The 137,899-nt window shown below is 28.9% G+C and overlaps 2 protein-coding genes across 6 annotated transcripts; one reads left to right on the top strand and one right to left on the bottom strand.

Moving 5' to 3' along the window:
* Positions 1-8,776: 8,776 nt before the first annotated feature.
* LOC129968285 (ATP-dependent DNA helicase pif1-like) lies at positions 8,777-9,457 on the bottom strand. The gene has a single exon (XM_056082141.1). It carries the CDS (start codon positions 9,455-9,457, stop codon positions 8,777-8,779), a length of 681 nt encoding a protein of 226 aa, XP_055938116.1.
* A 41,062-nt stretch (positions 9,458-50,519) lies between these two features.
* Positions 50,520-103,957, top strand: LOC129968958 (uncharacterized). Of its 5 annotated transcripts, none has more exons than XM_056083331.1 (2): positions 50,520-50,825; positions 102,860-103,957. In XM_056083331.1, exon 2 carries the CDS (start codon positions 102,861-102,863, stop codon positions 103,764-103,766), a length of 906 nt encoding a protein of 301 aa, XP_055939306.1. In that variant the 5' UTR covers positions 50,520-50,825; position 102,860; the 3' UTR covers positions 103,767-103,957. The 5 variants fall into 5 exon arrangements, with proteins under 5 accessions (XP_055939306.1, XP_055939305.1, XP_055939308.1 ...); XM_056083330.1 differs by lacking the exon at positions 50,520-50,825 and adding an exon at positions 84,460-84,574; XM_056083333.1 differs by lacking the exon at positions 50,520-50,825 and adding an exon at positions 89,085-89,233.
* Positions 103,958-137,899: the final 33,942 nt, after the last annotated feature.

Below are 137,899 nucleotides of genomic sequence, written 5' to 3'. Positions count from 1 at the left end.
TGAGCGATAACATCTTTTTAGTCGCTTATTACCTGAAAGAGTGCCTTTGTATTGAAATATCTCATTATATGGTTATAATGGCGTGGAAACTGAATGCAGTTCCTGCACGGTTTTTGAACAGGAAGATATACAAGTAAAAGGAAGGATGAAGTAAGAAGAAATCTGAAAAAGTATGCCAATTTATTAGAATAAGGAAAGAATAAAAAACATTAATCAATATAAATTATTTTTTGTAATACATAGTTTGGAACAAAAGTATAAAAAGAATCGTAAATGAATCGGTGTTTCCAAGTTGAACATACTTTATTTCGAAACTTTATTTCCAATTTCAGTTAGGCCCATTTCTTCTTTTTTATGTTAACTTCTCTATAAAACAGTGGGAAATATAATTATAAGAATTAAAATTCTATTAAAAGGCATGCTATTATTAGAACTCGAATCGCTTTTCGCGATTAGTTGCTTCGCTAGGATTAGTGGTAACTAAAACTTTCGATTAAATATTTTATATAACTTGCTCTTAATGATCTCCTCAATAAAATATTTTAAGTTCATATTTTCTTAGAGATGTTGCTCATATCATTTTAGAAGCCTTATGACATTCTATTCATTGCTCTAATTGTGGAGTGTCATATATCAGATTTTTTTCATACAAATTTGAGTTTTAATTTGAAATGGCTACGATTTCGCATCAACTAATGCAAATAATTATTTTTGCTGAAACTAAATATATTAAATAAAGATATAATAATATAGAGAAAAATCCTTCAGTATTGTTGAGTGCACTGCAAAATATATTTCCCAATTTTCATAATATCTCATAAGAATATTCAATAAAAAGTTCTCTGATTCAACAATAACAAAAAAAAGCTCATCACGTTAAAATAGGAATGCAATTTTCAAACTATAAGAAACAACATATTTTTATACATTCCATTATATTGTATTATATGAATATGTTAATTTTTGTTTAAAAACGACACATTAAAAAATAATTCAGAGAAGCCTTAATTCGAAAATAAAACTTGAATTGTAAATAGCACCATTTTAAAAATGCACGCATAGCTTGAAAAGAGACAGAATTTTAAAAAAAAATCAGTTTACATTGAAATTTTAACAAAAAATTTTCAATTTTACAATTTTTTCAATTTAACAGTTTTCTTATACAAAATTCAGTAAGAGTCCTAGTATAAACTATTTTCATAGGATGAATGAATGAATGGCTGAATTATTTTTTTTAATATTATGCACTTTTTTTCGCGGTGAAATATACTTAAATTTTTCCTTATTTCTTTGTTAAATTTATCTTTAAATTTTTTTTATTAAAATTTTTTATTTATATTTATGAAAAGCAGTAAATTTCAAAATATTTTATTTTTATTACATCTCATATTAATGATTTCCATTAATTTCTTATTGCGTTTTATTCATTAATTTTTTAAAAAATATGTCTGAAATGACTAAGTCTAGATTTATGTATTTCTTAAAGAATATTCTCTTACAATGATTCCACATCACAGACAACAAGAGCAAAATGAATATTCTTTCGTAAGCAACCAGAACTCTTTCTTTTTTTAGAAAAGCAAAATGATGTCTATTATGCGACAAAATCCATTTCCCCATATTATATGCATGCAATGCAACATTCAACTACGATGCCCCCACCCTTTGGAATCAATAGCTTTCGGAAATAGCATTTTTTTTAGAACTTCCCCGTTTTGCTTTACATAACAGATACACAAATACCCATTTTACCAATGGGACAACACATGCACAAAAAGATCATCATCTAACTTTTGCATATTGAACGAAAAAGGCGAGGGTACTGACTTTTTGTTCGCTTCGCCAATGGTTTTGTCGTTCAATCTGTCTAACAAAGTGTGTTATATCATTCGGTCACTGCGGAGGATATCCCACGATAACGGTGCCTTTGGATCACTTGACCCATGCAGTTGATCCATTCTTCTGAAAGCAGATCAAATCGACTAACAAGGCTGGATGAAGAAAATGCATTGTTCAAAGGAACCACGCCTAAGTGATATCTAAAATAATGCATCCTCCTTTTTTATTTAATCTTACCCTAATGGACCCATTTGTTTTTATCATTAGATAGAAGTTTCTATCATTAGATAGAAACTTCCCAATTTAGTCAGCCGTTTAGGAATTGTGTAATGAAATGAATGAAATAACCTTGATTTATGGATTCTAAATTTAGTTTTTTGAAATGTTTTCAATACTTGAGAGAGCTTATGGCGTATGCGTAATTTTTATTTGTTCTTACTCTAATGGACCCGTTTGTTTCTATTATTAGATAGAAACCTCGCAATGTAGTCAGATGTTTAGGGATTGTTATATAAAAGAAATAACCTTGATTTATGGACTCAAAATTTAATTTTTTGAAAAGTTTTCAATGCTTGTGAGGGCTTATGGAGTATGTATAATTTTGTCGCATTACCTGTAAATAATTTTGATGGAAAAAAATAACTTTTAACCTCTAAATCAGTTTATTTCAAAATAAAATCAATAAACATCTACTGATTATTGGAGAAATTGAAAAGTAATAGGTGAATATATGAAATGAAATAGAGGAATTTGTAGCTTCTCAAGTATTTAGATGATGAATCAAATTTCTAAACAGTTGAGCTATAATTGTGTTACTTATTATAGCTCAACTGTCTGTTAAGAAAGCTCAAATCATGATTTTTATTTAACCTTTTTACCATAATTTACGCCGGCGTCTTCCCCGTGATCTGGGCGTCTTGGGTTCGAGTCCCGGTTCGGACATAGTTGTTCTTCATCTGTTCTATCTGTGAGATGTGTGAATGTGCCCTCCCTTGTAAAAAGGGGTTGTGGGGTTGTGTAAGCGAACTTGATGCGTCAGTAGCTAAGACGTACTCTTGATCCTAGTTAGCGCTATTAAAAAACAAGAGACGCTCCCTTGGCATAAAATCGCTGAATTCGTCAGCGAGATTGTCCATGGCAAGTGCCATTATAAACAACAACAACCATAATTTGCACCCATGATTCAGATAATCTACTTTGTTTGATGCCAAGTTCTTTGTTATCTATAAACTATAATAGGGAATGCGTCATCAAATTTGATAATAAATGAAATCTAGTTAGAGAATAAATGTCATGTGGCCACCAAATTGTTAACCAAATGTTTCACTGAATATTATTATTGCTCAAGAATTTTCAAGAAGAAAAATTTTAAGGTAACAAAATTTCATTCGATGTAATAAATTCAATTGCGATTAGTTACTTAGGGAAAACCTACATAGAAGTAGACTGAAAAATTGTAATTATACGATAAAAAAAAATTAGAGTATACTAAAGGTTTGGTTGCTTAGCAACGATATAAAATCCGTCAAAGAATTAATTTTCCTTTTTCTTCATTGTCTTTATCATTGCTTATAATAAAAATTAATGTGAATATATATATATATATATATATATATATATATATGTGTGTGTGTGTGTGTGTGTGTGTGTGTGTGTGTGTGTGTGTGTGTGTGTGTGTGTGTATGTGTGTGTGTGCGTTGACGCTTTACAGGCTAGATCGTTTGACCTAAAGCTACCAAACTTCGCCTATTTATATTTTGGAACGAAGAAGCGTGTACATCGGAACGATTTTTTAAAAATTTTAATTAAAAATGAAAATTTTATTCAGAATAATTTCCAATATTATTACATTGCAAAAATGATTCTTACTTCAATTTTAAAATTCAAAAAAATGATCTTTCCAATGATACTAATTTTTTAACACATCAATTAAATTTCTATTTATAATCAGCTTTTTAAAAGAATTTTTCGGCTTTTTTAAGAATTTTTCTAACCGTTTATTTTATACAAAATAAAAAATAGAATTTAATATGTTTGGGAAAAATTAGTTCTTGTCAAAATGTTGCCATCACGTTGACAAGAGCTGAAATTAAAAGTTAACTCTTACTGCAAATTAAATATTGAAAAGTGTAATTTTGAGTACGTGTCTTTAAGAAATAAAATAATCATGAAACGATATATTCTAGAAAGATAAGTGCAAAAAAAAAAAAGATTTTTATAAACATATAAAATATCTATATTTTTAATTCAATAATTATATAGCACTTAAAGCAAGCATAGTTCACATATTTCTGAACAGTTAATTAATGCATGTAAATCTAATAAAAATGGTCTAAGTAAAATAAAGAATATTATTTAATGCAATTTGAGACAATAAATATTCTGATAAATACGAATTTTATATTTTTATACGGACTCTCAATCATATGAGTCATATTTAATAAAATATTCTTAAGGTTCAAAAATTTTAAATAAAAAATGTTCGGATAGAATAACTCTGTCAGCCTTTCATCCCTTAAGTGAGTCAATAAACTGAGGACCAAGCTTGTTTGGGAACTAAACACTGGGGGCTGCCCACCTAACCGGGACATATGTCTTACACCCCAGGGCCTCGGTCAAGAAAGCAGATATGAGTATTGTAGGCCTTTGCCCACATGGGTTGTCGTGCTACTTAGTTTAGTTTAGAATCAATCTATTATCCTAAAGATGAGTAAGCTGTAAAAATTTGAATATTATTATCTCTAAAAATCTCCCGTTTTTAGACCACTCCATTAATCGTTTCAAAGAAGATAAGCCAATCAGAGTTCGGAGTGTTCCCGTAAAATTATGAAACCTAATCTGATTAACCTGAAATTATGAAATTGCTGATTGTAGTAAAATAATAACTCGGTCATATTTAGTCGCAGAAGATAGAAACATGTCTCCATTAGAAAGGTTCGTGTACGCAATAAACATAGCTTAAAAACGATTATTAAAATAACGCGGCTTTAATGTCGACCAATTTGGTAGATTTATGGACATGAAGTTATATCTAAATTATTTATATCTGAAAACAAATATAGCCAATATTTCTGTCAAACCAGCTGATCGCCTGATGTGCTTGGTTTTAATAAACGGCAAGCCACAGGCTAAGTTCTTTTAAAGTATGTGAATCCTACTGTTTGCATAAATATAAGTTTTATGATTAAACGTCCGATACGATAATTTTTCAATATTCTGAAACCCGGTGGTTAGGAAAGAAGATTAAACGATATTTATTCTTAGTATGAATTTAAAATTGCAGTTTTATTTACTTATAATCTAGATATAGAAATAAAGCGAATATTTAAAATTTTATTTTAAAATTATTCTTAAGCTTAAACTTTTGATTACCACCGTAAGAGCAAAAAAACTAAAGTCTAAAAATAAAATCTATTACGTGATACTTAGTACAGTGGTATAGAAATAAAGAGCGACTGGATCTGAAGTCCTTTAACAGATAAAATATTGTAAGCACAATTTCATGATTTTTTTTAATCTTTTTCTCAAACCAATACTATTACATTTCTGAGAAATCCACCTGTTAAACATCATGTATACCCAGCAGATGACGTCTTTCTTCTTTGTCGGATTGGGAGACAATGCACGAAATTGGCTGTAACGAATTGGCAATAATTTGGAAAGATGTCAATACATAGCTATCAGAGATGCGGAACTGCCAAGACGTGTATAGAGGGGGAGTGAAGTGAACTTTCTTTGTCACTCCTTGATGCAATGATGAGGCCTTGGGAAAACAGATATGACCTTTTACTCAGCCTTTTATGATCTATTTTTAGCACATAATTTTATTTGATTCTATATTTATTGGCGAGAAGTGCCAGAAGAAAGAGAAATTTCTCCTAAAGATAAGAATTCTGTAATTTTTATTCTCAATTCAGTTTTAATGGTAGAATTTTTTCCATGTATGTCTCGGAATGTATTGAACTTTCTTTTATATTTAGATTTTTTTTAAAATATTAATATGTACAAATTTAAACAAGTATTTTGTATGAAATATATATTTGAGACAGTATGACCAAATCTGATTCTTGTGCAATACAGCAAATCTGTCAAACTGAGTACCTTTTTAAAATAGAATTTCATTTATACTGACTGATAATTAAGTGTAGATAAAAATTTTGGTACTTTATTTTAAAGTACTACCAAAATTGTATTATAATTTTCACTGCATAATTGTATATTTGTTAATTATCAGTACAATTTTTGTCTGTCACGGGATTGATGTGATTGAATTGAATGATTGTATAATAGCTACACTTGGGAACGATGACTTTGTGGCAAAGATTCGACTTCAGATTGGTGGAACATCAGTTTGAATTATAGCTCCACCACATACTTTCCATATATACAAGCTTAGTATAAATTTTATCCTTTTGGAGTCAATTATTGAAGAAGTTTAGAAGGAAATGTGGGTTAAAATTCAGCAAATCGATCAAACTGGGCACCTTTCTATAATATAATTTCATTGATACCAACTGACATTAAATGCAGATAAAAATTTTAAAAATTTATTTTAAAGTACTACGAAATTTTTATTTTAATTTTAGCTACATAATTTTATATTTGTTATTTTTTCAGTACAATTTCTGTCTGTACAAGATTGAATAGAATGATTTTATAATAGCTAAACAATGGGGACTTAGAGGCTGGGATAGCCTGGTTGGTAGGGCGTTGGATTCGCGTCCCTTGGGTTGTGAGTTCGAGCTCCGCCGGCCGCTGACTCTCTGTGTGTGGTGGCTGGCGCACGTATAAATCTTTCGTGGTCACAAAGTCCTCCATGTCGAGAGTAACGCCACTGGTTCAGGGGTGATTGTTCTCTGATTCGGATCTAAATTACGATCTGTGAATGAAATGCATGAATGAAGTCCGCCCCTAGCTGGCGCTACTTAAAAACGAGAGACGCACCCTTGTCTTAAAATCACTGAACTTCTAAAGTCAGTGGGCATGTCTATGACAAGTGCTATTAGAAACAACAACTTGGTGACTTAGTGGCAAAGATTCGGTTTCAGAATGAGGGACCATGAGTTAGAATAGAGCTTGAGTTTCAGAATGATGGACCACCACCACATGCTTTCCATATACACGAGCTTAGTACAAGTTTAATTATTTGGGTGTCAATTATTGAGAAAATTTAGAAGGATATGTGGATTGGTGTAACGATATTCCTAATCAAAATCTATAATCACAAGGGTCGCTTTCCGAAGTCTCTTTATTTACTTAAACTATCATCAAAATTCTCAGTGCATTATGCTTTGATATGTTTTTGTGATCAATTAATGACGTGTATTATTGCAGGGAAGTCAAGACCAATAACTGCATTCCTGATATCATACTCATTTCCGTTAAATGAAAGCAATATCTTAATGCTGTTTGTGAGGAAACACAAAAAGAAGAAGAAAAAAAAATCATCTTTGTGTGACTGGGTGGTATTATGATGAAGATAGATTATATCAAAGTTGACGTCAAGCTCGGATTAAAATTCCTTCTAGACCACACACAATCGTGCCTATAAAGTAATAAAGCTAGAATCAAATTTATCTCCATGGTAAACACAATTATTTCAATCCGTTCCTTTGTTGCATTGGTAGAATCTGAAGATGAAAAATATTTTCGACGAATGCGATCTCTTTTTCTACGCAGTTGAAAATTTCTTTTGTACAAACATATTCAGAGAAAACAAATTATAGCATTAAGGTCTTTTAAAAGACGGAAATAACGGAATGAATCTATGTCTTTTTTTTCCATTCCAAAGCAGAACAACAAAAGAAAAAATATTTTGCTCAGCGTTAGAGTAAAAATACATTTATTGAATGATTGGAATGGAATTATATTTAAATTTTTGAACATTAATGCTAAGAAGTGTCCCTATTATTTTGTATGCAAATAATTTTCTCTAACTATATATAAAAAGGATTATTATGTTACTTATATCATTTATTCGTCACAAATAAATGAGAAACATTTCCTTTCTTTATAGTCGATCTAGATTATAACAAATAGTGAAGATAACTCCCAATTAATATTCATAGGGTAATCACATTGAAATTATACCTGCCCTGCTTAAGCATCCGGATTAAACAATGACCGTTGTTGCAGCGGCAAGGAACTAAATTTGAGTTTTAATAAACACCACTGTCCACAAAACAGCGTTGACCGTAGAAGGTACGTTCCGTCATGGAAGTGAGGTAACTTTACCCTCAACCTGAATGTAAGATTGAGTAATTTACATTTGTACTTTGTTTTCTGATAATATCTTTAATCTAGTTTTTAACGTTTTTTAGTCTCAATATTCATATATTCAAGCACTGGCAAAACCCGGGAAGCGGGAACCAATAATTATTCCATAAGATTCTAATTCCCTTGGAATGCTTTCTAGTAAGAATAATAATTAAGTAAATTATTATTATGGGTAAATATATACTGGTAACAAAAATATGATGGAAACAATATCACCTATTTGAAAATTATATGCTTAATTCGCACAGAGCATCAAGCGACTCTTAGTACAATTTTTTTCCAGTTATTCCTGGCTAAATCAAGTTTGCATTTTGTTCTATGATAATTTTCTAGCTATTTTATTATGTTTATTAGTTCTAATATTCATATGTTTATTGAAAGACTGATGGAATTAGTCAAATTTGATACAAATGTTGTTTTTTGTATAAAGGTTACATATATACATCTATAAAGCTTGTAATGTTTCTTAAGTTGTCAAGTTCACAGATAAAATACCAGCATATTGACGTTAACCGTAAACTAAAGATTGCCTAAACAATTAGTTAATTAAATAAAAGGAGCCAAACCCCATACAAAGCCCATGCGACCCCATATTGGCACTTTATTTTTTTAATTGTAAAAGTTACATTTCTATCTAATATTTTTTTTAATTATGTAAACACTAGCTTTTACCCGAGACTTCGTTCGCGTGGGAATTATGTAAATTTTGATGTGTATGTATGACGGTCTGATCAACACTTGGCAGTGTCTGTCTAAAATCGGATGTGAGCAAAACGGCAAAGCCGCCCATCACTGCTTGACTGCCGTGGATGTCCTGTAGGCTGCGGTTTAACGCTTTTAATGCATGCTTGTGCGACATTGTGCACTTGTCCCATACTATAAACTTGAACTGCTGTAAAAGGACTCCCCGGTCGTTGTTTTTGGTGATGTTGCATGTTGGGGTATGTTCGCTTGGAAGATTAAGCTGAAATTTGAAAACGGAATGTTCAATATGGCCACTGTTAAGAAAAGTTGCAGCAATGCCCGAGGAAGATACAGCCAGAGCTATATTGTGGTCCTTGCGGAGTTGGGCTAGCAGGAGATTCAGCCCAAACTTCTTACCCGTACCCTCTGGTGCGTCAAGAAAGAATAATCGCTCCTCTCCACTATTTACTCGGTTCAGAATCGTTTCGTAGATTTGACGCTGCTCGGAAAGTAATCGTGGTATCATTTCATTCACCTGCGCTTTCAAAACAGCGGTGTCATAATTTAGCTCCTTCACCACTTCGCTCGATAATTCCCCTCTTCGCTGTGGTGGGGGTAGGCCGAAATCAGTGAGACATTTTCCAGATATAGAAATCATTTTATCCTCAATCAATACCAAAGTTTCGTAAATGATTAGGTTATTGTGAATGCCATCCAGCTTATGCACGATATCTTTTGATAAAGCATCCTTGTATTTATCCCACAGCTGGAAGGGGTTTGAAGTCCACAAGTGCTCATTAAAATTGCAAACAGGTCTTCTAGCTACTTTCATAGTCCGAGCTTTATTACTCCTCTTCGAGAGATTAGATTTGCGTTTTCTGGGCATTTCGAAAAACTATCAAATAATAACAAATAAAAAAAAATTAAAACTAACCTAAAAACCGATGCTCTTAAAACTACATGCGAAAAATATATAATTAACATAAACACAATTTAGTTACAAAAACACACAACTAATCTAAAAGCAATTGATTTACATTGTAACTTGAAATAAAACAAAACAGCGAGTCCGTATTTCTTTAAAATCAAGTCAAGTCTATTTTAGTTATCGATCGAGATTGAGATAGCTACAACAGTATAATACACATAATTTTTTTAACTTTTAATTAAAATGAAAACACAGTTGTCAACAATCAGAACACACTGCACATGCATGACTTTTCAACGCCAGTTGGGGTAACGCAAATGCGTGAATTTTCTACGCCAGTTGGGATAACGCAATGCAGATTAGAAATTTTTAATTTCCTTTAATCTGTTTTATTTTAATTTAATTTTATTTCAGAATGAATCCGAAAGACCGATTAATTAACAATGTTTAATTTTAAATGCATCAAACACCAAGGAAATAAACAGAATCCTTTGAAATAATCGGTCGAAAATATAGTAAGCCTAACCTCATTAGTGTGGGGGAAAAAAACTGAAGCCTTACTCATTTTTGGCGGGAAAGTTAGTTTTTAATTAGTAAAAAATTAATCACTCAATTAACCAGAATAATTAGTAGCCTATGTCCTATTCCAGACTATAATCTATCTCTTCTAAATTTCATCCAATTCCGTTCAACCGTTCTGGTGTGATTGACTAACAAACATCCATCCAAACTTTCACATTTATAATAGTAGTATAGATTGCGTTTTATTCGCTTTGTGATTAATAGATAGCGAGTCGCCTAACCCATGACATTTGAGGTTTGCTTTGCCAGTATTGCTTGAAATATTTAATGAAAATTATTGGTGCGTCGTGGCAAGTTTTTATATTGCTCTTGATGGTGATATGGTGACAAAAAAGGAAAAGGAAAACTTTAATTATCATCAAGTTAATAGCAATTGAATTCAAAACATTATTATTTGTTAATTCTACTTTTAGACACATCATTAGTGGCAACACTAATGAGCAGTCTTCCGGTTTGTGTTACTGTTTTCGAATAACGGAAATTGTTTGTCTCTCTGGTCTAGTAATCATCTGAACAAGTAAACAATACACATGCTAACCTTGCATTATTTTTTTAATAGTAATGAGGCGTCCAGCGATATCAGAGAAGAAAAAATGCGAAGAATGACCGAGCGAGAATCTGATTTTTGGAAAGGAAAGATGCTTACAAAGCTGTTAAGTTGGTGGCAAAATGTGGAAAATTGATTCAATATTTAGATATTGGAAATATAAGTGAATGATGTTCTCATAGAGGGGCTTTAAGTTTGGAATTGAAAGTAGGCCAATCGGGAAAAACTATGTTCTCATCATGGAAAGATTAAGCTTCTATCACTGAATGAATGTCCGGTGCAGATTAAAAACTTGCTAACTGGAATTGACCAACTCCGTGTACAGTATCGGGCAACATCGGGTTGGCGGGCTTAAGCAAGCAGGGGGCAAAGCCGCCTATTCATTAATATTTGAATTGTAGAAAAAATAGATTGCATTCTTAAACGCATTGTAATTTTGTAATTGGACAAGTATTGGAAAAGGCTTAAGGTGAAATGATAAGAATAATTTAAAAATTTTGAAAATGCGTAAATGTATACTTTCAGTTAAAAAAACATAAAGAAGAAATTTGAATCATGTTAACAGTTTATATGCTTTTCTAAAGGGAAAAATCCATAGAATTTTCCTAGTTCAGCAGCGTTTTGGAGAGTATTGAAAAATAAAGATTCAAACGACTCGTTTAATTAAGGGAGAAGTGAATGCATAATCAGCCTTTTCTACGAAGGGGCCTGGGTTGAAGAAACCATTTGGGGCCCTAAATTTTTTTGCAAAGTAAAAAAAAAAAAAAAAAAAAAAAAAAAAAATGCAAACACGAACACATATTACTATTGTTTGTTTGTTCATCGTATGATTTATTTTGCTATTAATTACTTCAGGAAAATTACAATTTTTTTTCGATGCTTAGTATAGCTAGTGCATTATGCGACCTAACAATATTAAACATTTTATAGTATGAATTATCAAAGTAATATATGCAATTTAACCTAGTAAGTGAGGTAAATGACCGTACTTTATATTTACAATATGCTGCACACTTGCATTAAACTATAATTTTTCTTTATACTTCGTATATTTCAAAACCCATTGGCGATTGTTACAGTTAAATTTCTTCCTTGCTTATTTCCACTCCGATAGTACCGTTTAGAGCATTATGTTGTTGCTCCTTATGGCACTTGCCACGGACAAGCCCGCTGTTACGAAGACAGCGATTTAAGCCGGAATGAGAGCATCTCTTGTTTTTATAGTAGCGCCAACTAGGGCCAAGAATCAGATAGATCTATCGGGGGTTGTGCAAGAGTACAACTTAGCTACTCACGCATCACTCATTCGCTTGCACAACCCCTTTTTACAGGAGTGCACATTCACACATCTCACAGATAGAACAACGGAAGAACAACCATGCCCAAACCGGGACTTGAATCCGGGACGCCCAGATCACGAAGAAGAAGACGCGCTACCCCTATACCAGGACGCCGGCTCAGAACATTATTTTATTTCTTGATCATATTGGACCGCCGCACTCCCCAGATGGCCAGACCTAAGTGAATGTTTGAGTATTTTTAATGGGATTAATTATTAGATATTAGTGGGAAAGAATTAATTTTAAAGGCATTTTTAAAAGTCTTCTATCTCTTCCCCGAATTCACCAACCATTCATTTTTTCAACAGACAGAAAAATACTATTCACTCCCCCTTCACACTTTTTTCGAACTCTGAAAACTCTAATGAGTGGATCTTAATCAAAATCTTATGAAGCCAAATTTTTCGATCATTACAATACTTTTTATTTGTATGTTAATACGAAAGTATAAATAATATTACTATTAATTTTTATTTAGAGATTCTGAAATTTTTCCGAAACCTTTTATGAACCAAAAATCGAATAGTAGTTTTATAACATTTCAAATTAAAGTTTATTTATAGTTTTTCAAACGACTTCCAGAAAAAGCAACAACGGAATCAATAAAAATATAAAAACATCGGATCCGCTTTTTGTCGTTTCCGTGTATCTAGCAAGAAAGTGTCCTGGAAGCCACCATGAAGCGAAAACAATGACTTTGGACCACGATTTGATTACTTGCATTACTTTCCTATTGTGTTCAGACGTCGGGAACTCTTAAATAAAGGCAGGGTTATTGACATTGTGAGAGAATGCTACCTGTTCTCGTTGCGGAAGCCCTTTTTTTTAATAAAAAGAATAGATTTTTCGTTGGAGAAAATAACGCCTACTTTGCATTTGAGATCAGCCCAGATAAAGGGGTGGAGAGTTGTTTTTAAAACTCACAATTGTGCTCGAAAGAATTCTTTTCTATCTTCGGCATCTGCCAAATGTATACTTTCAGCATCTACCTATTGATTTAAAAGTAATTGATTGCTGAAGTTCATGTATTGGAGTCATAGTTTCTTCTTTCTTCCCATGGGATCATTATTTTCTATTGTATAAATATTATTAAAAGTTTTGGGATTGAAAATTAATGCACTATGTTGATAAAACGCATCAGTTTGTTTTCTTTTTTTTTTTTAATCTTCTAATACTATTTGTTCATAAAACCACAGGGAGTGGTCTCCGTAAAACTTGCTCGCACACGCTCTAATAAAGGTATTATACCAGAGAACGTCTTGCTGACAATGGCATACAATAGGTACGAAACATTAATCTTACAAGTGAATTTAGTACTTTTACTGAATCTATCGTGTCAACCTTGGCGAGTTATTTGGCGATAAATCTCTGTCATGCAGTTAATAGCATCCGAAAATCTCGAAAATCGTATATGTGTTTTTTCCCAATCGATTAAAACAAAAACGTTTTAAAAAGTTACACGTGTAGTCACAAAATCATATTACAAATACGATATATTTAAGTCATTGAAACTTTGAATTATCACTTTTACATACATCTAAAACTACAGATTGACATACAATCAATCCCTTTGATTTGGCTCAAAATTTGATAATTGTCTAGACTACAGATGTTAACTCTATGTATTGAATTTTGTCTATCTAGCTCTCTTCGTTTTATAGTTATTGTGTTAAATTATATTCGAACAGCCAAACAGACAGACTTCTGAGCGGATTTTGCTCAAAATTTGATAGAATCTGCTAATTTGGTACAAATATCGTATTCAAATTTCATCCGTCTAGCTGAAAGCGTTTTTGAATTGTCTTTGTCACAATCAGAAAGATTGACAGACATTTTCTAAAATGTGTTTTTCGAACTCATAAAGTGGAGATTCGTCAAAATATCGAGTTCGAATTTTTTTTACTATTACTATACTTTCTCTATACTTCTTATACGAGACAGTAAAAAAGCACACGTCAATTAGAAATGCTGAACATGTGAAAATTTTAATGCTCAATTACATATTTCTCGTTCTTTTTCTAAAAGAAGGGTCGAAAATAATCTTTAAAATTACAAAATTTTCATATAGGGAAGAGTGGGGGTGTAATTTTCCCGGACCAATTTTCAATATTTATTAAATGCAATAATTAATAGGGATGTGAGAGCAGTTATTTTTTATATCTAACGTGTTTACCTTTTTTTAATGCAATTAATTTTCTAAAAAGTTCATTTGCCCGGTTTTACATTGTAGCACATGCCACTTTCGGCTGAAATTTTATGAGTTATGAAAGCAATACTTCTTAGCAACTCCGTAAACATAAATGTAAGTATTAATCCATCTGAACATGCAACACACTGCACATGAAGCCCATTAGTGTGTTTTTCTTTTGTTTATAACGTGATGAATGATTGTTCATGCGTTTTGGATTCATTTTTGTCTAACAAATCAAAACAAAATTTGACATAGATTTAAAATTTTAATAAAAAGATAAAATTCCTTTAAAATTAAAATAAATTTCTTTAAAAATATGACTTAATTCTGCAAATTTGATACAAAATCCAGGTACGAAATTTTTGTCTTGCAACTCAAAGCTTTATTAAGCTATCATATTCACAACTAACATAATTACAAAAAAGTATTTTTTTTTGGTTCAAGGGGATCTGAAATGTGGAGATTCGTTAAAACTTCCAAAGTGAATTTTTTTTTAATTATAATATATATATATACAGGTGGTTATCAAAATCATTGAAACACTTGTGATTAAAGTGACATTTAAGAATGCAATTAGTAAGTATTAAAACATAATCTTAGCCACCAGTTTTTTTTATATGAAAAGTATGTATTCAGGTAGTATGAGCTAGCTTTAATGAAAGGAATAAAATATTATACAAACAAGTTTTAAGACCTAGTCTCACTTATGCTACTCAGATTTGGGGGCTCGCTGCTAAAACCAACCGAAAGTTTCAAGATTTACAAAATAAAATACTCTGTATCGTTACCAATGCTCTTTGGTTTATTCGGAATGATATTTTACCCAGAATTCTTAACCACTTTGGCTGCGTAATTCTTTGAAATCACAATTTAGATGCGATGTTTGTAAATAAGTTAAAATATTTTTTAAAGAAAGTGAACTGATACTATATGTTACACGATAATAATGTGGGGAAAGGCAACGACTAGCATTAATATGAAAATATATTTATTATAATTAAAGGACAAAACATTACTATACTAAGATAAAACATATAAAGATACATGAGCGTGAGCTGTACATCTTACAAATTTACTACCCAACTCTCGTCTGCCAATTATGGCGGGAAAGCATCACATGATTAATGTCGTGACGAACATGGCCAACATGGCGCCATACAGGATACGGGATCTGTCAGCGGTTCCCACAATAATATAATATAATAAAAATCTATAATCGTAAAAATAAACAATCTAAACTGCAAAAAAAAAACACGGGATGCAATAGAAAATAGACTGATTGCCAACCTGCGGAAATCGCAGCTGGAGGGTTAAAACTCCAAATTTCGATAATTTCATCAAAGAACTTTCAAGAAAATTTGTCAGTCAACTCAAACCTCATGAAAATCACGCAATAAAGAAACAAATTAACTATGCCCACTGCAATGGAAAATACGCCTTTCCTTACTTTACTGCTAAACAGACTTTATCACTTAGTATCACTTATTATCACTTAGTATCACTTATTCATCACTTATCACTTAAGCCTCCAGCTTCTTGCGAAATTTAATTTGCATCTAATGAATTGCTTCAGTTTTCACCTTAAGCGCTTTTAAGCAATCTTTCCTCTATTCAACCGACACACCAATGTTACATTACTTTTTGTTTTCCTTTATTACTTATTACCTCAAACTGAGTAGAAATGACTAGGCACTAAGGCTCCCCATGCATCTAATTCAAGAAGCTTTAATAAAGTTATATACATCTTGGATTTTTTTTTTTTTTTTTTTTTTTTTTTTTGTAAAAAGCCTAGATTTTAGACTTCACAGACTTTCAAAGAGGTTACATTGTAAGAGACCCACCAGCGGCTCAACTCTGACCGAAACATCCCAGTTCTTGGGATATGGTGTCTAAAGTCATGAAGGCATACATACAACGGCAAGCAAGCTCGACAGAGCAAAATAGTGAAAAGAAATAGAAGGTGAGTGAAAAAGATCGACGTTTATTGAAGTGGATTACAGTATCTAAACAGAAAACACAGCAGCCAAAGTGACAGCAGAGCTTAATCAGTATCTGAATTCGCTGTCAATAATTCTAATTAAGAGGTATCTTCATAAGCAGAACATTTACGGTAGAGCAGCAATTGTCAAACCACTTTTCACCAATGTTATTGCCATCATTTTCAATAGTGTCATAAACATAAGACCTGGTGGTAAGTAGAAGACAGTTATACTTTTTCCACAACAAGATGGGTACACGTTTGGTGGACACTTGTACAAACGTTCGATCTTGATTGTCTCCTTCCAAATGTCAGAAATGGATATGCTATAGAAATCCATGGTTGTTCATGAACAGCACGGTACTGGTTTTCTGCTGGCTTATTCGTGAATCTAAGAAAGATGATTGCTAGAGAGACGAAGATTTAGCTGATCTGGGCCCTCCTAAGATATAAATTTCTTGTAGGCGATGAAATTTTCCAGGACAATTATGCTCCTATACATGCAGTGGGATTTATTAAATCGAGATTTGATGAACACAAGATGAAGTGGAAAATATTCCAAAATTGATTCAAACAAAACTTGATTTTAATTTGTATAAGTTCAAGGGCTCGTCTTTTATAATTAATTGAAATTAAAAAATCAAATAACTTTGAAAAAAAGCTCAACAGCTCAGGGCTCTTTGATGATTTCCAATTTAACGATACAGCCCTAACCACCTGTTACAGTTTTTTCAACTTTACAAGAGAAGAAAGAAAAAGAGAAGAAAAATCGATTTTTTTAAAAAGAATCTGGTAAGGATTTTTTCACATCTGCCGTGTGCAAAGGAACGTACATCTGCTTACATGTGGGAAAAAAATCGTCATATTCATTATTGGAGGCGAAAGATTCAACTTCCTTTTTTGAAATTTCCAAAACTGGGACAGGTGTTTTTTAAACAATGATATCAGACGATTTTTTTAAATATCATTTTTAAATACATGCATTCTGGCATTAAAGAAATATAACAGAAGCGTATTCTGTCAAAATCTGCGCAGCCTACAGTTTAAAAAGCAATGAATTAAAAAAGAGAAAAAAGTATTAGAAATTCCCATGACGCATCTGTTTATCAGAAAAAAAGTGAGCCATTTTCTTTAAAATGAAAAGACCTTCAGTAAAGTCTGAGATAACACACATGGAATCACTACAATATGTAGGGTTTTTTTCCGTTCCTTTTTTTCTTTAAATTTCGGCAACAATACATCTCGTTGATTGTAGAGAAGGCATCAATTGTCTCATATTACGGTCATGACCGATGTCCTAGCTGCGAATTAAGTAACGATGAGAAAAAAAGATTAAGTCATGGAGCCATATATTTTCGTCACATTTTTTTAAAACTATGGTGTAAGCAAGAAAATGGGATCGTATGTCTTCATTAATGCTTTTTAAATGCCTGGAATCTATCTTGTAAGAAGCATAATCGCGTACATAAACAGTCTGAAAGTAGGACAAAAAAGAACAGGAAAATGTTTTTTTTTCCTCTTAATTTATTTCAGCTGAAGAACATGAGTTCAAAGGCCTTGGTGTCAACATGTTCGTAAATTGAATTAATATCTTCATTTTAAGAAATTTAATAAAAGTATTTTAAAAACACACTTCCGTTATCAAATTTTGTTTCCTAAAATTACAAAGATTAAAAGTCATTACTTTATAATTTTATTATAATTATTATAGGGTTCTGAAAGCATCCCCCCATAAATAGAGTACCAAGGGACGATACTGACATAGAATAAAGTTTTAATTATTTTTTCAGTCAATTGATAATTAATTTCTGAAAATATTTAAATATTGTCTTGTCGTCGGGAGTTCCGCAAGTGTACCAAATTTCATAATTACAGCATATTAGATAATTGAATAAAAATATATTATAAAATTCTAACTTCATGGATGTAAATAAAAGTGTGCAAAAAAAAAATAGAAAAAAGAAAGAAAGATAGAAAAAGAAAAAGACCCAGTCTATTATTTAAATGAGGCTGGAAAACGTGATTAATCATACTTTCAAATTAAAATAGGTGCCTCATGGAGTCGATTCATGTGACGTAATATTCACATGGCACATTTAAAAACTTATACTGGCGTTTTTTTTTTGTTTTTTTTTTTGTTATATAATACTCTGCTGTCCTATAATACAACAAATAGTCAATGAAGATGAGTTATGAATTTTAACACTATATATTTTCTATTTGGTAGGTATTACGATAGCAGAATTTGATACCATCATAAAATGGAAAGGAGTAGCCACTAAAAATTTTAATTTATATTGTCATTTACAGAAAGAGATAAATATAGAGAAAAGGACAGAGAATCCACGCAACATGCTATCAACATCGAAAGCAAAAACGAAAAGAGAACATAGAAATACATTCTAGTTTTTATGGCATTTGAAATGGCATTTTCCCCAAAAAAGGAATCGATTCGGTACTTTTTATGAGAGGTTGAATTTTCATGTAATACGACAGATCAACTTTAGATAACGCTAATTAGATCCGTAAAAATGTATGAAAAATCAACAGCCGCAGTGCTATTCAAATAGTTACTTTTACGTACCTTTACCATTTAAAAACAAATTAGATGTTTATAATATTTTACTGGTGGTATTTACTGTTATGTTTTAAAAGATAACATAATTATTTAGATTTTCATCACTATTTACAATCATTGTAAAAGTCTACCTATATTGTTTGAATACAAATATGTATTAAATGTGTTGCAAGTTTAAAGTATATATGCAACCCAATGCCCTTGGAGCAGTGTCAGTGAAGTGCTAAATGTGAAGCAAAAATGTTAAGTTAAAGCAAAAGTATTTCCATGTTAGGATTAAATAGCAAGAAAAGGAATTAATTTTTAAAAATCTTTATCACACACATGCTCACAATTCAGATGGTAAAAAGATTCGCCAAATTTTGTCTTTCAGATGGTTGCGTTTTTCGAGTTTTCAATTTCAATGCATACGGTCAAATGGATGGACAGATTTCCCTCAGACGAACTGCGTCCATAATTTCATACATGTGCAAAGACAACTTATCAAATTTCATTCGAGTAAGCTATTGCGGTTTTGAATGATAATGTTAGCAGAGATGTGTATCAATAGACAAACATAATTCGAAAAATGCGTTTATCTGACTCAGAGACTCTGTAGCTTGGAAATTCACGAAATTCCCTGACGGAATTTTTCAACGATTACAATACTTTCTTTTCATTCATTTCATATGCAATAAAATAAAAAACGTTTAACTTTTTTCCCTTACTGTTGGAATTGTGTTGGCTAGAGAGATTTTTTTGCCGATTTACTTTATTTCCTATTTAAATCACTAAATGATAATAAAGTGAACTTCATAGAATTTCTATTGACAGTAATAGTTTACTTGATGCGTTGAACTGTTTCATAAAATTCGTCATTTAGTAAAAAATATATATATTCAGTATTTGAGAAAAAAAATACAAAACGATATAAAATTTAAAATATTCAACAAGTTATTGTTTGTTTTCAATAGGTTTTATATTCTTGAATATTTTATAAAGTTATTTGTGTTTTTATTTCCAATGTAATTTAATTTTTAGTTAGTATAATCGATGTAAAAAAATCAATCGTATTAGAAAATTTAATGATCTACATTTATTTGAAAATAGTAAAAAGCACAAAAATTTCCGAGATATTTGTAAAGAATTTCAAACAAATGTTGTTTGTTGTTGTTGCTGCTGCTGCATGTTTTCTGTATATATACATTGTAAAAATCAATATTTGGAAAGCATATAATTTATATATTATTTATTATAAAAAACCTTACGAAATTTCAGAATTTCATGAAATAAGTTCATAGAAGTAACGAAAAAAAAAGCACAAACGTTTGCAGAATCTTAAAACTGAAATGTCTGATTGATGAGTGCATATAGAAAGAATACAGAAAAATACATAATTATCATATCATTGTCACACCAAAAATAAAGCTGATAAGATATAAAAAATATTTTTCAATTGAAACTGAGCAGCAAAATATTATAAAGCAAAGAATGTATTAATTTTTAAGAGGTGTGGGCGATTCTTTTAAAACATTCGATTGAAAAATTCGAAATTAAAAAATTTATTCTTCGACTTGACAAACGTATATATAGCTTTATACAAGTATTAAAAATGATAAATCTACAAATAAAAACAAAGTGAATATTATTCATAAACTATTTACATATCATTTGTGCGAATCAAAGTTATCGTCCGCTGTTAATTTTTATCTTTGGAGTGGAGCTATAAGTTTACGGCTACATCAGCCAAGAATTAAATGTGAATCTTGAATAATAAGAATAGCAGCTTAACTAGATTTTCCTGTAGACAAGTATACAGGTAATTTACTACCAAAAATTAGAAAATTTTTGATACTTATAGAATACAAGATACATAAACACATTTACTTTAATTTTTTGACAAATAGAAAACATTCGAAGCCTTCTAGATTGGAGATTAATTTTTTAATATTTTATTATAAGGAAGACAAAAAAATAATAATTTTCATTTTCTAATATGCTATTTTATAATTTTCTTTTTTCGTTATGTGACAAAAAAAAAATCTTAACGATACAAATATTAATCAAAGATAGCTGTAAATACATCCTACCTTGCATTAAATTTAGTGATTTACTTTCGACTTATGCAATTGGCACCTTACTGTTATTCGAAATTTAACACGTGAGAGTAATCCAATTATTAGCTCATGTCCAGAAAAAGTTGAAACAGCTAAAAAAATATTCAAGTTTTTGTTGCGTGAATTATGATGAAATAGCTTTCATTAAACCGTGAAAAGCATATTTGTCTACAGTTTCTCTGATACACATAGCGACACGCAAATGATAATATTTTTTCAATGAAAAACTCATCCGTGCGTCAGATGCGACTAAATTGGAAAAATTCTAAATAACAAAATAAAAATGATAATAAAATATAATAAACATTTTATTTATATACATAGAAATAAGAAAAATCAAGGAAATGATTTTGTTGAGACATGCATCTACGATCACACTATTCATTAAGTGATACTTAACCATCATTGGAGAACTTTACGCTTCACCGTATAACATTGGCAGACATAATCAAATTTTAGCTATGATTAACATGGCATCTTTGGCGATTTTGTGTTGATGATTAATCGCAGGTTGCAATAAGCATGACATCATTGGCGATTTTTTTTGGAAATAGGGACGAATAATTCCTGGCATGCAGTTTTGCACAAATACCAAAAAATGGGGGCCAGGTGCAGATTTTGATTTATGTTAGGCTTCGGTAAACAATAGTAAGCATATTGAAAACAATAGTAGAAATATTATCCATCATTATCAGAGAATAGCTGAATTTAAATCGGATAATGTGCCCTTTGTATGAAAAGCTGAAACCTATTATTTTCTGCCAATTGAGAAGTTACAGGATTTTGGCTTTTCATCTTTTAGAAAAGTGGCAGCTTAATGGGAGAAAACTGTTGGGAAGGTCTGTTAACAGCTGCTGTTTTCAACCGGATATCGGTGCCATTAAGTAAGATTAGGGAAACTTAGGCAGAATCAATCGACTGAGAATAGAACGCATTAGTCTCTTCCGTCCGATTCAGCACGTGTTGTGATATTTTTTTGTTCAAAATATTCACAGAAATGTTTAGTTTACAACTCATGAAAGATATTTGTTGTATTACTGAAATAATCAAAGGATGCTAAAAATTTGCCTTTAAAATATAATTAAATATCAATAAAATGTTAGTTGTTGCTTTTTTCATTTAAAACGAAATTTTAGATTTAATAACCATAAACGAGCAATTCTTGTCTATATATAAAATTATTTATTTCGTGTATCTCGGAAACGACTCTAACGATTTGGATGAAATTTTATATGCGGTTTTGCTTTTTAAGTTTATCTATACTGAAAAAACGCGTTTTTATACACACGCGTATGATTTTAAGTTTCCTGAAAAAACGCGATTTTATACACACGAAAAAACATTTTTCATAACTAACTATTCGAATCTTTTCCATCTGCTCTCATGCTGACAATTTCATATAGCGCCTTTTCGTAAATTTTTATGGTCCTTGCATTGTTGCCCTAGGATGTTAACCTACTGATAAATAAAAAATTTGTACGATGACGCTGATGGGAGTGAGATGAAGTAAGATTGAAAAATATTCACATGAAATCAGTATACGATTTATATCTATATATTTTCTAAAAAAACACAATTTTATAAAAAAAAAAAAAAAAAAAAAAAAAAAAAAAAAAACATTGAGCGTAATTTGTCTTCTCAGATATTTAACAATAATAATATGCTTAATAAATTGCTTAAATTATTAATTTGATGTGAAATGATAAATTAATGTTTGTTTGTTGTATTAACATCTCATTTCGAAGTCTTGGAAGATGTCTTGAGGATGAGAAGTCTTTGAGGATGACAAGATTTTGATCTGTCGTCAGATGAAGAAAAACCTACGACAGTATTTCACTCCCTAAAAATCTATATACCACCAATGTAAGAAATTTTGATTAAATACCAAGCTCGAATTTATAATTTATCTTGAATAGAATAGAATCTAAAAACTGTGATCCTAAAAATCCATTCTGGGCCGCGGTGACCTGGTGGTAAGGTCTCGGCTTGTGAGCCGTAGGATTTCAGGTTCGAGACCCGATTACACCGAAGAACCGTTGTGTAAGGGGGTCTGTTGCACGCTAAATCCGTCATGACAAACGTCCTCTCGCTGGTGTGGTGTGGCGTGGAGAGGGGGGTGCCAGCTCAGGTGTCGTCCTCGTCATCTGACAGTGGTTCAAAATTACGAGGTCCGTCCCAAAATAGCCCTAGTGTTGCTTTATAACAGGACGTTAATATAACTAAACTAAACCTCATAATCCAAACAAAAGGCTTTGCCATGAGTCTACTGTTATCTTCCACAAATTAAGCTGTCTAGTTCTTTTGGGTTTATGTAAGAGTTCGAATGCCTAATTTTTTTACATTGTAAATAACGTCTCTTTTTTTTTAACATTATTTTCAAAAATTAGTATGCTTTTTATATAATTTAAAACTTATAGACTTTTTTTTTTATTATGAAATAAAAATAAGTACTTGTAGGCAGAAATGAAATATGAAAATACCATTCTTAAATAGTTCAACGATGATGTGATGTTATTATGTATCAACGACGTTTTTTAAGCATATTTTCGTTCCGTTAAGTAGAACATGAATTCGTTTTCATTATCAAGTGTCAGAAATAGACATTTTGCGGCCAAATGAGTTGCTCGGATGAAATCCTAACGAAGAAAGGTATTTAGAGCATAAAAGTGCAAAAATCACTCTTGCGCATCCAGTTACTCAATTGCGTTAAAGAATCTTAAATGAAACATAATTTTTTTTTTTCTGTTTTCGAATTGTTTTCAGCTAAATGAATTGGATTCATTGAATGATTGTGTCGTAATCGCTACTTCGCTTGCATTAATGGTCTGAAGTAAACAATTAGTTTTGAGAAATGGCATTTCTTTGCGAAATAAGTTAAGGAAATCAACAACAACAACAAAAAAAAAGTTTCTTTCAAACCTTGAAAATTGAGAAAGGTTTTTCGAATTGCCATAGTTAAATTCTGGATTGTAAAATTTGAATATGATTCTATAAATGGTGAAAAAGAAATGTAATTTTATTCAAGATTTTTTTTTTTTCAGATTTTATCCTACCGGGATGCACCTCAGATACGGGAATGAGAAGCTTCCGATATGATAGTCGATTTTTGTGACCCTAGTGCATACAAAAATAATGTAGGGTTTGCTGTCCCCTACCTATGACGGGTCGTACCTCCTACGGAAGAGATTGTATCGTAGCCGGTGATGGTCCTTAGAAAACCATAATTCTCGCCTATGTTGTTGAGGTGTTCTGATTATTCAATTCTTTCCATGTGTCTTCGTGTGGGTAGAAGCAACCTCTTTTGATTGATTATTTAAGATTTAAACTATCAAGAAATTTTCTATTACAAAATCAAGAAGTTTTTACCAAAGGTATATAATTAATGATCATTTTTTATGATGAGAGTATTTAGACTGTTGGTTTGAACAGGTGCATTAAAAAAGTAAATAATTCAAACACATGATACAAAAAATATTGAACCATATTTATTAAATATTTTATGTTTTGTATTTAAAATGAAGTTACCTCTCTCTGGTATTTCTACCGGCATGGTTCTAACAAAAATTAAACATAAATGCTATCTATATACAAAATCCAATGATTTTCCTATTATTGAAGAAGATAATATAAATATTAGAGATTTCAAAACCAAAAGATTTATATGTAAATCGCCTTCTTATGAAACAAAGCGTATGAATAAATTCGATGAATATAGAAAAATTATATGACAGCAAAAGTTATGAAAGAATTTAACATGCATAGTTTTTAAATAGAGAAGCGTATTTATGATATAACATATGTATTTGTGAGTTAGTTTTTAATAAACAAAAAATTAAAATCAAAGTTAAACCAATTATTTTATGGAAACTTTAAACAGCTCCTGAGTCTCTTCTGTAAAATTTTATATAGAATTCTTGGCTCCAGTAAAATTTACAGAGCTAAAAAAAAAAAAGAAGCCTAAACATATTTTACACAATTTTTAAAAATTAACGAGAAATGACATTTCTTCAAATATTTTTTAAAGTAAGTTATCAAGAAATTTGGTCCCTAGCCTGAAAATAATCAAAGATAATTTTTAAATTTTTATTTAGATGAATTAATGATACATAATATATTAGGATTATTGTATTAGCTTCTTTTGGAGACCAATTTGTTCGTCGAGATTAACAGAAATTAAAAACTTAAATAAAAATTCAATTCAAAACTTTTAAAAAATAATTTTTATTTATTATAGTTTTAATATAATTTCAAAATTTTATTAAAACTATATCTTTTACTAAAACCTATTCATCTCGGTAAATACGGTGAATCTTCAACAATGGTAAAAAAGGCCAAGATAAAATATTACTAGAAACAATGAAAATGATTTGCGTTTCACTTCAACAATTAAATATATTATTGTAAAATATGATTAAAGCATTTTTGAAAAGTAATTAAAAATAGAAAAACAATAATGTGACAATATTAATATCATCTAAAAGAAATTTTTTTGAATTTTAAGATATAAATATCATTTTTAGCCATTAACATAAAACTCTAATCAAGATTTCTAAAATTAGTCCCAGATTGATATTTTCAACCTCCGAAGTTAATCCGTGCTGTAGATTCGGTAGATTCGGTAGATATAGGTGTAATGGTCTTCTGTCCTGCAGTCAACATACACATACATTCTCTTTTATTATTAAAAGAGATTTAAATTACTAAAATTATAGAAACGCAGAAGAAATTAATAATACGTTTGCATTTAATTAAGAAAATCCAGAAATGAAAATATTTTAAGAAATATAAAATATTCTTCTCATCTAAGTCTTGAATCTAGTATTAAAAGATTAGAGATGCTCCTGAAAATCTGAAAAATATGATTGAACAAAATTATCGAGTAAGGCTTTCACTGCTTATGGCAAAGTGATATTTAACCATTAATAACATCTATTAATGACAAATTGGTGTTTAACACAATCTATTTAATGATGACAAAGTGGTGCTTAACACAATCTATGGATTGATGGCAAAGTGGTTTTTAACATAAACTATTGATGACAAAGTAGTTTATGACATTTATTGATGGCAAACTGGTATTTAAACATGAATGACAAATTGGACTAATGATAACCATTATACAGAAATTAATTGGTACATAATGGCATATAAAATCTCATATATTTTTCTTATGAGTTCTATCTACCGATAAAATACAGCCTTGCTAACAGTTAAATCTGTAAAATCCAAATGGCTATTTCAAAGCTCTTAAGTATTCAAAAATATTCCGACTTTAAATGAACCACTTGAACTAGATTGAAATTTATTGCAATGAAGGAAGAATGAATTGGAAGTTTTCATAATAACCATTATTACACCCACTGGCAAATGAAAATTGAACCTTCATCAATTATGGATGTCATCTATTTAAATAAACAACCATCTATCTTGGAGACTTTTCATCTGCTATTAATGAGATTCTAGAATTGATTTTGGCATCTCAATTCGACTGAATCTTGAAGTTTCAAGTATTCATTGTGCTATGTGAGGAAGCGCGCGCGCGCACACACACACACACACATTATCAGTTTTTCTATAAAAATATGTTTTAAAAGGTAGTATTCAGTGTATAACAACTGGAAGTTGCAATAACAATTGCCTTTTAGGTACTTGATACTTTGCCAGTTTAGCACCAAAGTTTTCGAAACAATGAAAAAATAACACTTTCTTAATAGCATCAAAGATACATTGTTGATTACTAATTGTAGGCCAATTTAGCCGGCGTCCTGTCTTAGGGGTAGCGCGTCTTCCCCGTGATCTGGGCGTACCCGGATCGGGTTCGGGTCCGGGTTTGGGCATGTTTGTTCTTCCATTGTTCTATCTGTGAGGTGTGTGAATGTGCCCTCCTGTAAAAAGGAGTTGTGCAAGCGAGAGAGTGAGCAAGGTAGTACTCTTGGCCCTAGTTGGCGCTACTATAAAAACAAGAGACGCTCCTCTTCCGGCTTAAAATCGCTGTTTTCGTAACAGCAGGCTTATCCGTGTCAAGTGCCATAAGAAACAACAAACAGCAAGCCAATTTAACTCGTTGTGATAAAAGAAAACCAATAACATATTTTAACATGATATTTCACCACCATTTATAATGATCTATCAATTAGGAATCCTTTCAAATACGTCTGTTATTTTCTGCCGTTAAATTTTTCTTTGACATAAATTTTTCTTTTCTTGAGACATAATTTTGGACCGAGGTTTAATCGTGATATTATAACCAATTCAGTATGGTAATTTGTACTGAAAGATGGCATTTACATTCTCATGCAATGTACCTCTCATAAAAAATACAGTACTTTCATTAAAATCTACTTGTCATGCAAGAAATGAATTTTAATAGTTCACAATATCTGTAATATATATGCATATTAATTTTGGAAGGTTTTCATTGTTGCTTTTCTTTGTAATGTAGTATGCTTTAAATACAAATAGATATTAAAAAATAACATGATTTGAAAAAAATTCTTTCAGTGTAATATACATTAATGAGTTTTAATTGTTACTGGTAAGAAAAAAAATTCATTTACATAAAGATCGAAATATTTTAGTGTTTTGAAAACATTAAAGGGCATGTAGAATTTGTTTGAACATGATTTCTATTTTCAGCAAACAATTTGTTTTTCTTGAATTATCATAATTACTATTATTTAACAAAGAGAATTGCATTTAAAAGAGAATTTCGGTATTCTTCTATCAGTGTTTACATATATGAAAGTTCTCAGTAATTCTGAAAATATTTCAAAATCAGTCATGAAATCTGTAAAATGAAGATATTGCAAGGCGGTATTTTAATCCATTATCAAATATTCCACGCCATGTATATGTAACACAGGTGATCAAATAAACGAGTCAGCTTCCGTTCTTTAGCTGTTGAAAGTCATATAAAACCAAGTTGCCTGAGAAAGGGATAAAAAAAGTAATGATTTGTCAGATCTGAATTTACCATTTTATGAATTAGATGAGGAATGATTAACTAGTTAATTTCAACTTATTAAGAAGGAGGAAAATTATGTTTGCTGATTTCACATTTTTCACTATTTATCATGAACTTTCTTGGAGAGAAATATACTGTCTACATTTTATTACATTCTAAATATATGTAATAAAAAATTTGATATATGCGAAAAAGAGGTGTTCTCATTAATTCACAGTTTTCTTTTTTTTCTTCGTGACTAAGCAAAAATTTTGAGTTTTTTTTTTAGCAACTATAAAAAGTTCTTTGTCAACTCATAAGCAGTACCAGAATTACAACCTCAAAAAAAGCAAGGCAGGAAACAAGAAAATGAGGGCATTATGAAAGCACCAAGAGCTTATAAGCCTTTAAAAGGGAATTTTCATGAAATCCAGTTGAACAAATATTGTTTTAGTCGTGTGATTTCTGTATGATATTCCAGCTTAACATTGGACAAATGAAGTTACAGAAATCAGACCCAGAGAAGTATGGTAATACTAGAGTCCCATATAATTCGGGGATGGAAACTAAAATGAAGCTCAAATTCGTGCGATTAGGAAAAAAAATTAAAAAGTGAATGAAATGTGCACACACACGCACACGCATATATATTTTAAAAAATTAAAATGAATTACAGAATGTATTAATTAAATGATTTAAAGAATGTAGTGGATTTAATCTTCAACAGTTTATAACTTTGGTTAAATAAACGTTTATATAATAGTTAGTCCTTGTTGACAGGAAAGAATCAAAATATTTTAATCTCGAAAGCAATGGGAAAACAAGGGGTAAAATATAAAGATAAAATGCTGAAAAAATATGTTTCATACTTATAGAAAAATGACAACCATTCAGAGATTTTTATTTTCTGGTTACCATTTTTTTTCCGTAATTTAAAGTGGAAGTATATCAACTTTGGCATATACATAGATGACTTAAAAAAAAAGTGAAGAATCAGTTTACTTTTATTCAATGAACTAAAAATTCTAATGAAATTAAAAAGTAATTTTTGATAAAAAAAAACATATTTTCATAACATTTAACATAATTTTCAGAAGTTAAAATTTTTAAGTAAATTAAAAAGATATTGTAAGGAAGGTGAAAAATTAATTTAATAAAATTAAATTTTTCAAAAAATTAATAAGTGATTTTTAATGAAAGACGAGTAAAAATAATATAAAAAAGATATTTTGAAACAATATTTATTGTTAAGTGACCTATTTTGGATGGAAACTTATAAGAAAATATAACAGTTTGTATTTGCTAGGTTATTTTTTCTCTCATCTTTTTTTCCCTGCAGTTCACCACCAATGGTGAGAAAACATTTATTTTGTGCAACATCTAATTTAGTTAAAGGAAAACTTCACAACGTAGAAAAAAAATGAAAGCCATTAAAAAAAACACCTGTCCTGTGTGTGTGTGTTAATGCTTTCATTATTTTTAACGCCCCAGCAGATTCTGAGGGGAAAAGAACTTTATAGTCTGAATATTTATCTAGGTTATAGGCCACGCAGGTTACGTTCTGTTACCAATCCATTTTTTTTTTCTGTCGATGAGTTCATAGAACATTTTACTTGACTTCGATTGAACCAGTTTTATTCCCTAACGGGCTTAAGTTTCATGGATATTTTTTATGCCCCAAGAACCATAAAGCTGACTCCACTGATTCCACCAAAGAAAAAGTTAAAATCATATAATGTAAATTAATATAATGGTAAGAAATGTGAACCAGGAAAAATATCCCCGAAACTGTCTCGCATACTTTCTAATAAATGTACTTGTTTATAATTAACTACATGTCATTGACGAACAATAGATACGAAAATGATCTTCAAAAAGCAGTATGAGATCTTTGAAGATTTTTTCTTTTTTTGCGATCAATTGTTGAGATGCGGTACAAAAGTACTTGCCTACCACCAACACCAAAATGAAATCAAATATGTATTTAAGAGACGATTTTTATTATTGGATTAAAATCAAAATTTGATAAAAAAAATTATAAATGTATTCACAAATTTCATATATTTTAATCGTCGCGTTTATATGCTTGTGAAAAAAGACTGACAGAAGCTCAACACCTTGTCGGAGTTGATTTCAAATCTTATACGGATCCCTATATTACATGTTAAATCTATGTACTGAATTTTATCAATCTCTCTCTATATGCTAATTTCGTATCGTGTTAATTTACATTCGGATAGGCGGGCAGAAAACCCTCCGAATGGATTTCATTCAAAATTTGATAGAAATTTAGAGTAGAGACTGTATAAAAAATGCCATCTAGCTATGGTTTTGAATTATGGAATCGTGCAATGATTTTGAGTTATGGGAGTTATGCAATAGTTTTGAATTATAGTGCTCACATATCGATAAATGGAAAGACAGAATCAATTCAAAAACTTGTTTCCGGGCTCAGGAAAGTTTGAAATGTGAAGTTTCATCAAAATTCCAAATTTGTATATTTTGATGAATACAATACTTTTTATTTATATACTTCTTATAAGAGAAAGTAAAAAGTTCTCTAAAATATTAACACATTTTGAAATTAGTGGACCTTAGAACGCAAAAGAGGTGAACACGGGACATTTTATTCAAATAAATCTGATAATAAAATTATAGGATAAATAAATCTGATATTGAAAAAACTGCAAATGCGAGCTTTCAGACAGAATGTAGCTGACACACATATGATAGTTACATCACGAGTACACAGGTGATTGATCATCTGACCAGAAATAAATATGCAAGCCTTCAATGTTCAATGCGCAAACGAGTTAGAAGAGTCTCTACTTTTCTGTTCTTAAGAGAAAAATGAATATTGTCAAGTTTAAAGACACACGATGCTTTTTAGGAACCTAATATCATGATTCCAGATGACATTGTAATATTACAGAAAAGAAATGGCTAAAAAATGTGCGGAAACAGCAGCCTTAACCCTTTAAAGGGTCATTTTTTTCTAGTCATATTATGTTAAAATATTTTTAGTCTTGAAATAAGAAAAAGAAAAGGGATTCCTTTAGCGTATTAGATAAATTTAATTTGATTAATTAATTAATTTGGTTAATTAATAATTAAGTACCAAATCAAGACACGTCATTTTGTGTAAGATAAAGAACTAAAGCATCTAAATTTCTGTCTTTCTAAAAAAATTGTCAGAACTTATGCCAACTAACATAATTTCATACAAAGATTGATAAATTTGGTGGGAAGCATAGTTCCCACGGCCTAGAAAGGGTTAAAGTAATTTGTTAAAATATATTCAATAATTTTCCACAGTTTAAATATGTTCCTTTGCAACTGATCCATTTATTAATTCAAATCGGATCAGCTATTATTATAAAAATATAGTCATGTATAAAATCTATATATCTTTTAAAAATAGATTTTTAATCTTTTAATCTTTTTATTTATTTAGTCTTACATATCTTAAAGATTATGAAGAGAGACTGCATATATAACTCAAACTCTCAAAACTCGCTTAATATAATTTTATGAAACTAAACATTTAGCAGTTTCTATCTAATTGTTATTTATTTTCTGTACCACTTAAAGGAAAGGTTAGTTTGTGAGTCCAAATGATATTTCCCTCCTGTAATTATTTTGTTCTGTATTTCGGTTGAAAATATCAAACATTTCAGTTTAATTTCTATAACTTTGAATTATATAAAAACTATATTTCTATAACTTTGAATTATATCAAAACGTCCAGCATATGTTAATTATTTCGCAATATAGCGTTAACTTTTATTCATCGCCACTAGTCAAAATATTTTAAAGAACAAGTGAAAAGGCTTGCTTTTATTTCTTAAAATTAAGATACGAAATGTCCTGGCACTTAGCGAGAAGTATGCGAGGCACTGTCCTGGCACTTAGCGAGAAGTATGCGAGGCTTTTGGAGGACTCTAATCTTTTGCACTAGCACTGTATGCATAGACACGACAACAACAACAACAACAACAACAACACAACAACAAGATAAGAAAGAAATAAATCCTTCAGCTCAATTGGATTTTGGTTGATAATGCTATTTTTTATTTATTTATTTCTCACAACGATTCACTTTACTCTAAGGTTCTAAAACTTGACGTGAGTCAGTGGGGGAAAAAATTACAAAATAGTAATTGTGAAAATTCAAAATTAGAATTACTCTAAATTCTTATAAATTTCTAAATAGAATTCGGAATACTAATCGTGTCTCTAAAAATTTCAAAACAAAAATTGTTTATTTGCTAATTCATTCATCTCTCGATTTTTTTCTGAACCATGATCTCTTCCTATGTCGTGAAAATTTGGAGAGGAGGTGTCACATCTAATACCGCTCTAGCCATCGAATGACAATTTAAATTATTAATTCCGTCCAAATATTACTTTTATATTGCTTGAAAATGGCTCATAATGCACTGATAAAATCTGAGTCTTGGTTTCTAATTAAGAATTTTGTAGAATTAAAACTGAGTCACTTAAAAATATTGGAATAATTGATGCTTTAATTAATACATGTTTGATCATATTCATGTTTTATGAAAGAATTTTTTCTCTAAAGTGAGTAAATTGAAAGCTGTAATACTTCTTTCAGTAACTTTTTATGAATATTCAAAATATTTAAAGTTTCTTTTATTTTACTTATTTTTAGGATATTGTGAAACTCTTTATTTAAATGCAGGTTTTTAGAAGAAGGCTGTCTTTTCTATAACAAAAAGAAAAATCAAAAATAAAATATCCCAGAAAAGAGCATTTTAGAAAAAGTTCATATAAAAACACTGATTTTCCATATATATTAGAAAGCATGATTTTCAGAATGCAAACTTATGGCACAAATATATATATATTAGCACATTTTTTTTTTATTTTAGAACATTTTATTTCATATCTTTTATTAATATTAAAAAAATTATTTGCATCTAATGCACTCCCATACTTTCTATTATTTCTTAAATAATATACATTATAATTCAGATATTTTACAATGACGACTATATATAACTATGCAAAGGACTATTTAGTTACATTGACCTAATATTCATTTTAAAAGCCTCTTTACTGTTTTGATGTTTTTTTCAATTTCTTTCTTTTTTATTTGCTTGTATAAGACATATATAAAAAGAAATTATTGAAATTGCCAAGTAACTCTAACTCGATATTTTGAAAAATCTGCAAGTTTCAGACTTTCTTGATTCAGAAGAACACATTTTTGGAATTATGATTATCTGTCTGTAAACACGACAACGCAGAAGCGTTTTGAATTAAATAAACAACTTTTGTATATAGATCTAACACCACGTTTGTAAATTTCTATCGAATTTGGGATGAAATCTATTCAGAAGAAATTGTTCTGTCTGCCTGTTCAAATAAAGTGAACACGATAACTACAATACTAGAACTTGGCAGATAAATTTTGTCACTCAAGTTTAACATTAACATATAGATTCGTCTCTCAAGGGGGGGGGGGCTCGAAATGAGGATAAGATGCTTCCGGCATGGTGGTTGGATCTCACCACCCTAGAGGGTACACAAATAGGTGGGGGATCTGACTCCTCCCATCGATGACGGGACGTACTTCCTTCGGGGAGGGTTGTACCGTGGCCAGTGATGGCCCTTAGGACTCAATCACAGTTCCCACCAATGTTGCTTTTGCAGAGGTCCGGTCATTCAGCCTTATGGTTTAACTCCGTGTGCCTTCTTGGCGAGTCGGAGAGCCAATTGGTTGACTTAACATATAGATACTCATCAAGTTTTGAACTAAATTTATCAAAAGATTGGTCATCTGTCGGTTATTACTTTCACATGCCTGTTAGCACTCTAATTCAAAAATACAATGACTTATATCAATGAAATTTGGTATTCATATTGTGATTATAATTGTACTTTAATTTCAAATTTAGAGTCAATCGATCAGAAAAAGGCACCCAAAACACAAATTCAGGTCTTGGGTACTTATTTATTAACCGTATACCAGGAATTAACAATTGTCAATAAAAATACTAGCAAGGCATATTCTGCATTGCCCTAGGTTCAAGAAGGGGGGGGGGCTTCATTAATAAATGTGCGAGAAGATACTGGGAAGAAGACCACTCCCGTTGATTTACTATAATTATCTCTCCCTCTTTTTATTTTTGGTTGTGACATAATTTCTTATACCACAGAACATGAGACAAATTTTACTGGTTTGTGTATTTGGTATTTTTCTTTTTAACGAGTTTTCACACTATCTGCAACATAGAAAATGCAAAGATCGTTCAAAATATTCTATAAAACAAATCATCAGAGCCAGAATTACTAAATTTAGTAAATATCTTCTTTGTTAGTAGATGCTCACTAGGTTATAAGCTTTCAAAACTTTGTCTATATTAAAATTTAATCAAACTTTTAACCTTTCACTGAATGACATTGGAGCATATTATTACACTAAAATCGTTTTTAAACACTTGAGAATTAAAGAATATATGCTTTTCAGTTATTCCAACTATATTAAAGTGAACCATTTTTTTCCTTCAATCTTGGTAAGTTTGAAAATATTTTTATATATATTTCACAACAATGTTCGTCATCGTTTTAGTTACTGCGTTTATGCACCAGAACGTTAAACGTTAGCATGTTGTGGTGCTTCGAACGAACATAAGATTCGAATCCCCTTTATTTTTATTTCATTTATAGGTTGTTGTTTTTTTATTATTATTATTATTTTGGTGGAATAAGTAAAAGCGAACTCTCAACATACATATTACTATTTAAATTCCTTTTCCTTTTCAGTCGGAGAACACGCTCCAGTTAGAAATATTCAGGCATGCAATCAAATGTTGTCGTATATTTCGGACTTTTTCCTCAAATTGATTTTTCTTTGCTCAGAGCAAATCCCACGCAGGTCAAAGGCAACATCTCACACCCTCAATTCTAGAACGGCAATTATCCATTAGAAAAACTGCGGGAGGACGACCCAGATCAAACAGCATCGCTATTCATCCATCCGGAACAGGAAATGACGTCACGATAAGAAACTCCGCCCAAGTGGCACGTAGAAGAAAGTGACCCTAACGGCGTCTGGAAGATTGGAAGCTTATCGCCACTTGGCGGATTTTCTTCTTTTTGGAATAAAAACCACACTAACTTCCTGGAACTGTTTTTTTAAGAGTCTTTCGATTAATTAATAAATATTTGCGTGAGAAAGAGACGGTCAGGGAAGTCTTTTCTTTCGCATGTATTGCAATAGTTGTAGTTCTGGAGAAGATGGATGCGGTAAATTGATTGCTGAACTTTTTTTTCTATAAGAAAGTCATATTTCCGTTTCTTTTTTTATAAATACAAAAAGATGATCATCTTCTATTAATTTCTATTCGATTTTTTTTTAACAATACGGTGCATTTTGAGTTTACCTTAGTAATATAATGAAGAAACTTGAGCCCAGTTTCAAACCTAATTCCGTTAAACAAATATACAATTTTGGTATTGCTGGTTGTTACGCTTGGTTTTCGTTGTTTTTTAGATATCATATCCACTTACAAATAGACAAGCAGATACAGAATAGCTCTGTCGACTTTAATTCAAAATTTAATAAAAATTTAGAAGTCTAATAATAGAATTGTGTCAAATTTCATCAATATAAGGAAAATGCAATTTGAGTTGTGGAATTTATCTGTAAGCAGACGAACAAATAAAAACATTTTCCTCAAATGGATGTGGTCCAAAATATAATGAATGTCTACAATTTTGGTGTAAAGACCAAGACCAAATTTCCTGCAAGTAGTAAATACTTTTAATTACAGTATTCACAGACAGTATTTCAGTACTCTACCAGAATTTTTTTTAAATACATATCTTTGTACCAGGTCTTCATTTGTTTCAAAATAGGGATTTAACAATGCCTAAAACCAAGCACAAGTTTACTTTTCTTACTCAAGCGGAGGCAGGAAAAGTAACGCTCTTTGGACAAATAAAACAAATGATCGAAAATATCAGCGGCTTCAGAATATGAGAAATTAACCAAAGGTTCGCATTTTTTTTCACAATAATTTAAGGAAAAATTATTTCAGAATAAATAATTTTATAATTTTAAATTAAAATTTTGACTTTTTTAATGATACCCGTTCCATTTTTATGCAACTTTTCCTCTAAATGTTAAAAATTAATACATGTGATTCCGAAATAAGGAAATTTATCAATACTTCTTTGCTGACAAGAGAAGTGGCAAAGTAGTTAAAATTTGAATTACTCTACCTCTATTTCTTTTTTAATTTAGTTTTTATTTCAATACATATGTCTTCAAAAAATATTTGTATGTTATAACATTTTTTACAAAAACAATTTTTATACTTAAAATATTATGAAAAGATTTTAATGTGTTTCAAAGGATTGTAAAATTAATCATTTTGTGAGAAAATCTTTACCATGCAACGTTTTACTTATAACAAAAAGAATTAAAAAGTGTTTTTGAAAATATGCGTTCACTATCTTATTCCTAAACTACTTAGTTTAACAATAAAACTTTATGTTGAGGACATTTAATCGAGCAAATCTGAAAAAATAAAAGAATTTAAAAATAGTTTTACTTAAATTTGTATCATTAAGCCAATTACCGAAATTACTAAAGCAAGGTTCACACGAAGCCAAATATTTCGAGCAATAGAAGGTCATGCCTACTTCAGGAAAATCATGTGATCGCAATGGAACAATGGTAATTAATTGTCCTGATGAAACAACCATTTGCCATTGTTCATTTGGGATCAGGTGATGTTCTTGAGGTAGGCGTGGCCTTCCGTTGTTGGCCTTGTGTGAACCCAGCTTAAGTCAGAAATCAATCTGCCAGAGTGATTGCAATTTTCTCAACGATTTCCAGTATTTATTTTACTTTAGGAAAGACTTTTATATGAAATGAGTAAATAGAACATGAATCAGAACTTCATGTTCAAGATACATGCAATTTATTATTACTTTTTAAAATGCCAAGATTATCTTTCGAGTTTCCTCTAATTTTTTTTTAATTTTTTTTTCTTTAAAAACGAATAAGACGTATAGGAATTCAAATCCGTTATATTGGTCCCTTTTCTTTGAATATAAAGTAATTGCATGAAATTTCCAAGCAAAATATCATATTAATTCCTTACTATATGCAATAAAGCTCTTTTTCATATATGCTAAAACAATGAAAGTAGTTTAACTAAAAATTTCTCTTATTACCACAAAAAAATTGTTCTCGATATCCGAGTATCGGAAGTCTTAAAAAAATTATAAGATACTCTAGTTCAACATTTCTACAAGATTAATGTTTAAGGATTGATTTGTTTATCTTTATCTAGGAAAACAAAACAGTCAGACGCTAACCTCACGTACTGGTCTGAACTCAATTATTTTAATTTCGTATGAAATTTCATGGCCTACGATCCCTTATTCCATACCTTGTAAAATAAAAACCTTGAGACAATTTCCAACATTAACAATTGGACCGATTTCGCAAACTATCTTCGTCACTTATAAAGGGTATTTAACCAATCAGAATTCTTAATATTTATTTTGCAAGTATAATTCAATGCAAGGCTTTTTTTTTTTTTTTTTTTGCTATACCTTGTAGCTTATTAAAGTTTGTTGATTTTACTAAATTAATGCTATTATTTTGAAAATAATTATCTGTTCAGAATAAATATCTTTTTTCTCAACCTTGTTCAAAATCTGCATTTTTCATTTTTCATTGTAAGTAATATGCTCAAAATGAGTTGATGATTTTAGCTTTCTTGGCGCTCAGAATAAATCCAAATCAAAACATGAATGAAACAAAAATTGTGCCGAATTTAATATAAACTTGAAACAGCTCTACCTACTCATGAATTAATTAATTTCACGGCAATGTTAAAAATCTTTTTTTTTTTCCATTTTGAGAGTAGATTGCTACTGGCTGCTTTTATCATTAATGGCTAGCTTTTATAGGTTACATCATTAAACATCAATGGTTTTATATATTATGCTTACTCTATTCAATGCTTTGACACGAATTTATTAGTTTGAATGTTCGAATTAATTTCTGCTAGCTATTCATTAAATAACACTGACACTATACGTATAAGATGTTCCAAAAAGTGGAAGAAACTTTTAATTTCCTAAATATGCTACACAAATACTTTTATTTACAAAGTTTATAAGGTGGGCAGTTACATAAAAATGTTTTGGCCACTGTGGAAATTAATACTAAAAAGTTTTTAAAAAACAATTATACGTGACTAAAAATGTAAAACTGTCAATGAGAAAAATATTTCTCTTACATTCACTTATGCACTAATTTCTATCTACAGAGAATAATATCTATTTCAAAATTCAGAGATATCTACTTTTTTAAATCTAGAGAAAGAATCACAAATTTAGATAAAAACATTTATTTAAGAATTGAAAATTTATTCAACACAGAATATTGTAAATATTTGTTTTAGCATATTATCTAATCATCATCACTTCAAAGAAATTTCTTAATCCAACATAATGTTGTTCACTTTGACTGATTAATTGTTTCAACACAGACTTTATAAAAAGGAAGAAAAATTTGAGGAACTGAACATTTACGATATCTCAGAGAAGTACAGAAATGCCTAGTAAGAAAATGAAGTTTTGGGCTCGGATATCATCCCTGAAAGTTACTACGAAAATTTGCTAAAACACCAGAGTTAAGGAAAAATGATCAAAGTAGTTGAGTAGATAGAATTACCTTTTAATATTTAAGCAAATTTTACTAATAGAAACATGTGACTTTGTGTTCTTATAGATGAATATATGAAAACATTTTATTAATTGACACTTTTTCGCTATCGGACCGTGTAAAAAATGTATTTTTTACATTTTTTACTATTTCCCTTTATAAAAGTCAAAGTATTGTACACATTTCGATATTTTATTCTATAAAATTTAATTTCAAATGAAGTAAGGCATGCTTTGCAGTTGGAGGTATATATTTAATTTGCCGGCGTCCTGGCATAGGGGTAGCGCATCTTCCCCGTGATCTGGGCGTCCCGGTTTGGGCATGCTTGTTCTTCCTGTTCTATCTGTGAGATGTGTGAATGTGCCCTCCTGTAAAAAGGGGTTGTGCAAGCGAATGAGTGATGCGTGAGTAGTCAAATCGTACTCTTGGCCCAAGTTGGCGCTACTAAAAAAACAAGAGGCGCTCCCTCTTAGGCTTACATCGGCTGTCTTTGAACAGCGGGCTTGTCTGTGGAAAGTGCCATAAGAAACAACAACAACATATATCTATTTTACATAATCAAGGAAATAAATGCTTTCTCCTCTTTCTAGGGATACCTTGCATGTGATTCTTGACGTGAAGAGTTTTTATTTCAACTAAATAAAAAAAAAATACTAAGATCTGATTTGGTTCGAGTTATTAACCAGGAAAATTTTGTTAATGTTTTCATAATTTCTTTTGATTTTTTCAAAATTCCAATAATTTTTTGGAATATTTATGATCACAGAAATAAAGAATTGATTTTTTTTACCACCCTCTTTAAACCATTTATATTATTCAATTCTCATTTAAGTTTCAAAAATCTCACTAATCTTTTGTTTCCATCTCATCTATTTCAATGAAAGTAAGACAATATAAAGATAACCTTTGAACAACAAACTGAAACACATGTCCAGTCAAAGGAAAGGTCGTTCCGTGCACCCAAAACACCCACATGAGCCATTTAGTTCCGCAACGACTGTTGACTTTTTAAAAAAAGGCAGGGGGAGGCATTCTTTCCAAACTAAAAATATAACACTAAAGTTCCTCTTTCAGCATTTTTCTTCAGCGAAATCTTTCTTCTTTGATTTCTCATAGCAGAGCAGAACAGGTTTCCGTTTGATCAAACAAAGCTGAACAACTGCGTCTATTCCACGAAAAAGTTGGATCGGACAAAGAAGCGAGAGTCATGGCACGGTTTTGATGGGTGAAACAATCACTGAGGCATAAATGGCTGTATCAGGATGCATGGTGTTTGTGTTGCTGGAATCGCTTTTAAGCCACCATTAAGAGATTATCGAGTGTATCAACCTCCACAAAATGCACTGCACTTTCGTTGCGTCCCACGATATGGAGATCGTATCTGATAATCGGTAATGCACGGTGCATCCTGCACGAGCTCAGAGATTTCACTTTCACTGTATTTGATTTTATTGAAAAGAATCTCAAAATAGAGTTTTATAGAGCATAAACAATACACTTTCATTTAATTTGATTTTGTTGAAAATATGTCGTATTTTAGAACTGAATTTATATGAGGTCAGAAATTTTACTTCCTATGTATTCAGCTTTATTGCAAAGCTCTTGCATAATATAATCCTCATAAACTCAGCAAAAAAAATTTTATTATGTAAATATTTTCATTTTGCATGAAAGTGACCAGAAGTTCTGTATAAATAAGGATAGTTCCAAAATTTTGATAATTGTCCCGACTGCAGGCTGAATTTGTTTTCAGTTTTAATAAAATGTCCAAAATTAATTACTATCATTTTAATTAAATTATTGCATTTAAATTATTTGTTTATTAAATTAAATTCATTATTATTAAAAAAAAGAATCTTTTTGGTTATTGCAATTTTTATTATTATTTTATTTATTTTTATTAGAAATTTTTAAATTATTAAATTAATTTCTGTATTAATTTAATAATTCATAAATTTAAAACATTAATAAATTAAATTATTAAATTAATTTTTCTACTAATTTGGTAATATTATTTGTATTAATAATTTTTATTATTACAAATTATTATTATTTGTTAAAAAATAAAAAAGAATTACAAAATTTAATTTATTTGAATTTTAGAAATAACTTTCTGAAATTATCATATTTTCAAATTTTTACTCTATATATAATTCTATTCCATAGCAATTCTAATAAAGTTTCTTGATTAAGGAATTAATTTGAAGAAAAGGTAATATAAGTGTAGCTGCTAATGTCTCACATTCTACTTCTTCAGCAAAATTGAAGTGATTTTTTTTTCATTGTTTTTGAAAGATTTTTATTATTATTTTGTTCTGCTCTAAAACATATATGTCATTTTCTCCCATCTACAACCCTATATTATATATCTGGAGTATATATATATATATATATCGACAAATTCTACAACATTTAGCTTGAATCTTTTGCGGCTTAAAAGTTCTAAATCCATACAATTACTGAGTTACATTATAAAAAAAAGAAGAAGAAAACGACATTTTATATCCTAACAAGTTTGCATTTTACAAATATAAGACAAATTTAGTATTCCGTTCAGCCCTGAGGCACACGGAATAATCTGAATGACTGAACTGCCACAACAGCGAGTGCTGAGAGCCTATAACCATACTGGAAGCCTCTCATCCCCATATCTGAGGTGCCCTTCAGTGGGACATTTTACAAATATATAAAATACATGAACTGAAGAATTAAAAAAAAGTGCAATTCTAGTTATATCCGAAACACAATTATCCTTATAGTAAATAAGTCCCCAGCATGGTAAAAAAAAAATCTGGCATTATTTTCTAACTTTATCTCACAAATAATCCTTACAAATTGGACTTTGTCAAAAGATGAGATATTATAGCAGAATCATCTGGTAGAAAGAATTGAATTTACATTTGGTTTTATTATTATTATTATTATTATTGAGTTCTTATGATTTTAGAAAGCTTTTATTTCTTTGATCACGTCCCAAAAAAAATTTAAACCTTCTTTGTCATGTGATTGTTTCTGGGTTTGCCATGTTTACCTTACATAAAAGACTGCAGAAGAAAACTCCACAATGCTGAAATGTGACTAGAAATAATTTCGAATTTTGCATTTCTCGATAAAACATAGAGGGGTACTTAGAAGGGAATGAATAGTATTCATCTCAAATGTGAGATAATAATATTTACTATCATTGGAATTATCTTTGTATAATCGTAGAAATTACTGCAATATTTTGCATTTTCATATCATTAGTTTCTCTTCCTGGCCGGCGTCCTGGCATAGGGGTAGCGCGTCTTCCCCGTGATCTGGGCGTCCCGGGTTCGAGTCCCGGTTTGGGCATGGTTGTTCTTCTGTTGTTCTATCTGTGAGATGTGTGAATGTGCCCTCCTGTAAAAAGGGGTTGTGCAAGCGAATGAGTGATGCGTGAGTGGCAAAGTCGTACTCTTGGCCCTAGTTGGCGCTGCTATAAAAAATAAGAGACGTTCCCCTCAGGCTTAAATCGCTGTCTTCATAACAGCGGGCTTGTCAGTGGCAAGTGCCATAAGAAACAAACAAACAGTTTCTCTTCCGATGGGATCGTGTGAAAAAATTCTTGTCCTGCTGGAATTAGAGTGCGAAAACTTTTTATATGAAAAAATAGGGCGCTAGTACAAAAAATATCAGAAATAATTATTTAAAATAAATTAATCACCTGTTTATGTATTTGTTTGATTGGATAAAAAATGTTTTACAAAAAAAGTTATGTTATTTCTCATATTTCAATATCCTGGTTGATATTTTCAAATCAGATACAAAGCCATGTTATTTTCAGGTCAAATAATTATATAGTACGAAATAATACTTGAATTGGTTATTCTCATTTTACTATTGTCACCATGAAATTGTAATTTATTTTTATGTTTTTAATGAAATAAAGAAAGTAGGTAAAAAAAATAGTTAGGTCATTTGTTCGAATTTGGAAAGAATCCCAAACTGTGTGAAATGGTAGTTTTAATTTAAAATCTCATTTAAAAATGAGGCAAACGGACTTGAATGCCAAGGTTTAAATAGAATATGTTATCAAATTCTTTCTTCTATTTTCTTGACATTAAACATTGTTTTTAGATCATCTGGTCTGGGAAAATCGTGCCCCATAATTGCTTTTTATAATTCATATTCTGTGTAATGTATCTCATTATGAAATTTCATTAGTAATTTTTAAATAGCTTGGCCTCTCTAGTTTTATTAGTAATTTTTATATTTCTAAATATTGCCCAAAATTACTATTTCAGGTTAATAATTTAAGACTTTTTTTATCCATATTTCTTTTTTCTTTTTAATGTGGAAAAATCGTTTGTGATGCCGAAAAATTATTTTTTCAGATACTTATTTTATTTTTCTGCATGAATTTTGGATGATGTTGAAAGGAGAAAGAGTCCAGTTGTTTCCATAAGGAAACAATGTAATTTTACATGAAATCAGAGGCAATCAAAGGGTATTTGACTCTAAAGGCGCTTTTATATTAGAATTAGACTAGCAATTATTTTGACTCTAAATAACTGCTGGAATAAAAAGTTTTAAAATTTATTTAATTGAAAATGGAAGAAATATTGATAAAATAATAAAAATATTGCTTTAAAAATGTAGTTATTTGCCTGGTTCGCTCGTTTTTTTTATTTTGAAGAAAAGTGAATATTTCATTTTATAAATTTAAACGGAATAAATAGAAAAAAGTTGGAATGTATTTTTTTATCGGTAAATTATTCTCAATACATGTATATCCTTTCCTTGGTAGGCTAATGCTGTCGTTTTTTTTATATTTTTTCTCTTATAAATCTGTTATTTAAATCCAAAAACGAACATTTGGTTCTAATTACTAAACACTTTAATTTTTCAATTAACAACAATGTTCGTAGATATTTTATACTTTTCATTACTTAAATTTATAATAATCTTAATAATAACAATAAATTTCCATGAGGCTATGCTATAATAAACTTTGTTTAAAAAAATTTCAGTAATTTTTACTAAATTTTAGTTGCATATCGCAAGAAATATTTTTGCCTTCTGTTGGCTTTAATATCTGAAATCTTTATAAATTTTATGTATTTTTGTTATCCATTCAGGAATCAACTTTAACGAGAGGATTAGAAATCAATGTATTAAAAATTGAGTTTCTGGTTCTCAAATGGTATATTAAAAAAGAAACTTTGGCTTAAAATCTATCATCGACTGAAAAATTAAAATCTCTTCTATAACGACGACTTTTGAGGAGAAACTGAATAAGTACCCTTCCTTCAATCCGACCAAGGACTTCGTCTACTGGTATGAGAGATTATCTATTCCTTTCTTTCCCTTTTTTTATTGGTAAATTTGTATAGTTTCTTCCTATGTAAATACTCCAGACACATTTGCTCCTGACACATTAGTCAGCGTTATAGCGAACCATTAGCATTTAATCCATGTTATATCATCACAACAAATTTCTAAAAACACATGCATTTTGTAATTTTACATCAGCTCTTTCGAGTGCTTAAGCAGGTCCGGATTGGACTCTTAGCCAGTGAAAGATTCGGATGTCCCCTTTATCCACCCCTGAAATCTCCTTTTTTTTTATTATTAATATTAATTTAATCTCTGTATAAGCAATTTTTAAATATGAAATGTAAAATAATTAAATTAAATATAAATGATAAATTAAATATAAATGATAAATTAAATATAAATGATAAATTAAATATAAATGATAAATTAAATAAATGATTTATAAATGATAAATTAAATAAATGATTTATAAATGATAAATTAAATAAATGATTTATAAATGATAAATTAAATAAATGATTTATAAATGATAAATTAAATAAATGATTTATAAATGATAAATTAAATAAAAAATGTGTTTAATTCCAGGTCACCATTAAGAGAATTGATCTCAGTACTCGTGTTGAAAAGAATTTAAATTTTAAAATATATTTAAATAAAACATATAAACAATTATAAACATTTTTAATACACTTTATATATGCTAATACAAAATTTGCCAGAACTTTTCAAAAAATTTCAGAACTTACGAAAAAAGTTGGAACACTCTTTAGATGGATTCGGAGTCATGAAAAATGTCCTAAGAATAATATTATGAAATTTAAATGTCACTTGATTTTATTTTTAGTACGTTCGACTTCATGATCCACATAAATGAAACATAAGTACAAAAACAGGAAGAAAAAAATTATTTTACGATTTGACTATCAAATCCTGAATATATGCACTAGATCGTAAAGAAAAGGTTAAAGAACTCTCTCCTGATTATGAACAGTATTTTTAAAGAACTGCTACAAGAAAATGCTGCATAATAGGTCCACTTTTTACGATGCGTGCCTGAAGTACATTCATACTTTCTTTTAATGCGGCTTCACGCATTTCCTTGATGGTGTACTTCATGAACAGCATGCATAAATCAGACTAATTAAATTCTAAGTTTCACTTCAAAAATAGAAAAGAAATTAACATAATAGTTAATAATCCATATAGGTTTTATCCCACTTACAACTACTTGTCCTTTCTAATAGTTAAAATCTGAAGAAAATGGTGAGAGATTAATGGTTTTCTGACATTTCCAAATGGTAAACTGCATGGTTGAGTTATACCGTTGAATAGGAAAAAGTTTTTAAAACAAAACAGTTATTTGCTTGAAATATTAAAAAAATCGCTATTTATCGATGTAAGAAGATTAAATCCAAATATACCATTTCAGAAAAAGGAATTCATTTTAAGAAAACAACATTCAGATTTGACCTTTCCTTTCGGATTTATTTTGCTATTCTTTACACATGACTTGCTACAAATTTTGAAAAAATTTAATATGCTATCCTACACCAGAAGCGAAGAAAGTTTGCAATTCTTCTCGATGGAAAACGTATAGTTGAAGACAACAATAGGCAAACATTTAGTTTTAGACTGTTTCTTTTAAATCTTAGTCTGTTTGCAAATATGGCCAAAGAAACGGATTAAATGCAGTAGACGATCGCCAAGGGGCCTGGATTTAGAGAAAGTTTTAAAAAATTGTTTTCCTTCTACTTTCTTTTACTTCCTCGTATACAAAATACCGAGAAGATATAGAGACTGTTTGCATATTTTTTGAACATCTTAATCGTATGAAGGCCAGTGTCGATGTACTCTTCTTTATTCTGAATGCAAAATCGAATATTGTAGAAATCTTGTAAATTTAACCAGGGGAAATGGTCTTCTCAAAACTTTATTGATCTATGTGTTATTTCCCGGTTTGTGTATAAATAACTGCGTTCCATTAGTGAACAATAGTTATGAGCGAATCTATTAATGTGCCGTCTTTGGCGATTAATGCAGAAGTATCAAAACACAAAATGTGTATTTTGGACTTTTCATTATTGTGTTTTTGAGTTATCGTGTTTACATTATTTTGAAGGTACAGATCGACAGACAGTCAACTTTTTGATGAATTTAGTCCCAAATTAGATAGATATCTACATTTTAAATGTCAAATCTGTGTACCAACTTTCAGCTAGGCAGCTCTCTTCATTTTGCAGTTATCGTATTAGCTTGTATTCGGATAGATGAACAGATAGACTTCTTCGGAATGAATTTCTTCCAAAATTTGGTGAGAAGACTATAATAAAGTTCATGGGTCTAGCTCAAAGCATTTTTGAGTTATCGGGGTGACAGACAGACAAACATAACTCTAAAAATATGTTTTTCGGATTCGCGGAGGTATGAAATGTAAGGATTTATCAATGTATCTTTGACAATTATATTACTTTTTCCTTATATACTTAATATATAAGAAGTGAAAAAAAAGACCCTTTTAAGTGCGATTACAAAATCCTCCCTCTTAGAAAAAGATTTAGGGATGAATAAGACAAGATTTCCATTGATTTTTAGTTGCTATGGAAGACTATTTGCTTTTATAAACAGTCTTATTTTTGACATGATAATGCTGATAGGTTAGCATCTACATGCAAGTTTCATCATGCGTATGATGATTTCTAGCAGTTCAAAACAGATAGATTATATAGGGGTCAGATTGTTGTATCTAGAGTTACCAACTGTGACATGTGTAATATGAGCTCACTGAGAAAGGAGTTTTCTTCATTTCACTTAGAATTTTAATCAACCGTTAATCAGAACTTCCACGTATTTCTTTAAAATATTGCCTGAAAATGAATCCTACACCACTTTAAATTTAAAGAATAAGCCTTTGAGTGTTACCTATTTTTGTTTTCCTACAATTTTTTCTCTAAATTTTGTATACTTTTGTAAAATATGTTTTTAGTTATGCATATTTTTACATTATTTCAATATCTGTGTTTATATGCACGAGCATTGCAGTTGTGTTAAAAACATTTGTGTACTTGTGTGAGCATATTATCATTGTTATATTTAAGAGCAAATTTTGAAAATAAAATAAAAATAGATAAATCAAGCGTAAATCATGCTACTCAATTTCGACAAGTGGTTCGAATCCCAGTTAAATCTATCAGCAGCATTTTGATAAGATCTTAATTTATAGTTTAATACTAATGTTTTTTGAATCATTAAATACTTTTTGTAAATAAACAATGACAAGAATGTTAAGCTGCCGTTTTTTCCGAAGAGAAATATATCTTTTCGATTATTCTAACAATCGATATGAAACGATAAAAACTAACAATATGGAAGTTGCATAAAGAAATTAATAAAGTAGCTTAATTGTTCCTTTCACAATCCCTATGTACGTAAAGAAAAAGTTCTAAAAGTTTGAAACACTCAATTTTCTTTATTCGGATTTAATTTTATCAAAATTCTCAAAGATAATTACATTACTGAATTATAAATACAGTAATAGAAATAAATGCAATGACCATGTGTCCCAAAAATTTCGGAACAGTTTTAAATTTCAAAGGTTTTTCCCGGTGTCCAGTAAAAATAATTTTTAAATCCTTTTCCCCGATTAATTTCATATTGATGAAATTTATTATTCTTTTATAATTGAAAATATGTATATATATTCAAATTTTGTAAACATAAATTAAAAAATAATATGTAGGCTTGTGTGCATTAAGCTTCAGAACATTTAATAAGAAAGGCTTTAAAAAATGATGTATTATTTGATATGATAAAATAGACGTGAAAGAAGCCATATAATCTATAAAACATTTGAATGTAGGTGAGAAATAATCAATAATATTTCGAAAATTTTGTGATTATTTATTTCTTGATCATGTAACGCTTTGACGCAAGATTCAACTAACAGCCTTCGAAAGTTCTAGAGTCGCTTTGGCCTGGTGGAAAAGTCACGGCTTCGAGTTGGAGTGCTCCAACTTCAAAACCCTACTCCATTAAAGAACATCCAAATAACTGGGCTTGATGAATGCTGATTCTATCAGGGACAAGTGATCTCCTTCTTGCATTGTACTGAAATTTGGAAAGAAGGAGGAGGCTCCAGCTCAGGAAACGTTTTCATTATCTGACTGTTGTTCAAAATTATGAGATACAATCCAAAATGATCTCATGGCGCTTTAAAACGAGACGTTAATATAACTAAACGAATAGGCTATATTAAATATTTTCAACAACCTATAAAAAAATACAAAAGAAAGAGGACTACTTAATTTTAATTTTAAGACCCAATTTAGTCAAGAATTACCAGTTACGCAGAACTGTTTTATATTAAGTTCTTTGTTCTCATGCAGTTACTCTACAGTTACGGGGTTGAAAGTAGGCAACTGTATTGCCGTACTTCAATCAACTCTTAATTCTTTCTGTGTAAAGTTTGGATTCGAGAAGTGTAGTCACTATAGGTATATAACTTGTAACAATTCAAATGCGCTGCAGCAAAAAATAAAGATCGAAATTAACCCTTTAGATATTAAAAAGGTTGAATAACAATACTCTGTTGCCAGTAAAATGGGTTTCCTTGCTAAACATCTGATATTGTCAAGTAGGTAGTCTAGTATGGAACTCAATGACTTACACAAGAAATAGAGCTAAACTAATTTATTAACTCAACTCTGAACTGAGAACACAGCGACTGACAAATCTTCTGCTTTTATACTAGCAGGGAAAGTTCCAGAATACTTTTCTGGAGACAGTAAGAAAAGTCCGGAACACTTGTCTGGTAAACTAAAGAAATGTCCAGAATCTTCTGGAACATGAAATAAAGGAAAACATAAAATCAAGGAATTAAATATTTACACAGACTATGAATCGCATGTAGGGGGATTCGAACTTACGGTCTCTTGATTATGAGACCAGTGCTATGACCATTCGGCCATGGAGATTCGACTGTCTCTTTTTCGATGCGGCAATATAATAAGGTTAGTTATTATTAGTATTGTACTTCAGATTGGCGAATAACCCAAATTATGTAGCTTCCTAACCTGCCATCAAGATTTTTATCACACCAATTCTTTTAAGATGTAAAATATTATGGGATTTTCAAATTGATTGAAGGTATAAACTCAAAAACTTTAATCTGACTTCCATATTTTTTCGGATTTCTTTTCAATACTACAGAATCTTATGAAAAGAATCGTTGATAAAAGTAAAAAATATCATTTTAATCATAAACCTAATTTCTGAAAAATTTTCAAGATATTTTACATTTTTATAACCATTGCATTATTAACGAAATATCTAAGAAGTTTTTAAAATTCATAGATTTTAATAGAGTAGTATGAAAAAAGCTGCATTTGCTTTTAAGCATTAATCAATCATTTTGATTGCTACTATACATTTGATTATTATTTATCAAGCTTATGAAATAAACTTGCTTTCTAGAATTTTTATTCAAAATAGAGTTTTATGTATTTTGAATTTGAAATAAATGTATTTAAAATATATGAATAATTTCTGTGTTTTCTTGAATATTTTTATTTCTAATGAACAAATATATTAGTATTATTATAATTTTTAAAATGAATATCAAGGTACTATTAATATATAAAAACAGATGTATCCAGTAATACTTTTACAATTTGAAATACAAAAAATGGAAATCATGTAAACAAAAACAGATTTGGAAAAAGCAAACCTTGGAATAATAGGTTTACAAACGCGTGGGTATAGCAACAGAGGAGTTGCGCAGTAAAAGTCATAAAAAATACGTAGTCATGACAATCAACAACTTCTGAAGAAGATTAATAAACTACAAAAAAAAAATTGTTTTCGATTTAAGAATCATAAAAAACAATCTGTCATGACTTCAATACATAACTTATAAAATTCAAAATTCTCTAAATAAAATTTTTTATCATTAAACATTGCATCGGGGTTTTTTTCCTAGTCTACATGTTTTTCATACGCATGAACAAATAATATAAGCATAGTTATCACAATACTGAAAATCAATATTAGAAAAGTATTAATTTATGAAAGCAAGCATAAACAGTGCTTTAAAAAACACAACCGAAAAAAATATTTTTTAGAACAAATAAAGTAGGTTTATAAGTGCGTAGGCATAATAAAGGGGGAGTTTTCATTAACAACAGATAGATAAAAAAAAATTGTGATCTCAATTTTCACAGAGCAAATTCAAAATACAGATTTGTTTCCATGAATTAAGTAATCATTTATAGTTTTCCAATAAATTTTAAAAGCTTATGATATATTTACAATTTCTTAATGCAATGAAGTTTTTTTTTTTTAAATTAACTTTTCTTATATGAGGAGGGAAAAAAAATAACAGAGGCTTTTTTTTTGTACGCGTTGGCGAGTTGAATACTACTCCCATCTCGGATGAATGCCCTTGGCATCATTTTCATTCTCTTTGGCGACATGAAGTTTTGTAAACACGAACAACCCTGCCAACACGCGAGTGTTTCAAATCGCGGTTTGAGACAGGATAGCAACGGATATGAGGAGGATGGCTGTCCATCGCAACCTTTTAAAATAAAATGTATTTTGTTGATGCTCGGTTATCGTGGTGGGAAAATGCATCTAGTGGACATCACATAAAGCACTGGAATGGATAAATGAATTTTGAGCTCCTTGGTATTTGCATATGTGAACTTTGGAACTGAAAGATGGTCGGTATTATCAAAATTTCAGTTGGCAGTACGCAGGCCGTGAACTTCATTTGCTTAGACATTAATTAGTGTTGTTTTACAATAGGATTTATTATTTCGAACGACTTTTAAGGTGAGTTGACTTACTCTTTATGTAATTCTGTTTCGAAATCAGTGTAAGTTTAACAATTATTTTTATGTTTGTGCAAAGTAAATACAGAATATCGACCCAATTATGATTATGGTCATGAAAAATTGAATTTTTATTTTAATGTTGTTTTAAGTTATAAATTTCTACATTGTGCAACATTAATTTTTTTTAATTTTATTATTGGCTGCTTAAAATTATTTAAAAATTAATTAATTAATAGACTTGTTGTATGGCAGTATAAATTTTTATTTTATTACTTTTTAACAAATTAGATTTGCCTATTTCTATAGAAGTAAATACAAAGCATTACATCGTCGTCTTAATTATTGAATTCTGCTACAATTCTCAATAAGCTTTATTTCAATTACACACTTAAAAGAAGCATTTTATCTTAAATAATGTCTAATCACAGCACGTTGTGTGAATTGCTTGAAATAGTATAGATTTAAATGTATTCCTATCATTAGCATGGCGAATTCGGTAGCTAACCTAGGAGTAATTTTAAAAGATTTAGATAGCCGTATACATGTTCTATACGAGGTTATCGAATGCGCATTATTGGCAGCTGATATGAAATAAAGATGCTTAGATGTTGCCCGTGGGACAAAAGGAAATCGCATATGGCAATTATTAAATACTAAACAAAATTTAAAGTTTTCTTTTGTTTTGTACTTAAATTAGTTCTTCCTACAATTACTTGTTATAGTCATTTGCAATCGATGGCCTTTAAATAGCCTTGTATTTTTAATATGAATAGTTATAAATTATGAAACAGAACATCTGAGGACTTTCAAGTTTGGAATAAAAACATACAATTTTTGAGTTTCATGGCTTAACCGGACGTCTAAATGCTATTTTTCACCTACTAAAATTTTTACATTTAGCTTTACAATAACTGTACATTTTTATTTTGCATCTTTTTTAAAAATTTATAACGCAATTCAACTTGATCTTCCTGACTCGAAATATTTTATTTTATTATGTAAAATGCTTTATTTAAAGCTGAGAAACAATTCGTGTCAATTTGACATTGAATAAGCCACAAAAATGTCTGAAATCTGAAAATCTTCCATTTGAAGACTATTGATGCATTGTTAAATTCGGGAACCTTCAATGAATCAAATTTGTCCCTAACAAATAACAAAAGAAAAAAAAATCTAAAACTGTTTTATTTTTAAGGCAAAAAAAAAAAATCAAGGCGGCTATTTCGATGATTTGGCTATCACAAAAATACTGAATTGTTGACAAACATTACTTTTAATTTACCATTTCCTTAAACCCTTTCCTTTCAATCTTTTTTATCCAAGTTAGGCTACTCTGAGGTGGTATTAAATAAAAAATACAATTTGCAATCTATTGTATTAACGTTTAAGAGGCTTAAATGTGTATTCTACGTCAACTAATGCGCTTACTTATCGATTTAATACTGGAAAGAAGGAACAAAAGATATGAATTATTATCGACATTCATTTCCTATTTCAAATCTTAGACGCAGACGTAGTTAATTTGCTGGAACAGAAAGAAACAAATTTCAGGTCTATTCTAATGCATCGGTTTAGAAGTAATTGGTTCAAGTCACCAGGTATTCGGATTATTAAGACAAATCTTGAGATATGTAGTATCTGTATACCTCGTTGAAGTTAGAGAAAGTATTTGATAAGGATTATGCAAATTCGAGGATGAAATGAAATTTTAAAACTTCGCATAGTTATTAAGATAAAATAACTTGTAAATAAATGTAGTTTTATCCAAAAGTTTTTTTCCGCATTTTGATTATTATATTAATGATCCATCAATTTAAAGATGCTCGTATATTTCAAAAATAAAGGCTTGATTTTTTTTTTTTGGTCTTATTTTTTGAAAATTTTAACCAGTAATAATCAGCAAATGTTTAAAATATGAAGTCGTCATTTTAAATATAAAACAAAAAATTATTTCAAAATTTCCCTAAAACATTTATAATTTGAGCATAACAACCAGTCACAATACTGTTTATATGGCTTAGTTCTGTTGTAACGGGGTGACTGGCTGTAATTAAAAAAAAAAAAAAAAACATTAATTGCTGAAACAAGCGATAAATAGTTTTAGGAAAAGTAAAAAGTTTTAATAGAAGCTTACTTTTATGAATTAATCGATATTTTATAAAAAGTAACATTGATAAAATATTCTAGTTTGATATTTAAAACTAAATATTAATTTTTTTCATCTCTAAATTTTTTTATCTAGCTGTTTCAAATCATTAATTTCGAAAAAAAATTAAGAGTGATGCATTAAAATCTTTAAAAATGAACATGCCTACAATGTTTCATAAATTTCTAAATTAATAAAAAAAAATCGCAATTTCCGTTGAAATATTTTAATACTGCAAATTACATGCCTAATTCTTTAAACAAGCATTTAGCTTATCAATTCTCCATAGGATTTAATATTTTGAATCTCATTCAAACCATTTCGAAAGATTTATATTCGTAATATTTCTGTGACAAATACTTTCTTTAAAATAACCAATATGAAAATATTAATCTTTTATTTTTTATTTTTCAATTAAACTTTATGAAAATTTCAGTAAAAGAAGTTCAATATTTCATCAGTGTGTATGTGTGTTTAAAACATGCATTGAAGAATCGGTCGTTGAGTTCTTTAACATTTCGCATTCTTCATAATTTCAAAAAAATAATCCAATTTTCAGTTTTTGTCATGAAATTTTTTTGCCCAAGCACAGCGAGAGCATGGCATTACGCTTTGAATTGAAAGGCAGAGCGATCGTGGGAAAATATTCTGAGTTTATATACTTACAGAAAGGAATTTTCCCAACTCGGCGTTTTGATTCCATAGGAAATTAAATAGCGTGCGCAATTTAGAAGTTATTGAAACCAGAATTCGCAAGATTAAAAAATTTTTAGAACATACCTAATTTGAAATTACATTATATACAGCAATAGTAATTCAATGAGCTAGATACAATGAGTACTTTTTTGTCTTAGATTTTTAATCAATATAAATTAAATTTAAGAAAAAAGTTGTATATTTGTGTTAATATACTTTTTTTAAGTAAAAATTTTTTCAAAATAGTTTTTGTAATTGCTTTATCTAGAATATATTTAGCATTTTTTTGCAACACTTAATTTTGTTACAAAAATAAAGCTTTTCCCTTACTGTGAAATCTTTATCAGTCATTTCTGGCATTTCGTTTTCAATCAGTCAAAATAAAAAAAATATCGTTTACTCATTGCTCAGTCAAGAAAAACGATTACAAAATCATTTCCATGAAGTGCAAATGACCTTCCTAGCAACTACGATTCTCCGAACCCGAAATAAGTGGAATTGTTTAACAAATAAAATATTGGCCAAACAACCTTATGCGCTTTGATGCGTTCCGTAATTTCAAATCAAGAACATACTTTATCAATAATTCACGGGAAAAACTATAAAAATCTGAATTGCCTATTTTAAACGAATTCTTTTCTTCATGTATTTTTTTTATAAATCCCAAGAATTCATCCAATGCAGTTTTAAAAACATTAAGGTCACAGTTGATAATCTGGTGACGAAGTCTCAGCGTCAAAATCTTTGAGTCGTTAGGGTTCTGGCTTTAAAATATGTAACCACTAAACATCGGTTAAGTATATTGCTGATCGTTGAATGTTTCTTGGGGACAACAATTTTTTTCGCTGCCTGATGTGAAAATTCGAAACGGGGATGATCAGCTCGAGTCGGTTAAAAGCAAAGTGTATATAATAAAATCTTAGTATAGCTTCGTAATGGGATGTTAACTCAACTAAAATTGTTGGGAATCAAATGCTAAATTCAGTTTCAAAAAGCATTCAAAATACAAGTTGATGGAAAGAAAGTTCTTATTTTTATTGAAAAGAAAAACTGTCGTGATTTTTTTTAAGAACTTCTATACGAATCTGAAGCCCTACTTGCAAGTACTCATTTTTTTAAAAATATTATACTTGAATTATGAGTTGGACCTTAAAAGCAAAATTATTTTAAATTATTTCAATTAAATATTATCCCCCGTCTTTTAATTGGCCATCGGTTATTACTTCTTTTATTAGCCCTCTATTCTAAATAATTTTGCCGTAGTTTGTTTTTTTCCGGTCTACAGTTCTGTTTCTTTGGTCCCTTGAATGCGGATAAATACTATGCATATTTCTAAAACTGGTCGGAACAACCCTAATACTAATATAAATTTATAAAAAACGAAGAAACTCGGGAGGGCACAAACTTCTCACAATTTTCATTCCGTTTTCTAGTAAAAATATATTTAAATATTAAAAAAAAATTACAAAATGTAATTATGTATGGTGAATTTTTTGTACATAACCAGGCTTCTTTGACGACCAGATTGTAAAGCTGAAATTTTGAATTTTTTAGCTATTCTACGTATAGATTTTTTTTTTTTGCTCTTCTAGTTATAGAATAGAATTTTTAGCTCTTCTAGTTATAGAATGATTTATTTGATTTAAAATTTCACCTTGTTAATTTATTTGACTGAAAAAATGATTTTAATGAAATCTGTCTACAACTTTATTGCGCATTCAAATTGAAGTGTACACAATACAAAATGAAAGCAGAAGTTGAAATTTATACTTCGGAATATGTCCAAAAACATATTTTTACTTTAACATTGACTAAAGTACGCGATTCTATGGTTTAATGGAGTTGTGATATTAGTTTGAATTTCATCAGAGCAGTAAAAACATTGTTATAGACTGTGTGAAATTAAATTTTAAAAATTTATTAAAATTGGAGAAAAAATTGTGCGGATATATGATTGGTATCATTAAAAATTTTGTTTTTTAAGACAGCAGGAATTTTTTTTTGTATTTCGGTAGATATAGCAATAAAACACACACAAAAAAAATTGTTTAAGTTTTAATTAATAAATTTTGAAATTTAATGGTGGCTTTCTTCTTGTCTTAAAAGGCACGTGTGCCAAACCTTGTCAAGATCTGACAAAAAAATGTTTATGAATGATACACACTCATCTCACGTATACATGAGGTACCCTTTATTTCTGTATTCTTGCAACAAATCTTAACGTCTTTTACTTGCAATTCTTCCTTTGCATTCTTGATAGTTTTTTTTTAGTATTCGTATAAATGTGATCGAGATATTGAAATAAAAAGTTGTTTCGCGAATTATCCAGTTGTTATTAAATTATGTCGATCAATAATATGATCAGTTACTTCCAGAACGTATGAAATAGCATACTTCTTCGTATAGATGTAGAATACCATTTTTAGAAGATCATTTTCTGTTATTAGCATTAAAGAGGAACACGATCGGAGAGCTTCAATTTGCTCACATGAGTGCAAAATAAATAATGAGATGAAGCATTTTTTTCTTTTTTTTTTTATCCTGTTCCTGAAATTTATTTTAATCTTAAGTAGAGTGAAACATGTGCGTTAAAAAATTTTTCAACTTCATTTTATGACCCATTCAGTTTTGGAAGCATTTTCTTATTAAATGGATTTTTTAGTGCGTGGAAATCAATTTTTCACCAAATGCGCTGTTTAAATTTAATGAATCTACTGTGCATTTTCCGATAAGAAAAAGAAATTGAAGGTACATTACTGTGCGAAGCAACATGAACTCTAATGCATAACTACATTTGTCTTTCGACTGTAAGGCTAGTGGATTTAGTTGACTAAGCATATTCATAAAACGTATTGCTTGTAATGTTTTATCAGTTATTGCATGACTTAAATTACAAAAATGGTTATTAAAACAATTGATGTATTTTCTAGATTGTTTTTAGTAAAATAAATGAGGTTTTTTTTTTTTTTTTTTTTTTTTACTGTCGCACAAATACAACCACCTTAATTCTTCACTTATGTTAATTGGCAAAAGGGACGCTTATTTGCTGGCAGTTTTATATAGTGCTCACCATACTCTTATAAAAAAAAATTTAAAATCGTCTCTACTTAATGAATATTTGATGCGTATTACTTTATTCTTATTCAATAATTATAAGAACAAAATATTAAGATTCATCATATGTCTACTTTATGTGCTATTATGTTTTATGTTTTACTACGAGTGTTTTAGTTTTTAAAATATAACAATTAAATTTTTAAATAATTATCAGGTATTTATAAATCTTTATTTTAAAAAAAATGTATGTAAAAAAATGTGTTCGATTTTGCTTAATCATTTGTGAATTATTTATGCTTATAATGAATTCTTTTCAGATTTCGGATTAATAGATAAAATCAGTCACTGATCGCTGAGCTGATCTCTTATGCATTTAAGCATAAATTAGAAAATAATAAAAAAAATCAATTAAAAATATTTTAAAAAAACTTTCGATTTCTTCCTTTTCTTTATCAAGCCAAAAAAAAAAAAAAAACAACAGAATAATTTTATATAGTTCTTAATTTCGGATATAGATTACTTTCAGCTTATCATTTATTGTTAGATTCATAATATTTTATTAATTTAATAATTTTTTCAAAATAAAAACACTTTATAAATCAGAACTTTTACTTTTCTTCTTAAAAATTTTTATTATTAAATGTTTATCCAATAATATTATAAAATGTTTATTATTAAATTCTTCATTATTCGAAGTATTTAAAAAAATTATTTCAGCGAATTATTCTTCAGGAAAAACATAAAAATTTATTACTCCAGAAAACATTGTAGTTATTATGTTCTATAATTTCTTTCTAAAGAAAAACTAATTAGCATCTTCAAGTCCAAATTTTTAAAGTGTTTAAAATGTCTTATTTTTTCTATTATTGCTTGCATTTGATTCTTTTTCACTTCAGTGAAACGGAAACTTTTGAATTCCTTCTGAATTCCTGTTTAAAAAAATTCACAAAATTTCGATTAAAATTGCAATAATTTACCGAAAAAATATAAAGGAATACATATATTTGAATTAGTGTGCTGGAAATGTTTAAATAACGCCATCTTCTAACTTTCCGGATAGCGTATGAATGCATTTAATGAACAGACGATTAGTTGTTTTTGGTAACAAAATCATTACCGACAAAAATAAAATATTCATGTTTTTTGGATTATGTAATACTTCAGAGTGCTATGCATTGTTGCTCCAACTAATGAGATTGCACTTTCATTCAAAATTATTATGAACCTGAAAAATTTTGTATCTTTATTCTATATCGGAAAGTGATTTTGTGTTTTTTAGTAATAGAATGTTTTCTTACAAGAGAGGTCATTGATTCCCTGCTGAAAGTTTTTATTCAAATATGCAAAGGAGTAAGAACTATTCATTTCGATTTTAAAATTGTCTAGCATGCATCTAAAATGAATGAAAATAACATAGGCTTATTAACATTATGTGCTTTCATACATGATTTATGAATTTGTGCGATGGACATGATTATTCGAAATATTTTGTGCGTAGAAAGTTAATTTGCATATTTCAGTTTCTGACAAAATCTATAAAATGCTAAAAATAAATTATACAAATTCCCTATATCTTTTGGCGCTACTTCCTGTAAAGTATGAATTATCAGACGTTTTTGTTAGCCTCGCATGAGAGAATTCTTAAGAATTTTAACTGCACTAATGACCATTTGCACAATTTAAATTAATGGAACAAGTTTTATCTTGATTTTACTTGAGATAGTTTGCCATCTTTTCTGTTTACTTAAATTTATTTTTTTGGAGCTGCTATTGTATTTTTAAATGACACTATCTGCGAAAAGTTTCATCCTGCCATTTAGTAGTTCGAAAAACCTCATTTAATCCAATTAAATATTAGTCATTTCAAACGTTTTATAAAAGTGTATGTATACACTTGGGTCATTTTAAAGATGTTATATTTCTTAAAAATATATTGAATTTCAAAAATAACCCTAAGAATTTTTTTATAATAAGGAAAAGGAAATTAACAATTAGATAAATTGTCGCTAGATAGATAACTTTACAAATTTTATTAAAATTGCTTAATAATTATCAAGTTTAAATTGTATAATATTAATGTAAATTTTTTAACTTTGATAAATTATAAAATTTATCAAACAAAAAGTTTACGTTAAGAAATCTGCATAAAATTATAATTACTTCAAATACATAAATTTAGAATTATGTTTCTTAAACTTCTCTGAATTCTTCTTCTAAATTTAAAATTATGTTTCTAAACTCATCATCTCAATCCGAGTGTAAAAATATTCTAAGGCCCCGGGTGGTTTTGGAGGAAAACTTTTCACGATACAAAACGCATTTATAATGTGGAAATGAAACAAATAATGAAGTATTCTCTGCCGAAATGATATTTTCCCCCTCGGCTTTCAGTTATATCAATATGGTGCATTTTGTGTTTAGTTTCATCAATGGCAGAGTAACCGAGAGGGGTGAACTGGTGTAGACATAAATGCTCCAGGAATTAGCCTGGGGGGGGGTGCTTTGGAGAACGAATAGTATATTTGTATTTTAAAGTAAAATGTTATCAAAGGGCAAAAAAAATTAACTGCTTACTCCGGGTACTATTTACTACTGCTAAGTCACGAATGATGACTGGGGAGGGGAAACTATATAACCCTGGGTGTCACTTATTCCTATTATGCCATTGAACTTCATAATGTAGTGAAGATAATCGAGATGTTACTTGAGTTTCTTCCTATTTCTCATCAGGGTCCAAAGTTTCATATAGATATAATTCTGCTTATAAAACCAATATACTAAAATTTATCCATATAGTATTTAAAATTTTCGGATGCCCATGCATGTAAAGAGAAGGACTGAAAATTTCTCGTTGATAGGAATTATTATTTCTAATTTGATAGAAATCTACATTGTTGGCGTGAAGACCAAATGCCAAATTTCACCCTTCTAGCTTGATATTTGAGTTATCGTGTTTAGATTAAAGCTTTCATTGATTCACAAAATTTCAAGAATGAATTTTTTGACGTTTACATTAGTTTTTGTATGTACTTCGAAAACGTGAAAATAATCACGGAGAAAAGAAATTTCATTAGGTATAGTAAAATAGTAAACTTGTATATAAAACGCTGTCGTATAACTCGAATTTGTATAATATGACCATGGCAAGAAAACGCGATTACCTCTCTTATAACACAAGGAATAATTATCTATTACACTTAGATAAAACTGATCAAAACCTCGAAGAGCTGGTATGATTTCTTTCGGACTGTGAATTCCAGACTTGTTCCCTGAGCCCTACACTCCTGTTTACTCTAAAAGGAATATCTTCAGAGTATCATACGCCAATTTCAGTTAAACACTATCTGGACAAGACAGTACACCTTTTCAGAACATGCTGCAATGAAGGCTTCGAAATATTTTCAATTTTTATATCTATGAAACTCATGATTTCCTTTATATCCTTTTCCAACTTTTGAAGCATAGACAATTTTTTTTTCTAAAAAAAAGCTTCTATTATAAATAATAAATTGCAGTATTATATATTCGAATATTTTTCGGAATGGAAAGCATTGTCTCATTTTACATGAATTCCCATGGAAAAATTAATCCCTAATTCTTTGAGGCATAGTGGCTTCGTTTGAGTCCACTTAGCCTTTTATTTTTTCTCAGCCATGTATGTCGCTAAGATTTGCCACAGTGACTTCAAATGAATCTACTTCCTAACTTGTATGCAAATGTGCGAAAAAATTAATAAATCACCTTTGTCTTTTCATTATTGTGTAGTTGAGTTGATTTAATTTGATTTTCATCTGAAATTCAATAATTTTATTTTCTGTACCTCTAAGTGTTAATGATGTTTCGCATTACAAGTAAGATACGGAAATGAATTATGCTCTTTAAGCGATGGCCCACTATAGTTTATCAATAACCATTGTCTATTAACCCTTTGCACTCGGAAAAGTAATTCGATGCACAATTATTCACATAATACAAATATTTGTATGTTCCGAAAAATAAATATATGAAACATAAACTTTTAGCAAAGTGGTGGTCGAAGATAGAGAAGACACTTTGAATTTTTAATTTTGTTTTATTTCATCCCGGGAGGCATAATTTATGTAGAAGAGGAGACGACAGGCGGCAAGAGGGAGAAAATATTTTTCCCAGTGCTTATATACGATGATATTTTGATAAGGATTTCTTTACACGTGTCGATTTAGACAAAGGGGAATTTAGGTATCTTTTAGAAGAATTTGTTTAGGTTAGCAATTTTTTATCCCATCACTCGTAGCGTGGGAATCGCTTACTTAAGCATTTTTGCACAGCTTTCTGTTGCATAAATTAAATAGAAAAAGTGGAATTGGATCTGGAAATAAGAGAATGTTTTAGAATGAAAATATGGGATGAATGAAGATAAAACTTTGGAAATTAATTAGGATTAAATTAAATTTTAAAATACCATTACATATATATATAATTGTTTTAAGTTGAATTTCACTGAAAAATTAATCTTCATCTTTTCACGATTCTGTGGACATTTTTAATAATCAAAATTGAAAAATAGATGAATAAAACGTCAAAATGATGCACTGTCTTGAATTATGAGCGAGAGGCATCATCCGACTGCAAAGGGTTAATAATGAAGGATATAAAAAGCAATATTAGGTAACCATAGTTTAATAATACCCTTTTAAAAGAATATACACAAAAAAAACTGCTTTATTTTCCTTTTCAAAACTCGAATTAGCTTTTTTTTTGTTTTTTAAAAAATATATTGGGTTTTATAATCATATATAAACGTTAGCTACGCTTTTTAGCTTTTGTTCCGTACCTTACATCATTGTTGCACTTTTTCATGATTCACATTTCTGCACTTTTAGACATTTGGATTTTGTAAACATTCCATATTTCGATTTTTTTTTAATGAATTGATATAAATATTTTAATTCCATGAATGTGGCGCTGCTTGGCTAAAAATGGCTTTTGTGCCATAAAACACAAAATCTAACTCGAAAAATGGAGTGAATTTTAACCTCTAATTATTGATGAACTACGATTAAAGGAATAAAAGTATGGATTTTAAATTCTGTGAATCGCAGCACCTTAATGATAGTTGCCCTTAGTGATTGAAATGCCGAGCTGCTCGTCTGTTTCCTTTCCAGCTTTTCATGGGCGCTTACCAAACCGGCTTCATCGCTCACATCCGCACCGAAACGAATTACAAAACCTTTTTCCTTTCTTTCTTTCTCTTCATGTCATACATAGGTGCTGAAGTTGCGATGAGACCTTGAATCATAAACGTTCCCTTTTTCCAGTGTGAAAGAGTCAATATTTGAATCTTCAGTGACTAACAGGAAGTCCAGATAATGTTGTAATCGCTTAACACACTTTTAAGGCCTATGAAATATCGTCTGTGAGTTTTAGGTTGTTTTATGACTTTTAAGCTTCCTACAATTGATGGCGATTCCCTTAACTTTTTTTTTTTTTTTTGAAACTGGTTTTTGAACTTTTTATACTTCTCAGAATTGGAGCCCTTATTTCAAGAAGACTATTTAAAGAATTTCCTCGAATCTAATGCCTATAATTCGGATTATTTTTTACAACATATCATAGTTTTAACAATATATAAGCGTTTTTATAAAACTGTTTTCTCCTAGTTAAGTAAAATAAAATGGCTAAGTGCATATGTTTTCTCCGAGTTAAGCACATTAAAATGGCTAAGTGCATATGTTTTCTCCGAGTTAAGCACATTAAAATGGCTAAGTGCACATGTTTTCTCCGAGTTAAGCACATTAAAATGGCTAAGTGCACATGTTTTCTCCGAGTTAAGCACATTAAAATGGCTAAGTGCACATGTTTTCTCCGAGTTAAGCACATTAAAATGGCTAAGTGCATAGGTTTTCTCCGAGTTAAGCACATTAAAATGGCTAAGTGCATTTATTTTTTTTATTGTCTCAAACAATGTGTTGTGATCAATAGTTAGGGCTCATTAACTTTCTTCCAGATTATTTAACATTTATAAATAAAAATAATTCCGAATATCGATTTGATTCTAAAAATTCCATAAAATTTGATAATTGTTTATATGAATTTTCTTGTAGATCATTAAGGCCATTTTGTCTTATTTGCTATTTGTGTTGTTGATTCGCTGAAAAACTTTTTTTGATCGAAAATGTTGTAAGGATTTCTTTTTATTCCCGAAAACGAGGTTATTACAAGAAAAAGTTTAAAAAGCATTTATTTAAAGAAAAGATGATTTGATCTAGAAACATCGAAATTGTATGTTAAAAATGCATGAAACGTTCGTCTTTTTTTTACTAACTTACTCGGTCGTTTAGAAATTGCGTTGTTAATTTCATGTTATAAATTTTATTTTAATAGTAAAAATTATACATTGTTTCGAATGCATTTTTGGGATGAAGAAATATTAGAATATGCACGAAATTGTAGAATATATATATCAATAAAATATATAAACATTATTCATTTCCTTATTTCCCCCGGACATGAAAATTTTATTGTCCAAATCATGGAAAAAATAATTTTTTTTACCGATTTTAATAACGGTAAGAAAATATATAATTAACTGAGTAGAACTACTGTATGATTTGTGCATAATATTTGAGGAATATAGCTATTCGCTTTCAATATTAATGAATTTTATTCATCGAAAGTGTACGTCTTCTTTGTGCATAATGTTTGAGGAACATAGCTATTCGCTTTCAATATTAATGAATCTTATTCATCGAAAGTGCCCGTCGTCTAAAAGATCCTGTTATTTAAAAGTTTCGAACATTTTTCATCTAAGGAACAGTTCCTTAAACATATGTCTATGATTTTTCCTACGTGTCCTAATTACTATGTGAAAAACCACGCGTCAAAAATTTTAAAACTCATGAATTAAAGTAGAGTTTGGAAATTCAAATAGAGAAAACATGGAATGCTTTTTATTAGCTTAAAGTAGGGCTTCTGGGATTAATTTTTTTTCATTTGCAAAATCTTGTCATGTGAGAAATCTTCGCGAAATTTCTATAGATTTTTAGCACGTTAAGAAAATCAAGGAAAATGTTTGCTTTTAAGTTACTACTTCTGTAATAAAATATCCATTATGTTAAATTTATTGCGCCAAAGCTAATGTGTCACATAAGAAAAATAAAGTATCAAATATAATTGAAATGTAAAAATATTTAGTAGATATTCTGCGATAATGAATTTAATTTTCAAGTCTAGATGCAAGTGTGTGCTTTTAAATATTTGTGCATTACAAGAATCTGCAAGAACAAAAGCTGGTGAGTTTCGAACCCCCCATCCCATCTCCCGTCATGGGCCCTAAAAAGAGACGTGCATATAGTTTAAGGAGCCCTGTTCTAAAACATGCCAAAGACTTTTCTAGGTGGCGGACCTCTTATAATTTCATAAATATAAATAATCGATTTTTTTTTATGGGCACAACAGCGTTTTGGATTATGATCGGGAAGTATCAGTTAGAGGAAAGTTATGGGTTCTGTCACTTGGCTATTATATCCATTAATAATTTCATGTATATGGTATACTTTAACAATTAGGTGTTCGTTTCCGCTTAAAAAGTTACTGGGTATTTTGACCTATAAAGTAACTTGTTCTCATATATTGAAATTAAAGCAGACTTCTTCTGGTGATAGATGCTCAGAAACCGTGGAATTAACTGAAGATATCACACTTTCCTTTTATAATGTGTACTTGGATCATAGACTTGAGTAGATGGTGTTTCTATCCCATTTGATCTACTAATTCATCTAAAATTCTTGATTAAATTGCATATTTCTAATTAATCTCGAAGAAAGAAAGGAAGTTCTTTAGAAATTGAGATTGAAGCATCCTTTGTAGCTAGAAAATCTGCACGTTAATCATTTGGAATTTTACGGGAGGATAGGCGGAGTATTCGAATTTAATGGCTGTTAACCTCCATGCTCTAGTACTGATTGATTGATTGTGAGGAAAAAAGTGACTGTATAATGGCACAGCAAGATGGTATTGCTTTAAATATATATTAGTGCATATTAATTATTCATATTTAGACAATAATTTAAAACAAGAAAAGAATAAAAAGAAACAAGTGATTCTGGCATTACGAAAAATTTAACGGCAGGGTTTGGTTCGCAGAGTGATGTTAGGATGGTGTTACAGCGAGTAAAGATAGTTTAGTTGCAGACGAGGCGTCCTGGTTTCCTTATGTTTTTGATGTGTTTAGGATTCTGTATTTCTGTCTCTTTAGTTGCAGCATTCTCTTATCCAGTTTTTCAAAAACTCTTTCATAATTGTTTTTTAATTCAGTGATATGGTGCAAAGTTGGAGGTCTTTGCAGATATCGTTGTTTCGAACAATCATAGCATATTAATAATTTTCCTCAGTCTTTTGAAGTGTTTTTAATATGAATCTTGGCAACTGTCACCCATACGGGATCGGCATATGACGTAAGCGTCCTTAATCTTGTCTTGTAAAAAGTATGTCTGTCCCTGATTGCTTCGAATTTCGGTCAAGCATGGGGTACAGTTTACCATTTGATCCTTAATAGTTATGTTTAATTTTTTTGGGTACATTGTAATTTAGGATTTCATATTATGTAAATGTCCATCGAATTGTGGTTCGGAAGCAATTTACATTTCAGAATATAATGACCTTTTATGTTGGTTAGTCGGCAAATATGTCTTAAAATAACTCGTTCAAAGGTAACACAACTAACCTCTTATCAAATTCGATACACTTAGTTGATTGTTGAAGGATAACTTTGGTTAATTAATTCTTCTAATTCCTTTTAGAGCTATTTTCACCCACTAAGAAAAACAGAAGGTATAAACGAGCCGCGTCTCCGAACTTAGATTCGAATCTCGATAATCACTTTAACAAACAGGGTCAGTTCGAATCTCAGTACGGTGTCGGGTGATTAGCGATGGTTTTTAAAAGCTTTTTAACTTGAATCTGATCATTTCCCTGGAAAAACAAATATGAAAAGTGGAAGAATCAATTTTATAATATTTATTTTCAAGAATTTTGTTACATTAAATATCGTGTGTGAAACATTTTCATTTTGGTTAATTGCAAGGTTAATGTTAAAAAGTAATAAACTTTCCGATTTGAAGTGAAATGCAATGAGTATATAAAATTCATATTTTGTAAACTAAGGGTTACAAAATATGAATTTTATGCATATTCGTTAACATTACTATGACAGTAGAATAAATGTTGAGGAACCAGTAATATTGCTACTATAAAAGATTTCCCTTTCAAACTTTTGATACATTTATATGTTTGAAAACAATATATATATATATATATATATATATATATATATATATATATATATATATATATATATATATATATATATATATATATATATATTTGTTTTATATATTAACGCATTGCAAATGGGATATAAAAGACATTCTAAATTTCCACCTCTCTTAAAAGAACAATTTCTAACCTTCATTGTATTCTTTTTATATTACATGCCATAAAACCTTATCTTACTGGTGATATAAATATTGTACCATCAAAAAATTTGTCATTACTCTTCCAGTAAAAGATGACAGATTAATTTAAAAAGAATTAAACTAATTTAATGAATTAATAATTTATGTACAAATTCATACATAAATTAATAAAATTATTAAATTTAATAAAGATTAATTTTAAAAAATTAAATTATTAATTTAAAATTAATAATTAAATATTATATGATAATAATAATGTATAATAGTTTCTCACCTCTTTATGTAATCAAATGCATCAGGTAAGAATACGTAAGCTCCTTAAAAATCAAATTGAATGATAGAATGTATTTCTGTGGTATTCAAAATAATTTTTCTCGGTGCTTTTTTTTTTTTCCTCCGCTAAAATTTTCTTTTAATAGTACATACTGAAATTGTGTCTAAATGTAATATAAAAATTAATACAAATATTTTGTCTTCATTGGTAAAGTTCGTGTTAGAAAACGCATCATTTTGACATTTGATTCAATTTTGGGATTAAAAAAAACAGTACTAAAGAGTAATAGGCAACTGATTTTGCATTATCTAAAAGACTATTTAAAAAAAACATTTGAACGTATGCTCCTTTAACACTTTTACTAAATACTAACATTTAGATTGTAACGTCATTTTTTTTTTTTTTTTTTTTTTTTGGAAAAATGAAAACTAAAAATTTTGAACAATCAATTATCATTTGCCAGATGGCATTCCTTATTGCTTAGCCAATTAGCATATTTTCTATGTTTTAAATCGTCAGGTGTTGCAATCAATCACAATTTTTATTCCATAAGAACATTTTATGGTAATGTGAATGATTTATTTCTTGATCATGATCCTTGAAGGTTTTATTTTTGTTGTTGCCATTATGATGAAATGACGTTCATTAAAGCTAAACGCTGAACTCATTTTCGAAAGAACCGATTGTTTTTTATTTCTGTTGTCTATCGCTACTTTCTTGTATTTTGAATGTTTTACGTTTAAATCTTCGATGTTTGTTCTGTTAAATAACTGTTTATAATGTTTTTATTATGGATATGATATAACTAGACGCAACTATGCAATCATGAACCATTTTGAAATATATTTTCCGACTGCATTCGGAGAACATAACAGAAAGGGAAAAAATCCAACGCCCGATTTCCTTTTTAAAATTAGTAATTAGTATAATAATTAATTGTTGTCAACGGATAAGAATTGCTCCACTTTTTAAAATCAATTTAATTCGGCACTTTAAGATGCATCTTGTTACGTTAAACAAGAAATCTGAAGTTTTTATTTTCAATTGTTTAAATGCTAATCTAGTTTTTAAAATCCTGCAAAATTAAAGTAGAACATACACGTTCGTATTTATTTTCCACCCTAGCACTTTCAGATTTTTTTATATGTTTTGATAAGGAACAGCTCCTTATCTTTTTAAAGAATATATTACCCTTCTTAGGTGTGCAAAGAATTATTTGCTTTAGCTTGCTTATCTTGACCAAAAAGCTATAAAATATAAAAAAGTGGATTTTATATTCTATTACCTGAATTATTGTTCTTTTAAAAGGTGTTTTTCCGTTGTTTTCATTGTGAAATACAAAGTGAATCGCTGTAGGAAACTTTGAATTGATATCAAAGGCTTTATTACATATTTGAAATTTTTGTAATGAAAAACTAGAAAAAAAAACTAATTTTACAAATACAGACATTACTTGAATTTTTATAAAATAATTTTAACATAATGTAAGTTTTTTTTACATAAACCATTAATTTCGTAAATGTTGTATTTTAATTGCCCTTGTTTTTAGTTATCATTTCTCATCTTAATTTTCATAACTTTTATTTGTAAATGAGTAAAGGTTGCTTTATCCATATTTGTTCTGCAGATTTCCGTCTATCATAGTTTGCTATTATTTATTGCTCTTTTCAATATTCTAAAAGGGCAAAGGTTTGTGTAAAACATAAGAGAGAGGAAAAATCTCATCTTAAAATAGGTTTGAGTTTTCACAAATGCAAATAAAATGTTAAGCAAGCTTTTTAGAAATGAATTCTACTAATATTTTCAGTTTTAAAAAAAAATCTTTCCGTTAATCATTCAGAAAGTAGGGAAGTTGCGAAGGACTTCATAACAAATAAAATTATCCTTGTTGGAGTTGATATAAATACCGGAACTGAATTGTCGCTTAACTGAGTTTTTGGGCGGCTTGTTTCGGAGAGTGAATGTTCATCAGTGTCATCTGAAACTTGTTTAGATTTTATAAAATCATGAACAAAGCAATTGCCGGCATGAGGAAACAAAAGGCATTTCATTCAGGAATTCTTTTTTAGGGCGTATTGCTGTCAAGTTGTGGTGCATGTCGCAGTGGTTATAGCACAAATTTGTAGATCGATTTAGGATTGCAGTAATTTTGTGGTGGAGTCTCGGTTTCAGGATCTCAAAACTGAGACTTAAGGACACAGTGGGTTCACCATGTATATTGGCTTATGGGGCATTAATTCTGCTTTTAGTGATCAATTGTCTTCACACTGATATAGCAATCAAATTTGAAGAAATTGAATCTTATTAGTGCCATCTCTGAGTATTGCTTCAAGTTATTTGATCCTTCACCATATGACTCTCGTAACACTTTAAAATAGGATGTTTGCGCGCAGTAAAATATTCACGAAGGTTAAATTCATTTAAGGAGAAATAATTTCTTGGTGGTATCGAATGATATGACCAAGAAATTACGCTGCAATCAACTGCATCGATTATAATTGGTACAGAACGGGAATCGGCGAACATAGGCGAAGAATCAAGTAGAAAAATATAACAAATTCTAAAAACTTTATGCATATTATGTCATTTAATACATCTTAAATACATTAAAAATTGCTTTAAAAACTTTGGAAATTTTATAAATAATTTTGTTGGAATTCATGCCAAGTGCAAAAGTTACAAATTCTCTCTTTTAACAAACATATACATATATGTATGTTGTTGTTGTTTTGCAAATTATAACAATATTTAAATAAAAAAAAATAGTTTTAAACCGTTGATGAAAAATGCTTAAGGAGTAACTCAGTTTCTTCTGGTGTACTGAATGCTGTTAATATTAAAGAAATTAAACGTAATCATACAATATGTGAAATCTTTTTGTTTTTTTCACTTAGAAAAATTGCTTTCTAAAAAAGTTAATTTCATGCTGCCATTATAAAAGAATAAATATAAGTTATTACATAGATATTTCTCATTTATCTAAGTGCTAAAATAATTTTCTAATTACTCAAATTCCAGCTTCATTGTACTTTTAATTTCTAAGTTGCGCGGGCTAATTTTTTCACCACGGAACTTAAACGCCTAATCTTCAGATTTCTTTCTAAAACTATGTAGGTTCCAAATGCGTTAAGGTTTTTTTTCTGCTTTCCTATTTTGGTCTCTGCATTGCTTTCCTCATGGCTTGAACAAAGAAATCCTGACAAAAAATATTAAGTTATTTCGTTATATCATGAGATAAAAATCCTTAAAGAATTTCTACGACTTATATAATATAAAACATACTTGAAAGAGATATGTATGTAGAATTATAATTATAAGAAACATAACAATAATGCAGAATAAAGATAGAATTTCAATAACAATAAAAGAATATAAATAACAGTTGATAAATGAAATGAATAACATTGAAATTAAATTGTCAAATAAGTATAACCTTATCATAAAAGTACTTAAATTTCTAAGAAAGATCTAAAAAGCATTTTCCTTTATCATTTACTATCTGGCTCGATAGATTGAAAGTGACAATATTCTTTTTTTTTTTCCATTAGTGAAAAATTAATTGACTGATAAAATAACGAAAATGGTGAAAATGATGTAAGAAAATGAACTTCTGCCATTTATCAGCTGTAGATGAACTGCTGTTGTCAGGAGGATATATTCTTACCATTGCGTATCGTGCAAATTGCTTGTAAATGGGTTCCACCTGCCTGTGATTCACAACCTCGGCCTTTCTACCAAGACTTGCTTTGAATATTGAGAATACGAGCTTACTTTCTAAATCTTTTCTAATGAATATATCCGAAGAAATTTAGATTAAATGACTTTAAAAATCTTTTCATGCCATTAATATAAATTTTTGGATATATATTTTTTATTTACTTTTTAAAAAGTTTATTGCTTTAAAATTTTAAATAGAATTCGAACCACTTTTTTAAAGTTCACAAAAATAAAAAAAATGAAACGATATAAAAACTGAACACCATGGGAAATGCTAATTAAATAAGCATTTTATATTCTTGCGTTAAATGGTTAGTTGCTACTTAACCCTTTCTAGAGCCGTGGGAAGTATGCTTCCTGCCAAATTTATCAATCGTTGTATGAAATTATGTAGGTTGGCATAAGTTCTGACAAATTTTTTTAGTAATTCAGAAGCTTAGATGCTTCAGTTCTTTATCTCAGACAAAATGACGTGTCTTGATTTGTTACTTAATTATTAACCAAATTAATCTTATCTAATAAGCTAAATGAATCCCTTTTCTTATTCTAATTTCAAGTCTAAAAATATTTTAACATAACTAGAAAAAAATGGCCCCTTAAAGGGTTAATATCTGTAGCAAAACATATTACCGATTCTAAATTTAGTGCAGGAAAAGAGTTATTAAAGTAAGCTACCCTAAACCTCTGCAAATCTGTACATTTTTTTTTTTTTTTGAAATTAAGTTGAATGAAAATTTAGAAAGTAATCAACTGCCCTTGTATTCAAAAATTTTCAAGTGTTTTCTTAACAGTAAGTTATGTAATTTTAATTCAAAATGCTAATCTAGTAAGTTTGTTTGAAAATGCTAAGCATCGGATGAATGTCTTTATGGCGCAAAGATGAGACACAAAAAAAGTAATCTCTATAATCTTTAATGAATTTATGATACTAATTTTTATCACAAATTCATTAAGGATACGAATTCATTTTATACAATTTTTTTAATAAGTCTTTTCACTGCTATTTTTGTATTTCCCTTTGAAAGAATTGAAGCTTTAGCTGAAAAGTTCTCATAATACAATGCATAGATGAAAATTCTACCGATGGCAATTCCTTTGTAGAATTTTGATAAAATGAATGAATATGCGTGCGATAATTTTTTTTTATTAGTATAAGGAAAGAAAAATCTTATTTTCATTAGTTGATGCTTTAGTCCTTTCTTTCAACATAAATTCATTTGGATCTTCGAAAGATTTAAACAATATTTTCACGTAATTTCAAAATTAATAACCTATGGAACGCATTCTCAATAAATAAATATACTACCACAATCTTTAAACTTTTTGTTCTTTGATTCTTTGAAAGCACGACAATACAATTATTAAAATTCATATTAAACCTGCTTCTAATGATAAAATTTTAAGTTTTGCTGTTTTATTTTCGTTTTCAGTATTATAATCTTTACAATATGAAAATTACAATTAAAACAACGACATTCAGCTTTGTAACAAAACAATTTCCCGTTTCATTTAGATAGCGCCCCCCGCTACAAATATTTTTCATTGAATTTTGTTAAGATACTAATATACTTCTGAATTTTAAATTAATATTCTTGTAGACTTACTGACATTAAGATGCAAATCTATTTTTAAAGTAGAGAAAGTATAGTAATAGTCAAAAAATTCAAAATTGATATGTTGACGATCTCCACGTTTTAGACCTCACTGAGTTCAAAAAATACATTTTTGGAAAATGTCTGTCTGTGACAAAGATAATTCATAAACGATTTAATCTAGTCGGTTGAAATTTGGTACGGTCTTTACACCAAATTTGCAGATTTCTATAAAATTTTAAGTAAAATCTGTTCAGAGGAAGTCCGTCTGTCTGAATATAAGTTAACACGATAACTACAAAACAAAGAGAGCTAGATAGATAACATTCGGTACACAGATTTAACATATATAGTATAGACGCTGTCAAATTTTGAGCTAAATCCCACTACGGATTGACTGTCTGTCTGCCTGTACTTTCAGAAATAATTAAACGCTATAATTCAAAAACTCAATGACTTAAATATATCCAACTTGGTGTGAGAATTTGTGACTACAAGTGCAGTTTCGTGTCAAATTTTTGTTTCAATCGGTAGAGGTAAACATATCTAAAATACGAATTCGATTTTCGGGTAGTATTAACTGCATAACAGGGAATAATTGCTAAATAATTCACTGTGTTACATGATAGATTCAGTAAAAATGCTAAATTCTCGCCAAAAAATATTTCGTAAATATTGTACGTCAGACGCGTGTAAGGCGTTCTCTGGCATGACAAATTTATTAAACAGTATGCGAGAAAGTTTTAGGGAAACCAGCCCCGCTGCTACTTATTTTGTCAGTGTGCTTTATATAAATTACTGTAATGAGTTTTTACAAATTTTGATTTTCTTGTTTTTTGAAGTTTTTTTTCCTAGTAATTCTAGAATCTTCGTGTAACATCTAAGAATCTTTATACGCAGCAAGAAGCGACGAGGTATGTCAATCTACAGCACGACACAAGGGTGAAAAAAGAAAAGAGCGACGGAAATGTTTTTCCCAATGATTATATACCATAAGATTCTGATAGGGATTTCTTTTCACGTGTCGTTTTTAGGTAAGGGAATTATAGGTATTATCTTTTAAAAGAATTTGTTTAGATCGATAGACTTTTATCCCTTCACTCAGAGCAGGAGAACCGCTGATTTAAGCATTTTTAGAACTTTTGTAGCATTAATTGAATAAGGTGGAATTGGATCAGGAAATAAGAGAACGTTTTAGAATGAAGTTAATACCGACTGAATGAAGATAAAAATATAGAAAATAGTTAGGATTTAATTTAAATGTAGAGATATCATTATATATATATTATAAATAATATTTTCCTAACCCTTCAAGTAGCAGAGCGCCACACAGGTTCGAAATTAATGAACTGCAAAATCCTGCTGAATCTGAACTTCTAGAATCAAACTGCCATCACCGGTTAATATAAAACCGATCCCATTTCAATGCTTTTTTTTTCTCCCCAAAATTACTCACAAGGTGAAAGCATCATAACTTTCTCATCATCAATACACGAGACTTCCATTCCCACGAATGCCTGCGACATTTCGCATCAGCATCTATTTTCCCATCAGACCTCAAAGTCTCCATGCAAATGAGCAGACGGTATTTATATGAAATTGTTTTGATCGAACGTTCTCTGACAAACAATAGCATACCAATCTGCACAGGGTAAAGGCGGAAGTGGTGAGTGCATAGGCGCGCCTGCCTGAACACACAATGACTCTCGTCTGTTTTTCTTTTCCTCCCGGTTTTTGTCGCGAAAAGTGTGTTTTCCGGGCCGGGCGAGCGTCTTTGCAAAGTGGCCATGACACCGATCCGACCACCGGTGCCTGTCTCGATACATCAAACAAGAAAGGCTGCTTACTTCGCGCTCGAGCTACCTGATGGATTGTTAACTTTACAGTCAGTCTGGTGGGAACTGATATTTGTTGATCTATCCCATAGACTTGGTTACAGTTTTCTCATTTAATTTAGATTACACTGTTGGGTTTTAATTTTTTTAATTGGATCCAGTTAATTTGTTTCAAAAAGTGTTAAATATACTGGGAAGCCATGAAATAATTTTCTTGTTTAGAGCCTTCTGTAGCTAAAATTCATATGTGAATACTAACCCTTTCCACTCGGAAAAGTAATTCGATGCGTAATTATCCACCTAACACAAAGATTTGTTTATTGCTCTGAAAAATAAATAATTGTTTTAAGACGAATTTCTTTGCAAAATTAATTTACATCTTTTTACCATTCTGTAGGCGTTTTTAACATTCAAAATTTAAAATTAAATAAATAAAATGTCAAAATGATGTACCGTCTTGAATGGTGAGCGAGAGGCACCATCCGAGTATAAAGGGTTAATACTTTAATGGCCGCAAGTCTACGCTGTCAAATGTCGCCAGTGGTTGGTAATATTTATTAAAGAATTAAAATTTATGTAAATTCACGAAATAATTCAATAACTGAGAACATAATATAAACCACAACGATTAGCATCACATACGTGATGTATGAATGGCCATTAAAGTGTTAAAATTCATTAGTTTCATGGAAATTAATGCAGTGCTTTCATGTTGAAAATGTAAAATTAATGTTGATTAATAAGAGAATATTTTCTGTGAGTTTCTGTATATGCATTTTTTAAAAGATCAATGAAAGAGTTATACCACTTCACTAAATAATTCCCTTACATACATAAAGAAAACAAAGGCTGCGATAATATCCAGGCTTAAACCAATATTTTTAACTAGGTCTAAATAAAATAACTATCGGGTCTTGGAGATATAGGACCACAGAGTCTAGATGCTCCGTCCAAAATAATAATCACTGGCGCATTAAATGAATTTTGTATATTTTACTTCCTGAGGTTTCTCTGTAATTATCAATTTTAGAGTCTTTGTTCTGATCATACAAAAATCTCTATCGGTGACTTTTATTGCTAATTTTTTGCCATTTTTTTCAGTTATTATTGTGAATTCATTTCGCCAGATCTGTATATTAAATTTGGCTTCATTCCATTTAAAAGTTATAGCTTCAAATGCTTCCAAACAGGCAAAGATATTTTATCGCTTACGTTTAATCCGCAGTGCATCAAACAAAAATATTACGTAATTCAGTTTTGAATTCGAGCTTTCTGGTGGGTCATTGATTTCAGATCCATAGTCAGTGGCATTAGTAAATATTTAGAACGGAAACTTAGAAAATGCGATTATGATTATGAAAGTACCTACTTCCTTTTTTTAATGATGCTTAATCATTCTTTATAATAAGTTTTTATGATTTTAATGAATTTTATAACTTAGAAGAATTAGGATTTTTTTTACTTATTTATGTTTTCCATACAATATTAATTATTTTGTATATTAGCTATATTTTAAAATTATAATTGTTTTCTTCGACTTTCATATTATCTAACTTTCAATTTCTTCTTCAAATTCTAAAATTCAGGCCAAAGGATAGTCATTTCTTGCTATTATTAACATATTGGATCGGGTTCGCTAAGGTCATGGATCTCGGGATTTTTGTTGGTTCCACCTTCCTGTAGTCACATTAGTCGTAGTAATGTGGAAGGTTTTTTTAAATATTGAATTGCGATTTTCTATTCCTTTCCTTTTCTTTTCTTTTTCTTTTTTTTCTTCTTTTTCACTCTTTAAATATAAGCTTATTATTTTCAAATCGACACTATAACATCTGCTGGAACCAGTGGCAGAGCATCAGATCATAATTTTGCGATCCATTTTTGCATAAAATTAGACCGCCATGGCCTGATGGTAAGGCTATGGTTTTATAATTGGATGGCTCCGAATTCTAGATCTGGTTAAATTAAAGATGTGTCTCGAATTTGATCTGGTTTATGTAAAATCTGATAATCAGGGTTAAATGAATTTCCGTTGGTAAAGAGAGAAGGTATGCTCTTCCCAAAAATTCTTGTTTTCAGAAAACATACTAATGCCCTGTTTTTGAAGAAATAACTTAATTTCATCAATGATATGACACATATACTGGACCGTCTGTTTCAAAGTTGCTTAGGGCAGTGAATTTTGAAGTTTTTGCAGGCGAAGATGATTCAAGTGACAATTTTACTCATTTTGATCAATTCAGACTGGCTCGATTCTATCCATAAAACCCTTTATAAAATGGGCGCTAAATTAATAAATCAATCAAGACATGAATTAGCTTCCCGTAAATTTGTTCCTCTTTCCACTCTTTTTCCAATAAATATGAAACGGGAAGATATCCAGTAAGAATTTAAGATATAGTATCGTATATATAAGAATAGTAATCAATGCATTTCCAAATACTTTTGAATGGAAAAATATTGGAATTAATAAAAATTTTATGCTTTATCTATCCATGCATAGTGTTCAAAGCCTTGACGAAATTTTTCTTACTGTTGTAAATTTACAGAAGTTTATATAAATTTTTTAAGCTGATACAAAAGGATTACAGTACAGTTATTTGAGTTATTTATTGTAACATGTGAAAAAATTTTAAGATAAATATGAAAACAAACTATTTTTTATTATTTCTTGATGCATGAAAGCAGCGGTAATTATTATATTAAGAACTGTCACTAATGATTTTTTATTTTTTTTAAATGAATAAATTTATAAATCCTAACAATTCATTTCTATATAGATTTTGTTTGATTTATTCCATCATCCTGTTGAATCATGGTTTCCGAAAACATGATTCCGCGTTCGTAACCAATCCTACGCATAAGAAAGTCCGGATGTGCACTTTAAGCATATTAAATCTGTGAATATGGATCAAACATCCTCATGGTGATGATGTTTGATCCATAGAAGTAGGTAATGATGTTGTATAAAAGTTCAGAATAGGATACCCTCTACCTCTAAATTTCATGTTGTCCCAAAATAACCTCAATTATTTCAAAAAATGCAATGATGTAGTAATTCTAAATTTGTGAATATTTTATTATTTTTCCAACTGTCAACAACTATGTTTTCATTACAGAATAACTGTAAGTGGTTCCGAAATGAAAAAAATTCAACAGGAGCAGACGTTTCTTTCCGTCTTAAAATATATTTTGTAATTTAGTTTCAGATTCTCCATCTAATAAGCATCAACATTTTTTGAAGGCAGAAAATATAATTTGAATCATATTCGTCATCAAATACGAACCACCATTTTAGAATATGATACTCAAAATACAATAAAAGATTTTTTTTAATTATTGATCCTGGCACTGTGAACATGAACTAAAATGTTGATTGATTAGAGACATTAGCACTAAAATCAAGATGTACAAGTTTATTTTTTACAAGTAGTTTGATATTTTCTGGATATAATTACTCCGTTTCTTACAAATTAATTACTGTAAAATCCTTTTTGAAATATTTAACTTTATTTTTAGATGTAAATTTTATTAAAATTTTCTTATGTCGTTTTGAAAGAAAAAAAAATCAGAAAATTTTATTTTCAATTTACTGACACCAGAAATGGAATTGCACGAAATAAAACAAATAAGGAAAGAGTTATTCAAAAGTTGAATGAAATTGTTTTTACCTCCATAAAATTGAGATAATTTATCACATAAACACGGAATTATCTTCATTGTTCCGTTGCTAGTGATAAATTTGAACCTCTTATCTCCTGTTTATATTTCAATAAAAACCACGAAAATTCTTTCCGCAAGAAATTTCAGTGCGTTTTTGTTTCATTTTTTTTATCTCTCATTTCTTGCGAATACAGTGAGCATGCATTTGTTTTCAATTTAACAATGTTGGACAGAACAGACTGATATTATGACTTAAAATGAATTTTATGTCATTTATCTTCTTTAAGCAGTTTATTGCAGAACATTCCCAACTTTCTCCACGAATTATTGGAAAAAATATGAAAACATATTATTTTAGTTGCTTATAAGCCTTAAACTGATACCCAAATTCATTAACCTTTTAACTATTTTGATTTTCTTAACTGTCTTGCTTTAACCAGTTGCATAGATGTTATTTTATAGATTTAGTTTATTTTTCATTTATGTTTATTGTATCAATTGAAAAGAAATATGTGTGCTAGAATTTAATCGATTAACCCTTTCTAGGGCCGTGGGAAGTATGCTTCCCACCAAATTTATCAATCTTTGTATGAAATTATGTAGGTTGGCATAAGTTCTGACAAAATTTTTTTAGAAAGACAGAAACTTAGGTGCTTCAGTTCTTTATCTCACACAAAATGTCTTTATTTGTTACTTAATTATTAGTTAACCAAATTAATTAATCAATCAAATTAAATTTATCTAATAAGCTAAATGAATCCCTTTTCTTATTCTAATTTCAAGCCTAGAAATATTCTAACAGAATATGACTAGAAAAAAATGACCCTTTAAAGGGTTAAGTAATTGTAAATCAAAGAATTCAGCAAATATATTTGTAAAGTATATGGAAAAAAACTGATGTTATATTGAAATACTTTGGTTTTAAGTGGAAGATCAAGATGTACCTACATAGCAATGTCATTAACAGAAGATGAAAGTCCAAATTTACCAAAAACAATTTTATATCTACCCAAAATTTATTCGCAAATAGTTTCAATTTCTTTTTAGGTTTCCAGAACTATCCGATGTTAAACTTTGTATATTGGCTATTTTACGTTCAATTTTGTCTCTAATTTACCACGTCTTTCTACTTTCTTTTTCAGCTTATATTAAATTTTTTCTGGTCGAATTAATCAAGAGGATGCAAATTTTCCTAAATTAATTTTTCAGAAAATGGCTTGATTATAAATTGCTAATTCATCTAAGATGCGGAAGATTTTTATTTACTTAATTACGAAATATTCCTAAAATAAACCGAAGAAATTACTTTTAAAAATAATTGATAAAGAAATTTCGTATAATTCTTGCATTTACTTTTAAATGCTTATGCATTTCGAAATTTAATTGTAAAACGATCAGATTTTCAAAATATCAAAATTGGGGAGTTGAAGGAGGGGTGGGGGACAATAAATTCTAAAACGGGAGGCATCCTGACGATTTCGAAGTGCTTGATCTTTTTACCACTTATATTAAAGACAGCAGAAATGCAATTACTGAATTTCATAATATTTAAAGTAGAATAATCTAATATTTAAATATTATATAAAAGCAGAATTATTAACTAATGCAGAACGATTGCATTCGCTGCTTAGTAAAATCGGAAAGAATTTTTCTAAAGCTTTCTTTTTTTAAATTAATTCATAAAACTTTTATTAAAAATATTTTATGTAATTCATTTCATTGCAAGAGAAAAACGATGTTGTTGATATTTTATTCCAAATCGTGATTTCTAAATAATCTTTAAAAAAAATATAAAAATCTAAAATTGTTAATGACCCGGTTTATACGTATCTGTAAGTGCTTTTACATATTGATACTCATTCAGAATCACTGCTGATACGTTTTTCAGCAACAATGAAATTTCTTTTATCAGTTTATTCTCAATTAAATTGATTGAGGAACTCAAGATTGATTTTTATTGATGGAACCTCATTTAACTTAAGAATACATTGTCGTTTTCTAATAACTAATGATTCTGAAATGAAATTAAAAAGAGAAAAAATTGAAACTAGAACGCTTGCTGTTTTGTCTCAAAATGGCTTCAGATGTTAATTCCAGGTACAAGAGTGCGAGATGAGTTCTTATTAATAACAAGCGTTTCCTTCGATAAGGTAAACTATTTAGAGGTAGTGTAACATTTTCGGAATAGGTCAATTGTGTAATGGTTCTATCTTTATCGACTAGAAATTCGGCCCATGCCATACTAAAATCGGGGTGCATGTTCTAATCAAATAGCTATCAAGAACAAGGAGAAAAGATAACTACCTTTATTAGCGCTAACGAGTTTGGAATAAATTTTCCTTTTCGATTTGTTTGTGTTTAGACATTATCAATGGCTTTATCGAAAAGTACACTGGCGTTTGATGACCTGGTTCGTTTTCCGTATTTGACACATTATTTTCGAGCGCAAAATGAAACAATCGACTGCGTGTCTCGTTAAAAAATAATTAGCTGCTTATTTATTTTTAAAGAAGCAATTTGTTATTTTCCTATATCGGAACAGATAAAAGGGGGGACAAATTTCGAATATAATGAGTTTATAAACTACACGCACTTATAAAACTTGGTGATTACAGTATGTTTTGAGTAAACGGTCTAGATACCTGAAGATACCGTTTTTTATAATAGTTACATGGAAATTTTGATTTGGAAACTTTATCTGTGGACTAGCATCGGATAATGCAAGAAAATGGTAAAATATATACTCGTTTTGGTATCTATGCTTGATTTGATTTTGTTTTACAGAAATTAATTTAGTTTTCTTTTTTGAATATGTAGTCAAATATTAAAACATACTTGTTCTTTTTTCCAGTTCCACCTTAAGAAAAACTGTGAAAGAATTAAAATGTAAATCTTTAAAGCCAATTTATCTTAGGAAAAGTTTCGTTGTAGAAAATTATTGGACTTATAAAAACAGTAACTATTTTATTACTTTAAATCGCATTCTTCTAAATTCGTTTCGTCACTTTATAACTCAACTATTTTATCTGGCATGATTTTCATATAACGCATAGTAAAATTTGATATATTTGATATTCTGATAAAACTGTTTTCATTTCACACTGCTTAGCAAATATGGGCATTTCTGATATGGTGCGAATTTCCTATTTGCACCTTTTCGACTTTGCGTGTTACGGTTTCGATACTAAAACAAATTAAAATCTTTTGTATGAAGTTTGAATATAAATCATAGTGCAATGCGTGTTAATTATTCAAGTGGTCATTTAAAATTTCACGACAGGCTTATCTTAAATATTAATTTTGTCATGCAAGATTAAAATAGTTTTTGAAATTAAACTAAAAATTTACAAATAAGACGCAGCCAGTTTTTTTTTTTTTTTAATGAATGATAAATTTTATGAGCTTGGTTTTTTGATTTGGAAATTCAAAATTATCTATCAAAGTTCTTCTTTTTTTTATTAGTTATAAATTTACTGATTGACTGTTTAATTACAATATTTTGCATATACAGTATAGTAACTAATGAAATTTACGAAAATAAATATTCATATGACGAAGATGTTGACATTTTACTTATTAATGTCTTTAACTTCAAAAAATTTTGTTGTAATTAATATTTAAGGACATTATTTATAATAAATTTTAATTCATGAATAATCCATTAGTAGCTGATCACTTATATTTCATTAACCTGATTTATTGTAAATAAAACATTCAGATTCATTTTGTACTGAAAAATGGAAACCTATACAAATTAATAATTTTTGTTTTTCAGTTTTTATTTTTAAAATATAGAATTAATAATATAATCAAATAATATTGATTGCATACCTGAAAAAATTTAATTATACATACCCAGAAAATAGTTAATACTGTAATCAAATCATAGATATTTATTGAAGGGACATCGTTTATGCATCTTTTTAAAAGCATTGCAATTGAAGATGATACGCAACTCCATGCTATCATTCCGTAAAAAAGTCACTGTTACTCCTTTACTGTTGAAAACTGGTTGCTAATAGGCAGGTTATAATAATAAATCTTTATACAAATAAAATAATAAAAAAAAATTAAAAAAATTTGTACTGCTTGCTCTTCAAAAATTATTGGCGAGAAAAATGTCCATGATATTTGGAAATTTTTTACCTCTTCCATTAATTCGAAAATATCGATTAGAATCCCTATACGCGATTCTAATGATTATTGACGGCATTTCTTGCGAAATACCACCATTTCTATTAAAATGATCTTCACCCTATTGAGTTCTCATACCACAACCTAGTTATTGCGCGGAACTTCCCCAGGCCCTGGTGCGTGTCCAAGATACATTCCCTGATATCTCGGCGAGCCATCTTTGAGGATTGCTCATCGACATTCAGAACAGTCGAGGTACTTGGTACAGACGAAGAAAACAGCGGTCTTCGACCCGTTGCACACGAGAGACGGACAACGCCACTCGGATATTGTTATTTTGGTCATGCCTTGAGAATCCGTCTTTTTCCTTCTCTCATTTGGGTAATAACTGAAATACGAAGAGACGGACGATGCGCGTCTCTTTGTGGCAAGTTCTAGTTTATGAATTCTAAATTTAGATTAGGACAGTCCTGGAATAAAAGCAGTTGATTTAAAGAAATATGCGTATAAGATTTCCTATGGTTTTTGTTTTCCCTTAAAGAAAAACCAGAAATGTTTGTCGTGTATTTTGTTAAACTACATTTTCTATTTAAAATTTCCATATTTGAATTTTTTTCGTGAAATATTCTATATAAAAAATTATTTTTGTATATAAAACTGCATACTTAACTATATTGTCCTGTAAGTCCCGAAATATTTTTTTTTGAAATAACTCATCTTATATTTGAACAAAAGTTATTTAATTCTAAATGATAACTGACACAGTTTTGTCAAACTCTTGATCTTTTATATTATACATGTTAACTTTCGATGCTCTCAAACTAATCCAATTGTGTTTTTAAGGTAAATATTTTACTTTCCAAGAAAAAAATTAATTTCATTAATTGCTTTAAAATTGAAGTATATGCAGTGTTTCGAATTTTGTGGAAGTATGTTATTTAGGAAGCTTGAATATGTAATAAACATTTGATGTTCTTTTTATTTTATTCTGCTGATTTCACTTTATTCGGTATAACAAATGGATTTTACAGCATTAAATAAATCTAATTAGTTGATAATGAATATACTGCTACATAACCGATACCGAAAACCTGAAACACCTATCGAACCTAATTGATTACTGCAGTCCTCTTTCACCTATAATCATCTAGTTCTCCAACATTTGTTCAAAGCAAGATTCTCTAAATACTTTTAAAGTAAGCCATATATTAATCAAATGTTCTGTTTGCTTGATTTTAAAGTACTTAAAAACTTGATTGACTTGATTTTTAATGATACTGAATACAGATAGAACATGTTCTTAATTTAAAGTGTAGTAACATAGGCAATCAATAAAATTGAGCAATACAAGTGAAATCAGGAAATGAGTTTTTTTTTAATAATATTTAAGACACATTTTATAAGTAAAAATCAATGAATTTTAGAAAAGTAAAGTAAACATGATTTAAGCTAACCCAATATTTTACGAGTTACGCAAGATGTAGTTTAAATGAGATCCCAACATTTTGAATTGCATGTTGATATCTAGAAACGATGATGTCATTGTGCACTAAATCGAAAAAAAGACGTTTGATCCACGGCACTGACCAAGTATCTACACCAGATGAATCTTTGATGGAAGCGAACCTGGAATCGTATAAGTTAAAAACTGAAGAAGAAAAATTTATCTGAAAGCTGATTGATGGGAATTAATGAAGCAAGAAGGGAACTTGACCAAAATGCGATTAAAAAATAAGCTTTTAAACTTTCTTTAAAACTGATTTAACTGGAGTGAGGTTATGAAAAATAATCTGTAAGAAAATGGGCTCTTGGTGTCAGGATTAAATTACAAAGTGTTGCCGAAATACAAAAGGAAAAGCTTAGTGGACATATTTACGAAAAATTGATTGGTGTAATCGTTCAGATTTGAGAAAAGGAAATAAAAGAACGCAACCAGATGATCGTGGAAAAATATGTGAAGGATGTTCATTAAAAAGATACCATGCATCTGTAAAATAATGAATCCAATCCACATAAAATCGAGGATATATTTTAAGAATGGTTTGGCAGAAATAGAAACTCTGAAAAAAAATTATTCCTGATAGTGATGCTGGATTTAAAGCTCTGCATATTTCTTGAAAGATCTTTGTGCGTCTTGTAGAATACATAACAATTTAGACAGTACCATGTCTAATAAAGGAGCACAGGTTCTCTTAATAGAGAAATTGTATGGAATACAAGGAAACTCTCTCAGTTAATCCCTTCTGGCTTATCTGGAAGAATCCTGTTACGAACTCAGAAAAAAAAAAGAAATGCCTGTAATTAATTTTTAATTCTGCCAAGACAATGCCATTCTTACAAATAGTAGATGTTAACGTCTTGTCAAACAATAACTACGTGTACAGCTCTAAACCAAATTAGCAAAGTTGTAAATATTTCCACCTAAAAACGTGTCACAAGGCTGTTAATTAGAATTCTATGCGTTGCTGCAATCGCGGATTTTTGGATACAAAACAGTTGTATTTTCCTCTTATTTATACTGACAGAAATCACCTCTAACTGCTGAACTAGATTCTGAATTAACTTTTTACGACATTTTAATGTCTGCATTTTAAAACTTTTTATTTTTCTTGACATTACTTCGTGCGAACCAGGGTGACGTCAACGAGTCACCCATTTGGGCAATAACCTAGTTAATTCTTCTGGCGAGTGATTTTATTTTCTTTTTTTCTCCTTCTCATCAGCAAGCATAACTCATGCTTCACTAGACTTGAATCTGAAAGCGAAAAAGTGTCACTTTTGCTCCTCTTTTCCGTACTTAAAGTTCTCGGCCACAATCGTTTCACTGTCATTGTTCCACATTCACAAACAACCGAACCCTGAAGGTACCGAGAGTTATGGTATGGAGGAAAAGAAAGTGAAATGCTTCCTATATGTGATTACACTTTTCAATCTGCAGCGCTCCCTTTAGGATAAAAATAAAACTTTTACTAAAGCAGATGCGGAACTTTTAAAATTTATTCAGTTTGTCTGACAGTTGGTATTTAGAAATGGGGTTGTTCATTTTGCTGACTTTCTTTGCGATTGAAATCGGATGGTAAATAGAGAGTAGATGTGTGGTTCCTTGGTATCTTTGCCTTCGCTATAGAATTCAGTGTTTCTAAAGCATGCAAAAAGACCTTATTCAAAATGGAATACGCAGGTAAACTTTTCCAAAATTTGAATAATTTTGGTTCTATTCAAAGATAATGAAATTTTTTATATAATAGTCCGAATCTTTTTTTATTCAAAAGTTTCTGCACTTTCTTTCAGTTGTGAAGTTCTTAAACAAATGTGGTTTTTATCTGTCATGTATGCAAGATTTTAAAATAAAATATTAGATTGGAATAGATCCAAAAACAGTACCATAAAAAACAAAAAACACCTTTTGAAATAAGAAAAGTTAAGCTTCACATGGATTTAAATCTATTTAATTATTTGTTTCCTTGCAAAATGCAGTAAAATTATAGTATTTACGAATTTGTCATTATTCTGAATGAATAATTTTAATGATGAAAATATTGTCTTTTATGAGAAGTAAAACACACAAATATATTGCTTTTCTGATTCATTAAATGACTGTTAGTTTTAATTAAATATTTGAAACAATGCCTCTGTATGTTTTATTTTTGTTGTTGTTGTAACCGTAGAACTGTAAATTTTTAACATACGTTTCTATTGCAAAGCAATGAACAAATTTACTATATTTGAACTCTTATCGGAAGAAAGTCGTAACTTTTTGTCACAATTCATTTCTAAATTAACATTTCCTGAGTTATTGAACTCAAAAAATATAGAGGTTGATCAGACCTGTACTTGTATTCTTATATTGTTATGCATTGTCATATAGATTAATAAATTCCCACAAATATTCGCCAAATCCTAGAATTGGCAGAAAAAAAATTTGTCTTCGTGCCTGTTCTTCAAGGTTACTTAGTAAAAATTATTTTTCACATCCCAGTTCAGAACTGTCTTTCTCTATTTGGTGTCTTATATGTATACTTTTTATTTGGCCACAAAAAATATGAAAAAAAAATCTACATCCAGTGCAGTTCTTGTGTTATTTCAGAAATTAAATGTAAACAGCGCCCATTTTTGATTTATTAAAGCAATTGTATATTATCCATATTTTTTCCTTCTTTATGGAGAGCCTTTAAAACCCTTCAAACGTTTTAGTTGTTTTGCCAGAACTCTACATTAATTTTATACTTAATTTTTTTCTTTGGATTCTCTGAAATAATACTTACATTAGTCTATTTGCTTCATAATTATTTGAAGAGTAATCTGAAGAAAAGATATGAGAACAATCGCCAGAAGCTAATTAAAGTCAGTACCTTATAACTTTAAACGAGCAATTCTTGTATATAAAGTTATTTATTTCGTGTATCTCGGAAACGGCTCTAACGATCTGGATCAAATTTTATATTTAGATAAAGTTTTGCATTTTATGTTTATCTGTATAAGTGTCTTTCTTTAAAAACATTTTTTATAACTAACTGTTGGAGCCTTTTTCTATCTGTTCTCAAGCTGACATGTCGTATAGTGCCATCCCGGACCCGATTTCATCATGGTAAAACTGAATACAAGTTCAAAAATATAAGTGATGACAGATAAACTGTAAAATGAATACTGTAATAAAGCAGATTGTTCCAAATAACATGTTAAACTAAGTGCATTCATTACTTTTTTTTTTTATTTAGATGGCTAGTTTATATGTAGGTAAGATTAAAAAAATTCGCATGCAATCAGTATACGATTCGTATCTAAATATTTTCTCCGAAAAAATACAATTTTGCACTGAAAAGAAAAACTGCCGAACGAAGTTTGGTCTCCTAGCTATCGTACATAAATCATTTTCAATTTTTAAGTAAAGGAGATTTTTTTTCTATAATGGATTAACAGTCATTAAAATCTAGCTATTCTACTTTCATTTATTTGAAGAAAATTTAAAAATTTCTATTGTTTTTTTTATTGTTGATTTTTTTTGTATTCATTCAACTCTGCTCATTGATTTCGTTGAAAGCTAAAATTCTAAACAATGTTCTCTCGTTCGGATATGATACTTTAATTCATAAAAAAACTGCAATTGCATTTATAAGTGGTATTCTGATTCTAATACTGTATTTGGGATGAGGGAGAGGAAGAGCATAAATGAAAAACATGCAGACTTCTGTGAAATACAATTTCATAACCACAAACTAATGCTAGTTTGTAAGCAATAGCTTTTCAGAAACGGAACCTGTTTCTTGCTATTCGTACCTTTTTTTTTATTTCGTGGAAAATATAGGCTTCGCTACCAAGAAAACGGACCTTTTTTTTTTTTAATGTTCGATAATTTTTAATTTTTATTTCTAGTATACTAAAAATGATTGACCGGAGTTTAAGATTATTATGGTAGTTAGTAATTTGATTTTTATAAATTTCATTGGATAGCCCATTTTCTACTTAGTAATTTTTAGTACAGTAAAACCGTTTAAATTAAAATATTTGTATATTTTTGGGTTGATCATTTTAGTTTTGTTATAAGTTTACCTTAAATAGTTCTTGTACTTCAGATTTTTTTTTTGAAGTAGAACAAATTTCCGCCCCTTTCCTTAAAACATGAAAATTTTCTGATTTTTGCCATTAATATAGACTTCTTATTTTTCCTTAACTTTACGCCTGAAATAGAACATTGCAAATAATTTTGCATATATGCAATTTTAATATTCCTTAATGTTTTTGCTTTGTTTTTATTAATATATGTAATTAGTTATGTTTACCGGCTTTAACCAAAATAAAAAGAACGAAGAATAAGTTTTAATCACAATCCTTTAATTGTAAATTTATATCAAGATTTGGCTATGCAAAGTATTTTTAGTTTCTTATTAAATATTAATGATATATCCTTTGTCATTACATTATTTGCTATGAAAATTTGTATGGGTGTTTTAAAGCGACATACGAAATGAGAACTTAAGTCAGTGTTCTTCTACTTGTTTCTGAAATAATTCTTTTCAAATCCCTTGTTTCATTGCTACAGTCCGAAATAACTTTGTTCTTTTTCAGTGCCTGTTTGGACATGCAACAAAAATTACTAGAAATTCAAATTTTCGCATCGCTATTTAACACTTTCAACGCTACCGACGAGATATCTCGTCTTTCAGATACTTGCAATTACAGGTTTCTGTGGGCTAAAATTTGTCTCTTATGGAAATTTAGATAGGTTGAACTTTCTAATACATATATGAAGAATATCTTTACTTTAAACTGGCATAAAAGAAATTTTAGCCTACAGAAACCTGCAATTGGAAGTATCTGAAACACGAGATATCTCGTCGGTTGCGTTGAAAGTGTTAATATTCAGTTGGATAGTAATTTTTTAAGAATTTAAAATAATCCTTTCCTTTAATCAATAAATATTTTTACAAAAATAATTACTCATAATTATTGTAGAGTAGTTGAAGTAGGAATGATTCCCAAAATAATTAGTAGAAATTTTATATTATTATTGTCCATCATTTAGTTGGAATTCTGATAAACACATACGTATTTTTGTATTTCATTGTGAATACCAAAAGTATTATGCTAGGCTTTTTCTGTTTGTTCAAATTTAAAATACAAAATTTTTCCCAGTTTACTAAAAATTCGAATATTCTTGGAATTGTTTTGATATGCCTTAATGCTTTTGTAACTGCGGTTTCAGTAACTTCTAAATACAATACTAATACTTCTAATACAAAGTACATTCGTTTATTAGAAGCAGTTCATTTATTTTTAATATTCCTTTATTTCTTCTTTGCCATATACGAAGTACTCTATGTAGATGAAGTATTGTAATCGCCAAACTCAATATTTTAAGGTGTTTCCACCTTTCACACCTCACTGTGTCCAATATATATAATATATGACACTTTGTCTGTGAACGCAATAGCTCAAAAATGCTTTGAGCTAAATGTATCAATTTCGGTATATGGCCTTATGTTTAAATATGTACATTTCTGTCAAATTTTTAACAATTCATTCAAAAGGCTGTCTAGCTGGCTGTTCGAATGCAAATGAACTTTATGACTACTAAACGCAATTTATATAGATAAAATGTAGTACACGTTTAACATCTAAAACACAGATTTTTATCAAATTTTGGACTAAACAGTTGGCAATATGTCGGTCTGTATTTTGGCATGCATGCAAACTCAATAATTCATAAATGCAATGACTTAATAAAATTCGCTATGTTATCTTGTGACTACAACTGTTTTGTTTCAAATTTTGATATCAATCGACCGGTAAAAAGGCTTCCAACGTACATATCCACACAGTAGATTCTAAAAATGATATATTCACGCCAAAGATCTATAATTTCTAATATCGGTCACCAATGCCGTTCAAGGTGATATGCGGCCTAATCCAAGGTCTAAAATTTTATATGGAGGAAGGAAGGGATAAAATTTTTATTGGAAAATATGCGAGAAAGTTTCGGGAGACCACTGATAATTGAAACACTGCAACACGCTATTTCTAATATGCCAGTATAATGAATGTTTTGTAAAACCCCCCTATATCAGTTATTTTTGTGTTTTGAATTGCACAAAAAATGACGCAAAACAGGATGCAGCTTAGGCGCAAAGTCAATTGTGAACGAGTCATAAGTACGCATTTTGCTTGACATCCTTCCGTTGCATGTTCTAGACTGAAATAATTGAATCAACAGTTAAATTGAAGGCCAAGGTTTCGTGTATTTCAGAGGCCAGTTATACAATTTAAGATTCCTTTTGATCCAACTCCACCTACGTATTATTTCTGTTTTCTACAGATTCAAAAGCATCCAGATAAACGATCGGTGAGTTATCTTTACGAAAATAATTAGAACTGTATTTAAATGCTCAATATAATAAACAAGAAAGTACTATTTGAAGAGGTATGCTAATTTTGATTCATATATAATTTGTTAAAAGAGCTTATCACCCTTTATTTTAGTTTAGACTTTAATATAACGTTTGTCTGTCACACTCAACTGTTATGACTAAATATCATTGCAATTAATATTGCGTGAAAGAAAATTATCCTTTTATGTAAAAAAAATAATCCTAGATTCAAATTCTATTAGCGCTGAATTCGCAGAAAAATATTTATTTGAAGTGATTGTGCTTATGAAGTACTGGATGATTTTAAAAATGTAAAGACCAAAATTCCGAAATATGTTTGGATCAAACTCATGAATCGAATTTTGTTTATAAAGGGTGATTCAAAATGAAAAAATTAAAGATTCGTATTCTATTGGCACGTTATTCGTAGAAAAATTAAAGTTATGTTACTATTAGTTTAAATTAGTTTGTTTTTTAAGAGATTCTAGAACATTACTTATTAAAATGTGACTAACGACCACGAGTAACGTCGCGAGTCACAATTTAGCGAGTAGAATAATATAGGTGTCGAGAATACTTTTAAAGTACTCTTTTTCAAATTAATTAGCATTTCTAAGTTTAAATATTTCTAAATTTATATAAATAAAAACTAATTTGACTTGAATGATAGCTAAATGATAAATTGTTTTAAATTGGATTTATTATATTAATAATTATCACTCCCGCTCTTATTTATTTTTCATTTTTTTTTTTGAATTGTTATGAAAACTTTTTTGAAGGAAAAGGTCTCAAATTCTTCTGCCCAAAAAGAAATTATTAAAATAATTTAAAACTCATGTTCTAGAAAATACCTTTATGTAATTATTAGTCCTATAGATATTAGTCATATTACTATTAGATGACTATAGACAACTGCTTAAGAGCATCTTAACGATGGAGAGCTTTTCTATCAGGCATCGATACATTATTTGAAACATTTCTAGAAATAAAGGTATAAAAAATTAATTTTTCGTATTAAATATTAAATCCAATACATCTTAACTTCCAATGTAAATGTATTATTAGTAATATAAATGAAATATTGATGGGTAAATGTATGTGTGTATCCATTGCTTAAATGTTATTTTGTTAAAATATAAAAAGTCTGTTATTTATTTTTTTGTGATAAATTTACTTGTAACCTATACCTATAACCTATTTGTTTACCTATGCAAGTGAATACGTTAAATAGACGCATGCATTTTTCTTTACCTAGAAGCATTAAATGTCTTAGGATTAACCTTAGTAAAGTAAATATATTAGTTATTAAGCATATCAGTCATTTTTCTTCAAATTTCTGATATATATAAATTAAAATTCTTTTACTTCAGTGTAATTCCTATTCTTTTTATGTTTTAACATTCTGTATGTATTTCGCAGTAAACGTGTTTTTTTTATAATATTTAAAACTTTGATCTATTGCTGAATTTCAGTTCATAATGAATAGAATGATTTATGATCATTTACTAAGCTATAAACACAGAAATTTGTTTTCCAATAAAAATTTTCTATCATTTTTATATAGATAAAAGTTTTTTATGATGGCTGCTCTCATTTTTTGTCAGTCTGCCCCACCCTTTTCATCATATACTCATGAAATAATTAGTTTTTAATTATAGACGGCACATGAATCAAGATTATTCAATTTTTATTTCAACATATGATAAATAATATGCATACAAAATATTTAATATATTAATAATCAGTTTCTTGATTATTAATACATGGACGAATTTTGATGCATATAGTAACTTTTACGCAGAATTTGAAAATTTATGTAGGAGATAGATAATAAAATTTTAAAGGCATTGTAATCATATTTCTATTCTAAAAAAGTCTACATAAATTCTTACAAAAGCATTTTATTTTTAAAATTTATAAAAACTATTAAACCTGAAATGTCGCCTGGGTAACAGGCTCAATTATTCTTATGTTGCCATCAATTTTAACTTGCTTATTAAATTTAATATATGATGAATTAATAATTATTCAATGAATAATTTCATAATATTTATGTTCTGATATTTTAACATATTTTTTTCACATTTGCAAATTAGAAAAATGGAGCACGTTTGTATACATTGTGGAGTTGATAAAATATGCTCAAGAGATTCTAAATTATGAAAAAGTATCGTATCTGATTTCTAAAAGCGCTCATCTCATTGTTGCGACCAAAAATTATTTTACGCAGCCATACAAGGATTTGAAACAAAATCACTTTGACCGTACGTGGCAGTAACCTCAGAATTTTTGAAAAAGAAAAGCGTGTAAGCCGCGCCTGTTCTAAATCATGGTGCTTTTTAAAACCATCGCATTCAGTATGAAAGATCTGCTCACAAAACGTGAAGTCCATTGTGGGCTTGATAGCGTTTTGATCAGCAATTAGATACGGTTCACAGGTACGTAGCGTAACCTTCTGCCAGTTTTTCGTACTCAGACGATAGGAACAAAAAAAAAAAAAAAAAAGACGGGGGGGGGGCAAATATTTTTTTTTTCTTTCCGAAATTTATATGTTATAACTTGTTCTGTTTTCCTGATCACTGAAATGGAACAAAGAGGTCCTTGAAAAGAACACAAAATTGACAAAATGGGCATGTTTGAAAGAAAGCCTTTTTTTTTCCCCCCTTAGGTACTTTTAGTAAAGTTAAGTCGAATTTCATATCCATAAATGCTTGATTTAAAAGGAATCGAAATTTTTTATAGTGTTTAGCTGGAAAATAGATGAATTTTGTAACAAAGAAACAAATGGAAAGCGAAAGCATAAATTTTGTAGCTTGTGATGAGAGGTTAAAGATGCCATGTATATGTAACTCATGTAAGGGTGCAAAATGAATGACTTGAAAAAATGATCGTCTGCTGTTTCGAATTCCAATATATTTTTTTTTCCGCCTTTCTTCCTTATAAAACTACCTGTTACCTAAGTATCCCTTTTTCTATACTTTGAAAAGAATAAATCAAATAATATTTTTAAAATAAACTAGATATGTCATGTTCAACTAAAACTATCGACATTTTATATAAAAAGCTTTCGCAGCTAATAATCTTTCATCTGCCCTATTCTTCACTATTTAAACTTGTAATAAATTACTCTATTAACAATAAATAACGTTTTTGTTCCAGATAATATTACTCTTTTTTCTAAGATTGTAAAATTGTCTGTTTCGTTACCTTACTCTATGCGCTTTTTGTGATCTTGGAAGGATTTGCTGCATCTTTCCCATTCTTACTCCGTAGTACTTTCAGAGGATGCAGGCTTTTATAGGGCAAACAGAAAGGACGTCATTGCTATTAAAGGTAATAATCCTGCTTTTCAATAGAATATTTATTGTGAACGGCTCTCATATATGCCAGAGGAATAAACCATTGATATCTGAGTCAAGTGTATTGACGCTCTAATGGTATCAATTATGTATACAACTGCAATTATTTCCTGTGTTCTAAATGATCTTCGGCGTTTCTTTAGTTCTCAGACGCATCGTTTCGTGAGTTCCTTGAAAGAAATGGATTTCGTGCTCTTTTTGACGTATTGTTTTGATTCATCCTCTTGTGAACTAAAATCATTCCAGATCCACAGCTTCCTGAAGCTGCGTTTTTGACTCACAAAAGCACTTTTTTGTGTGGCCCACTTCCCTGGGAGCCATTGACAATGCCGTCGTGCTCTGCCATTGTATCGGGTCATTGTGGAAATGTATCGGAGGGTCACCGCCAATTGTATGGATTCGTGAGCATGGTCATCCGACTGTCTTCAACCACTCCTTCTTCCCTCTTTAACTATAATATGAGACTACATATAAATGTATATTGAGGATAACCACGCAATGGTTTTAAACGTATTGCCATTGAAAAATTGGACTAAACTGTTATGGTGGATATGTCTTGGCTATGTTTCAAGATAAAGGAACATGCGATGTATCTTTCGAATAATTGTTAGCTTCTTTATGATAAGTAATGAGAATGATTCTTTATTAATCTTTATATTCTAGAAGAAAAGTTGATTGTGAGAAACAATTTTTAAAAAGTGGTCAACAAAGGCGAAATAAAAAAAAACATTGTGAAATGGTAACGGAAACTTACAATGGAACAGATAAAAATGCGTCACATTGAGATTCCTATTGGAAGGGTGTATAAGTAGATTTCTATAGGAAGATTACTTATTGCATTGTTCTCACGACAAGACTTTGGGAAAAGTTGTATTCAGTTATTCATCGACCATGGTCCCTGGAACCCAAAACCACCCTCCGTTTAAAAGATTATGTATAATTGTGCTAAGGGTGGTTTATAAAGAGTGTGTGTATAACACTTTGCCCGTGAACAAGGTAACTGGAGTAATTTTGTTTGGATTTTAACTGGCTTGGAATATGTTGTTAGAAATGTCAAAAATCTCGGACGACTTCGTAAAGGGCCCATCTAGCTCAAAGGGGGTCGAAATTTTCATTTCGCTATTAATTTCTTCAGACTGAAGATAGAAAAATAAATCCATTTGTGCCAGACGAACAACTTTCGTATTTAAAGTTTTTCGATAATTGCAATGTCTTAGAAGTTAGGGACTGAAAAGTGATTTTCAAGCCCTTAATTTTGACTGTTTCTAACGTCAACAAATTAGGTTTGACGAATAGTATCTCAGATTGAAAAGGAATCTACCTTTTCCTTCCAGCTTGCCGAAAGGAGTTTAAATGAATTGCCGAACACCTGAACGACTTGTTAAAGACGGAAGAATATAAATGACTTGGGTGCCAATTTTGAAGATAAAATATTAATTATGCCAGTATTGGGATAAGATATTAATGCTTTTATTACACTTTTTTAAATTAGGATAGCTTGAGGGTGTGAGAAAATGGCATTCCTTGGACGCCATTTATGTTCAATAAACTACTGATAACGATGGGAACGAAAAAAGTACTATGTATCGAGTGTAGTATCTATATTTTGTATTCCATATCTATACTTTTTTTTTCTAGTGCTTTGTACAGCATTTAATATAAGTCTTCTGTAGAGAAAGCATTTTTTATCGATCGATTAGATACAATTGCAGTTATTATTGGTACAACCAGATGCCGTTTATGTGAAAGAATTCACTTTTAAAGTCCACATTTTCATTCATTTTTAAAATTCTGAGTTATAAAAAACGATTAACGAAATTCAACAATAAAAAGATACAAAATTTAAACGACATAAAAAAATGCAGGGAGAAGGGTATTTTATTGAGTTTCACAGTTTGAAAATGTTTCTCTAAATGATATTAAATAGAAAAAGAATGCAAAGATATCCGGTACATGAATGTCAAAAATATAAATATCTTTTCCACCTCATAATAAATTGTCTGTAAAATTCATTAGAAAGCTTTAATTCTGTCTCAGATTTCAGATATATAACTAATAAGATAGCCCCAAAATTGTTATCAAAAAGCAACATGTTTTTAATGAGAATATCTTAATTTAAGCAACTTTGAAAATATTTTAATTATCTCATCTAGATAGTGAATAAGTAATTTCACATTGTTATTGAGTGTATTTATTTTTCTGAGACAAATTACAGAAATTCAAATTACATAAACAAAAAAAAACAAAAAATTGTAAAATTTGAAACAAGCAAAGCGTTTCATTAATATTGAATTACACCAACTATACAACAGCAACAATAAAATAAATTCCTGAGCAAACTCAAAGAACTAAGGCTATCAGTGAATGATAATTAACTGTAAAACTATTACTAATTTGAACAAGTATTATTATCAATAATACATCACGTCGATAAACAACTATATATGGACGGTGATGACTTAATAAATGTTTCAGCGCTTCTTAGGCTATAAGAAAAAAGCTCTATGAAATTGAATTTTATAAATAAGAATATAAATAGATCATTCATGCTTAAAACTGATTTATATTCAAATATATTATTTTTAACTAGGTTGGAATCGTATTTAAAATTAGATTGGATTATACAGTTTCACAATCTTATTTTTCAAATTAAAAAATTATCGTCTGCTAATGAATCTTTTTACTGCAATCTAAAATTATGGCATTCATTAAGATAAGAAATAATTCCACTTTTTGACGAACATTCTCTCATTATCCTACTTTTGAAACTTAAGGAAATACTTCCAATATCCCGATGTTTAAAGAAAAATTTCTTAGCTAATTTCTAATTTATTTCCTTTCTCAACTTCTTAATTCTGAAGCTATCTTCCTGTTTATGCCACTGCTGTGCGTGTCTCTTTATTTTTAAGCTTTGCAGGAGATTTGACCTGACTTAAATAGATGTCAACATATTCTTGCCAATTTCATTCATTTCGGAATTTCTCTCCCGCTTTCGCTCAGTGGGAGAAAAAAAAAAGTTAAATTTAGTTATTTAAATATAAACATTTCTAACTGCTCTTGTATTTCCTTGTATTCGTCATTTTGTTTACTTTTCTTAAAGGCTTTAAACTATCAGACGATTTAAGCATATTTTACTACTTAGTATTCATTAACATTGCATCTAATATTTGTTATGAAAGCAATAATTTTAGCTATAAGATGTATTCTTTATTTATTGTAATTTGTGTATTCATATATAATAAATCTTTTTTATCCTTTCACAAATTATAATTTTTATAAGTTTCATTCCCTCATCCTAATGGACTGGTCTCTTCGAAATTCCAAATTAATCATTAATTTCTTATCTATAGTGTAATTAATAGCTGGTATTCCACGTTTCGAAATCATAAAATGTCCTGCCGTTGAATTGACATTTTCTTTTTTTACTTCTCTTTCACTTTCATCCGTAATATGTACGATTTCCGTGAACATAATTCTCGAAATAGTCATGGACTGGAATTATCTAATTTTAAAAGTAAAAAGTCTCGAATAAAAAACACTTACTCAAACTCCTTTTAATGACTGCAATTTTTGGAATGATTAAGTACTTTCAAAATGTTTTAACGTCAATTCATTAAATGTATATACATACATTTTTTGCTAACCATCTGTGATTGTCTGGAATGTTGATTTCATCTTATATTGTTGTGTTTAAATTGTATTCTTGTTTCCTACATTAAAATATTTTTAAAAAATAATTTGTATTAAATTTCAAAAAAATTGATCAGATTTTTTATTAATTTTGACATAATTTAGATTTTTATCTCAAATTTGTCTTCCTATATCTATTCCTTTCGATATAATTATTTATATGTTGCCGAACTGTTAATGATAAATTCCATTTGTAATTTGCAAATATTTTAAATTATCCGAATTGATTCTTTTTGCTTGCAGAATAAAAATAAATTCAATGAAGAAATCCTGAATATTTTTGATGCACAAAATTAAAACATTTTCTTTAGGTTTACGCAGCAAACAATTCACATCAATAAAGGACAAAATCCAGTATTTAAGAAACCGAGAAATTTTTAGTTAATGCATTGTTAATTATTAATGCATTATACGAAAATATTTATACATTATTGATAGCTTAATTAGAAGTGATGAGCCTATTCGGTGAATAATATGATTTCATATTCTCATGAAATTTACTTTACATGTGCAGAATTTATTTTTGGTAAATAAAGAATCAAAAAAAAAATACTAATATTGAATTGCTTGAAATTTTTGAAAAAATATTCCTTTTATCAGTCTTTTGTGTATGATTATAGTTTAAAATTAACATTAATCGAAGTACAACAGTTGCTGTAGAAAATATCTTAAAATTTAGTTATGATATTTATCAGCATAATAACAAGTAAAATTGGATGTTTTCCAAGAGAATTTCAAGTTCACATTTTTTTCCTTAATTTTTTTTAAATTTTGAGATTATAACTTTGTGCACCAAAAAACATATGTATATGTAATGATATTTTAAACTCTAATTTCAATTCTAATTAATTTCCAAAGCTTTATCTTAGTTTAGCCCATAGTAATTTCATTCTCTTATTTCTTGATCCGATTCCAATTTCTCTAATTAATTAATTAATTCAAGAGAAGCTTTGTAAAAATGCTTACATTTGCACTTTCACACGCTCCGAGTGACGGGATAGAAAAATGTCCAGTAAACACATTCTTTTTAAAAGATCCCTGTGTTTTCTTTATTTGTGAATGACATGCGTCATAAATCCCTATCAGAATCTTAATAATATATTAGCACTATGAAAAAATATTTTCCCTATCAATATTTCAAGTTACATAAGACGAGGGATAATTTATTTCGCGTTTTTTCCTGACTTATGCTCTTGTCTCGCCCTGTGCGGACGTGTTTTGTCCGCACCTTCTTGTAAATATGTCATGCCTTCTCGGGTTGGATTAAAACGAATTTAAAAATGCAAAAAGTGTCTTGACTGTCTTCGAATCTGCCATCTGCTTTAAAAAAATACTTACATATATACCAGAATTTTATACTTATTTGTAAAAAAAAAAATGTTTGTTAAAATTTGGAACTACAGTTAAAGTTTAGTTTATCATTAGTACCTAGTTCATGGATTTTCTTTGTTAAAAAAACAATTTTAAATTTAATAATTAAAAGTTAATTTATAATAGTCTATTTATTCTGAAATATGAAATCAGTTTTTCGAGATAATGAGGTGTACGATATTATAATTGAACTGCAAAAAAAAGTATAAAATGCATAACTAGTTACCGTGTTTGTAACTTCAAGTATAAACTTAAAGTATAACATGAAACAACTTTGTGTTTTTCTGTTTAAAAAAAGTATATATTCAATTTTTATTTTAAATGGAACAAAATATTTTTTTTCATTGCAATTTGATAGAATATTTTTTTAAGAAAATGAATGAAAAGAGTTTAAAAGTGAAAATATTTTTGGAGCCCCCGAAGGCACATAAAACCCCATTAACATTTTAATTACAGCTTTATGAAATTATATATCACACTTAAGGAATTTGAAATAAATTTGTATAAAATAGTGTCACTGGAAATCATTTTGAAGATAATCTTTTCAAAATTGGGAACATTTTTAAAGCGCGCGGTATATTTTTTCTATGGCGGTCTTTCAAGAATGAGGGCAGCTTCTAAAACTTATCGATGTTCTTAATAAAAATCACCCCGAACATGCATTCTAAATTTTGTAATCCCAAACTACCGATTATTAAGCTATGTTTCTTACATATAAATATAATCTGCATACATTAAAATTTATGAATACAATAAAATGTATTTTAACTTATGTTTGGTAATGTTGTATTTTAAATTAAAATTTGAGTTTTCACTTGAATAATATTTAATTAACTGTTGATATATGCATAATACTTGTTACATTGTTCTCTTGCCTTTCATTTCCATTTGATTAGTAAATATAATTAATAAATCGGTTCCGAATAAACAAATATGAATGTTGCTTTTCTCATTTTGAAAGCTGCTTTCATGGAATCGGCTAATCATATTTATTAATAAGAATAAAATGGATCGAAATTGTATTTGAAATACTGTCTCACTCCTTTTATCCAATTTGTTTTCATTCTGTTTTGTTTCCTTTGTTTATTTATCTTTTCCACCGAGATCGTTCACAACAGCTGAACGAAATTTCATTTGAACACATAATTCAATGCATTTTCTTTCCCAGCTGCCCCAGTTTTCGGTAAATGGAAATGGGCGAATTGAAATTCATATTAATTATTTGCCTTCGAAGTTATTTCCAACTGGTAACTTCATTAAACGAAATCAACAAATAAATGTCTTTTAAAAAAATCCAAATCAATTTACAAACATCTTGCTCTAATTATGCTTTTAGAAAGGCCATTGATTGTTTTGAAATCAAACCAGTTTTTATCATACAAACTATGATAATATACTACATATTAATTTTAAAAATTGGCATGTATGCATGTAAAATGTTTAAGAAAGTGTTTTTTAAGTGTTTGCGAGATTTGCTCAAGAAATGTTTATTTAATTAATATTTATATTAATATTTAATTAATGGGAGTTTTTTAAGATGTCGAAATTTTAATACCATACTGTTTATACTTAATTTTTAAACGGAATTATGTAGCTATTTAAATATATTTAAGACATTTACAACATTTTAATTTTTAAGCATGTATTTAAAGTCCTGTTCCAATATCTTACTTTAGTGACCTTTATCGCACATTTTATAGTGGGCATTTTAAAGCATTTACACTTCTCTATGGCGTTATTTTGAATTTGATTTTTAATTACATCATGCAAAAGTGGGATTCTTGCTTTTACATTTTGATTTGTGCATCTTAGCCAAATGTGGTTCTTGGTCTGTTAAATCACAATCAAGCCTTAATATTGCATTAATGAAATTCCTAACTTTTTCTTAATGGTTGAAAATTTAATTATTGTATAGTGTTATGAATCTTTTTTTTACAATAATAAATGCTAAATAATGTTAATAAAAGGTTACAAGGTAAGATAAGGCAATTTTTCCTTGAAATAAAATAAAAAATATGGTGCTAGCGGACATAAATGATAAAAAAAAAAAAAAAAAATTCTGTCGCTGCTTTTAAATAATCAAAAGTTAACTGACTCCTATTATACGTTCAGATATTGTAATGAAATTATTGCTTCGTTTATAAATGCTGGTAGTATTAAACTTTTAAAGCGAACGCAAATATTTTCTAAGATTTGCGACGGATTTTCCTTATTAATAAATTTTTGTGAACTTCAATACTTTCTATTGGAATAATTTCAAGATCACCATTAGAAAAAGCAAAAATAAATAATAATGAGTAATAGTGTCATTTTGCTGGCTGAGGGGGGCGAATGCACTGACATAAAAAAAATCAAACCAGATTGAGTAATCTTTTTTTCTTATATAAGAACTACATATTATTGAAAAATTCTCTATACCTAGTTCCATTTCTAAATATTTCTGGACCATACATGATGAGTTAAATCTTTAAAAATGATAAGTTAAATCTTTCATGAATCATACATGATGAATTAAATCTTTTAAATCATCCTTCAAAAAAAATCCGCAAAAATGTGCTTGATGTATCGGAGATAATTTTAATAAAGGCCCTCAGTTTTTGCTTACCAAAAGATCTAATGCCATCTATTGACATCATTTTGAACTAAATTAGAAAAAAGTTACCTTCCTAATAATGTTTTGAGTGCGTTATCTATATCATTATCCATTTTTTTTTTAATGAATCTTTAAAGTCTTTCAGGTTTTTCGCATGTATACAAACTTTATTAGAATTTCTAAAAGCATTTAAAATTAATATTACCGGATTGTTTATGCTGCTTTTTACAAGAATAAGTGTTTAAAAAATGCGTTATTTAACAAAATTAAAAAGAGCTAATTTCCTACTTATAAAATTGCCTAGGCATTCCTGATTCCATTTTGAAAAATATAAGTGATAATAAAGGGGAATGAAAAATAGTTAAAGTGCCTACTGTAAATGCAAGTGTCCAAGTCTGCCAATTTATCTCGTATACTGTTAATCATCCTTCACATTATTATATAAAAAGTATACTTCATTTACATTTCCATTTGTAATTTTTGATTTAATGATTGGATTTCTATATTCACGCTTTTAATAATTTTAGAAACTGTTTGAAATTTAATATATTCTCTGATTTTATATAATATGCAATACTTGGATTGAAGAACAATGGTTGAGTTTTTTACGCTTTTTATTTTTTAGAATTTCATAAACATGGTGTAATTTTTCTTTCGTCGCAATTTCTTTGTCCAAACCATGGCAGAAACAGAACGGCAAACTGAGTAGTTAAGCAGAAACGATGAAAGACACAGCGTGTGAAAAAACTTCGATTTTATATAGTTTTAGAATTAATGTGCAAACTTCAGCGTTTTCATTCCGTGGGAAAATTAAATAGTCCGCGCAACTCCGAAGTTGTAGTGAGAAAGAAGTTCGAGCGATTAGGAAATTATTTTTAATGCATCACTAATTTGAAATTATTACATATTTAATATATATATATATATATATATATATATATATATATATATATATATATATATATATATATATATATATATATATATATATATATATATATATATATATATATAATATATATTTTCAGTAAAGAAGAGTTGTGAATTTTTTCATGCATTTATTAAAATTTTTTTGTTAATTTAAAAAAATTTCCCCCCTTCTTAATGTGTTCATATTGATTTTCGAATTTCAAATCGATGTTCCAATTGGAGTACCCTTTTCTGAAATTTATCTTTTGATTTATCTGATATTTTTTCTAAAATACTGTAATTTAAATAATCTTTTTATACATCAAAATGTATTTATCTTACAAAATTATTTTCCTTATTGTTATGTTGTTGTAGGGTAAATCAGCGATTTTAAATTCTAATTTTTTTCAAAAATGATTTTTATTTTATGAAAACAACTGTACACATAATTGTTTAATATTTTTGTGAGACATGTATGTACAATGATATTTAAGAAAAAAAAAACTATGCAACATGTTTTTTAGACATTTTCTTAACAAACCAATATTAAAACAATGCAACAATTAAAACCATTGAATAATGTAAACATATCGTAAAAAATATTTTGTATATCTTTTGTGATTAAATGCAAGCTAATGTATCTTTAATATTATTGTATGCTAGTTTTTTCAATTACCATGAAACTCTATTGTCCCAGTCTTTTAAATATTATCCATGAAATAATTTGAAGTAATCCACAAAAAAACAATATTTAAAATTGTTTAGGATTTAATTTTGATATTATTGTTGTTATTGATTCCTTTCAGTAAAAGTCAGCACGAAGATAATTTTGAAACTTGGAAGATAATTAATTTTATTTAGCCATTACATTAATGTCATTAATCAGTTCTATATTGACTACACTTTTTTTCTATAATTGATATTCATATTTTCACAACATTTAATATCTATTTGGGACTTGCAAGTGATGGTATTTTCAGTATCCAAAAATTTTTATAGAAGATTATTCATAAAGAGAAAATTACAAAACACTAAAAAAAAATTATTTTGCATGAGTGGCATTTTTTTTACCATTTTTTAAAATTATTTTTGCATTTTGCATTGATATAATTGCATTATATTCTCGGAGATTGATCATGTAAAAGTATTATATATATTTATGTAATAAATATAATACGTTTATATTAATAGCGTCGTACTCAATATATTCACATACACTTAAAAATTATAAGCTGTGTTGTAAGATTATAAACATCAGAGTATGCACAAAAATATTATAAAAATATGATGAATATGTGTTGTAATTTTAAAACCTTCCGTCTTCGACAAGTTAATTTTGATTGTATTATAAATTTCCTTTCATTAATAATTAATGACTGCATATTGCCTAATAATTCAATTGTTATGGATCTTGCTTATCTAGAACTTTTTTATTAATATAATTTATAGAAATAAATAATCATGCGTAAAATGCTCATAAAAGGATTAAATAAATTTGGAGATTTCCAATATGAAGATTTTCTTTAAAACAAATCTTTACTAAACACATATGCAAACTTTGCGACCATCGCTATTGAGGATCTCAATGACTTTATCAATGCTTAGTTCAATAATGTCATTAGATATTTAAAACTCCATAATGCATTCAAACTCACGATGTCTTTTTTTTTTCTTTACAGAATGGAAGAAGTGTATGTCATCCGACTACGTGGTGTACCTTCCACATCTACATCTGAAACTTCTGCATCCTCCGTTGACACCAACGACCTCATCCGTGGCTCCGTCCTAGGTCTGGGCGTTTTGCATGTTATATTTGGCCTGCTGGTGGTGGTCTTTGGCGTTCTACGGACATCTGTTGAGGATGAACCTGCTGCCACAGTTTTTGGCACAATCTTTGGACCCTTTTTCGTGGCCACAGGTGTATCTGCCTTCTTATCGTGGAGGCGACCTTTCAGGAAGCTTAAAATGAAAGTATTTTTCTTCATGGCAGCACTGTCTTTACTAAGTTCGACTGCCTTTCTTGGTATATGCCTCCTGGGGATTGTTTATTACCACAGTGTGCCAAGAGTTTTCGGTGACACGCCACACATTACAGCTAATGCCATCGTCGCCACAATGGGCGAGATGATTGTTGCCTTGCTATCGGTTCTAACAGCTGGTGGTGCCGTGTGGAAATTCTGGCAATGTGGTGCCTTCAGCCCGGCCACTGTCCACCAAAAGTCTGGTAGACAGAAGGTGATTGTAAAAACAGACATTGTAGGTGGACAGTCTATGGAAGGTGTTCTTGATGACGACATGATACGACACGTTAGTCCACATTGTGTCATATCTCTGCGAGCTAACGATGGCCAGAGAGAAGTTATCAAAAAAGTGCAAGATTACTTGCACTCACAAGACGAGCTTAGTTTCACGTTTTCTGACCCCAGCAGTTTACATGATGAGCAGGACTTGGGTGTTGATTCACAAAACTGGAGGAATGAAGTCATGGCAGTGACTTCAAGTCAAGAAGCGGAGTTTGATGACCAAAATGTCGTTGAAAAAATTGACGAAAATATAAAACAAACTGAATCTGTGAAACAGACTTAGTTATGGACTTTGTAGAAAACTCATTTCTACTCTAACCTGTGGATTACGTTTTAAGTGTGAATTGTCTGTGGAAATGTCAGAAAAGACCATAAAGTCAATATATTTTTCAGGCCATATTACTGATACTGTACTGTTCGTGTGTTGTGATAACCTTGCGTTTTTAGTCAAATAAAGAATTTTTAAATACTGTATTAGCTTGTTTTAATTTAAATGCTCAAAGGCTTACATCGGAAGTTGAATCATTTCATTCATTTCATCATCGTAATAAATTTAATATCAATTAATAAAATATTTTGTCTTGTTCATTAGTTCTATTTTCATTATGTTTTGGAGCCAGACTATCTAATCCAAGCACTCCAAAATATATCCTTTGTTGAGGATATATTTTGAATATATATATCTGATCTTTTGGATATATCTCTGAAATGTGTATGCGTTTTGAATATATTTTTAGTCTACAAATCATGAATTTTGGTATTGTGGTATAATGCATCTCTTTAAAGTAACATTTTAAATCACCTAATTATGCATTGTCTTACCACAATTACATATTAATATATTTTTAAAAACCAAAATGTCCTTGCATCCCATGGAATTGCAGAAAGTTTGGTCTTGGACTAATCTGTTATTCACATATGAATTGTCCATAATGGTGTTTGTATAAATTATCCGTATTTTTTTTATTCCTTTTCCTGTTTAGACTTTGTAATTACTTTCGATTCTTTTTACTTTCAGTAAATTCCAGGAAAACTTAGGACAATTTTTGAAATATTTATCGAATATAACAAACAGAAGTGGTCGGAGCCATTTCCTTTTTGGTGTCTATGACATATTGATCAACGTCAATATAATATGTGTTTCATTACTCATGCCACTTGGCCAAAAATCAATGTCGTTACAAAAAAATCCATCATTCTTAAGTTTTTTTATGATTAAATATGGAACCATTCAAATTTTTTGAAGCCCGGTGGCGTAGTGGTAGCGCTTCGTTCTCCCAACAAACAGGTCCGAGGTTCGATCCTCGGGCTTGGGCAAGGTGACTCAGTTTATTGTGACTCTATGAATTGTAGAGTAAAATAATAATTGTAGATACGAAATAAACTCAATGCCAATTTATGATAATGATTATGGTAATGGTGATGATTTTCATCATCATGATTTATGTGATTATGATTTCTTCGTATTCTTTTCAGTTTTATAAATTTTTGAGACCTAAAATATGAATTAACAAAATAAGTTTTTTTTTAATTAATCTTTCAATGTGAAATGAAGCTCTAAAACTCTTAATAATAAAATCATTTTAAATAATGAATTGATTTTTTTTCATAATTTGCATTGCATATATTTTAATATGAATAAAGAAAATTCGACTTTATTTTAAAGGTTTGAATGCACTGTAATGATAATAATTAGACGAGAAAAATCAAAATAAATTGCGGTAGTGTATTATACAATGAAATCTCGTTTAACAGATATCACTCTGAATTTTATTCTTGATGTGGCCGGCGTCTTGGCCTAGAGGCGGCGCGTTTTCCCCGTGATCTGGGCGTTCTGGTTCGGGCATGGTTGTTCTTCACCTTGTGTTCTTATCTGTGAGGTGTGTGAAAGAGCCTCCCACCCCCCCTGTAAAAAGGGGTTGTGAAAGTGAGTGTCTGTCATCTTCATATGAGCTAGAAGTCAGACTTCTGCCCTTGGTTGTTCAGGGGTCTTTACCCTCAGAAGCTGCTCTACTCCGTTTCCGTTGTAAAGCAGACACGACATCATCATTTTTGAGCCCCGTTCCAACGACCTATCGCCTTACAGAGGAGATATGCCTTACCCTGTTTTTCCTCTCTTGCGGTTTTCTGGGGTGCTTTGACAATTGTCGGTAAACTGAACAAACATCAAACGTCTGTAAGGCATGTTTCGTCTGTATAGTATCCGAGATATACGTCAATCCTGCATGTGATATCAAGATGTCTCCTCGTCACTCGTTTTGCGAAGCATCGCTCATTAAAAGAATCGTTTTTTTATAAGTCATTTTGCTCGTTATATGAAGTGTTCGTTAATCGAGGTATGACTCCGTATGCTTATTACGTTATTAATTGAAGAGGCACCATCACGTCAGAGTTTTAAAATAGTTTTATTTATAAAATACATAACACGAGCCGTTTATTTTGAAAATTGGGCAAGTTCTTTTTTTTTTTTTTTTTTTTTTTTGTTATTGCGAGATATTTAAAGGTTTGCATTTCAATAAATTTAAAAACATTGGTATTAACAGATATATTTTTTGTATTTTGGGGTACCAAATAATGTAAGTTTATAATCCAATAGTGTTTACAGTGCAGACTAAAAAAAAAAAAAATAAGAGTTTTATTATAACTAAATGAACTTGCCTCATTTTCAAAATTAATGAATTACACCAGCCTGCAAAAAAACAAAAACAAAAAAATTTTGTTTGTAAAATTTTAATTGATTTATATCAGCAATGATGATGTCATTCCAAAATGCAAACTAAATTGTATGGAACGCGTAAGGATTTTTTACAAATGACGATGAAAAAATTAACAAAATGCAGTATAATGCATACAGTTGCAACTGTAGTTTGTATTAACTAAACACAATAATGCTGTTCATTTACAATATTATGATAACTTTTGTGTTTTTCTTGAAGTCAAGAAGCTTCTTTTTCGGGTTTTTCGTTTATAGTCCACATCACTGTCTCTTTTTAAAGACCAACAGTAATCGGCCATCAAGTTAACATCCCACCGTCCTTGATATCTGCGTTTCATCTCCTTTATATCCTGGTGGAATCTTTCACCATGCTCGTCACTCATTTTTCCTAAATTGTCTGAGAAGTATTCCAAATGTGAGTGAAGGAAGTGAATTTTAAAGCCCCAAAAGATGATAAGTACTTAATAACTCAGTTACAAGATCTTTGTAATTTTCTTTTCTCTCATTTCTCAAAAAACCTTCTACGACGTCTTTAAATGCAACCCAAGCCTGCTTCTCTCTATTTGTCATACATTGTTCAAAATTGGAATCTTTAACTAATTTCTTTGTGTTCCATCAAATACACCTTCTTTAATTTTAGCGCTAGACAATTTTGGGAACTTCAATATAAGATACTCAAAACATTTTCCACCTTTATCCAAAGCTTTCACAAACTACTTTATGAGTCCCAATTTTATATGAAGTGGGGGCAATAAATTATTTTGTGGATCTATTAAATATTCATTTAAAATATTCTTCTTACCAGGAATCCATTCTTGTCTCTTCGGCTCTATCTTTTTTATCCAATGACTTTCTCTGTCCCATTCACAAATAAAGCACGGAAACTTAGTAAATCCACTTTGTTGCCCGAGAAGCAGACATATAACCTTTTAAGTCACCACATATTGCCCACTTGTGTTGAGTGTATTTTATTTTAGTGAGAAGCATCTCCATACTTTCATATGTTGCTTTCATGAAAACGGAATGTGCAACTGGAACTGATGCAAGTTTAGATTCGTTATGCAATAAAACTGCTTTTAGACTCCTCTTTGAGGAATCTATAAATAGTCGCCAATCATTCGGATAATAGGGAACATTATCTTCTAATTCATGTAACAAATCAGGTATGTCAGCACAATAAACCAAAAAAGTTATCAGATTTGAAAAATGATAAAAATTGCTTTTCTCGATTCCTGTGCCAACTAAACGACGTATGTGTCGTTAGTAAATTTTTCTCTTTTAACCGAGAGCATAATAATTATGCATTTTCTTTAGTTAAGCCTAAATCGCAAATTAAGTCATTTAATTCGGCTTTATTAAATTATTCAGATTCTTCATTTTTCACGGTGAAATCCAACTGCCATCTATGTTTTGAATTTTAAAATAAAAGGTTTTTTTTAAATACAATTATAAGTATTTATTCAATATAAATGTATTATTTAATTTCAATGAAATAAGAGGCTTTCAGAATTTATTTAAACAAATAAACATACATACTTTATTAATTTATCCTATCCAAATCGCAAAAAATCTGTGCATTTTTACTTATTTAAAAATTTTACTTTTTAAAAAAACTGTACGTGATACGTAAAAACTGATATTATTTTTGAAATAAGCATGCGAAAATACATTAAAAACAACTATTTCTTTTAAAACAAGAAATTGTTGCAGGCTGGTGTTATTGTAAACTTTCATTTAATTGGGAAATGTTTCAGTTACATCAGTCTTTTTTTTAACAATAGAAACAAAATACTATTCAAAAATTTATAATAATTTATTCATTTGGTAAAAAGTGAAAAAAAAAAAAAAAGAATATTTTTGTAGAAAATATAACAAAAAGCAATTCAGTTTTATTAATAATTTCAATGAAATTATACATTTTTAGTTTATACTTAGGTATAATTAAATTGAATTTTATTCAAGATTTAACATTTTAAAATGTTCATGATGAATAGGAGTTATATGTGATAAAAAATCCATCATGTCCTTGCACTTTTCAGATGTAATAGATCTCTGTTTTTTTCATACATAAAAGATAATTTTTGGTCTTCCTCGTTGTGGTGGCAAATCGATAATTTTAAATTCATCAACTTATCCTATCGAAGTTTTGTAGAACTTTTTGTATTATGCATTCCTTCTAAATCTGATCCAGCATATAGTTAAACAATTCACGGTTTCTCAATCGGTATTTTTATTTCTTTTTAAAACCACTTTCTCCAGATGTTGGGTTGAAAATAAATATCCCGCGTTTCTTTTCTTATATTAAACATTTATTATATTTTCGACAATTTCGTATTACTTTATAATTATCCTGGGGAATATACAAGGAACTGGTTTTCCGGATTGCCAGTTCTACCACTCCAAAATCACGATCGTTCAAAAAATTGAATGTCCTGACAACAAAAATTTGTGGTCAATGATACTTATTTCATTGTCATTGGACTGAACAATCGGTGTTGGAAGTAAACATATTATTATCGAAACAGAAAATAAAGACGTACTTTTTATTATTTATGATACACTGTACAACCAGATTTCATTATCGAATATAGATAGATAGAAACACCCTAGATTTCAGACATGATATCAAACGGCCACATTTGCTTCACTATACAGCAACCGGAGATAAATTTTGCCGTAATTTATTCGGTCAAAAATAATTTCAATCTATGATGGACTTACTTGCACCACTTTCAAAATAAATAGATTTTCAATACTGTTAAGAGGTAAAACTTTCATCTCCGAAATACTAGAATCTTTTTTTACTTTAAATTGTTTGCTTATAAAAAAGATCATAACAAGTTTTATCTATAGCAACCATTATCTAAATTTTTTTTTATCAATAATAGACTTGCCCCATTTTTAAAATAAACGGCTCATATGCATCAAATCAAATGCAGATCTGAAGCAGGCCTAATTAGATGTGGATTTGAATATATCTAGTTACTTGCAGCTCTAACTGGATGCAGATGTAATTAGATGCAGGTCTGATGCTGGCCTAATTACATGCAGACCTGACTCCGATCTAATTAGACACAGGTCTGATGCATATTTCGACATGGATCTAATTAGTTGTAGAACTATTAGATGCAGGCCTAATCAGATGCAGTTGTATTTAGTTAAGGATCTGCTTGGATGCAGATCTGATGTGGGCCTAATTAGATGCAGATCTCAGATTTAGTTACATGCAGTTCTAATTAGATGCAGGTCTGATTCGGGCCTAATCAGATGCAGACATGATTCAGATCTGTTTAGGTTCGGGCTTAATTAAATGCAGCTCTAATTAGATGTAGTTCCATGTATGTTCAAATTAGATGCAGATGTGATGCGAGTCTAATTAGATGCAGATCTGATGCGGGGCTAATTAGATGCAGATGTCGGTAGATGTTCTAATGCGAGCCTAATAAAATGCAGACCTGATTCAGATATAATTAGATGCAGATCTATTTAGATGCGGGCCTAATTAGATGCAGTTCTATTAAGATGCATATCTGATGCGTGCTTAATTAGATGCAGACCTGGTGCAGATTTCGTTATGGATCTGATTAGATGTAGATCTGATAGCGGCCTAATTAGATGTAGACCCAATTAAATGCAGTTGTATTTAGATGCTGCTCTACGTAAATGCAGGTCTGATTCGGGCCTAATTAGATGCAGATTTGATGCCGGCCTAATTAGATATCTATTTAGATATGGATCTTATTAGATGCAGCCCTCATAAGGCCTAATAAGATGCAGACTTGCTACAGGCCTAATTAGATGCTGATCAAATTACGTAGATCCGATGTGGATCTAATTAGATGCAGTTACATGCGGTTCAAATTAGATGCAGACCTGATTCCGATGTAATTAGATGTAGACCTAATGCAGATCTAGATATGGACCTAATTAGATGTATATCTAATGGCGGCCTAGTTAGATTTAGACTAGATGCAGCTCTAATTAGATGCAGGCCTATTTAGATGCTGATCTAATTAGATGCAGATCTGATGAGGTCCTTATTAGATACAGATTTGAATATATCTAATTACTTTCAGTTCAAAATAGATGCAGATTAATTAGATGCAGTTCTAATGCGGACCTGATTCCTGTACATTTAGAAGTAGATCTATTTAGATGCGGGCCTAATTAGATGCAGTTCTATTTGGATGCACACATGATGCGCGCTTAATTAGATGCAAGTCTGATGCTGGCCTAATTAGATGCAGACATGATGCAGATTTCGATATGATCTAATTAGATATCGATCTGATGGTGGCCTAATCAGATGCAGTTCTATTTTGATGCGGATCTACTTGGATGCAGATCTGATGCCAGCCTAATTAGATGCATTTTTGATGTGGGCCTTATTAGATGCAGACCTTTATACAGGCCTAATAAGATGCAGACCTTTATACAGGCCTAATAAGATGCAAACTTGCTACAGGCCTAATTAGATGTAGTTACATGCAGTTCAAATTAGATGCATGCCTGATGCTGGCCTAATTATATACAGATCTAATTAGATGCAGGCCTGATGCAAATCTATTTAGTTGCGTTTCTAATTAGATACAAAATTGATACAGATCAATTTAGCTATGTGCCTAATCAAATGCAGATCTAAAGCAGTCCTAATTAGATGCAGCTCCATTTAGATGCGTATCTAATTTGAAGCAGATTTGACGCGGACCTTATTAAATGCAGATGTAAATATATCTAGTTACTTGCCGGTCTAAATAAATGCGTATGTAATTAGATGCAGGTGTGATGCGGACCTAATTAGATTCAAATCTATTTAGATGCGGGCCTAAGTAGATACAGATCTGATCAGAGATGCACACCTGATGCTGATAATTTTATATATGAGCCGGGTTTTTTTTTTTTTTTTTTTTTTTTGAAAATGGGTAATTGTTATTGCGAGATATTTAAAGATTTGCATTTCAATAAATTTTAGTAAGTATTAAGATATATATTTCTTGTATTCTATAACTTCCATTATCTCCATTTTTTTTTTTTTTTTTTTTTCAAAAATGGATTTGCCCTACTTTCAAAATAAACGGCTACGGCTCACATATAGGTAAAAATATAGTAAAATAAATAGATGAAAAAATAGAAAATGAATTTAAAAAAAATACAAAATGTTTTAAATATATAGATAAAAAAAATACAAAACATTAAATTTTTTTTAATTAAAGATTTATTGAAAGAAATTTACATGAGCTTTGTGGGATCCCCCAACCCCTATAACGGGTAAGATATACTCAGTTTTTTAAAAAACATTTTTTACTTATTTTTTCACATTTCTTATTTTGGGAAGGCGATGGGATTATTAATATTATATAAGCGACATATAATATTCATTCTTATATAGCATGATCCTTATAATAAATTGCAATTTCCAGTCGTTATCTCAAAATGACGGGCAAATATAAAAATAAATCTCAATGTAATTTTTCATACAATCCTCATTCTATTTTTTTTTAACTAATTTCCATCAATACAATGTAGTTGAAAAAATTCTTTTGGATAGTGTACAATTCTTTTAATTTTGCTTTTCATAAAGATTTTTTAAGTAACAAATATGGATTAAATAATGAATAAATTAGAGAGTACTTTTAAAGTAATTACTTTAAAATAAATTGTTATATTTTAAATGCTTAAAATTAATTATCGTATTTTATTTAACGTTTAAATTCTTTTAAATGTATTATTAATTATTAAAAGCATTGATTTCCCCAAGGCATTGGATATTTGTAGAGATATAGGCGTTAAGCCTATAATCTTCTTTTCATGCAGAAATCAATCTAGATATATAAAAAAAATGAGCTCATTATTAGTAGTTAAAGAATGTAATATTGATTTCGAAGAATGAAAATCGAGGAATAAAAATTGAAGAGGTGATTGCATAGTTTTTAAGTTACTAGGATTAATTTCCTTCCGACATTGAAGCTGCCGCTCATGGCGCCATCTCTTGGGGACCTGTGAATTTATTCTTATCACGATTTTTTTTTTTTTTAATGAAGTAAATTATTTCTCCTTAATGGCTTTCAGAACTTTTGGGCAATTTCTGAAAAAGAAAGTGTGAGTTCTCTGCAATTTGCACGTTTTGGCATAAAATTCTCCACATTCTTGTTTGAGCATTCGCTGAAGTCGGTTTTCCGCGTGTAGTTGTATCAGACTTCTAGTTTGCAGCCAGAGCTATAATGAGCAAATTTTTGACACATATTAGTTTCACAAACAGCAAAAGTTTTATCTTGGACCTTACCACATAAAAGCCATATTATGAGAAATTGCGAACAAATCTGATATTATTATTTGGAAGCAAGTAAATAAAAAGCCAACAACTATTTTATGGGTTTCGGATTCATGATTGAAGACAGTATCTGCTAGCAGTAGTTTCTGTCCAAATGCGGAAAAAAAAGACAATAAGCAAAATAAAATTTTTATCAAACAATTCATAATTTTGTAAAAATATGCAGCATAACTAATTCCTTCTACAGTGCTTGAACAAAAAATTGTTTTGCAATTTACAACATAATTGCCTACAATAATAAACAGCACATGGAAATTTTGGTAATCTATAAACACAAGAGTACAAACCAAATTTATTTTCATAGCACATATACCTGTTGAAAATTCTTTGTAGTTTCTTCTGTTCTCTTCCAGCTCAGTAGCTCGAGTAGCAGGAGTCCTCCTGGTAAGAATCCTTAGTGAAAAGCCTTTAAAGGTCAATTCAATAGGGATTCTCACCGGGCGCGCGCGCTTGTGTGTGTCTTTTCCATCGAAGTCGCTAAAAATTTTGATAAAAAAATAAAATTAGATTTTTTTTTTTTTTTTTTTTTTGTAATTTTACTTGAACATTATTATATTACTTGTAATGCGATTCAATGCTGCATCAGGAGATTTAAGAGTTCTTTAAAATAATAAAGCTTCTAAAATTAGATTTAAAGGTTTATTATGTAGTTTGAATACTTTGTATTTAGTTTTAAACATTAAATTTAAAATACATATTTTCATTATCTTGATTCTGTAATACCAATTGTTCAATGAATACTTTTACATTATAAATTATTACATAGTTTTGAACAAATGCAATATTTCTAGGCAATAAATTTGACTAATTATTGATATTTATAAATAGGTGAGGCAATTTTTAAGTTTTAAAAAATAATAATGCTATAAAAATATATCTAGATTCAGAATTATTATTTCATTTTATTTTTTTTTTACATTTAATAAAAAAATTTCAATTTAAATCAGATACAGTCTTTATCATAATTATTTATTACATGAGTAGTGGAATGAATGTTATTTATTATTAGTTCTAATTAAATTCAATTACTACTGTGCAATTAATTTGATAAATGAATGATGTTTTTAGTCTGAAATCGTAATGCGAACTTGCATAGTTTTAAAAGAAAATGAATGAAGAAATTTAATTAACGAAGTTCGGAATACGTAGATTGAATTTTTAGTTTTACTCAGTTTAAGTTAGTTATTTTAGAGAAAAAAGTATTTAGTCTTTTTACTTTGATGAAAGAAATACATTCTCAAGTTATAAATTATTCAGATGCAAAAGTTATAAGTATTTAAGATAGTAGAAGAGAGAAAAAAATTTAGTTGGATGTCATTAAACATGCCTTTATATTGAGAATCGATTAGTTGAGAAAAAATCTGAAAAACACTTTCAGATGTTAAAGTGCCTACTTTTTCTCAAATATTCGAAATAAATTCTAAAACGATATAAAATTAAACTCTTACTTTCAAAAAATTATATTATTTTTAATGGAATAACGAATGGGAAAAAAACTAAGTTATTGACAATTTTTATTAAAAACGACTATATAAGAATAATGCTACCATTAATGTAGAGGAATAGCTAATTACTTGATAAAGTAGCAAAATCATACCAATGATTTAATTTTTTTTAAAGCATTAAAGGCATAATTTGATGTTTCTTTTTGTTTTAAATGCCATACAAGAAATGGGACTGGGGATGGTATTTTATTTCCTAATATCTAATGAAAACATTTGAAAAATATACATACTATTACACTAAAAATTAAAAACCAAACTTTTACCTCGACTATTAAAGAACTGCTGAAATGATATGATAACTTTGAAACTCGTATTATAGTTATTAAATTAATATTATAAAATAGAAATTGCATCTACAGAAGTAAATAACTGCCCTCATTTAAATGAATTTCATTTTAAACAGCATAACATAAACTACATTTTATTCTTAAGGTAGCCCCCAACTTTCCTAAAAAGTTGATTGTTAATTATTAAAGTCACAATTCTTGAAAGAAATCGATGAAATTTATTACATAAGTCAGAATCTAAAAATCAGAATTCATTATTTCAAAGCTGAAAGTTGGTAGCAATAATAATGATGAAAGGATTAAAAATTAATTTGCAAACATTAAACAAATAGATAAATCTTCAAGAATGATTCAAAATATTTTTTACGTATTATTGCTAACAGATAAGGCTTGGGCATTTAATTAATTTCCTTATTTATGAAATCAGCATTCCATTTATACGCAGTGGAGGAGTCATTGTACAAAAAGGTGTTGTTTAGTGTTTATTAAAAGATAAAAACTAAACATTTATTGTTAATGAGTTTTTTTCTAACAATCTAAAAATTTTAAATAAATCCGTTTTAATCTTTTCATAAATTAATGCACTAATTTTTGTTATTGACAATTTTATTGAAATAATGTGGGTATTCTAGTGGTTATAAAGCAAAACAATCCAAACCATGATATTGAAGAAAAAAGCAGCATTCTAATAAAACAGCTGCCCTGTCCTTATCTATGCACAAATCTTAAAATAGATATTGAAATTCGTACTATTTAAATAGAAACTTCAAGAAATTGAAGTCTGAGCTGGTGATCAAAATTGAAATGAAATTACCTAAAAGAAATTCTTCAGCTATTAATTACGATTGATTAGAATATGCCTTATGTTTTATTTTGGATATCAGCCGACCTATCCAATCATTCAGCTACTAATTAGCATAATTTTTAAATACTAACAATTTATTTTAGTTTAATATATATTTTTTTATTAATTTTGTGATATATATTTTTTATTTATTTATCATGACTCCAGATTGCCAAGCATCCACGTTTGTACACATTATTATTGATGGAGAATTTTAGTTTTATAAATATTCTAATACCTAAGAGAAAGTAATGTAATATATTGGGAACCTCACTAACTATACTTGATAAATAATATCCTAATATTTTATTATTCATGGAATTTATATTTTTTACAAATTTATTTATCTGGCAAAAAACAGGAAAATATATTTTTAATTAACCTCCTTGCAACAATAAGCAGCTGCCTAGTTCAAAATACGCCACTGAGTACAGTTCACAAGTTAACCTCACAAAACTTAAACTCAAAGGGAAAACTTTATTGGCTGATGAAACCAATAGGTTTACTCAATTAAATTACCACATATAATTATGTTATTTTGAAAGATTTCAGCAATCTGAAAAGTAGGTATTTTCTATTATATACACAGATTAATTACTTTTTCTTTACACTGACTAAATTACTGCTATGCAATAAAACTAACTGTTCCTTAATTACTAAAAAAATTGTGAACTCTTATGCTCTTTAATTTTCTCTCGTAGTTCAATATTCATTAGTTTTTTTTTTCCCTCCAAAAAATCTTAGGCTAGCAATACTCTTTTCTCAAAAGATTACTGATATTAATACACAAATTTGATAATTTTCTGTTGCGATGGTTTGTCTTTTTATTTGAATGCTGTTAAAACATCTATTTTAAACACATACAAGATGAAATAAAAACATTTTATACAGCATTATAGTAAAAAGTAGGTATTAAAATATGCTAATGATTTCAATTAATCTACAACGTTCTTCATATACTACATTCCTCATATACTACGCTCTTCATATTACAATATTCTTCATATATTACAACGTTCTTCATATACTATTAACAGACAATGAAAAAAACAAGCATTCTCGTTTATAAACGCAGCATTATTTCATTATTGTTTTGACTAAAGAATTCTATATTTTAATCATAAATAAATTCGTTTGGAAAAATTCAACTGAAATATATTGTTTAATAAAGCAATAATTTTCAGTAAAAAGTTATTTTGAAAAGAGCATGCTCTCCATCAAACTCAGTAGAGAAAAAATTATATATATTTTTTAATTTGGTGGCCTCCTCCTCCCCAAATAGCCACCCGGTCCTCCCTCAAAATTGCAACAGCAAATGATTTTTAATTTCTAAAGAATTACTTATGTAGAATATTTTTTTTTAATTTAAGACTTTATGAGCTTTTAATAGATATATTTGTGTATTACCTAATATTGGCATCAACAAATAACATCAAGAGCTGTAATAAATTTGTCTTTTTTAATTATAAGCTTTTTCTGTTAGTCATCTGATTAACACTTCCACAAATTTATAAGCTTTTTATATTAGTCATCTGATTAACACTTCTACTGAGTTAGTTATAAAAGATGATTCGAATTTAAAAAGTCTCTGAGTCTTCGAAGAAATATTATTTGACATAACAATCGCTCACTCTCTCATTTTTTTTAATTATAATCTTTTACTGTTAGTCATCTGATTAACACTTCTACTGAGTTATAAAAGATGATTCGAATTTAAAAAGGCTTAGTGTTTTCGCAAGAAATATTATTTGACATAACAATCGCTCACTCTCTCATTTTTTTAATTATAAGCTTTTTCTGTTAGTCACCTGGTTAAGACTTCCTCAAATTTATAAGCTTTTTCTATTAGTCATCTGATTAACACTTCTACTGAGTTATAAAAGATGATTCGAATTTAAAAAGGCTTAGTGTTTTTGCAAGAAATATTATTTGACATAACAATCGCTCGCTCTCATCTTATATTTATATATTAAAAACGTTCCTTTAGAATTAATTGATTCAATTGACTACAAAGAGAATGTTTCACAATTCCGGAAGGAATTGTCAAAAAATCTACCACATATTTATTCTTTAAACAAAATGAATCCACTAAATTATGACGACTAAAATATCAATAACCAGTTTTAGAAATTGTTTGAAACTTGCTTAGAAATAGATGAATATTTTTTTTTTAATGCGCTAAGTAAATAGTATGTTCTACTCACTAAAATCTAATGCAAGTTTTTAATATTATTTTCATCGTTTTCATAGAGAAATATTTCACAGAAACTCTGTTGCAAGTTATTTTTAAAAAATACTGATAATTTTGATAATACAAATCACAGGACATCACTCACCATTTGCTTTTAAATAAATTTTATATCATAATCAGATTGTTTAAAAAAATGAAAGTAAAGTAATGAAGCCTAACTCAATTTTTATTATTAATTTTTATATAGCACACTAAATGAGTATATAACATGAAAAAAAATCCTATTAGCACAAGATACAGTATCTTCACAATGTTAGTGGATATTTTGAATGCCGACCAATTTCGTGGAGATATTGTTTCATTGTTTTTTTAGCATATTGTGTTAAGGATTTACAATTTTACGAAACAAAGTAAAATACGAAAAAAACAATTGGGCATTATTTCATTGAAAATTGCTAATACCTTTCAATAATTTCTTTTTTTAAGATATGTTCTTGTGCAGATGAAGAAGTAGTTTAAAATTTATTATTCATACAAAACATATACTATTTTTTCGCAAAAATTACGAATAATTAAAGAATTTTGAACATTTGAGTTTGGCTAAGAGCAAACATTTAGTTTCAAATATGATTTATTTAAATAAATATACTCAGAAAATATGCATTAATATTTTCCTATCACTTTTCAATGAAAACAGTCTAAAACCCGGAAAAATTTATGACTTAAGCTCTGCAATTTATTGCTGGAATTTATGTGTAATATCGAATAAGAAATCTAATATATGAAAATAATACATACGAACCCATTACAACTAGTTCTGGGAATAGTTCCAACACAGAAACCCCTAACAAAAAAGGCGAATTCAATGAGGATTCTGAGTTTTCGATAAATTCGCTTGCAGCAGAACTTCAGATGGCAAAGATTTACCACTGATGTTAATGATTACTGGCAACGAAATTCACCGGCTATATTATAGATGTAGCAGGAGAGTCTGTTATTGAAGATGAAAAATTGAATTTATATTTTCAGTTCTAATGCATTACGCATATAAATTATACAGCAGATATATCCATAATAAAATTTAATTATCCATTTAATTAAATAATCCAAATATTTTTTCTTAAATATTTAATAAATAGACTTAAATTTGAAAAAAAAATGTGCCAATTTGAAACATATTACTGCAAGTTAAATTATTTAACAAATATGTCAATTAATGGAATTATACAAGAAATAATATAAATCTATAAAAGCAATTGAATGGATACAACTTTTTATCATCACATTAAATATTTTTCGTAAATATAGCAAAATTAACTATATGTAAAAATTAAAATTTAATGAATGGCCTCCTCCTCCCCAAACAGCCATAAGGCCCACCCACAAAATTTTGCAAAAATGCAAAACAAAAATTTCCTAATACAGTTTATGAAGACAGCAAAATAATGCCAATTTTTCATTAAAAAATAATCTACATATTTTATCAAGTACCAATTTCGGAAAACAAATAATTTCCTGACAGTTTCTTTCAATTATATTTTTAGAAAATTAATTACTAAATATTTACCTTTTTGAAAATAAATAACTTTCCTCCAATATCCAAAATTTTAATCAGTTTCAGATAACATTAATTTACAGCAAACTTTTGAGTTAAAATTCATAAGTTGGCTTCCTTTGATATCGGAATACTGAAGGACTCGTTTTTGAAGCATTCATTTCAAGTTTTTCCAGTAAAATAAAATTTCATTAAACTACTTGCAGGAAACTAGAGGGCTAATTTCTGCTATTGAAAAACTAATTTCATCAATTAAAACAAACAACTTTAAAACAAATTACAAAATTTTAATTCAGTTTCAGATAACATTAATTTACAGCAAACTTTTGAGTTAAAATTCATAAGTTGGCTTCCTTTGATATCGGAATACTGAAGGACTCGTTTTTGAAGCATTCATTTCAAGTTTTTCCAGTAAAATAAAATTTCATTAAACTACTTGCAGGAAACTAGAGGGCTAATTTCTGCTATTGAAAAACTAATTTCATCAATTAAAACAAACAACTTTAAAACAAATTACAAAATTTTAATCAGTTTCAGATAACATTAATTTACAGCAAACTTTTGAGTTAAAATTCATAAGTTGGCTTCCTTTGATATCGGAATACTGAAGGACTCGTTTTTGAAGCATTCATTTCAAGTTTTTCCAGTAAAATAAAATTTCATTAAACTACTTGCAGGAAACTAGAGGGCTAATTTCTGCTATTGAAAAACTAATTTCATCAATTAAAACAAACAACTTTAAAACAAATTACAAAATTTTAATTCAGTTTCAGATAACATTAATTTACAGCAAACTTTTGAGTTAAAATTCATAAGTTGGCTTCCTTTGATATCGGAATACTGAAGGACTCGTTTTTGAAGCATTCATTTCAAGTTTTTCCAGTAAAATAAAATTTCATTAAACTACTTGCAGGAAACTAGAGGGCTAATTTCTGCTATTGAAAAACTAATTTCATCAATTAAAACAAACAACTTTAAAACAAATTACAAAATTTTAATTCAGTTTCGAAATATTTTCATTTTCACAAAACTGTTGCGTTAAAACTCAACAAAATGATTCCCTTTAATTTGTTTCAATGATCTTCATTATTTTTTTTAAAGTTTAAATCATTTTTTTTTTCGAAATATAGTTTAATATTTAAAGCAATCAACTAAAGATAGGAAATGTTGTTTTCCATTCAAATTACTAACAGAAAATTAAACATTAGAGAAGCTAAAATCTGCCAATAATTTTTAAATGAAAAAAATTAATTAAATGTTTCAAATTTCCAGCGTAATCATGACGTTCAACTTTTGAAACTGGATAACAATTTGTATTCGATTTCTATCTATTTGAATTTAAAATTTTGTTTTTATTAATGAATGTTTGGGAGGAAACGTTAAATTAATGATCACACGAAAAAAGAAATCAATGAAAAGATAAAGTATCTTTCCTTGGTGTTTAACTGATTCGCTAATAAATTATTATCAGCAAAATAAATCTTTTTTTTTTTTTTTTTTTTTTTTTTTAGAGACTAACTGAATTTTCTAACATTAATTTACAACAAAAGTTATTAAGAAACGAAACTATTTTATTTATCTACTTATTTATTTTTAACACACTATAATTTTTTTTCAAGTTGCAAATTAACTAATGAAAGTTAAACTAAGCCTTATTTCATAAAAAATGATTTTTTTTTCTAAATAGACATTGGTTAAAATTATATATAGCCAAATAGAAAGTTCGTGTAAGGCGTAATTGATAAATAATAAATAAACTTTTCAACATTTAATGAATTTCGTGTGAATCGTATCAATGTGTTATAATTAATATAAAATCCTTCATTATATATTAACCTTTAAAATTTTATTTGCTTCTACAATAATTAATTAATATTTCCAAAATATTACCTAATTATAAAACTTACAATGAACAATTTCATGCCGTTCACAAATCTTACAAGGCTTTTTATTTGATAAAATCTAATTTAAAATCTATCATTATAACTATTTAAACTATCGGAACATAAAATAAATTCTACAAGATTGGTCACTCAATCTTCTTAGAAGAAATCTAAGAATTATATCAATACTTTTATAACTGGAATTCAAAAAATTAATTATAAATATCCAGACAGCTTTTATAAACTTTTAAAAAAATTTAAGATAAAAAAATCTTTGTACCAGTTGCATTAATCTATCTTCTCTTTTGGATACTAGATGGTGATGCTTGATTAGGTATGCATCCCATAGTGCATTGCGATTGTAATGAAAATGAGATGATATGCTATTCTGTTCAGGTGCATGCGTGAATGTATTGTCTTGTGTCTGTTTAGTGTGAATGTTATTATTAAAAGAAATGTTCCTGAAAACATACGTCCTGTTGCTTTCATTGCACGGATCATAATAATCTACATTCCACCACATCTTCAGATTTTTTTTTTTTTTTTTTGTTCATAAAATCTGCATTAAACCAAAACTTATTTTCAATTTTATATATGACTTTTAAAAACCTTTTAATTTATACAAATTAAATTCGAAATTGGAAAAAAAATCAGCAATTAAAATAATTACGACTAATTCTTGTAAAACAAAAAGATATATGATAATGAAAGTGGTGCATACGAAATCATTATTCCAAATCATGCCAATAGTCTTAATCAAGAAAAGCTTCTATTTTAAAAATTTCATCTAACTTCCCTTCACAATTTATAATGGGCGAGTAACAAGGAATGCGGTTACAATAAACTTAAGAATGGCAACATATTTAGCAAATTCCATCTTATTCGAACTGGACAAACACCTGTGAGAACACACGGGAATAACTGGGAAAAAAAGAAGAGAAAGAAGAAGAAATGAACGACCACTAGTGGACTCACAAGCAGAGTTGCAAAAATAAAAAAGTCTTTTAATCTGAAACGTAAAAAAAAGTCTTTTAGTTCATTTGAGAAGCAAGTTGCAAAAAAACTTTAACATCTAAAAACTTTTACATAAGCGCAGAAAAGGGAAAGAATTCGTGGAAACTCTATTCAAACTATTCAACATTATCCTTAATGATTAAAAAAATCACACCTTTTCAATTCCTACATACTCTACATATAAAAACACAAGGGAGCAGAATATTTTCGAAAGACGGATAACCATATCTTAGTTAATTAAACTTTTGAGATATTAACACTAAATACAAAACCAAACATTGTTAAAATAGGCCATTTTCATAAAAAAATTACTTTTTCAGACTTAAATTATAGTTAAAAATTAAGGAATTGAGCATAACTCTTCTAAATAAAAATTTCCTTCAATCATATAGAAATAAAATGATTTTAGCTATTCAATTTAAGAACGTAAATTTGAATATTTAAGATTTTCTGTGTTATATCTCCTAATTTGATAGACACATAATATTAACGTGTTTACTTTTGTTTACAACAACGATAAATATATTTTGAACATATATGTGAATGAATATCGATACAGAGGGTAAAAACAATATTAAAGAAATGAGACCAATTATTCAACACAATCTATTACTTGATCAAAAACTTATTATGAAATGACGTACAATAAGAAAGTAACAATGGTGATACCATTTATAAAAGGAATACACATTCTGAAGATTGTCTTAAGAAATTCATGATATTCTTTTAATTAATTTCTCATTAGAGATATAAATTCTGCGTCTTATACAAATTGGAATATCACTTATGGTGGAGACAATTATTGGTACCATTTGCAACTAATTCGTTCAAGTGAAATGTAATTTTTTTAAATTTCACAAGGACACATTATTCGAGTCATTTATCTGTCATTCCTTTTAAAATGTAAACATTCACTCAACAAAATAGAAGAATAAATTACTTTCATTGAAACTCTTTTACATATGCACAGAAAATACTAAAGGTTGAGATTTCGGGATATTTCTATTCAAAATATTCAACATTATCCTTAATGATTAAAAAATCACACCTTTCACAATTCCTGCATACTCCACATACAAACAAACACAAGGGACCAGAATATTTTCGAAAGATAGATAATAATATCTTATTTGATTAAACATTCGGGGTATTAATATTAAATGCAATACCAAACATTATTTAAAAAGGATATTTTTCAAAAAAATTTCATTATAAATTATCATGAAAAATTTAGGAATTCAACATTGCTCTTCCCAATAAAAATTAACTTAAATCGATGTAATTTCTTTAAAATTTCATCAAGACACATTGTTTGAGTCATTTATCTGTCACTCCTGTAAAAATGTAAACTTTAACTGAACAAAAAAGAAAAATAAATTACTTTCATTTCAACACGTATGCTAAGAACATATTAAAGACTAAGAATTTCTATTCAAAATATTCACCCATTAGTCTTAATGAGTCTAAAATCACACCTTTCTCTATTCATTCAATATTCCACATATAAACACACAGGAGACAGAATAAGTTCGAATGACGGAGAACAATATCTTATTTAATTATGCATTTGGGGCATTAACACTTAATACAATTCCAAACGCTGTTGAAATAGGCGTTTTCTTTTAAAAAATTACATTTTAAATAATCATGAAAAATGTAGAGAATTCAACTCATCTCGATAATAAATTCCTTAAATAGAAATCGCATGATTTCAGTTCTGCAGTTACAGAAGGTAAATTTGAATATTAAAGATTTTCTATGTTCCATCTCCTAAATGATAATAGTCGCATAACTTTTAGGGGGATATATTAATTTAGAAATCGATTAATTTATTTTGAACATTTCTGTATATAAATATCATTATTGCTCCTTACAAGAAAATTAGAGAAAGATGACCAATTTTGCAACACAATCTATTAATTGATAAATACACTATTCTGAAATGACGAACACAGAGATAATAAAAACGGCTAGAATCTTACCACTTATTACAGGAATACACAATCTGAAGATTTTCTCAAGCTATTTATGATATTCTTTTAATTAATTTCATATTAAACATATAAATTCTGCTTCTAATACCAATTGGTATGGTGGATCATTTTATTGATACCTTATGCAACTACTTCTTTCAAGTAAGATGTAATTTTTAAAAATTCCAGCAGAACACATTGTTCAAGTTATTCATCTTTCACTCGATTTAAAATGTAAACATTATTTCAACAAAATAGAAGAATAAATTGTCATTGGGACTCTTTTACATAAGCGCAGAAAATACTAAATGGAAACAATTTGTGGAAATTCTATTCAAACTATTCAGACTTATCCTGAATGATTAAAAAATCACACCTTTTTAATTAAAACATACTCCACATATAAAAACACAAGGGACCAGAATATTTTCGAAAGAAAGATAACAATATCTTATTTAATTAAACATTTGGGGAAAACAATTCCACATTACTCTTCTCGATAATAATTTTCTTCAATCATATAGAAATAAAATGATTTCAGTTGTTCAATTTCAGAAGTTAAATTTGAATATTAAAAATTTTCTATGTTCCATCTCCTAACTGCATAGTCACATAACTTGTAGAGGGATATATTAATTTAAAAATCGATGAATTTATTTTGAACATTTCTGTATATAAATATCATTACTGCTCCTTACAAGTAAATTATAGAAAGAGGACCAATTTTGCAAAACTATCTATTAATTGATAAAAACACTATTTTGAAATGATGTACACTGAGATAATGAAAACGGCTATAGTCTTACCACTTATTACAGGAATACACATTCTGAAGATTTTCTCAAGCAATTTATGATATACTTTTAGTTAATTTCATATTAAACATATAAATTCTGCTTCTAATACCAATTGCTATATCACTTATGGTGGATCATTTTATTGATACATTTTGCAACTACTTCGTTCAAGTAAGATGTAATTTTTAAAAATTCAAGCAGGACACATTGTTCGAAATATTCATCTGTCAACATTAACAACACAACATGTGTAAGCATTAACTCAACAAAATAGAAAAATAAATTATTTTCATTGAGACTCTTTTACATAAGGGCAGAAAATACTAAAGGGAAAGAATTCGTGGAAATTCTATTCAAACTATTCAACATTATAATTAATGATTAAAAAATCACACCTTTTCAATTCCTGCATACTCCACATATAAAAACACAAGGGACCAGAATATTTTCGAAAGAAAGATAACAATATCTTATTTAATTAAACATTTGGGGTAAACAATTCCACATTACTCTTCTCGATAATAATTTTCTTAAATCATATAGAAATAATAAGATTTCAGTTGTTCAATTTCAGAAGTTAAATTTGAATATTAAAGATTTTCTATGTTCCATCTCCTAACTGCATAGTCACACAACTTTTAGGGGGATATATTAATTTAGAAATCGTTGAATTTATTTTGAACATTTCTGTATATAAATATAATTACTTCTCCTTACAAGAAAATTAGAGAAAGATGACCAATTTTGCAACACAATCTATTAAATGATAATTACACTATTCTGAAATGACGAACACAGAGATAATAAAAACGGATAGAATCTTACCACGTATTACAGGAATACACAATCTGAAGATTTTCTCAAGCTATTTATGATATTCTTTTAATTAATTTCATATTAAACATATAAATTCTGCTTCTAATACCAATTGGTATGGTGGATCATTTTATTGATACCTTATGCAACTACTTCTTTCAAGTAAGATGTAATTTTTAAAAATTCAAGCACGAAACATTTATCGAGTTATTCATCTGTCACTCGATTTAAAATGTAAACATTAACTCAACAAAATAGAAGAATAAATTATTGTCATTGGGACTCTTTTACGTAAGCGCAGAAAATACTAAAGGGAAAGAATTCGTGGAAATTCTATTCAAACTATTCAGACTTATCCTGAATGATTAAAAAATCCCACCTTTTTAATTAAAACATACTCCACATATAAAAACACAAGGGACCAGAATATTTTCGAAAGAAAGTTAACAATATCTTATTTAATTAAACATTTGGGGAAAACAATTCCACATTACTCTTCTCGATAATAATTTTCTTCAATCATATAGAAATAATAAGATTTCAGTTGTTCAATTTCAGAAGTTAAATTTGAATATTAAAAATTTTCTATGTTCCATCTCCTAACTGCATAGTCACATAACTTGTAGAGGGGTCTATTAATTTAGAAATCGATGAATTTATTTTGAACATTTCTGTATATAAATATAATTACTGCTCCTTACAAGAAAATTATAGAAAGATGACCAATTTTGCAACACAATCTATTAATTGATAAATACACTATTCTGAAATAACGTACACTTAGATAATAAAAACGGCTGGAATCTTACCACTTATTACAGGAATACACAATCTGAAGATTCTCTCAAGCTATTTATGATATTCTTTTAATTAATTTCATATTAAAATAAAAATTCTACTTCTAATACCAATTGGTATATCACTTATGGTGGATCATTTTATTGATACCTTTTGCAACTACTTCGTTCAAGTAAGATGTAATTTTTAAAAATTCAAGCAGGACACATTGTTCGAGTTATTCATCTGTCAACATTAACAACTCAACATCTGTAAGCATTAACTCAACAAAATAGAAGAATAAATTATTTTCATTGAGACTCTTTTACATAAGGGCAGAAAATACTAAAGGGAAAGAATTCGTGGAAATTCTATTCAAACTATTCAACATTATAATTAATGATTAAAAAATCACACCTTTTCAATTCCTGCATACTCCACATATAAAAACACAAGGGACCAGAATATTTTCGAAAGAAAGATAACAATATCTTATTTAATTAAACATTTGGGGTAAACAATTCCACATTACTCTTCTCGATAATAATTTTCTTAAATCATATAGAAATAATAAGATTTCAGTTGTTCAATTTCAGAAGTTAAATTTGAATATTAAAGATTTTCTATGTTCCATCTCCTAACTGCATAGTCACATAACTTTTAGATTGGTCTATTAATTTAGAAATCGATGAATTTATTTTGAACATTTCTGTATATAAATATAATTACTGCTCCTTACAAGAAAATTATAGAAAGATGACCAATTTTGCAACACAATCTATTAATTGATAAATACACTATTCTGAAATAACGTACACTAAGATAATAAAAACGGCTAGAATCTTACCACTTATTACAGGAATACACATTCTGAAGATTTTCTCAAGCAATTTATGATATTCTTTTAGTTAATTTCATATTAAACATATAAAATCTGCTTCTAATACCAATTGGTATATGACTTATGCCGGATCATTTTATTGATACCTTTTGCAAATACTTCGTTCAAGTAAGATGTAATTTTTAAAAATTCAAGCAGGACACATTTTTCGAGATATGCATCTTTCACTCGATTTAAAATGTAAACATTAACTCAACAAAATAGAAGAATAAGTTATTTTCTTTGGGACTCTTTTACATAAGCGCAGAAAATACTAAAGGGAAACAATTCGTGGAAATTCTATTCAAACTATTCAACATTATCATTAATGATGAAAAAATCACACCTTTTCAATTCCTGCATACTCCACATATAAAAACACAAGGGACCAGAATAATTTCGAAAGACAGATAACAATATCTTATTTAATTAAATATTTGGGGAAAAATATTCCACATTACTCTTCTCGATAATAATTTTCTTCAATCATATAGAAATAATAAGATTTCAGTTGTTCAATTTCTGAAGTTAAATTTGAATATTAAAGATTTTCTATGTTCCATCTCCTAACTGCATAGTCACACAACTTTTAGGGGGATATAATAATTTAGAAATCGATGAATTTATTTTGAACATTTCTGTATATAAATATAATTACTGCTCCTTACAAGAAAATTATAGAAAGATGATCAATTTTGCAACACAATCTATTAATTGATAAATACACTATTCTGAAATAACGAACACAGAGATAATAAAAACGGCTAGAATCTTACCACTTATTACAGGAATACACATTCTGAAGATTTTCTCAAGCAATTTATGATATACTTTTAGTTAATTTCATATTAAACATATAAATTCTGCTTCTAATACCAATTGCTATATCAGTTATGGTGGATCATTTTATTGATACCTTATGCAACTACTTCGTTCAAGTAAGATGTAATTTTTAAAAATTCAAGCAGGACAAATTTTTCGAGTTATTCATCTGTCACTCCATTTAAAATTTAAACATTATTTCAACAAATTAGGAGAATAAATTATTGTCATTGGGACCCTTTTACATTAGCGCAGAAAAGGGAAACAATTCGTGGAAATTCTATTCAAACTATTCAACATTACCCTTAATGATTAAAAAAATAACTCCTTTTCAATTCCTGCATACTCCACATACAAAAACACAAGGGACGAGAATATATTCGAAAGACAGATAACAAAATCTTATTTAATTAAACATTTGGGGGAAAACAATTCCACATTACTCTTCTCGATAATAAATTTCTTAAATCATATAGAAATAATATGATTTCAGTTGTTCAATTTCAAAAGTTACATTTGAATATTAAAGATTTTCTATGTTCCATCTCCTAACTGCATAGTCACATAACTTTTAGGGGGATATATTAATTTAGAGATCGATTAATTTATTTTGAACATTTCTGTATATAAATATCATTACTGCTCCTTAAAGAAAATTATAGAAAGATGACCAATTTTGCAACACAATCTATTAATTGATAAATACACTATTCTGAAATGACGAACACAAAGATAATAAAAACGGCTAGAATCTTACCACTTATTACAGGAATACACAATCTGAAGATTCTCTCAAGCTATTTATGATATTCTTTTAATTAATTTCATATTAAAAATATAAATTCTACTTCTAATACCAATTGGTATATCACTTATGGTGGATCATTTTATTGATACCTTTTGCAACTACTTCGTTCAAGTAAGATGTAATTTTTAAAAATTCAAGCAGGACACATTGTTCGAAATATTCATCTGTCAACATTAACAACACAACATGTGTAAGCATTAACTCAACAAAATAGAAAAATAAATTATTTTCATTGAGACTCTTTTACATAAGGGCAGAAAATACTAAAGGGAAAGAATTCGTGGAAATTCTATTCAAACTATTCAACATTATAATTAATGATTAAAAAATCACACCTTTTCAATTCCTGCATACTCCACATATAAAAACACAAGGGACCAGAATATTTTCGAAAGAAAGATAACAATATCTTATTTAATTAAACATTTGGGGTAAACAATTCCACATTACTCTTCTCGATAATAATTTTCTTAAATCATATAGAAATAATAAGATTTCAGTTGTTCAATTTCAGAAGTTAAATTTGAATATTAAAAATTTTCTATGTTCCATCTCCTAACTGCATAGTCACATAACTTGTAGAGGGATATATTAATTTAGAAATCGATGAATTTATTTTGAACATTTCTGTATATAAATATCATTACTGCTCCTTACAAGTAAATTATAGAAAGAGGACCAATTTTTCAAAACAATCTATTAATTGATAAAAACACTATTTTGAAATGATGTACACTGAGATAATGAAAACGGCTATAGTCTTGCCACTTATTACAGGAATACACATTCTGAAGATTTTCTCAAGCAATTTATGATATACTTTTAGTTAATTTCATATTAAACATATAAATTCTGCTTCTAATACCAATTGCTATATCACTTATGGTGGATCATTTTATTGATACATTTTGCAACTACTTCGTTCAAGTAAGATGTAATTTTTAAAAATTCAAGCAGGACACATTTTTCGAGTTATTCATCTGTCACTCGATTTAAAATTTAAACATTAACTCAACAAAATAGGAGAATAAATTATTGTCATTGGGACCCTTTTACATAAGCGCAGAAAAGGGAAACAATTCGTGGAAATTCTATTCAAACTATTCAACATTATCCTTAATGATTAAAAAAATAACTCCTTTTCAATTCCTGCATACTCCACATACAAAAACACAAGGGACGAGAATATATTCGAAAGACAGATAACAAAATCTTATTTAATTAAACATTTGGGGGAAAACAATTCCACATTACGCTTCTCGATAATAAATTTCTTAAGTCATATAGAAATAATATGATTTCAGTTGTTCAATTTCAGAAGTTAAATTTGAATATTAAAGATTTTCTATGTTCCATCTCCTAACTGCATAGTCACATAACTTTTAGGGGGATATATTAATTTAGAAATCGATTAATTTATTTTGAACATTTCTGTATATAAATATAATTACTGCTCCTTACAAGAAAATTATAGAAAGATGACCAATTTTGCAACACAATCTATTAATTGATAAATACACTATTCTGAAATAACGTACACTAAGATAATAAAAACGGCTGGAATCTTACCACTTATTACAGGAATACACAATCTGAAGATTCTCTCAAGCTATTTATGATATTCTTTTAATTAATTTCATATTAAAATAAAAATTCTACTTCTAATACCAATTGGTATATCACTTATGGTGGATCATTTTATTGATACCTTATGCAACTACTTCTTTCAAGTAAGATGTAATTTTTAAAAATTCAAGCACGAAACATTTATCGAGTTATTCATCTGTCACTCGATTTAAAATGTAAACATTAACTCAACAAAATAGAAGAATAAATTATTGTCATTGGGACTCTTTTACGTAAGCGCAGAAAATACTAAAGGGAAAGAATTCGTGGAAATTCTATTCAAACTATTCAGACTTATCCAGAATGATTAAAAAATCACACCTTTTTAATTAAAACATACTCCACATATAAAAACACAAGGGACCAGAATATTTTCGAAAGAAAGATAACAATATCTTATTTAATTAAACATTTGGGGAAAACAATTCCACATTACTCTTCTCGATAATAATTTTCTTAAATCATATAGAAATAATAAGATTTCAGTTGTTCAATTTCAGAAGTTAAATTTGAATATTAAAAATTTTCTATGTTCCATCTCCTAACTGCATAGTCACATAACTTGTAGAGGGATATATTAATTTAGAAATCGATGAATTTATTTTGAACATTTCTGTATATAAATATCATTACTGCTCCTAACAAGAAAATTATAGAAAGAGGACCAATTTTGCAACACAATCCATTAATTGATAAAAACACTATTTTGAAATGATGTACACTAAGATAATGAAAACGGTAATAGTCTTACCACTTATTACAGGAATACACATTCTGAAGATTCTCTCAAGCTATTTATGATATTCTTTTAATTAATTTCATATTAAAATAAAAATTCTACTTCTAATACCAATTGGTATATCACTTATGGTGGATCATTTTATTCATACCTTTTGCAACTACTTCGTTCAAGTAAGATGTAATTTTTAAAAATTCAAGCAGGACACATTGTTCGAGTTATTCATCTGTCAACATTAACAACACAACATCTGTAAGCATTAACTCAATAAAATAGAAGAATAAATTATTTTCATTGAGACTCTTTTACATAAGGGCAGAAAATACTAAAGGGAAAGAATTCGTGGAAATTCTATTCAAACTATTCAACATTATAATTAATGATTAAAAAATCACACCTTTTCAATTCCTGCATACTCCACATATAAAAACACAAGGGACCAGAATATTTTCGAAAGAAAGATAACAATATCTTATTTAATTAAACATTTGGGGTAAACAATTCCACATTACTCTTCTCGATAATAATTTTCTTAAATCATATAGAAATAATAAGATTTCAGTTGTTCAATTTCAGAAGTTAAATTTGAATATTAAAGATTTTCTATGTTCCATCTCCTAACTGCATAGTCACATAACTTTTTGGGGGATATATTAATTTAGAAATCGATTAATTTATTTTGAACATTTCTGTATAGAAATATCATTACTGCTCCTTACAAGAAAATTATAGAAAGATGACCAATTTTGAAACACATTCTATTAATTGATAAAAACACTATTCTGAAATGACGTACACTTAGATAATGAAAACGGCTATAGTCTTACCACTTATTACAGGAATACACATTCTGAAGATTCTCTCAAGCAATTTATGATATTCTTTTAGTCAATTTCATATTAAAAATATAAATTCTGCTTCTAATACCAATTGGTATATCACTTATGGTGGATCATTTTATTGATACCTTTTGCAACTACTTCGTTCAAGTAAGATGTAACTTTTAAAAATTCAAGCAGGACACATTGTTCGAGTTATTCATCTGTCACTCCATTTAAAATTTAAACACTAACTCAACAAAATAGAAGAATAAATTATTGTCATTGGGACTCTTTTGCATAAGCGCAGAAAAAGGGAACAATTCGTGGAAATTCTATTCAAACTATTCAACATTATCCTTAATGATTAAAAAATCACACCTTTTTAATTAAAACATACTCCACATATAAAAACACAAGGGACCAGAATATTTTCGAAAGACAGATAACAATATCTTATTTAATTAAACATTTAGGGAAAACAATTCCACATTACTCTTCTCGATAATAATTTTCTTAAATCATATAGAAATAATATGATTTCAGTTGTTTAATTTCAAAAGTTAAATTTGAATATTAAAGATTTCTATGTTCCATCTAATAACTGCATAAGCACATAACTTTTAGAGGGGTCTATTAATTTAGAAATCGATGAATTTATTTTGAACATTTCTGTATATAAATATAATTACTGCTCCTTACAAGAAAATTATAGAAAGATGACCAATTTTGCAACACAATCTATTAATTGATAAATACACTATTCTGAAATAACGTACACTAAGATAATAAAAACGGCTAGAATCTTACCACTTATTACAGGAATACACATTCTGAAGATTTTCTCAAGCAATTTATGATATTCTTTTAGTTAATTTCATATTAAACATATAAAATCTGCTTCTAATACCAATTGGTATATGACTTATGCCGGATCATTGTATTGATACCTGTTGCAAATACTTCGTTCAAGTAAGATGTAATTTTTAAAAATTCAAGCAGGACACATTTATCGAGTTATTCATCTGTCACTCCATTTAAAATTTAAACACTAACTCAACAAAATAGAAGAATAAATTATTGTCATTGGGACTCTTTTACATAAGCGCAGAAAATACTAAAGGGAAAGAATTCGTGGAAATTCTATTCAAACTATTCAACATTACCCTTAATGATTAAAAAAATAACTCCTTTTCAATTCCTGCATACTCCACATAAAAAAACACAAGGGACCACAATATTTTCGAAAGACAGATAACAATATCTTATTTAATTAAACATTTGGGGGAAAACAATTCCACATTACTCTTCTCGATAATAAATTTCTTAAATCATATAGAAATAATATGATTTCAGTTGTTCAATTTCAAAAGTTACATTTGAATATTAAAGATTTTCTATGTTCCATCTCCTAACTGCATAGTCACATAACTTTTAGGGGGATATATTAATTTAGAGATCGATTAATTTATTTTGAACATTTCTGTATATAAATATCATTACTGCTCCTTAAAGAAAATTATAGAAAGATGACCAATTTTGCAACACAATCTATTAATTGATAAATACACTATTCTGAAATGACGAACACAAAGATAATGAAAACGGTAATAGTCTTACCACTTATTACAGGAATACACATTCTGAAGATTCTCTCAAGCTATTTATGATATTCTTTTAGTTAATTTCATATTAAACATATAAATTCTGCTTCTAATACCAATTGCTATATCACTTATGGTGGATCATTTTGATACCTTTTGCAACTACTTCGTTCAAGTAAGATGTAATTTTTAAAAATTCAAGCAGGACACATTTTTCGAGTTATTCATCTGGCACTGCATTTAAAATGTAAACATTAATTGAACAAAATAGAAGAATTTGAAATGATGTACACTGAGATAATGAAAACGGTAATAGTCTTAGCACTTATTACAGGAATACACATTCTGAAGATTCTCTCAAGCAATTTATGATAATTCTTTTAGTCAATTTCATATTAAAAATATAAATTCTGTTTCTAATACCAATTGGTATATCACTTATGGTGGATCATTTTATTGATACCTTTTGCAAATACTTCGTTCAAGTAAGATGTAATTTTTAAAAATTCAAGCAGAACACATTTTTCGAGATATTCATCTGTCACTCGATTTAAAATTTAAACACTAACTCAACAAAATAGAAGAATAAATTATTGTCATTGGGACTCTTTTGCATAAGCGCAGAAAAGGGGAACAATTCGTGGAAATTCTATTGAAACTATTCAATATTATCCTTAATGATTAAAAAATCACACCTTTTTAATTCCTGCATACTCCACATATAAAGACACAAGGGACCAGAATATTTTCGAAAGACAGATAACAAAATCTTATTTAATTAAACATTTGGGGAAAACAATTCCACATTACTCTTCTCGATAATAATTTTCTTCAATCATATAGAAATAAAATGATTTCAGTTGTTCAATTTCAGAAGTTAAATTTGAATATTAAAGATTTTCTATGTTCCATCTCCTAACTACATAGTCACACAACTTTTGGGGGAATACATTAATTTAGAAATCGATTAATTTATTTTGAACATTTCTGTATATAAATATCATTACTGCTCCTAACAAGAAAATTATAGAAAGAGGACCAATTTTCCAACACAATCTATTAATTGATAAAAACACTATTTTGAAATGATGTACACTGAGATAATGAAAACGGCTATAGTCTTACCACTTATTACAGGAATACACATTCTGAAGATTCTCTGAAGCAATTTATGATATTCTTTTAGTCAATTTCATATTAAAAATATAAATTCTGCTTCTAATACCAATTGGTATATCACTTATGGTGGATCATTTTATTGATACCTTTTGCAAATACTTCGTTCAAGTAAGATGTAATTTTTAAAAATTCAAGCAGGACACATTGTTCGAGTTATTCATCTGTCACTCCATTTAAAATGTAAACATTAATTGAACAAAATAGAAGAATAAATTATTGTCATTGGGACTCCTTTACATAAGCGCAGAAAATACTAAATGGAAAGAATTCGTGGAAATTTTATTCAAACTATTCAACATTATCATTAATGATGAAAAAATCACCCCTTTTTAATTCCTGCATACTCCACATATAAAGACACAAGGGACCAGAATATTTTCGAAAGATAGATAACAATATCTTATTTAATTAAACATTTGGGGAAAACAATTCCACATTACTGTTCTACATAATAATTTTCTTCAATCATATAGAAATAAAATGATTTCAGTTGTTCAATTTCAGAAGTTAAATTTGAATATTAAAGATTTTCTATGTTCCATCTCCTAACTGTCTATTCACATAAATTTTAGGGGGGTCTATTCATTTAGAAATCGATGAATTTTTTTTGAACATTTCTGTATAGAAATATCATTACTGCTCCTAACAAGAAAATTATAGAAAGAGGACCAATTTTCCAACACAATCTATTAATTGATAAAAACACTATTTTGAAATGATGTACACTGAGATAATGAAAACGGTAATAGTCTTAGCACTTATAACAGGAATACACATTCTGAAGATTCTCTCAAGCTATTTATGATATTCTTTTAATTAATTTCATATTAAACATATAAATTCTGCTTCTAATACCAATTGGTATGGTGGATCATTTTATTGATACCTTTTGCAACTACTTCGTTCAAGTAAGATGTAATTTTTAAAAATTCAAGCAGGACACATTGTTCGAGTTATTCATCTGTCACTCCATTTAAAATTTAAACACTAACTCAACAAAATAGAAGAATAAATTATTCTCATTGGGACTCTTTTACATAAGCGCAGAAAATACTAAAGGGAAAGAATTCGTGGAAATTCTATTCAAACTATTCAACATTATCATTAATGATGAAAAAATCACACCTTTTTAATTCCTGCATACTCCACATATAAAGACACAAGGGAAAAGAATATTTTCGAAAGACAGATAACAATATCTTATTTAATTAAACATTTGGGGAAAACAATTCCACATTACTCTTCTCGATAATAATTTTCTTCAATCATATAGAAATAAAATGATTTCAGTTGTTCAATTTCAGAAGTTAAATTTGAATATTAAAGATTTTCTATGTTCCATCTCCTAACTACATAGTCACACAACTTTTGGGGGAATACATTAATTTAGAAATCGATGAATTTATTTTGAACATTTCTGTATATAAATATATTACTGCTCCTAACAAGAAAATTATAGAAAGAGGACCAATTTTCCAACACAATCTATTAATTGATAAAAACACTATTTTGAAATGATGTACACTGAGATAATGAAAACGGCTATAGTCTTACCACTTATTACAGGAATACACATTCTGAAGATTCTCTGAAGCAATTTATGATATTCTTTTAGTCAATTTCATATTAAAAATATAAATTCTGCTTCTAATACCAATTGGTATATCACTTATGGTGGATCATTTTATTGATACCTTTTGCAAATACTTCGTTCAAGTAAGATGTAATTTTTAAAAATTCAAGCAGGACACATTGTTCGAGTTATTCATCTGTCACTCCATTTAAAATGTAAACATTAATTGAACAAAATAGAAGAATAAATTATTGTCATTGGGACTCCTTTACATAAACGCAGAAAATACTAAATGGAAAGAATTCGTGGAAATTTTATTCAAACTATTCAACATTATCATTAATGATGAAAAAATCACCCCTTTTTAATTCCTGCATACTCCACATATAAAGACACAAGGGACCAGAATATTTTCGAAAGATAGATAACAATATCTTATTTAATTAAACATTTGGGGAAAACAATTCCACATTACTGTTCTCCATAATAATTTTCTTCAATCATATAGAAATAAAATGATTTCAGTTGTTCAATTTCAGAAGTTAAATTTGAATATTAAAGATTTTCTATGTTCCATCTCCTAACTGTCTATTCACATAAATTTTAGGGGGGTCTATTCATTTAGAAATCGATGAATTTCTTTTGAACATTTCTGTATAGAAATATCATTACTGCTCCTAACAAGAAAATTATAGAAAGAGGACCAATTTTGCAACACAATCTATTAATTGATAAAAACACTATTTTGAAATGATGTACACTGTGATAATGAAAACGGTAATAGCCTTAGCACTTATTACAGGAATACACATTCTGAAGATTCTCTCAAGCAATTTATGATAATTCTTTTAGTCAATTTCATATTAAAAATATAAATTCTGCTTCTAATACCAATTAGTATATCACTTATGCCGGATCATTTTATTGATACCTTTTGCAAATACTTCGTTCAAGTAAGATGTAATTTTTAAAAATTCCAGCAGAACACATTTTTCGAGGTATTCATCTGTCACTCGATTTAAAATTTAAACACTAACTCAACAAAATAGAAGAATAAATTATTGTCATTGGGACTCTTTTGCATAAGCGCAGAAAAGGGGAACAATTCGTGGAAATTCTATTGAAACTATTCAATATTATCCTTAATGATTAAAAAATCACACCTTTTTAATTCCTGCATACTCCACATATAAAGACACAAGGGACCAGAATATTTTCGAAAGACAGATAACAATATCTTATTTAATTAAACATTTGGGGAAAACAATTCCACATTACTCTTCTCGATAATAATTTTCTTCAATCATATAGAAATAAAATGATTTCAGTTGTTCAATTTCAGAAGTTAAATTTGAATATTAAAGATTTTCTATGTTCCATCTCCTAACTACATAGTCACACAACTTTTGGGGGAATACATTAATTTAGAAATCGATGAATTTATTTTGAACATTTCTGTATATAAATATCATTACTGCTCCTAACAAGAAAATTATAGAAAGAGGACCAATTTTCCAACACAATCTATTAATTGATAAAAACACTATTTTGAAATGATGTACACTGAGATAATGAAAACGGCTATAGTCTTACCACATATTACAGGAATACACATTCTGAAGATTCTCTGAAGCAATTTATGATATTCTTTTAGTCAATTTCATATTAAAAATATAAA

Source organism: Argiope bruennichi, chromosome 5 (assembly GCF_947563725.1).
Source record: "Argiope bruennichi chromosome 5, qqArgBrue1.1, whole genome shotgun sequence".
NCBI lineage: Eukaryota > Metazoa > Arthropoda > Arachnida > Araneae > Araneidae > Argiope > Argiope bruennichi.
The sequence above is the reverse complement of the archived record's forward strand: the minus strand, read 5'-3'. Positions and strand labels throughout refer to the sequence as shown.

Excerpts from the sequence above, each read along its gene's own strand:
- LOC129968285 (XM_056082141.1), bottom strand. The coding sequence starts at position 9,457 with ATGATTTCTATATCTGGAAAATGTCTCACTGATTTCGGCCTACCCCCA.
- LOC129968958 (XM_056083330.1), top strand. The coding sequence starts at position 84,540 with ATGCAAAAAGACCTTATTCAAAATGGAATACGCAG. Across the intron at positions 84,575-102,859 it reads ATTCAAAATGGAATACGCAG|AATGGAAGAAGTGTATGTCA; the intron begins GTAAACTTTTCC and ends TTTTCTTTACAG.